This window comes from Schistocerca americana, chromosome 8 (assembly GCF_021461395.2).
Source record: "Schistocerca americana isolate TAMUIC-IGC-003095 chromosome 8, iqSchAmer2.1, whole genome shotgun sequence".
Lineage (NCBI taxonomy): Eukaryota > Metazoa > Arthropoda > Insecta > Orthoptera > Acrididae > Schistocerca > Schistocerca americana.
Window position 1 is genome coordinate 324014174 of NC_060126.1, and position 144179 is coordinate 324158352.

At 40.5% G+C, this 144179-nt stretch overlaps 1 protein-coding gene across 1 annotated transcript; it reads left to right on the plus strand.

The window, feature by feature from the left end:
- The first annotated feature begins 11792 nt into the window (after positions 1 to 11792).
- On the plus strand, positions 11793 to 104427 carry LOC124544955. The gene is made up of 5 exons (XM_047123702.1): positions 11793 to 11853; positions 82627 to 82842; positions 94746 to 94937; positions 97580 to 97755; positions 103528 to 104427. The coding sequence occupies exons 1-5, from the start codon at positions 11812 to 11814 to the stop codon at positions 103679 to 103681; spliced, it is 780 nt and encodes a 259-aa protein (XP_046979658.1). The 5' UTR covers positions 11793 to 11811; the 3' UTR covers positions 103682 to 104427.
- The last annotated feature ends 39752 nt before the right edge of the window (positions 104428 to 144179 follow it).

The window sequence follows — 144179 nt, forward strand, 5'->3', positions numbered from 1 at the left end:
ATTTGATTGGGCATTGATTGCTTAAACAGCCAAGCTTTTTTTCATGATTTTAAGGAAGATCTAAGTATTGAAGTAAAAGATTAATTAGCTGCACAAAAGATAGGCCTTGTCGTAATACTCAGAGGAATCACCTCAAACTTACAGGTGCTAGATGTGCCCATAAACAAGCCGTTCAATACAACCTCCAGAAATGTATCCAGATTGGTTCCCGGAAGGAGATCATGCTCTTAAACCGTTTCGTAAGATTTAGAAGCCATCAATCATCCTTCAGTGAGATTGCATTTTTGGCCTTCCACATCATTGGATTCCATCATCAAGGGGTTCAAAAAATGAAGCGTATCGAATGCTCAGAATGGAGGCGAGGATGACGTTCCGTGGGAAGCGAATGAAGGAAACGATGGAAGCGGAAGTGAAGAAGTGAACACCTGTACTGATAGTGAAGAGAGGGAATAAAACAAAATATGGGACTGGTATGTTAGACGCCAATGTGTTGTTATCATATCTTATATAACTACGAGGGCAACTATTTATTCACAAGCGACACAAAAGAGGTACATGCTTGCACCTATTACTGTCCTTCAAAGTAGTCACCAGCGTTGTGTAGAACCCGTTGCCATCGATGTGGAAGGCGTAGTATACCGTTAGCAGATCCTGTTCTGTTGATGGCGCGAATGGAGCAGCGAAAATTTATGGTGATTCTCGTGTACGACTGTGAAGGTGTTATCCTAACGCATCGTCTACGGCAGACGTTCAATGCAAAGTATTATTGTTCGTTTTTGGAGCAACATCTGCGACCAGCTTTGCGAAAGAAGCGGCGACACTTTCAGCGCAGCCCACACATTATTTTGCACGACAATGCGCGGGTGCATACAGTGCAAGCTGTGGCTGCCCTGTTCGGACGATGGGACTGGGAAGACGAAGGAACCATTTCATGCCATTCGCTTCAGAACTGTTCCAGAGATTGGACAGGCAGTAGACCGCTCCATTCGCACCATGAACAGAACAGGCTGTGCTATCGGTATACTTCCACATCGCTGGCAACAGGTTCTACACAACGCTGCTGACTACTATGAAGGACAGTAACAGATGCAAACATGTAACTCTTTTGTATCGGTTGTGAATAAAGAGTTGCCCCTGTTTAAGTTCCAACCCTCGTATTTTCGGTAAATACTTACGTCTTATATGTAAGTACAATTAGTTCATAAGCCCACTCGAAGCGTAAATGGTTGCGAAAGCATACTTGACCTCTTAGCAACAAATAATCCTGGACAAATAGTGAGTTGTTGTTGTTGTGGTCTTCAGTCCTGACACTGGTTTGATGCAGCTCTCCATGCTACTCCGTCCTGTGCACGCTTCTTCATCTCTTCAGTACCTACTGCAACCTACATCCTTCTGAATCTGCGTAGTGTATTCAGCTCTTGGTCTCCCTCTACGATTTTTACCCCTAACGCTGCCCTCCAATACTAAATTGGTGATCCCTTGATGCCTCAGAACATGTCCTACCAACCGATCCCTTCTTCTAGTCAAATTGTGCCACAAACTCCTCTTCTCCCCAATTCTATTCAATACCTCCTCATTTATTATGTGATCTACCCATCTAATCTTCAGAATTCTTCTGTAGCACCACATTTCGAAAGCTTCTATTCTCTTATTGTCCAAACCATTTTCGTCCATGTTTCACTTCCGTACATGGCTACACTCCATACAAATACTTTCAGAAACGACTTCCTGACACTTAAATCTATACTCGATGTTAACAAATTTCTCTTCTTCAGAAACGCTTTCCTTGCCATTGCCAGTCTACATTTTATATCCTCTCTACTTCCCATCATCAGTTATTGAGTATCGTAACGAGTACAGAGATTAGCGACCACAAGGCAGTTGCTGCTAGGCTGAATACCGTAACACCTAAAATCATAAAAAAGAAACGCAAAGTATATCTGTTTAAAAAAGCTGATAAAAATGCTCTTAACACCTTTTCAAGAGACAGTCTTCATCCCTTCCAATCTGATCATGTATGCGTAGAAAAGTTGTGGAATAGTTTTAAAGAGATATTATCGACAGCAGTTGAGAGATATATAGGGGAAGGCGGAGCAACATGGGGAACCTAACTTTAAACCCTTACAAAAGGGACAAAAAGAAACATATTCAAGTAGGTTTGATTATCATTTGTTTACTTAACCATTGAATTACAATAGCATGCAAAGAAACCTACAAACTTGTTACATTTAGTTAGAAGTATCTCGATTTGAAACATAAACTACCAATTCCCCGTCTTGGCCCATATGCGGGGTAAGATGAGGAACTAGCAGGAATTCATCTCTAAAGCTTAAATAAGGATTGGAATAACGAAATCATGTGACCATAAGGTTTCGAAACATGGTTCTGCGAATTGTAGAATCAGGTATTACGTTTTATTTAGGCCTCTTACTTTCACATAGTACACAAGTGTGGACAGCCTCGTCATCATCACTTTCCATCCCTGCACAAGTGTCGTGGGCCCAGCGTCCGCAGCTAATACACCGTATCCAGCCTCCTTCAGAGAAGTCATAGCAGTATAAACATTCTTCACTCTCTTCCTCGTTGTCATTCGACCTCAGTTTATTATCCCTTGAGCATGAAGGGGTGGTTAAAATGTCAGTAACGTTCGTCACTTTTTCGTTGTCATTATGTCCTTTTGGTGGTATCCCAGGTTTATTAAACGTCTTTGAGAAGAGTTTTCGTTTACGTGCAGCACGTTTGGCGACTCCTTTTCGTTTAATTTCTTCAGATAGTTCACTCCTATAATGAGATTCGGTTAAAACAACGGGTTTTTCACGCCTGTTAGATGGTTCCCCTTTGGTTTTTTTTATCCACCTTTGGAATAGCTAACACCATTTCAGGGCTGGTAACCTGAAAGTTAGGCGAAACAGAGGCTTGATCGTCAGTTGTTAGTTGTTCAGGTGTTTTACTTCTTGACAACATCTCTGGTATTTGGTCTTCCGTTTCTGTAACTTCAGATGTGTGAGATTGATGAATGTCTGTAGTTGAACAGGGAAGGTAATCACTTTCTTGAAACACATTTCTGTTTACTGGCCAAATGCCTGTTTTCCGAACCCGTTCACTGCTGTGGACATTGTAGCTGAATGAATGAAGGCTTTGCCAAATAAACTTGTGATCTGATGCAGCGTAACAACTTTTCCAGGATGGGTGCGAATCCACGATTTTACTTCATCTTCGTAAAATTTACTGAGAGGTTTCATAAATGCCACGTCCAATGGTTGAAGACGGTGTGAGCAGTGTGGTGACAAACACAGCAAGACAACCCCACTTTCACGGGCCACATCTATTAGTTCTAAATTCTTGATGTGCGTTTTGTGGCCGTCCAATATGAGAAGTATTGGTCTTTCCTTTGACGCTCCAGTAAATGCAATAAACTTCTTAAACCAAGTCAAAAATAGTTCTGTCGTCATCCAACCAGTTTCTTGCACTTCTGCCCAGGCACCAGGGGGCAGGCCAGTCTCAAACGCTTGTTGCATTTTTTCGAGGATAAATTGACATATGTGGTACGTAGCACCCTGATGCTGAAACACAGATTTCTGCAGTCACAGTCTGGCCCCTTTCTGATGAAGTAACAGCTCCTACCTGTCTGCGCCCTTTCAAAGCAACCACCTTTGTTTGACCTTTTGGAATGACTGTTAAACCAGTCTCATCACAATTGAAAGTTCTGTCTCCCGTAAACTTGAATGTGTCTAATTGACTTTCTAACAGATCGAAAAACCGATCTACAGCAAGTCGATTAAACGCCATTGCTCATGCGATTGATGTGGCCTCTGGTTTTCGTATTGTTAAGGTAGGGTTTCGTGCAAGAAACCCATTTAACCAATCTCTTCCAGCAGATTTGGCTGCAGTATTAAATGGATGTTTTATGTTGTTTCGTTCAGCTAGCTGAAAAGCAAGATCACAAAGTTCTTTAAGTGTTAGGCCAAAATACTGTCCTTCTATCTGTGTTAAGTAGTCTTTCAGTCCTGCCTCTTGTTCTGGGGTAAACACACTAGTGATTGGTCCTAACCTTTTCACAACTGTATTAGCACGTTTCTTTGCCACATGTCGTTTAATCGTTGTCTGTGGCACGTTGAACTGTCGAGCAGCCCTGAAAGAACCCATATGACCTTCTATAACAGCATTTACAGCGCCTTCCATTGACTCCAATGACCAATCTTGCCTAGACGTTTGTCGCCGATACTTGCGAACCATCTGAAATAAAACACGTGGAACGTACTATTGAGTCAGATCACTCCTGGTAATCTATATTATATAGTAAATACCATATTTCCAAAAGTCAGTCGTTAAAGCATATGTATTTTTATTCACCATATAGCCTAAGGCATACTTTGTAATTAATTAGGAAACGTTGGAATAACGAATACCATTCTATTTACAATTGTATTCAACGTATAATGTACGTGTTCAAAACCCGCAGCGAGGTAAACACATGAGACGATAAGAATGTAATGATTGGACAAATAGAAGGGGCAAGACGGGGAAGATCCCCATCTTGCCCCACCCCGTCTTGTCCCCTACCATGCTGTCAGGTTATGTTACGCCTACATGAACACTATTTGGTGAACATTGACTATTGACACAGCAGTTTACTGTTAATAAGACGTACTATTCAGTGCTATATATACAGTCTGGACAAATGTTCACGAAACACATGTTTTAGGACCTCGAAAGGTGTAAAACATTGCAAATCAGTATAACAATTGTACGTACCTTGCAAAGCTCTCAGAAACCGCCACGAAACTAAGGTTCAGCAATGTCAACACACTGGGACCTGTGTATTGATGATGTTGACGTAGCTATCCACAGATGGCAGCACTCTAACTGTAGCTTATAGCCCTTCCCCGTCTTACCCCACCTCCCCGTCTTGCCACGCCTTCCCCTACTACATAAATTAATAGGTGATGGTACTGATCCCCCATGGTACACAAAACGGGTCAGATCGCTGTTGCGGAAGCAGCGAAAAAAGCATGCCAAATTTAAAAGGACGCAAAATCCCTAAGACCGGCAAAGTTTTGCAGAAGTTCGAAATATAACGCGTATTTCAATGCGAGATGCTTTTAATAATTTCCACAACGAAATTCTGTCTCGTAATCTGGCAGAAAACCCAAAGAGATTCTGGTCATACATAAAGCACACAAGTGGCTCCTGGCTCTGAGCACTATGGGACTTAACATCTATGGTTTCCAGTCCCCTAGAACTTAGAACTACTTAAACCTAACTAACCTAAGGACAGCACACAACACCCAGTCATCACGAGGCAGAGAAAATCGCTGACCCCCACACAAGTGGAAAGACGCAATCAGTACCTTCACTGCCCGATAACAACGGTGAAGTCACGGATGACAGTGCCACTAAAGCAGAGTTATTAAACCATGGAGGTAAAAATAAGAGGAGTTGTCATGACGTTACAAACTTGAAGCCAACCCAAGTGAAGATCCGCCATGTTAACTGCCCCAAAACATTCGCTTCTGGTGGTTTGATTCCGTGTAGTCGTGAAGTGTTTTGATAAAAATTGCCGCCTTGCGTCGCTTACGGGTGTATTAATCGTTCTGATTGTAATCTAAAGTTTAAAGAAATCACTTTTCATTCATAAGTGGACTTAAGCGCTATTTTCTTATATATACTTGAAATTCTGATGCACTGTAAAGTTTTACAGTATGGTTTTCTTTCTGTAATTTGACTTTAGATTTCCTATCAATCCAACGCGAAGAGCTCTCTGGATGTGAGCAATACACTTGGCTTTCATTGTTTGGTTATTCCCAAGTAACTGATAAGTCATGACAAGAAACATCCTGGAAATGGGGACTAATGATTTAAAATGCAATAATTTGATATAAAAGTAATGTAACTACATGTAGTTAATTAAATCTTCAGTGAAATGTGTGGAACACCTGTTGCAGTGGTTAAATTATAAGTACTTAAAGGGTTACATATTTGTTAAAGCGAAGTTCCCTATCTAAGTCCAGGCTATTTAGATCATTACATTAATCGCTGTGTTGTCATGTTACCCTGTAAATTGCTGTTATTTGCCGCACTGAATGTCACTTTGTAGGAACAATTTAAAAACAAAGCAGATGTGTAAACTACAATGGGCCTGACAATCTGAAATTCAATTCTTTTCCTTCGTAATTTAACGAATCTTTCACTTTGTTGACATGACAGATGGCTTGTTTATATCATTCCTGCATTCATATATGGGACACCAAAGGAAATAAATTTGCATTTGACTTGAAAATGCAACGAATGCAAATCAGTGCCTCTAAACTATCAATAATTGCTTTGGAGTTCTGGCTTTATCAATTATCGACACAAACACAATGAAAGTGAATAGAAATGGATTACGAAAGCACGCTTTTCATAGCACATACTTCTCTTCTCGGTTATTCGAAGTGTATAAACAAAAAGGAATTGCAGTACTGAGGCCAGAAGCGTCATATTTTCGTGTCGTGTTACTGTATCGAATACGCATTTAAGACCAGAAAAACGTTTGAAGTTGCGTTCCTTATGCTGCGTTGTTCACTAAAACAGCGTAACATTTACTATATAAAATAAATATCGCGTGCACACGACAGAAATAACGAACAAGAAGCAATTGTAAACACTCGTCTGCTAATGTTTTGGGGGATCCAAGATGGCGGCAGGCCCCGCCCACTGGCTTCAAAACAACGTACAGCGTAAGTCTGTAGCGCCATCTCCCCTTATTCTACCTCCATGTATTAAACACGGTTTTCCGAAACTCCTTCACCAAAGAAGACGAGGTAAATATTCCTGAATTCCAATCAAGTACAACTGCCAAGATGAGAAACATAGAAGTAGATATCCTCCATGTAACAAATCAGCTTAAATCACTTAATAAAGCCAAGACCTCCGGTCAGTTTGTATACCGACCAGGTTTCTCTCAGAGTATGCTGATACAATAGCTTCATATTTAACAATTATATACAACCACTCGCTCAGAAAGGTCCTTACCTAAAGACTGGAAAATTGCTCAAGTCACACCAATACCCAAAATGGGAAGTAGGAGTAATCCGCTGAATTACAGGCCCATATCACTAACGTCGATTTGCAGTAGGGTTTTGGAACATATACTGTATTCGAACATTATGAAGTACTGTAAGTAGGCTGTTTAGGTTTTTATGTTGGTAACGCCATGTAGCGCTCTATATGAAAATCACTGACTGTGCTGTGTGCAGTCTGTGGCTGGTTTGCATTGTTAGAATTTGCTATTGTAGTGTTGGGCAGATATATATATATATATATATATATATATATATATATATATATATATATATATATATATAGACTTTTGAACACTATTGAGGTAAATACATTGTTTGTTCTCTATCAAAATCTTTCATTTGCTAACTATGCCTATCAGTAGTTAGTGCCTTCAGTAGTTAGAATCTTTTATTCAGCTGGCAGTATAGGCGCACACTGTACTGCAGTAGTTTGAGTAACGAAGATTTTTGTGAGGTAAGTGATTCATGAAAGGTATAGGTTATTGTTAGTCAGGGCCATTCTTTTGTAGGGATTTTTGGAAGTCAGATTGCGTTGCGCTAAAAATATTGTGTGTCAGTTTCAGCACAGTCATTTATAATTTTTCTAAGGGAACGTTTCAGTACCTGGAAGAAAACAATTTACTGACACATAGTCAGCACGGATTCAGAAAATATCGTTCTTGCGAAACACAATTAGCTCTTTATACTCATGAAGAAATGAGTGATATCGACAGGGGATGTCAAATTGATTCTGTATTTTTAGATTTCCAGAAGGCTTGCGACACCGTTCCTCACAAGCGTCTTCCAACCAAACTGGGTGCCTACGGAATGTCGCCTCAGTTGTGCGACTGCATTCGTGATTTCCTGTCAGAAAGGTCGCAGGTCGTAGTAATACACGGAAAATCATCGAGTAAAACTGAAGTAATATCCGATATTCGCCAAGGGTGTGTTATAGGCCCTCTATTCATGATCTATATTAACGATATAGGAGACAATCTGAGTAGCCGTCTCAGACTGTTTGCAGTTGATGCTGTCATTTCCCGTCTTGTAGAGTCATCAGATGATCAAAACGAATTGCAAAATGATTTAGATAAGAGGTCTGTATGGTGCGAAAAGTGGCAATTGACACTGAATAAAGAAAAGTGTGAAGTTATTCACGTGAGTACTAAGAGAAATCCGCTAAATTTCGATTACGCGGTAAGTCACACAAATCTGAAGGCTGTAAACTCAACTAAAGGCTTAGGGACTACAATTACAAATAACCTAAATTGGAACGATCACATAGATAATATTGTCGGTAGAGCAAACCAAAGACTGCGATTCATTGGCAGAACACTTAGAAGGTGCAACAGGTCTACTAAAGAGACTGTTTACACCACGCTTCTCCGCGCTCTTCTGGAGTACTGCTGTGCAGTGTGGGATCCGCATCAGGTGGGCCTGACGGATGACATCGAAAAAGTACAGAGAAAGGCAGCTCGTTTTGTATTATCGCGAAATAGGGCAGATGGTGCCACAGACATGATACGTGAATTGGAGTGGCGATCATTAAAACAAAGCTGTTTTTCGTTGCGACGGGATCTTCTCATGAAATTTCAATCACCAGTTTTCTCCTCCGATTGCGAAAACATTTTGTTGGCACTCGGCTACATAGGGAGGAATGATCATCACGATAAAATAAAAGAAATCAGGGCTCCCACAGAAAAATTTAAGTGCTAGTTTTTCCCGCGCGCCGTTCGAGAGTGGAACGGTGGAGAGACAGCTTGAAGGAGGTTCATTGAACCCTCTGCCAGGTACTTCATTGTGAATAGCAGAGTAATCACGTAGATGAAGATTCTGTTAATTTTCCTCTTCTCACAAGGAACCACTTGAGTGCGACGTCGCGAGTTCAATCTTTAGTAAGGTTAATTTGAAAGTCTTGTGTTAACAATTATGACAGGAAAGATGTTAGTTGCTAATGACTCTCCATGTACATAAGGAGGGCGACAGAAAAAGAGTGTCCGGGAGCTGCCGAGATCAACCTTTTTGGGGTGAATGTGTTACACATCACAAAATGGACATCTTTAACATTCAAGAAATGTTCAAAACAAACCACTAACTTGCGCCAAGAACACCGAATGAAAAATGTCGCACCACAATGATCGCAAAGGTTCGCACCATCAAGATCTAAGGCGAACTCCTTGAGAGTTACAAACCACACAGGACGTTCAGCCAGGTATCCACTCCAAAAAAATGTATATAGAATCATATTGGTGTAGCGGGGTGATGAGATCTGATCTAATGTGATGGCATACAACCGAATGAGAAAAAGCTTGTCGTGGAGCTTATCGTGAAACTGGCTATTCCATAACGGCGTAGCTGCAGATAGTGCAATAATATGTTTTATAGGCACGGAAAAAACAAATCTTCAGAGGCTGATTGTGTCCACTGGTTCCCGATTGTATGAATTGCAATGTGACACATTTTTCAAGAGGTGTAGTTTGCTCTAAAGGAGTATGATTTTTATACACAGACCAGAAATCAAGCAAAAGCAAGTTAGTTTGGTCAGATATTGGCCAAAATCAGTGCTCATACCATAGTTGAGATTATCTTACGTTCATTTTTCCACTCTTCCGTGCTGTGAAGTAAGTATTTCCTACTGCCCTTGCAAGATCCGCACACGAGAAAGAATTGTAGAAGGCAGAGCACTTCCAACTTATAGCAGAACAATAAATAACCTTCCAGCCAATTTACCACCCAGATTAGCAGTCGGCATAATTGTATACTTATGCGTTAAGGCATTGATGTTAGTTGGTCTTGGCACAACCCTCATAGTAGCTCTAACTTCTATGGTTCCTTTCATATGCATTTCCTCTTCAAATCCCGATTTGTCGAAGCAGAAAAAAGAGCTCCTTACTGACCGATGAGACAAGTTTGTTTATCTTATCTAAAAATTTTCTGGCCGATTCCGCAATTTGCTGTGCATCGTCAAGTTGACGCTTTGTTTGAACTTTCATTATCTTACGTCTTTCAATTCTGTAACACTGCTTGAAGTTATGCAGCCATTCAGTACTTCTCTTGAAATCACTGTAATCCATATCGCGCGCAATTTGATATGCATAAATTAGTAGGTCACTATCGTACACATCCTGCAAACTGTATCGAGCATCTTTGAAACGCACAAACACCTGTTTTTGTAACGGGTGCAGCTTGTCCCGCCTTGAATATCCGTAGTTTTTCTTATGCACTACACAGTCAAATTGCTGCGGACTTATTCGAAAACTGCTCATAATTGGCTTTTTACTATGCTGTAGATGATCTTTCGTGTACGTAAATTATGTTTAGTACCCGCGTCTTGGGCAACGATTGTTCCTTATTACATTTCACTGTAGACGTGATTTATGGTGACCTGTCCCATAAGGATCATGAACTACATGGCGCGACACCTGTTTTAGTATCAGCTTTCACTTGCTAAGCACGTATCGTTACCATTGTACTCGTCAAATACATTGTCCGCACAGTCGAGCGCATACCACACCTCACAATTCCACTGACTCATCTTACAGAAATGCAAATACCGGTATTTTAGCTGCCACTTCTTTCTCACTCTGTGAAATGCCTTGGATTCCTTCCTGACAAAATGTCGACTTCGGCAGCTGTTGTACATTAACACAATGTTTGCTTCATTTACCGCTGCCATTGCTCTTTTAACGTACCAACACCACTAGCACAGTAGTACTGTTGTGAGTTACTCGTCAACTAAGCAGTCCACCTGCGCTCCGTCGCTTCATGCTGTGCTCACCATTGGGTATCTCCATTCCCGCCCCGTGTTGCCATTTGCAGCCAATATTTTGGTTGCAAGGTAGATAATATGTGGGGCATCGAATGCCGTAAACATCATTGGCCTTTTGGTACCTCGCACTCAAGGGATTCCTAGTCAGTGTTTGGCTTATTTTCGCGCATTTTTTTAATGGTGCAAATGGCTCTGAGTACTATGGGACTTAACAAAAATCAAATGGCTCTGAGCACTATGGGACTTAACTTCTGAGGTCATCAGTCCCCTAGAACTTAGAACTAGTTAAACCTAATTAACCTAAGGACATCACACACATCCATGCCCGAGGCAGAATTCGAACCTGCGACCGTAGCGGTCGCGCGATTCCTGACTGCAGCGCCTAGAAACGCTCGGCCACTCCGGCCGGCGGGACTTAACATCTGAGGTCATCAGTCCCCTAGAACTTAGAACTACTTAAACCTAACTACCCTAAGGACATCACACACATCCATGCCCGAGGCAGGATTCGAACCTGCGACCGTAGCGGTCACGCGGTTCCAGTCAGCCTAGAACCGCTCGGCCACACTGGCCGACCTTTTATTTATGTATTCCTCGAAATTTGGTGGTGCGGCTTACATGCGATGGCGGCTTATTATATGGCCAATGAGGTATAACGTTTTGATAATTGGACTGTTTGGAACTCCACGAAACGCGTCATACAGTAGCCGGTTGCACCTTCTGGACGTCTTCATCCGCGGCTGTCGAGAGCACTCCAGGGCGGCGGCCTGTCCAGATACGCAGCCGTATCGCGATCAGTGAAAGTCCGTCGCTCGCGGTCTAATTGCTGGGACGCAGGCTGGATTCCAAGGTCGGCAGGAAACCGGCCGGTCCTCCGCCCCCGCGCACCCCCCACCCCTCCAACAGGCGGTGCCGCCTGGCGTCGCGACGCCACGTCTATAAGAGGGGCGGCAGCGCGCAGCCGCCTCCAGTCTACCGCCTGCTGCCGCCGCTGTCGAGATGTCCGCCCGCCGCACGCTCTTGCTCCTCTTCGCTGCCGCCGTGAGTACTGACGATACCGCACTCACGCCGAAACTTTCACCCTAATTACTCTTTCTCCGCCTCTATCATTATTATTTTACCTTCTCAAAAGACGTCCTTGTCGCCTTTGACTGTTAACACACATCAATCGCTTTCAAGTGGGGTACGGCGAATATTTTCTTCTTCGCTACCTGCAACAATTTAAAAAAATACGTAACTTGCATATGGATGTTATGAATGGCAGCTAGCTCTAAATGTAGAAGAATGTACGTTAATGCGGATAAGTGGGAGAAAGGAACGATTGACGTTCGGATACAACATCAGTAATGTCCTGCTTGACACAACCACGTTCTTTTAAGTATCTGAGAGTAACGGTGCAAAGCGATATGAAATGGACCGAGCTTGTGACGACTGTGGTAGTGGAAGGCGAATGGTCGACTTCGGTTTACTCGGAGAATTTTGGGGAAGTGTGGTTCGTCTGTAAAGGAGACCGCATATAGTGCAATCTATTCTTGAGTACTGCTCAGGTGTTTGCGACCCGCGCCAGTTCAGATGAGAGGAAGACATTAAATCAATTCAGAGGTGGGCTACTAGATTTGTTACCAGTTGCATGGAACAACACGCAAGTATTACAGAGATGCTTCGGCAACTCATATGGGAGTCATTAGAGGGAAGGTGAAGTTCATTTCGAGAAATTTAGAGAACCGGCATTTGAAGCTGACTGCAGAACTAATCTACTGCCACAAAATACATTTCGCGTAGGGATCACGAAGATACGAGAAATTAGGGCTCATACGGAGGCATAAGACAGTCGTTTGTACCTCTCTCTAATTGCGAGTGTACCAGGAGAGCCGGGCGGTGTGGCCGCGCGGTTTGAGGCGCCATGTCAAGGACTCCGCGGCCCCTCCCGCCGGAGGTTCCAGTCCTCTATCGGGCATGGATGCGTGTGTTGTCCTTAGCGTAAGTTAGTTTAAGTAGTGTGTAGGTTTAGGGACCAATGACCTGAGCAGTTTGGTCGCTTAGGAATTAACACACATTTACACATTTGTAGCAGGAAATGAAGTGACTAGTAGTGGTCAACGTACCCTCCGCCACTCAACGTACGGTGATTACAGAGTATGTACGTAGATGAAGATGTAGATGTGTCATCACTAGCGACGAAAATCGACACGGGTGAAAGCATACGATAATAGGAAAAGCGGAACCTTGCCAGCGATCATGAGTGTTCAAACGAACGGTTTACGAAATAATGGCCACTCACTTCATTACAAAGTACTGTCCCAGCTAGTATGAATGTTTTTATATTGTGAACTCTTCTATTAAGTCCCAGACTAATTGGACTCGAATATCTCTTGTAGCCAATGGTTCGTGAATGAGCTACATACCCCGTCAGTCCAAAAAGTTCCGAGTTTGGAGTAATAAATAATGGAGAAAAATTAAGATGGTGGTTTTATTGCTTTAGGCGTTCTACAGAGTCTTCATCCTACTTAAGTACAAAGCACACGACGCCCATACAGCCGTGTGAGTCAGAAAAATCCTTTGGGATGTTTTTTACTTCGCGGTCACATTGGCTGAATGTCGGTTATGTCGTCAAAGCATAGTGACCCGTCATGAGAATTTCTGCACTCGGTCGTTTTGTGGTATGCTCGTAATGATAACACAGAGTCTCGTCACCCATGATGACTTTTTTGGGAAAAAAATCCGTATTTTGCATTTCAATCAAGGTGTGACACGCGTACAAGTGTCGTTGTTTTTGTTAGGGAATCAAGGTGCATGGAACAAACTTTGCACACTTTCCTCTTCTTCAAAACGTTCTGGAGAATGTCTTGAACACTTCATTCGGAGACATTGTTCCATTGCGTTTTGTGACACAGCAACGCTGAAACTAGGGCCTAATGTCCGCTACGTAACACTGCCTGCTCACAACGTACTGGTCGAATGCACATCGGTCGTTAACAGTTGATAGTTCAAGCTGCCACCATAGTCACTGCTTATAAACCAGGAATAAAATCAGTCTCAGAACTTTTTGGATGGGCGGTGGGCACGTGTTGCTGCTGATGTATTGTAAGACGACTTCTACGGAACCAGTACAGTTCAAGATGCATAGGTTAAGCGAGACCTGCACCTTGGTTTCCAAGATCACCTTACCTCTATCTTCTATACTTTACTGTCTGGCATCACCTTAAAGTGAGGTATACAGCGTTGTCATTGATATAACAGAAGAATTGCAGCAGCAGATTCTTCCGTCTCGCCAAGATTTACACGGCTCTGCTTGCCAAAATTTTGTAGCTCAATGGAGAGAGGAGCATCCAAACATGAGGACGAACCGTGGAGCATCTTCGTTGACAGGCACAAGTGCGAAGTGAATTGTAACAAGTGACGTATTTCTTTTTAAGCTATGGCTTGGCTGAAATTTGAGCCCAGTTTAGATAGGGACCTCACCGAAAAGTCTACATATGCAACACATTTGTGCTAACTAGGACTATACTTCACACGGAAGTCAGTGGCGGTTCATAACCACACATTTACAGTTAGTTTGCAAATGGCTCGTTACAGACCGATGTTCATTGGGACAGTTTTGCTTCTATTATAGTATATTCCTCAATGTAAGTTAGATTAAATAGTGTGTAAGCCTGGGGACCGATAACCTCAGCAGTTTGGTCCCATAGGAACTTACCACCACCGCCATCAGGCAGTAAAGATATGTTGTGATTTAATGTTGTTTATGCAAAAGATCCCAACAACGGTGACCTTAAATACTGAAGCTATGCAGGTGATTTGACAAATACACATTTCAGACGTATTTTTAAATTTTAACATGTGTTGACGCACAACATTTTCACTGTACCCCACTCGACACTGGCTAAACGGGGGAAAATGCGCTACTGTACTTTATGAATAAATTATTTTAACAATCAAAGAAAACAACGATGGTTTTCAAGAAGTTTTATACGACTGTGTACCGCAGGAAAGAAAAAAAATGCTTATTACACTTATTAACGAACTGCAACTGCTCGCCACTAACTTGAATGACTTTATTATGTTCTACACTAACATGTTTCGAGATTTTTGTGTCATCTTCAGACGTCTGTATTGAAAGCTGAGAGTAGCGCCATATTGTAACAACTAGTATAAAGAAAGAAAACCTTTCTTGAGGAAGTAGTAAATACGTAACATTTTCTTCTACAGCGCAGTCAAAACAAGGTAGATAAAAGGACTGCAATTTACTCCGGAGGAGAAGACGTATTAACTTACTCAGCGCTTTGCTGTCGATACAAGTGACTCGAGGTCGACTTGTAATGTTTCTCTGTTGCACACACTTATTACACTCACATCATTATTGCCCAAATCCATCGATCTTTTACAGACGTTCTGCACGGTTGTATGTCAGGCTTCAAATACAAATTGGCTACTGTTTAGTCTCCGATTGGCTCTAGGACTTTTTAAGGTACTCAAGTGATTTCCATCTCAATCGCAGTCATGTGTATCCGAAAAAAAGTCAACAGTACTTACTAGATCTGAAATATTGTGAAAACTACGGGCATGTGGTATACACCATTTTGAACTTTACAAGTGTGTGATGTTAATTTTAGTGATTAGAAAATCGAATCAAATTTACAAAGAACTCGGCAGTATGAGCACATTTCTCTGTATGGCGTTGCATCGTGTCTGGCCTGGATGCACGCACCGATTCAGTTGAGAAGGATGTCATAAAGCTGTTGAATCCTCTCCTGCAGCTAGCTGGCCAACAATTGTTGTAACTGGTCCTCGATATTCCGGACACTGGCCCTGGGGCGGAGTTGATATCCGAGTCTGGTCCCACACATGTTCTATCGGCGCCAGATCTGGGGATCTGCCTGGCCGCAAGGAGGACGTCACCATGTCACCATCACGCAGACACTGCCATGTGCATACGTGCATTGTTCTACTGAAAAATGTCACCACGATATTGGCGCGTGAGAGATAATGCATGGGACACAGGATGTTCGTAACATAGTGTTGAGCTGTCAGAGTTCCCTCAGTCACCACCAGCCGTGACTTGGAGGCATACCGAACGCCATGATGCCAGCAGTAACACAACTTGTCTCTCTCCAGAACATTTGAATAATGGAACCTGTCCCTAAGAAGCCGCCATGCTCACCGACGATGGTCATCCGAAGAAGCGCAGAACGGCAATTCATCGCTGAGCCTTATACATCAGCAGACCATGCGTCCTGGCCACGGGAACCACTCCAAGTACAAGGTCTGTTCAAAAAATTCCGGAACATGATTAATTTCTCGCCAAAGATGTGTTGGAGCGAAATGCGGTTGGCATCCCTGCATACGCCTGTGTTAAATGTGTAATTGGCGGAAGTTTCATTGTTGTGTGTCAGTTATTGTTCAGTCCTGTATTGAGTAGAACGTTTCGCCGCACAGTTTGCGAATTTCGAGATGGCAGAGTTAGATGAACAACGCGTCAGCTTTAAATTTTCCTCTAAACTCAAGGAATCCTTTACAGAGACACACCAAAAAGTTAAAGATAATTCTCGTTCACGACGCTCTTCGACGTCTACAGACAACACTCACGTGAGCAACGTCAGCGAAATTGTAGGTACCAATCGAAGACTGATAGTCCGAGAGATTGCACAAGAATGTAACATTTCAGCTGGATCATGTCATGAAATCCTTCCACAGCATTTTGGAACGATTCGTGTTGTCGCCAAGTCCGTCCCACAGCTCATGAGTCAAGACCAGGAAGACGTTCGCCTCGCAATATGTGAATTTTGATCGCGCAAATGAGAACGAGTTGTTCCTTAAAAGAAATAACTAGTGATGGGTCTACAGTTATTTATGATATGGACGAAGATTCATTCTTCACAATGGGCTGAGAAAGGTTCTCCAAGACCAAGAGAAGCTCGCTAGGTCAGGTCACTTGTCAAAGTCACTGATCGTTTTCTTTGACTTTGAAGGATTAATTCATCATTATTTCATGCCACTGGGGCAAACTGTTAATCGATGGTAGTATCGGGAGTTGCTGCGACGCCTGCGAGAAAATGCTTGCAGGGAACGGCCTGAAATTTGGCGAGACAATTCATGGCTCTTGCATCACGATAACGCACCCGCACATTCATCCCTGTTGGTGCTTGACTTTTGCACAAAAAACGAAAAGACTGTGCTGCCTCGACCTCCGTTCTCTCCAGACCTGGCCCATGTGGACTTTTTTTATTTCCAAAGTTGAAAACCCCGTTGAAAGGACGAAGATTTGCAACGACAGACGAGGTAAAAGAAAATTCACAGACGGCGCTTCGCACGTTCCAGGAAGAGGCGTACCAAGACTACTTCCGGAAGTGGAAAGGGCGTTGCGAGCGGTGTATCAAATGCGGGGGAGTGTATTTCGAATAAGACCATGCACAATAATTAAAAGGAAAACGTAGAAAAATTTACTGGACAAAGTTCCGGAATTTTTTGAACACACCTCGTAGAGGGGTTTCTGGTGTGTTGTTAACTTGGGCCTACGCAAGACACGGCTTTTTCCCTCGTTCGGCTGCTGCTAGTCTCCGACCAATCGTACGGGACGACACAGAATGTTGCAACGAGACTCCTACTTGTTCTCGCGGGCTATGAAGTGATCGGTGCACAATACGGCGATCCTTCACTGTAGTGGTCAGACGTGGTAGACTGGAACCTTGAGGACAAGGATGGCTGTTCTCAGTCCCCCTTGCGATCCGACACTGGGCCACACTCACATTCGAATGCCCCACAAATCTGGATACAGCGAGATTCGACCTGGAGGCCAAATGGAGACCCACAATGTGGCGTCTTGCAAATTCCGTCGGGTGCTGACAACTCTGTATCACACGAGTAGGCGGTATCGCCGTGTTCTTCACAGTGATTACTCAACATCTGACTCTGTTTCCGCCTCTTGGCCCAGTATTACACTATCATATTTCTTTGACAAAGATATACAATCAAATATTCATCAAATTTCCTTGACAAAACTCTTTGACGTGGTGCTAAAAAGGGATATTACACTGTCATCATATATTTCATCGAAGTTCAAGATGGCAGACAACAACTTGTCCACCTCCGTACCGCAGCGGTAGTGTAACCGCCTGCCACCCTAGTTCCATTCCCGGCAGGGGACTAGGTGTCGTGTGACTATCATCATCATTGACTCGCAAGTCGCCGAAGTGCCATCAAACAAAAAAGACTTGCAATACGGTGGCCGAACCCCGAAGGGGATATTCCGGCCAATGAATGCCATACGATAATTTCATTTTTTTATTATGCGACGCAGCTGTTTGTACAACAATTGCAGTATTGAGTATTTGGAAGAGAAGCGGCGGAAAAGCCGCTCGGGTGAAGCCGTGGGTTTTACGTCGAGATAAGAAAAGCATTCAACAAAATTTGTTACGTGAGAACGTCAAGTCTTATATAAATTACTTAGGAATGGATGAGAGTGCGTTTCGGTGTTTGCTCAGTAAAGTGGCTCCTCATATTACACAGCAGAAGACTCACTTGGGAAAATCTGTATGTGCAGAAGACAGGCTCACCATAACAGTGCGATTTCTTACTTCAAGAGAGAGCTACTCTAGCTAACAACACAGCATTCGAACACCATACTACACATTAAGCAAAATAATTCCATGAACGTATGAAGCGATTTATAAAGCACTGAATGAGAAATGTCTGAAGATAAATAAATGTTTAATACACTATATAGGCATTAAGAACTATTTTTAGTTTTGAATAATTTGATTAATAGAATTAGTGCTCCAAAAACTAGAAAACTGATAAAAAGAAAGAAACAGATGAAGCACTTTTTAACTTGTGCCACCCAGAATTCAAAATCAGACAAAGTACAATAGAGAGCTAAGAATTTTTATTTTAGAGTGTGTCCTCATCCTCTATTCTGGCTTGCTGAAAAGCTTTGTGGGTGTTTCTACATGTAGAGGTGGATGGTTGTAGCTGAGATTGTGGATTTGAAGTCGCCTGCAGTATATTCCACGATTAATAGCATGTACTATGCCCCTTGCTCACCCCCCACCCCAGTCGAAGCAAGGCTATTAAAAAAGAGTCTAAGGAAAACACCAACTAGACTTTTCAGCCATGTTTGGAAAAAAAACCACTACAGATGCCAAGACAGCTGTAGCGATGCCAGCGCTCCAACCGGTTACATTTCGCATTGTAGTGAACAGAAGACGAAAGACTTTTGTGATCAAATCTACAGTGAGGCCCTAGATTTGAGCGTATTTCCTTGCCTAAAGGCAAGATTTGACAAAGTTCCCTTTGACGTAAATATTTGACGTATCACTTTTGACAGATAAAATATGATAGTGTAATACCGGCCTATCACGGCTAGTAACAACCTTGAACAGCACTAATGCACTGTGATGGCCATTCCACCCGTCACAGAGACTAGGAACTCGAATCATATACATAATCGCAGATGATAAAGTCGATACGCCGTTTTCTGTATGAAATAAAAGACGCTATTGTAAATATATATGTTTACATGAAAATACATGTTATTACTAATTGCACAATTACCAAATAGTTAATCCAGTCGCCGCCATTATCGATTACAGCCTGGCACCTTAGCCCTCTCTCCGGTAAATCACCCACGTTTCCAGCCTCTAAATATCGTTTGACACACCTCGCAACGAATGTCTTTAACTTCCTACGAATTTTAGCAGCAGCTCCATATGAAAGCTTTGGTCCCTTTGGATGATTTACAAGGAGGAACACTGCCTCGCAACGCTTCAGATATTGCACACGTTTTAAACTGCAACAGACAAAACAAAACATTCAACTCTCACACTATGTTCATTATATTTTAACTATGCCGTCAGTTTTTTTGGCGATAATATAAAAATATCGTTTATAAAAACTGTGAAGAACAACCTAAAGAAGAAAAAAAATCAAGTTCTGTCCTGGTTCTAATTCTACGTTAAATTGTAGGATGGTAGCGGCTGCATGAGTGTCTTGAGGTAAGAGGAACACAATGGGGATACCACATGTAACAGAACAATGCGTAGTAAAGGATTTTAATGTTTCGGGTTGATGGCTGTTTTAACTTGCAACAAAAGTTGCAACGCATCGATAACACGCGCTGTGATTACTTTAACATTGCCATGACCTCGAACGCGATAATACGTAGGCGTCGTAGCACTGTATCACTTACTTTCACAAATTGAAATTTTCGATTAATTAAACAGATCAGATAATTATAACTTGCGAACTCCTGAAACTTATTATGAGTTATCAACCGCTGAAATATCGCTGAAATATTGCACACCCCCTGGACAAGACACAACAACAATTTACAAATATTAGCAAATTGCTTTCATTGTTTAATGCCAGCATTCAAATAAAATGAAATTAATATTTTCAAATAAAAGAATACCGAGCTGACGTCTTTTATTATGGGAACTGGCAGTTACTTAATCTAGATTTATTCAAAAATTTTTCAAAAGTACACAATTTTGAATAATTCTATTAAATTCTGTTACGTATTTGCAATATTCGCTCTTACAAACAGGAATCTTGAAATCAGAAATTTACCCCAGATAATAATGGCATCGATCAATAGTGTAGTGAAACACTTACACTCTATACTGATGCAAAATACCATTTTCTAAGAAAATTACTTTTTCAAAACAATCACTGGATGCTACAAATTAAGTAACCAATCACTCTAAGTATCAACCTTAGAGTGTCGTGTTGCTGGCACCGTCGTACGTCACCTTACGGTTAGTTTAGTAGGCGGCGACAATGGCGCATTATTGCTCAACATGCGAATGCCGTCGGCACCCGGGCATTACTTAATGCTGCCGTGGCGTTCTTCCTGCTATTTCTCGTTGAGAAACCATTTCGTCACGTGAAACACAAAATAAGTTCTCCGATGTTTCGGCAACGTGCCACGTAAAGTACAAGGCAAGAACGCTCAGTACGTTACGAGCAGAAAGCAAGACGCCATGCTGTACTTGTGTTCAACAGAAGCCCATATTCGATGGGTTTTATGTTATACGCTACACTCTATAAATATACACTGTTATTAGGCACCAGCACGTTGAATGTCTCGAGATGGATCGTTACTGGTACGAGCTGTAATAAAATGACTGGGAAAGTCATACTGGTGCTTAAAGAATTTTCGTTTTTAGCTGTTTTCGTATAATAGCTCGTGTGTAATGAGAATAAGCCGTTTTTAATCAACGACCCACATAAGATTCGTGAAAACATGTCGTTCTTATGGTTTATTATATAATTAAGAATGAATAACATTTTGGAGAACAAAATTTAAAAAAATACTAAGCGTTGTTGGCTGAAACACTGCATCAGAGTACCCAATTTTTTTTTGTTTTTCACCTTCACATTTTCCAAAATGTTGTTGGATTTTCGTATAAAATGAATTAATAAAAAAAATTCTGTAATATTTGATGTTTTGTAAATATGAGTACGCTCTCTGTCAGAAGTGTGTGTGTATGATTTGATGAACTTTTATAAGCTGAGTGGAAATGTATCTTCCATTTTTGTCTTATTACACGTTACGGGATATTAAAATTTTTATTTATGTATACCACAGAAAGAACAACATGATTAGCGTACGTCCAGGAAACGAAATGTTCGTTTTAACAGAGTTAAGGTAGGAATTCTAAGAACATCCATTTTTGTGAACGTACTGTTCGATTTTGCGAGCCAAATAAATCCGACAACCGCCAGTGGAGAGCGCTGAGAGCGCAAAATCACGCCAACCAGTTCGTGCCGCGTGCCGACGGCGCTGCGTCTCGTGACGTGGGATATCCCGCCTGCGCGCACGTTAACGTTAGCTGCCTCGTTCCGTCTGCCGGCAGCTGAAGTTTGCGACAATTCGTTAACATCGTGCAGCGCCATAAACTGTTGAGCAAGTTTTCTTCTCTGCCCACTGGGAACCCACGAGTGTCACGCTTGCGAGAAACCGTACGCCGTTACGTCGCGCCACATAAAACGCATGAGAGCTCAGTTCCTCTGTTTACGAGATAGCCTCGCGTTTGTAGCCTGCAGCTATAGACCGAATCCTTCGCTCGAGCGACGCCCGCAACCGCGAACGCCAGTATCCATTCATCATTAGGAAGACGTACTACTCATAACTTTTACAATTCTTTTTGACCTATAGCATCCCAGTGATTACAATAGTTACACATTAACTTGGTAAACATGTAATTCTTGATGAAACTGCACTTCATAAAAAGCACAGGAAACGATAAATCTGACTATTTTACTTTATACTTGAGAATCAAAAAAATTGTTCATAACTGACACTATGTTGGGACGTTACAGAGGGAGAGTTGGGTTTAATGCCCCGTCGACGAGGGGGTCAGTAGAGACGAAGCGCCGGACGCTGTGGCCGAGGAGTTCTAGGCGCTTCAGTCTGGAGCCGCGCTGCTGCTACGGTCGCAGGTTCGAATCCTGCCTCGGGCACGGATGTGTGTGATGTCTTTAGGTTAGTTAGGTTTAAGTATTTCTAAGTCTAGGGGACTGATGACCTCAGATGTTAAGTCCCATAGTGCTTAGAGCCATTTGATCCATTTAGAGACGAAGAGCATGTTCGATCTGATACGCAAGGAAATCGGTCTTGTTGTCCTGAACGCATGTATTCAGTCTTTCACCTTTAGAGGCTTAGAGAAACTACAGAAAACCTAAATCTGAATGACTCCACGGAGATTTGAACTTCGCTCCTCGTGCGAGTTCAAGGGCTTCATCACTGTGTTGCCTCACTGGGTTGGCCTCATCGAGAGAATACTTTCAATTTTCGCCGGTAGTGAGTTACGGAATGAACGTAAAATGTAACCCAGAATGGTTGGACATCAAGATAAACATTTGAGCCTCTATAAAAATGAGCTAAGTGTATTAAAGACTATGGCCGTCTCGCTGTCAATAGATACACTGTTTCTTGAAACATAACCTGCAACTTCAGGAATTGTCTTATTTGAGATGTGTGATCGTCCAGCTGTTTAACGACTATGCACACGTTCAGAAACCAAAACGGGAAGGTAGATTAAGGTTTATACGAAGGGTTTCAGCGTCAGGGCATTGACTAATCAGGAGAAGAATAAGCTTTCATATACAGAGGGAATCGGCTTGGCATTCAACTTACATGGGTTAGCCAAATCATGGGTGGCGAACGCTGGATAGGCTCCCTCCATTAAGGCATGGTCGTTTTCCTTGCGCAGCTGAGTAGAAGCTCTGTCACCAGTCACCGCAATGTCGTGTAAACTTCAGAGTTTAACTTCGAATTTTGTAAAATTTTTATGCGTTATACATGTGCAACACTGTCACTGTGGAGAATAAAGATTTCCACTAATTGCAGCATCCAGTCACCTTTTGTTTTACTCTTCAGCTTTTATTTTCCATTACCCGTTTCGAATTGCCTAGCGATTCATCATCAGATGGTACATATTTGTTGCATGTTAGCAGCATTGTAGGGATCGTGTAGCTGTGGCAAAATGTATAAACGAAACATATAAGCGCCGAACGTGGCGAGGATTATTCACTTTATGGGATTGATTGAGTTGCGTTACTTGCAGTTATTAGTGGGCAACTAAATCGATATCATTATGTGGATAATCCTAGACACATTTAGTGTTTACATTTTTCGTTTATACATTTTGCCACAGCTGCACGACCCGGTGCAAACATGCAATAAATATGTACCACCTCATAATGAATCGCTAGGTGATTCGAAACCGGTAATGGAAAATAAAAATTGAAGAATGAAACGAAAGGCGAGTGGTTGCGGTAATTTATGGACACCTTTTTTTTTTAATTTTGTGTTTACGGCTGTTCCGTCGTAAGCTACATTCGTCGTCTTTAAAAACGAGACGCATGACATAGTTAAACACACACTCTCTGTAGGAATTTTGCGAGGAGTTCTTCTCTTTGTCCCGCATATGCACATGTTCGACATGGCTATTAAGGGATTTGGTACGGTTAATTTAAAGGATCCAGCATGAAATTTTCACTCTCCAGCGGAGTGTGCGCTGATATGAAACTTCCTGGCAGGTTAAAACTGTGTGCCGGACCGAGATTCAAACTCGGGACCTTTGCCATTCGCGGGCAGGTGCTCTACCAACTGAGCTACCCAAGCACGACTCACGCCTCCTCTCCACAGCTGTAATTTAATTTAAAGGGTGAACGGACACACTTTCTGTCGCCACCTCGGGACAGAATATGTGTACCTCAACTATCTGCGTGTAGTGTTATTCACATGAAAGTGAGTGAAAGGATTGAAAAATTTTGCATATCTTGTAACTGAGTTGAGGCTTGGGTACCAGCCCAGTCTTCTCCTAGTGAAATGTGGGAAACCACCTAAAAACCACATCCAGGCTGGCTGGCACGCCGACGCTCGTCGGTAATCCGCCAGGCGGATTCAACGCGGGATCGGCGCACCTCCCTGTCCACGCGGATATCCGGGCGAGTGGAATAGACTAGGAGTACCCTGGAGGAAGAACTCCGAAATACCTGATGAAGAATCCGTAAACTAATAATGCTTGGATGTGCAGGCGCTGTTACTTCACATAGCAGAATAATAACGTATTTCGTGTGACTGCAAGTACGTCCATTAACAACGCAGTGGTATTGCGGAACTCCATCAACAACAGAATATCATTTTCGGTTGTAGTATTACGATTTCGCTTAAACTGCGACTTGTTGTGATTCAAGAAGGACAGTCGAAATAATGGCGGAGGACATTCCCAAACGCCACGAACCTAGCTGGCCGAGCCGAACTGCGCTCAGTCTGCGTAAAATGCGGCTCTAATCCAGGGCGGACGGGATTCGTTGCGGGCGACGAATATCAGGACAACGGCGGAGGTGAGTTTCACTAATTAGTGAAAAGCCACAGCTAGTGATCAGCCACGGGGGACAGCTTGAGTAATGGCCTATCGGTCCTGTTAGAACTTCGGAGGGGAAACTGCTGAAACACGGACTACAGTAAGAACATTTAATTATTCACAATTTTTTAAGCTTCGGACTAATTTAGAGAAGGAACTGTTTGGAGAACGTTGAGCTGATGAAACGGCGTTGCTCCCGTTGTGTCCGTATCAAGCAATTATTATAGATTAACACGAGAACATGCGAATATATCTGAATCATATAAATAAATATGCGTCGCCTTAACTAGTCACATTCTTCCAATTAAGGTCAGAAGAGGAGTGGAATTTATGGGGAATATTCACAAGTACTACCAGCTCCACCTCTAAGCCCTGCATGAAACACTTTAGTCCAAGCGCAAAAATTCTGCTTTACAGAAGACTTACCCCCCGCCCTTACCCGATTCCAACTAAGGAAGAGAGAATGACATAGTTGAACTTTAAATGTTACAATAGGAATGTATAGAAAAATAATACGTTTGTTTGTGTTGCCATCTTCCGCAGCAGCTGTTAACATCTGTCTTGAGCTGACTGCAATGTAATTAAAGTCAATTATAAATAGTGCAGCGCAGGAAATAACGCAAAATGCCAAAAACTGCAGATATGAAATGAAGCCTTTTGACGTTAACCACTGCTAGCAAGAGGGGAAGGTGCAGACTATGTAAAGAAACCCCTTAACTAGCTTACAGACCAACTTCATAAAGAAAACACTGTTTTTAACCTACAAGAATAAAAAAATAAATATACGAATGTGTGTATCCAATTTACAGAATACCACAGAAGACGTTTTGTAAATAAAAGCGAAACTTGTCTGGAGTAATTTTTTTTAATTACATTGCAATCAGCTCAAGACAGATAACCTATAACAGCAGATATAGAAAAATAAGGGAAAAGGATAATCAGGACGAAAAAAGATGAAGTGTAGCAGAAAGGGGAGCAATAGCCTATCAAATAACAAAACTGAGGGATACGTAGTAGAACAAACAAAAGCAGATAGGAGGAAGATTGTGCAGTGTATACGAGACGAGGGAGGTATTAAGAGCAACCTGGCACAAATGAAAAGCTTACGCCAGTTAACGAAATAAGAATTGCTCATATTTGGGTGTAACATTGTTCGGGAATGAAACAGAAACAGTAAAAACATGAGAAGACGGAACTGCAAGCTTCTGAAATACGGTGCTGCATAAGAATGACATTAATGGATGGATGTAGCAGAAAACAAAGAGATACTAGAAAGCATGCACGATGCAGTAAACATATTTAACGCCGAAATAAAGTTTAGTGAGATATGTGCTAAAACATTCAGGAGCCGAAGGCGAGTTTCACTAATTTGTAGAATGGACAGTTACAAAGGGCGAATCGGAGAGAGAAAAATTATACGGGAAACTGTAGGAGAGAATATCTAGTGTGACAGGTATAAAGAGATTTGCATTGGGTAGCAAGCGACGGAGGACAGCATAAAACCAATCTAAGTAGCGATGACAGTTTGACGAAATATAATGTTAAGAGTAGCACCATTCTATACTACGAGTACGTGTCACAAGATGTATAAAAGAACACATCGCTGTATTAGACTTGAAATATGTCATCATTTAACAGAAAAAATTCACAATATATTTGTACCCTAATTAGTTCATCACCTACGCAGAATTTTCACCTTTATTAGCTGATCAAATTATGCTGCTCGAGTACTTCACATCACCAGCATTGTATAAATACGATCTGTATGTTTTAAAGAGAATCAGAGTAAGAATATTATATGCAACGTAATCATCATTTCACTTAAATAAAAGCTAAGGAGTTGTGTGAACGCCTAGATTTTGCTTTATTATTCTGATTCAGTCGAACGAAAGTATTCTACCTAGTTCCTTTTCTCAGAAACTTCACTCCAGACCCTTTGTCTCAAATGTTTGTACGTCCAGTACTTCAATTACTATATGACGTCGCACAAAATCAGGCAGCCTCCTGTATCCGCACTACGTTACGCATCTAGTACAAAAAAGGGCCACTGTTTTGCCTTAGTGGTATGATCCATAAATATTTATTACGTCGAAAAGAGACCACTGAAAAGTACCGCATTTCAGATGGCAGGCTGTTGTTGAGCGTGTATTGTATTGAGAAACGAACAAAGGGCGCAAGGAAGCTTGTCGGTACCGACTGTATAAGCAGTAACCCGAGTTTCCTATCCGGCGGAAAGGCTTCCTTTCTCTGCAGAACAGGAACCACCTACGCGAGACAATGGCCCGTGGACGACGCGTGCAGAGACCCGACCGTGACCGACGGAACCCCTCAGGATCGGGAGAAAGCGGCCACCGTGCGGAAGTTTCCGGACTGGCACGACTGGGCGGTCATTACGCCAAGCGCATATCCTTTCCCTTTCTCCTGGATGCCTCTGAAAGGCTGTTGTTCGCGATTCAGGCTTAATGAGTTGCTGACAGTCCTAACTGCATGATCTGGTGGCATCAGAGGTGTACAAATTCTGCTTCCAGCCTGCCTGCCCCTATCTTCGCCGCAACCATTAAAGCAGCTCAGCCTGCCACAATGAATACACAAAGCACAGTTGTTCAAGCAGGTCAGCTTGGATTTCCGCAAGCCTGGCAAGCTTCGGGGACCAATTCAGCCTGCAACTGACAACAGGTTGCGCTATTAATCTAACGTGACTAGCTAGGTATATGTTTGCGTAGGTAGTTTCACTACAGGTCATTTATTGTAACGGTGGGAGCAACAAAATGAACAAATGAAACATAAAGGAGATTGAGAAGAAATTAACCAGTCACGAAACAGAGTCCAAGTCCAGCAGTGGAAAAGTTTACGTGTGTTTATGACGCAGCTTTAAACAAATCAGTAGATGTCCCGAAATGCAACTTGTATATAAAGTTACTAGGACTTGTTTTCAAATTTGACCAGCAGTTTGTCTCTCCTTGAATATTCTGAAAAATGGTCCAAATGGCTCTAATTACTATGGATCCTAATATCTGAGATCATCAATCCCCTAGACTTAGAACTACCTAAACCTAACTAAACTGAGGACATCACACACATCCATGCCCGAGGCAGGATTCGAACCTGCGCCCCGAACCGCTCGGCCACAGCGGCCGGCGAATATTTTGAAAGAGGGCGATGACTTACGCGGCTTAGAAGTGTGCGGAAATGTGTGCTAAGGACTTGAGGCCTTTTAGCAGTGTAAATACTTTCTAAATTTAGAGCAAACACTGACTGAAATACGAAAAAATATCACTCAGTGGATATTAAAAACCACATTCTGGAGGTATGTAACATAGTGCGAAGCAATCTTGGTATAAAGGAAAAAGCCTCTTCATTTAGGCATGTAGATTTTAAATTAACATAATATGAAAAACGATCTGCCCGACTGCTACAACGCATTTGGAGAGTTTAGAATGAACTGTTTTGGCGACTTAGAATGAATTCAGCGAACTCGTAATACACATCCAGGAAAAAGTAATTAAAGTTTGTATAACTAGGGTTATTTTGGCTGAAATACGCCAAGGTTGCAGAACCAGACTTACAACACTTTACTTTAGTTGCCGTTCCTGTATAATAGACACCTTCTGGTTCTTAGGTGGAAAGGATCTCGACTGTCAGAGATGGTTCTACTTGCCACAGAAAACATGTGACCTGATGATGGTTCGAACTGAGAAAAGCCAATACTAGTCGAAAGGGCAAAGGTGCAGAGAAAACCGTTCATACCGAAATAAATAAATAAGCTCGAAGTACGCCGAAAAGCAAGAAAAAGGACAAATAAAAATCCGCTATTTTCTGGACTAAAGTGACCCAAAATGATTGCTGGGGTAAAAAAGACTTTTTATCGACTTCCAAACCCTACTCATAACACTGCAATGGAAGTGTATACAATAAACTGGTAAATAGCATAGCACAGCGGGAAGACGGCAGGCAAGCAAGACTTCTTTAGCCTTCTTTAGCCGCTGCGTAGTCTTTGTTTGTATACACAATGTAGATGAGTTACTTTTGGCTAATTTGTGCAGTAGCGCTGAATTGCTAACCACTTCGACGTCCAAGCGTATTATGTTGACATTTACTGCACTTTGTCTTCATAGTATTGCAGTTGTAATAACCAACAGTGTAACAATGAGGAATCCTACACAAATTATTGTGCCAAACGAGGTGCAGGAAGGAAATACTCACAAGAGATGACAGCTCTACTCTTTGGGGGCGTTTGTGTTGAGACGAAGGGTTTTGAGAAGTTAAAGCTGTAGGCCGGATTACGATTCGAATTTGTAATCTCGACTTTCGTGGGCAGTGTGCTACAGTGGGTTCGTCAGACGTGCTGCGATAGCGTAATTGGTAACATATTGCTTCCGAAAGGTAAAGGAGCCCTGTGTTCGACTTATAAGCAGGCATTTATGTTTACGAGGGGCGTTCAACGACTAATGCAACACTTTTTTTTTTGGTCGGCCAATATCGGTTGAAAAAATGCAGAATTTTGTAGGGCATAGTGGAACATTCCTGCTTCAGCGCCTATAGTTTCATGAAGATCCAACATGGTGGCCCTAGACGTAGCTTTCGAAATGGCGTCTGTAATTGAGGTGGGTTCCAAGAGGAGAGCTGTCTTCGAGTTTCTTTTGGCGGAAAACCAGAACGTCGCAGTTGTTCATAGGCGCTGGGAGAATATCTACGGAGACTTAGCTTTGAACAAAAGCACAGTGAGTAGTTGGGCGAAGCGCCACTATCTCCTACGTGCCGGCCTGTTGCACACAGCTGCGACTCCTGCAGTGTTGGGACTTCAACGTGTTCATCGCCACAAAAATGCAAACGAACTTCTTCTTCTCCAAGACAACGCAAGGTCTCACACAAGTCTGCGCACCCGAAAGGAGCTCACAAAATTTCTTTCCTCATCCAGCCTACAGCCCGTATCTCGCATCTTCCGACTTCTATATGTTTGGCCCAATGAAGGATGCACTCGGCGGGAAACAGTACGTAGGTGATGTGGAGGTTACTGACGCTGCAAGACTTTGGCTCTGAGGTCGACCAGTAGCGCGGTGCCATGCGGGCAAACAGGCCCTTCAAGTAAGGTGTCCAACGGTGGTCACACTGAACGGAGATTATCTTGAGAAATAGGGTTTTGTAGCCAAAAGAGTGGGTAATAATACGGTGTATTGCAATCCTAAATAAAGCCAACCTGCTTCCAGAACAAAAGTGTCTCATTACTTGTCGAACACTCCTTGTATTTTGTCACAAATGTTTTAGCTACATACAGGGTGATTCAAAAAGAATACCACAACTTTAAAAATGTGTATTTAATGAAAGAAACATAATATAACCTTCTGTTGTACATCATTACAAAGAGTATTTAAAAAGGTTTTTTTTCACTCGAAAAAAAGTTCAGAGATGTTCAATATGGCCCCCTCCAGACACACGAGCAATATCAACCCGATACTCCAACTCGTTCCACACTCTCTGTAGCATATCAGGCGTAACAGTTTGGATAACTGCTGATATTTCTCGTTTCAAATCATCAATGGTGGCAGAGAGAGGTGGCCGAAACACCATATCCTTAACATACCCCCATAAGAAAAAATCACAGGGGGTAAGATCAGGGCTTCTTGGAGGCCAGTGATGAAGTGCTCTGTCACGGGCTGCCTGGCGGCCGATTCATCGCCTCGGGTAGTTGACGTTCAGGTAGTTACGGACAAATAAGTGCCAATGTGGTGGCTCTCCATCCTGCTGAAATATGAATCGTTGTGCTTCTTGTTCGAGCTGAGGGAACAGCCAATTCTCTAACATCTCCAGATACTATAGTCCAGTTACAGTAGCACCTTCGAAGAAAAAGGGACCAAAAACTTTATTGGCTGAAATGGCACAGAAAACGTTCACCTTAGGCGAGTCACGTTCATACTGAGTTGTTTCCCGCGGATTCTCAGTGCCCCATATACAGACATTGTGACGGTTGACTTTCCCATTAGTGTGGAAAGTTGCTTCATCACTAAACACAATCTTTGAAACGAAAGATTCATCTGTTTCCATTTGAGCAAGGATAAAATCACAGAAATCGATTCTTTTAATCTTATCAGCTGCAGACAATGCTTGAACCAATTTCAGACGATAAGGTTTCATAACCAACCTTTTTCGTAGGACTCTCCATACAGTTGATTGTGGAATTTGCAGCTCTCTGCTAGCTCTGCGAGTCGATTTTCCTGGGCTGCGAACAAATGCTTGCTGGATGCGTGGTACATTTTCATCACTCGTTCTCGGCCGTCCAGAACTTTTCCCTTTGCACAAACACCCATTCTCTGTAAACAGTTTGTACCAACGTTTAATACACCACCTATCAGGAGGTTTAACACCATACTTCGTTCGAAATGCACGCTGAACAACTGTCGTCGATTCACTTCTGCCGTACTCAATAACACAAAAAGCTTTCTGTTGAGCGGTCGCCATCTTAGCATCAACTGACGCTGACGCCTAGTCAACAGCGCCTCAAGCGAACAAACGTACAACTAAATGAAACTTTATAGCTCCCTTAATTCGCCGACAGATAGTGCTTAGCTCTGCCTTTTGTCGTTGCAGAGTTTTAAATTCCTAAAGCTGTGGTATTCTTTTTGAATCACCCTGTATATTGTTTTTAATGCTTGAATTACCCACGAAATTACAGAGATTTGCATCACTAATTATGGACCATCTACTTAGGAATACCTGGCGGAAGGAGACAGACTAAATCCATTAGGCAAAAAAATCGAAAACAATCATAAAATTTAGCAGGCGTAATCTTGAGAATGGAAGTATGGACCTACAGGGAGACACTGAATCCTTCAACATGACTGCAGAGTCTTAACCGTAATCGCGTCAATACCTGTATCGTTACAGCTCCAGATAAAGGTGGTAACGAACGAGGATCCCGACCTTATTTCAAGTAAACGTATTTGTATGTTCTCGTTCCACTACGGAGTGTTCTTTTTCCCTGCCAGTCTACATGTTGGAAACTGTCTCTGTAGTCAATGGACTCCTAATAACTGTAGAAGGTTCGCACTTCACCTTTGCAAAGAGACCTCAGAAGTCGAGGTCGAAAAATATTATGTTGTCTGCTCAACGCAGCTTCCTTCAATAAAATGTGTAATCGTGACAGTCTTTCAATGATGGGCAAGTCATTTGCTCCAAAAGATGGTGTTTTATATTTATTTTTTTATTCCTAGCAAGTAATATAAATTTAGCTTGTTCACAAATATCCTACATTGTCTGTCACATACTTTATCAAGTCGTCCAGATTATTTACAACCAAAAATCGCTACAGAACATTCAGGAATAGTTCAGACCCCCAGCATGTTCTGTGAAGAGAGAGGTCTTCGTATGATTGACGCAAAGCTATTCCAACATTGTCGTAATTTAAATCATCGCATTTCGATGACATGTTAAGCCATTTTTCTGTTAGTAAATGATAAACATGGGTTTTACGCCAACTGCTTTCTCCTCCATCGTTTCTATGGTTCTGTAAATCTGTTTCGTAATCGGTACATCACATGGTACGTTATTCCTTCCAGTAATGGATGAGTATGCTAGGTTCGTTTTTTAAAGACCCTGCAGCGAAACGTGGGCAGGGATGGAACATGTAGTTACCTGTTAGACCAGATATTCTGGAGATTCAGGAATCGTTCCCTAGATCGTCACAGGATATTTACCAGATGAGACTGAGCAATAATTAACGACCTGGATGCGCATCAAAGAGAAACGGGATTCATAACATTCGTCTGCCCATCTACATTTAGCAGTTTCTTTAAAATTTAAATGATGCCAGATTGCTTTTTTTGCTTCCGAAAGACAACGGCGAATTTTCCTTTGCATTTTTGACGAGTTCGAGTTCGTTCTCTGTCGCTAATGAATGTGCCAATATCTTTATTTAACCTGGGAAGTAACTCCATAGCCTCTGTTACAGCTCAGAAGACATTGTTGGCGTTTTATCTGTAATTCATTGTAATGACGCAGCTTTCAGAAGGTGGACTTCGGAACTAATACATCCCTCACACAAAAAACGAAAGAAGTCGGAACCTGCGAACTACGGAGGAATATCGTTGAGACCAGTAAGCTGTAAGATATTCTCAAAAGCATTACTGAATAAAGTGAAAAAGCAACTACATCCACAATCTCGTAAATACCAAGGAGGTTTCCGAAAGGCAGATCTTGCGGGGAACGAATCTTGAATCTGGAACAACTGGTAGTCACGTATCAAAAAACAGAGGAACAAGAATTTCGTACTCACATTTGTAGACTTCAAGAAAGCCTATGACGCAGTAGATCGATCAACACTGTTCAGAATTTTGGAAGATGTGACTCTGGATAGAAAAACCAGTGAACCGATTAAATAGATCTCAAGCAACATGACTTCCAAGTGTAAGTTCACAGGAAAACTTCCAGAAACTTTCAAGACCAAATGTGGAATCAGACTTGGAGGCGGACTCCCCCCTTTGCTTTTTAATTGTGTTTCAGAAAAAGTGATCAGTGAATGGCGACGAAATATAAAAGGTGTGGGTGGTATAGGATGCAAGAGAACAGGAATGCGGGTACATTGTCTGGCATTTGCAGACGGTATTGTTATACCGGTTTAAAGCAGATCTACAGATATCTATCGAGAAGACGCAGTATATTACGGGCAGTGAGACAGCTCCTCGATCGATACCAATAATAGAAGGGAAAATTCAGAAGTTGGAGAGATTTAAATTCGTTGGAGAATGGGTAGGGAAAAAAAGAAGCAAAGGAGCGTGAATAAACAATATGAATTTAGAGTACAAACTAACTATGAACATCTATAATAGGAAAAATCTATCAATGCTAAACTGAGACACTGCCACACATTGATCCGACCTGATGACATATGCAGCAGCAAGTCTGAATCTCTTAACAACAGCATTGCTTAAGAAGCTACATCGTATGGAACGAAGGATTTCCGGGAGGATATTGGGATCTCGAATAAAAGGAGATATTCAATACAGAGAGCGAGCGAACCAAGAACTGTATACCCATGCAGATAGAATCTCGGACACCATCAGGAAGAGGAATAGCGTATTCCAAGAACACATCCTTATTACGGACCGTGGGAGATTGACACACCAGATAATACAATTTATTGCAACAAGTACGCTAACAAGTGACGTACAAAGGGATCTGGAACAAACAGACGTTCAGAAAAAAGAAATTTTCAGCAAGGTGACTTTCAAACAAAAATGTAGACAGTCACAGGTTTCTAGGGCAGAACCGAGAGTCAAATTATAATTTACAGAAGAGCGAATAATGTTCCGAAGCATGACAGCGAAATAATACTGGACAGATATAAAGACCAGAAGAATCAAAACTGACGCGAATTAACATGGTCTTCAGATGGTCGAAACGAGAAGAATAAGAAGAAAACGAAGAAGAAAGAAACTGAAGAAGAAGTAATGACCTTGTCGACGAGTGAAAATGGAATCAAAATCTTCGCTGATTCTTCCTTCCTGGACAATAGTAACTGGATAACGTTTTCTAGAGTAGTTTGCTAGAAATTTTCTGAATTCCATGTGAAGCTTCATCGACAGACAAAGCGCAACTAGACCAAGCTATTTAATCCGACTGTGACTGTCTAGAAGGAAGTGGTAGAAGTGAAATCTGCGCCGAGTGTTATTGTTTTATAGAAGAACTGGGAGAAATCGCTCAGATGGTGGCAGGGTGCTGAGCTGCAAAACACGCTTCTGAGGGAGGGGCCGCCATCACGCTCTGGTGGCCACCAAGGAAACTACTGCACAACGATTCCTGTCGTCGGCTGGAGAAATTAACACGCAAAGAACTAAGCTGACCTTTTCTTGCTAACACTTCGGACGATTGCGCTCTGGCGACTTCGAGCTGTATGAAAAACATGTACGGGCTGTGATTGCGCAACCGACTTGTAAAAAGAGAAAAAAGGAGCAACAGCGGAAGGAATCGAAGGTAACCGACATTTCTCACACAGTTCAGTGAACAATCCGGATTGTGTCATTCACATCTACTCTGCGGACTACTTCCTCTGTTATTCGTGGTTGGTTGGCAGGACAAATGACTGCCTCATTTAACTGTAAGTGTGTTTATGCGGCATTTGTTTGGGTATCCTTAATCGTATTGAAACTATCGCTCTCGGTATTGTACGAATTAGTGTTTAACTCGACGTATGTCTTCTTTGTTTTAGCAAATCCCACTGTCTTTTAGCATGTTAGTGGTGTACGTTGTTCCGCACTCGGCTAACATACCAGATGACCTTACGTGACGAATGACATTAGTGCTCCGCATCTACGACGTCGAAATTCTGCCTGGGAGTGTGCACATTGCACAGCGTTTCCACATGTTGTGGCACCATTGAGATCTTATCAAGCATTTCCACTCGTAAATGTTCTTAAGAATTAACAATGGAAATAACGTAGATTCTGGTGAGAAGTGGGTGATGAGAGCAGGTGATCTCGTCAACAACATTACTTGCTACTTTGTAAAAAAAATTCCTCTCATAACATTATCCCAGAATTTCAATTATCATCTGTGGAAAGTCTTTACCACTCTATTCTTTTTGGACTGAAATTCTCATTCCCTAATGGAGACAGGCAAATGTCGGAAACTATGGTGTATCGGAAATTAACGTTTGGCCGCGAAACGAAAAGGGAGATTAGGCAAAAGAAAAAATAAAGAAAAAGAACACCTAATCTGCTACCAGCAGCTTGATGCGGGCTTCATAAACTTGTTTTATAGTTCTTGCCTTTTGCGACAATTGTCTACCAAATAAGACATCCGAAGCTGACTCATTGTCTAGTTTTGAGAGATAGCATTTTCTCCCTCTTTCAACTGATGATTGCTTCTGTTAGTAAAGGTGGTTGTTTGCCTTCTCAAGAGAGTGTCCCACATTTCACTATCATCTCATATCTGTAATATACAGGGTGACCATAAGTACAGTTCCGGTTTCAAAATGCTGTAAAAAGAGAACCTTGCTCAGAATGACATTAAATTTGAGCAGAATATTATTGGCGCAGGGTGAAACGTCATGGCACAAAAAAACTTTAACGAAAATTTTACCATAAGATGTTACTGAAGGCGTCTTATGCAAATGGGATCGGATACAAGTAACAGATGAATTGAAATATGACGGCTATGGATTGAGTTCACATTACACCATTCGTAATGTTCAATGTGCATGACTGTACAAACTTGCAGTCAACAATTGTAGCACTGTTACTTAGGAAAGGCCATCGGCCATAGGATAGGAAAAATCAGTTTTTAACTATGCTGAGACCAAAAACCGCATCAAACGCAAAACATCGGTTTTTACTTGTCCTAGTGCCAAAAACCGCATAAAAAGCAAACCTACAACGGTTGTTAATTGTCATTGGGCCAAAAAGCGCATAACAAAATGACTTTGGTTTCTAATTCTCGTGAGAATGGCCCCAGACATGTTCATTATGCTGGCCACCGTTTTCTGCCATTAAGTTGAAATCGAGAAAAAGCGTATTCCACAACAGATCGGAGTGTCTCGAGGGTCACGTTCAGAGTGTGTTGCGCAGCGCTTGCCTCGAATTCAGCTAGCTACGTTCATTATTAGAGCACTGAACACAACATTTTCAACTACCCCGAGAGCCACAAATCAGACGGATTAAGGTGATCCGGAGGACGTCACGCTATAGGGAAATGATGGCTGATAATTCTAGCATATCCGAAATGCTTGTGCAGCAGCTGCTTCACTGGCTGTGAATACGAATATGTGTAAACATTTCGTCTAAGATTGAAATTGCTAAGATTCTATAACCTCTGATGACGAATACAGCATTAGGAGACGAAACGAAAGGCACAGAAATACGCATTGAAGCACTTCCCATTGCCCATAAGACATAATTCACCAAGGAGCAACCGCACGGGGCAGCCGTGCGGTTTAGGGAGTCCTGTCACGGTTCGCGCGTCTTCCCCTGTCGGAGGTTAGAGTCCTCCCTGTGTGTGTTGTCCTTAATGTAAGATAGTTTAAGTTAGATCAACAGTGCGTAAGCCTAGGGACCGGTGACCTCAGCAGTTTGGTCCCATAGTCCTTACCACAGATTTCCAATACCAAGGAGCAAATAAGTAAATAATCAGTTAAATACCCTATAGCATGCCCCGAATCGCTACTACGAGAATTGTGAAAATGAGATTAGTTTCAACACAGCAAGCAAACAACGTATGCGTAGAATCATTCTTCTCCTGATCCGCCAGTGAACTGCAGGAAGTAATAAATTGAAAGTACTCTACATAACGTATTTCATTTCATGCTGATTTGCTTAGTACATGACGTCCACATCAAATTTAAGTCATTCAGTAAAAATAAACATATTGCTAATATCTGACGATTTTGCTTTCGTTTTTTGGAAAGAGACTGAAACAGGGAGTTACGCAAACTAGGCCAAATTTTTTTCACTAGCGGTGCATTTGTCGGTGCGGCAACCATGATTAACTTTCATCTTTCTGTAAAGCGTAAAGTAAATTGTAAATCACTGCCATCTTAACTCATAACATTATACACTTTCCTCTGAGCGAAGAATAATTATCAGAAACGGAAAAAATGGATTTCAGTTCGCTTTCAGCAATTCATGCATGTTACTGATACCGACGGCTCATAGGTGCCTAACGCATAGGTGTCTTGCCAACTGTCTATATGAAGGTTTTCAATCTTTCTCCTAAGAATTTAGACGAATGCCAGGCATTATTTTCTCCATCAGGAAGATAAGAGGGAACCGAAAAATTAAATTAACGAAAAGGAAGTTCCTTAGTCTATTTGCAAGGAAGTTACTGTATACAAATCAGTGTGAGAAGAGTGCCTGCTCTCCCGTTAGGCCATCATGAAATAATTATCCGTTCAAAGAGCGTATCGTGATTTTCTAAAACCTCTTCTCTCGGCTTAAAAACTGAAAATCTACTTTCTCGTAAAAGGCACTGAGCATAGCAGACAGATTCAGAACGAATACCGAATCGCTGGCGGTTGATGCCGCTGTCCAAGATGAAGTGCCATTACAAAAGACCTATCCGGATTCATTGAGCAATAGATGAAATGACTTACAATCAAGCTTTAGAGGAATTCCAGGCATTATATTCCCGATATTCTTCTGTCTGAACTAATACTCTGTCACTCTTAAACTTTAACGTACTTCTATACTTTGAGGACACACATTACTACAGTCACATTTGACGTTATCAGTGAGATAATAGGAGAGTACGTCACATGTGATGACGATACATTCTGCGTATACAAGCTGAGCAATAAAAAGACGGTAACCATATTATGTTTGATGTGATTTAAAAAGCACTTTAACAAATACAAGGGGGAAAATACTAGTTGGTATAGGTGCAGAGAACATTTTTTGAAACATCTATATCTACTTAACTGTTCTACAAATCACACTTAAGTGATTGCAGAGGGTTTGTAGAAACACTTTCAGACTAGTCCTCGAACGTTGCACTCTCGAATAACACGTGGAAAAAATGAACACCTAAATCTTTCAGTGCGAATTTTGACTTTTCTTAATAGGTTGCGATGGTCATTTCTCTTTACGTAGATCGGGATCAACAAAATATTTTCACATTTGGAAGGGGAAGTTAGTGATTGAAATTTCGTGTAAAGAGCTCGCCGCAACCAAGAACTCCTTTCTTTCAATGATTACCTTCACAACTCTCTTATCGCACCCGTGACATTCCCTCCTCTATTTTCTTAATTTGGTCAGGGTCCAATATCGCGCAACAATACTCCAGAAGAGGAGGGACAGTCGTACTCCAGGCAGTCTCTTTTTCTTGCATGTCCTGTCAATAAAACGCAGACGTTGGTGCGACTTCCCCAAATTTTCTGTGTGATGATTCCAATTTAAGTTGTTCGTAATAGTAGTACCCAGGTCTTTAGCTCAGCCGACAACCTTCCAACTTACGTGACTTAACATGTAACCAAAATTAAACTGACATTTCAGCATTCATGTGAAGGACAACACATATTACTGTTTAGGGTCAACGCCCACTTTCCGCATCACTTAGTTATCTTGTCCAGACTCGTTTTGATCTTCTGATGACTTTACTAAACGGTAAACACGACAGCACTATCTGCAAACAATCTAATAGAATCGCTCAGACTATCTCCTAAATCGTTTATATTGGTTCGACTATTCAGTTGTCGCTGTAGGTGCGAAAGTGGAACGACAGAAGCAAGTAGCACATCAGGAAATCGATGTGGAAGCTCTGCAGCGCCATTTTCTTTTCAAGTAAGCGGTGAGCTACTGCCTGAAGGGCTGTGAGAGATGACCGTCGCTCTGATTAACAGAATATGCTTCACTTCATAACCAGAGAAGTGCAGCATTAGCGTTCAGCAACCAGACTTGCGGCTGGTGCTCTGAAAGAGAGAGATAAAACGAATTAAATGGTGCATAGCTTGCCCATAGCAACTTCATCTACAAAAGTGGCGGAGCTTCACTTTCAAATTTATTTATTTTTAGTTTTGGTGTCGCAACTGTGTAAGTGCTTAACAGCCAGAAGTTTTCTTCTTTGAGTCATCAGTTGGTAGTTTCACCGATCTGCTGAACACTGGTGGATCATATGGGAAACAGTTGCACATAAAACTTCACCAACGTCGCCGGAAGTGCATAATACTGTCCCAGTACTATTAAGGTCCGGAAAAAGCTTTCTGTCATTCCTTCGGACGACTCAACCAAGTAAAAGGCCTGCAGTTAGTTCACAGGCCTTTCCATGTAGACATTTTCTTCGATACATGTCGTCTTTCGGTTGCGCAGGATTTACCAGCAAGTCTATGCGGCGACTTGATCATCCCAAGGGAGTTTAAAGTATGAAGTTAATACTTGAGATCTGTACATTTCTTTGTAAATACCTGAAGTGGATACAGAGCCATGTACTGCCTTGTTGCAGAAAACAAGCTATTTTTAGGTAGATTTGAATATTTTGGATACAGGTTGCAGAGAACTTATAATCCTTCCATCGACAGATGAGCCATTAAGAGGAAAATAATTTGATGTTTTTGTTAACACATGGGCACGTCATTTCAAAGATATACCACAGATTCTCGAGATATTCAAAGTAATTGTGCAACAGTAGTGGTGAAAGTAGTTAATTTCGTTAATCTGAACCGTGTAGTGTGAGTAACTCATAGACAGTACACCGTGAAGATTAGCCCGTCACCTGACGCTGCTTTGTGCTGCAATGCTGGTAATAGGCATAAATTATGGTTAAATAGTCTCACAAAGCTGGTAGAGCCGTACGAATAAGCTCACTGGATAGTTCTTGCCGTGAAGTTCCCCTTTCTAAACACTTTCACTGAAGTAGAATGGTGGATTACACGGACCGCTGAAAGCCATTGATAATTTCGCAGTACAGAATGTCTCATTGCAAATACTTGGGTAAGTAACTCATTCTTTAAATCGTCTTTCTGTGGTCTGTACCAGAGTCATCAGTTGCTTTTTTGTGCAAGAATAATTCCATCGTGGCTGTTGTCTCTTTCCTCAAGTAATAGATCTACGAGATAAGTGATTTAATGAGCCTGAGATTCGTGATTGAAAGCAGAATTCTGTTGGTTCAGACTATGAGGACTCCTTATGGTAATGTTTACAACTGTTTGAACTTGAGCCTAGCAACCAGACTGGTTCAGACTCACACGTCTTCAACTATACACCCCTGCTTGTAATTCTCAAACAGTGACAAGTATGATTAACTTTTGTCATCTCTCAAATGAAAAGTGTCATTTTCAGATTTGTGGTTTCCTGTGCATTCTTTATGATTGGGTACTTTAATCAAAAATTCCATGCTTATGATGTTAATACGCGACTATTGTACTCAGTGCGATAACGATAGAATGAAGAAAATTATGTAAGTTAGGGCTGGTATGTCATCGTAACAATAGCTTTGAAAAATTGACGTGTGAGTGCAAGAGCGCCGATATGACAGTTTGTAGGGGGGGGGGGGGGGGAGGGGGGCAGCAAGACCTGGGGCCATTGAGTATTTTTAATATTTTTGAAGACGAATGGTGACTTTCAAGTAGCCATTAAAATGGTCGCTGTTGAATGGCCCAGGCGAGGCGTACAGCTCGGTGTAGTGCAGACATCAAATGAACACGAGTGAGCCTTCGGCTCCGAAAGCCCACATCAATCGCGTTTCGTTGAATGGTTCCCACGTTGACAGTTGTTGATGGCCCAGCATGGAAAACTGCAGCAATTTGCGGAAGGGTTGCACTTCTGCCACGATGAACGATTCTCTTCCGGTGTCGTCGGTCCCGTTCGTGCAGGATCGTTTTCCGGGCGCAGCGATGTCGGAGATTTGATGTTTTACCGGGTTACTGATATTCGCGGTACACTCGTGAGGCAATACGGACCTTACGACTTATCTTAGAAGAAAGATTAAGAAAAGGCAAACCTACGTTTCTAGCATTTGTAGACTTAGAGAAAGCTTTTGACAATGTTAACTGGAATACTCTCTTTCAAATTCTGAAGGTGGCAGGGGTAAAATACAGGGAGCGAAAGGCTATTTACAATTTGTACAGAAACCAGATGGGAGTTATAAGAGACGAAGGACATGAAAAGGAAGCAGTGGCTGGGAAAGGAGTGAGACAGGGTTGTAGCCTCTCCCCGATGTTATTCAATCTGTATATTGAGCAAGCAGTAAAGGAAACAAAAGAAAAATTCGGAGTAGGTATTAAAATTCATGGAGAAGAAATATAAACTTTGAGGTTCGCCGATGACATTGTAATTCTGTCAGAGACAGCAAAGGACTTGGTAGAGCAGTTGAACGGAATGGACAGTGTCTTGAAAGGAGGATATAAGATGAACATCAACAAAAGCAAAACGAGGATAATGGAATGTAGTCAAATTAAGTCGGGTGATGCTGCGAGAATTAGATTAGGAAATGAGATACTTAAAGTAGTAAAGGAGTTTTGCTATTTAGGGAGTAAAATAACTGATGATAATCGAAGTAGAAAGGATATAAAATGTAGACTGGCAATGGCAAGGAAAGCGTTTCTCAAGAAGAGAAATTTGTTAACATCGAGTATAGATTTAAGTGTCAGGAAGTCGTTTATGAAAGTATTTGTATGGAGTGTAGCCATGTATGGAAGAGAAACATGGACGATAACTAGTTTGGACAAGAAGAGAATAGAAGCTTTCGAAATGTGGTGCTACAGAAGAATGCTGAAGATAAGGTGGGTAGATCACGTAACTAATGAGGAGGTATTGAATAGGACTGGGGAGAAGAGAAGTTTGTGGCACAACTTGACTAGAAGAAGGGATCGGTTGGTAGGGAATATACTGAGGCATCAAGGGATCACAAATTTAGCATTGGAGGGCAGCGTGGAGGGTAAAAATCGTAGAGGGAGACCAAGAGATGAATACACTAAGCAGATTCAGAAGGATGTAGGTTGCAATAGGTACTGGGAGATGAAGAAGCTTGCACAGGATAGAGTAGCATGGAGAGCTGCATCAAACCAGTCTCAGGACTGAAGACCACAACAACAACAACAACTCGTTAAATGGTCATACGGGATGATGATGATAATGTTTGGCTTGTGGGGCGCTCAACTGCGCGGTTATCAGCACCCGTACAAATTCCCAGCCGTTGCTCAGCCCAAATCCGTCACTTTCATGAATGATGATGAAACGATGATGACAACACAAACACCCAGTCATCTCGAGGCAGGTGAAAATCCCTGACCCCGCCGGGAATCGAACCTGGGACCCCTAGGTCGGGAAGCGAGAACGCGACCGCCAGACCACGAGCTGCGGACGGTCGGACGGGAAAATCCCCACTTCAACGCTACCTCGGAGACGCTGTGTCCCATCACTCGTGCGCCGACTATAAAAACAACGTTCAGACTCCCTTAAACGTTGATAACTGGTCATTGTAGCAGCAGTAACCGATCTCACAACTGCGCCAGACACTTGTCTTATTTGGCCGTTGCTATCCGCAGCGCAGTATTCGGCCTGTTTACGTATCTCTATATTTGGATACGCATGCCTATACCAGTTTCTTTGACGGTTCAGTGCAGTATTAAAAATGTTCTTTCGCAGTTATTAAGCAGAGCCATTCCGACATGCTAAAATCAGCAGGCACGATACAGATTTACGTAACCAAGTTATACTCGCAGTCGTAGATTATATACACGGTACATCACTGCTGTAATCAATTGATTTTACAGTGAAGTTAGTCTGGCGACCGTGTTCCAAAATTATCCAAGTTCATTTCAAGAGACTAAATTGTTCAGACAGGGTAAATACTTTTTTCCGTGAAGGATCAGTACAAACTTTAATCTTTTTTTCTTTAATAATTCCACATCAATAATGTAGTGATTGACTGAGTCGACATTGCTTCGGTCGGCTCTGAGCTGTATATGTTTCTTAATTAGATTCGACAGTATTCGGAACCGACAGCCTTGCTTCCGAGATGCGTAGGCACACGATTACACGGACAAGCGTTTTATCCTCTTGGAGTGTGGGGGACGTTCAAGCTCTCTAGTATTCTGCGTGTCGCTGGGTCTGCGAGGGACCACCAAAGCTTAAACTTCGAAAATAGTGTGCAGTGCAAAAGCGACTCTTTGGCAGAAATTGTGAGCGGAGAGCGGATTCAACCTGGCCTTTTGGTCAACAACACCAGCTGTGGCACACAGAAGCTGGTATTTACTGCCCGTTGGAGTGACGGAGAGAAAGCCCAGTGCCGGGGGAGATACAGTGGCTGCACGCACTCGTGATGCTGTCACGTCGTTACCATGGTAACCAGAGCGGGACTTGGCTGCGGACGGTTGCCGGCGGCTTTTCCCAGCACCGGTCGCGGACGAGACTCTTTCAGAACCCCCTTCGCTAGGGCAGCAGTTGGAGTTTTCAGCCATGAGTATTTGTATTACGAGATGATATCTAAAAGTCGCCGAAATTTTACTTTCAGTTGCAAATAGTTACGAGTACTATGAAATACAATTAAGTGTCTCCCCACACGTTCTTGTAGATTCAGTGTGGTAATGTGGCTGCGAGCTGATTGGTCAGGTTAATGAATGGTAAGCGTATTTCTGTTGTAATGCTCTAGTGTGTTTTCCTTTTTGCGATGGCTGATCTGAAGGAGCAGCGTTTTGTGTAAAGTTTTGCTTTAAACATAGGAAAATCGCTTTAGAAACGCTCCAAATGTTAATTCCAGCTTTTGGAAGCAATGCGTTAGGTATTTTAGGTCAGGCACAGACTTACGGCAGGTGAAAGCGTTCCAGAAACCGGAGAACATCGACTGACGATAATGATCGTTTCGGTCGGTCATCTGCTGACATCAGACCAAGAAAATGTTCAGAAAGGAAGCGATCTGCTGCTCCAAGATCGTAGACGGACCATACAAGACCTCTGCTACGCCTTCGGAATAAATTACGGTAAATATGAACGCCTTCTGTCAGAATAAATGAACGTAACAAGGATTGCCGCTAAGTGTCTTCTAGGTCTGCTTGAAGACAATCAGATGCAACATCGCGTGGAAGTCAACAGGGAAATTAAACAAATGCTTCAAGACGATGCGAACCTTCTTCCAAAATTTGTCACTGGAGACGAAAGTTTGGTTTATGGCTGTGACTCCGTGACTCTGAAACTAAATACCAACCGTCGCAATTGAATAGCTCTTTTTCACCTTTGTCAAGGAAGCTCGATAAGTAAGGACTAACACTAAGATCTTCTTCATAAAGAAATCGTCCCTCCTGGTTAGGCGGCTAGTAAACACTTCCATCACGACACGATGTCCAAAGACGTTCGAGGGAGGACATGTGGAGAAAACATGCACAGAAGTGGCGTACATACGACTGGGTACTCCATCAAGACACGTTATGAAAGTTGTTCTTCAACGGCAAGACTCACCAGATGTCGCTCCGTTTGACCTTCCCCTTCCCCACGATGAAAATCAAGTTGAATGGGCGGAGACAAGATACAGCGGATGAGATTCAGGTGAAATCACAGAAGGTACTAAACACAATAAGAAAGAAAGACTTTCGGAATTCATTTCAAATATGGCAGAACGTTGAGCAGTCTACTTTGGAGATAACGGTACAGAATAAGATCTAAGTAAGACGTAATAATTTTAATTAACGTATTTAGGGAACTTCTGGATGCCGCCTCTGCGGCTCAAGCAGTGTCGCATCTATGAGTTAGAGCGTTTTAGCTAAGAATGTCGCTCTGGTTGAGAAAGCAATATCACGCAAGATGCTTGCAGCAACGAAGGCGTAAAAATAATACCGGCACACACGAGGTAAACTCTTTACAGTATAGGGATACTCCTGGTATTAAACGGAGGTGTGTGATTTAGGAAAAGTCCGAGACTGTGCCTTTGAACGTGGAAGTCCCTGACGATGACACAGTTAATTATATATGACGTTAGAAATTTCTGAAATTCTTGAATTAATACAACAATCGTCTTAGAATTTGGTCTCACACGTAATACGACTTTAGTCTGCGGATCTTATAAAACAGCGTCAAATCGCCTTTCAGATTCCATCTATAACTGCAGATTTCCCCATAAATGGCTAGATTAGTTCACCCACAGTTCTTAAACTGTAAAGTAAAGAGCATTATATGTTGAGTAGAATCATGGCTATTAGAATGCTACGTTGTTAAATCCAATCTTTCTTTGATGTCTGCCCTCGTTACGTGCAAGGATGAAGTGAAATGATGGCAAAACTCGGAAAGAACGAAACGAAAAATGTTTAAAAATAATTCTACCTGTGGATGATAAAAATCAAGGGAACATATAATGTGTGAAATGCAGAATTGTTACGTAATAGCTCAGACAAGAAGTTTGTGGTTAAACAATGTAGAAAGAGTAACGTAGAAAGGGCAACTTGACAGGGTGTTTAATAGCATAGGCCAGCTTAGCTGATTGTGCAGCATAAGTTGCGAAATAACTAGCGATGAAATTGAAAAATGAAGTAAAATTTATGAAGGACTAAGAATGATGTGATGTACACGAATGAAGGCAATTAAGACGTATACTAGTGAAACACTATTTATTGAAAATTAACACACAGGAAACGTGGTGTCACCAGGTGAACCACTTAGCTGTTTCAGCTCTAAACCAATAACGTGTAAATACCTGAACTGGAGTCCGCCCCGATAGCTGTATTGTCAGCGTGACGGATTGCCATCCTACGGGTCCGCGTTCGATTCCCGGCTGGGTCGGAGATTTTCTCCACTCAGGGACGGGTTATTGTGTTGCTTTCATCATCATTTCACCCCCATCCGGCGCGCAGGTCGCCCAATGTAGCGTCGAATGTAATACGACCTGCACCAAGGCCGCCGGACCTACCCCGCAAGGGGCCTCCGGGCCAATGACGCCAAACGCTCATCTCCATGTACCTGAAGTGGAAACTGTGGATGTCCTTATTGATGTTTAGTTTAAGTGGAGACTGTTCAGATATGTTACTATGAAACACGAAGAATATGATTGTGTATAAGGAATATATTCGTTGGCTCCACGTTTTGGATTCTGTCGTTATTGTAGGCTTTCTGCGTGGGTTCATAGCCACCTTATAGTGAACATGTAGTCTAGACATTGTCACTCTGTATCTGGCGAGGATGACAGTTTTAAGCCAAATGCTGCCAATTTAAACTCGTTCATTTGCACGTTGGTTTGTGCATTCCCCTCAAGCGCCTTTGAGTCTCTAGATCTAAAGTATATTAAGTACTTATCTGCCACAAAATTAGCCACTTTCTATTCCACTCTTGGACTATTATAATAAGCTACCAATTTATGCATCGGACGTGAGATGCCCAACAAGTTTTGTTTTATCTACACATCTACATCTATACTCCGCGAGCCACCTTACGGTGTGTGGCGGAGGGTACTTATTGTACCACTATCTGATCCCCCCTTCCCTGTTCCATTCACGAATTGTGCGTGGGAAGAACGACTGCTTGTAAGTCTCCGTATTTGCTCTAATTTCTCGGATCTTTTCGTTGTGATCATTACGCGAGATATATGTGGGCGGTAGTAATATGTTGCCCATCTCTTCCCGGAATGTGCTCTCTCGTAATTTCGATAATAAACCTCTCCGTATTGCGTAACGCCTTTCTTGAAGTGTCCGCCACTGGAGCTTGTTCAGCATCTCCGTAACGCTCTCGCGCTGACTAAATGTCCCCATGACGAATCGCGCTGCTTTTCGCTGGATCTTGTCTATCTCTTCTATTAATCCAACCTGGTAAGGGTCCCATACTGATGAGCAATACTCAAGAATCGGACGAACAAGCGTTTTGTAAGCTACTTCTTTCGTCGATGAGTCACATTTTCTTAGAATTCTTCCTATGAATCTCAACCTGGCGCCTGCTTTTCCCACTATTTGTTTTATGTGATCATTCCACTTCAGATCGCTCCGGATAGTAACTCCTAAGTATTTTACGGTCGTTACCGCTTCCAATGATTTACCACCTATGGCATAATCGTACTGGAATGGATTTCTGCCCCTATGTATGCGCATTATATTACATTTATCTACGTTTAGGGAAAGCTGCCAGCTGTCGCACCATGCATTAATCCTCTGCAGGTCCTCCTGGAGTACGTACGAGTCTTCTGATGTTGCTACTTTCTTGTAAACAACCGTGTCATCTGCAAATAGCCTCACGGAGCTACCGATGTTGTCAACTAAGTCATTTATGTATATTGTAAACAATAAAGGTCCTATCACGCTTCCCTGCGGTACTCCCGAAATTACCTCTACATCTGCAGATTTTGAACCGTTAAGAATGACATGTTGTGTTCTTTCTTCTAGGAAATCCTGAATCCAATCACAAACCTGGTCCGATATTCCGTAAGCTCGTATTTTTTTCACTAAACGTAAGTGCGGAACCGTATCAAATGCCTTCCTGAAGTCCAGGAATACGGCATCAATCTGCTCGCCAGTGTCTACGGCACTGTGAATTTCTTGGGCAAATAGGGCGAGCTGAGTTTCACATGATCTCTGTTTGCGGAATCCATGTTGGTTATGATGAAGGAGATTTGTATTATCTAAGAACGTCATAATACGAGAACACAAAACATGTTCCATTATTCTACAACAGATTGACGTAAGCGAAATAGGCCTATAATTATTCGCATCTGATTTATGACCCTTCTTGAAAATGGGAACGACCTGCGCTTTCTTCCAGTCGCTGGGTACTTTACGTTCTTCCAGCGATCTACGATAAATTGCTGATAGAAAGGGGGCAAGTTCTTTAGCATAATCACTGTAGAATCTTAAGGGTATCTCGTCTGGTCCGTCTATTCGCGATTCACAATCGTCTATTGAGACAATAGCTTCATACTTTGTTCTGTAGTCGCTATGTAACAAAAGTGAAGGCTGAAACACTATTTTTTTCCGAATCTGTTTCAGTTGAGAAGTTTGCACTCCAGTTTTTCGTCCAATAATGACACAGACGCAAAACTTTTAAATGTGAAGATAAGTGACTGTAGAATCCAAAAGTACATGTGATGGCACTCGATATGGAAACACAGTTAGATCTTAGCCATAAAGGCGATAAACGATAGAAGGTATATGGATCTATTGGCCGTTGTACCTAATAGAGTCCTTTTCGGACTATGCAGATTATGTGACAGAACTGGTTTCATATCCAGCTACATTCGTTGTAGAACACTGGACCAACGACGTATCCTTTGTAATTGTAAAAAGGCCCTTTTCGTCCCATATTCCAAGAAAGTAAGCGGAACTAATAAGCAGATCTACTGAAGCGTAGTACTTGCAAGAGTCTTAGCTTTATAGAACATGTGTCGTGGGCACCCACAATGACTTTCTCGCAGACCGAGCACCACCACCTCACGCCGATTCCGCAACGAACTCAAACGCCATCTAATTCACGGTCTGTAACTAGTATAATCTTCTGCAATCTTTCCCTTGTTTTGAGATACGACATAAGTGGCAAGGAAAGCAAGAGAAAACCATATCAGTACAGCTGGACGGATCTTAGCTTCAGTATTTTAGTGGACTTCCATAGTCAGTGAGTCATTTTGTTTGCTCGAGCAGTGCAGGTTTTCTGAACTTGTTACAAAACATGTTATTATTACTGTTATGCAATTTATTTAAAGGATAAACATTTTGGTCATTTTGGTATTCTCCTGAGTCTGTTTTGTGAATCTTTAGCTCCCCTGAGGCAGTTGTGCAGTCTTATTTCCTCTGCCTCTTAAGCTGTACCGGAAACGATACGCCCCTGGGCTGACTCTCTGTTTTGAAACTTCCACGACAAAGGATTTCAGCGCTCGCGTCTAAGTTTCCTCCGTGCGCTTAGCCCATTTGGGTCGGCTGAACGGCGAATTGGTGCGACAAGGACGGCGTGAAATTGTCGCGAAGCCCAGATAATCTCAGTCGCACGGGAACGGCTTCGCAACTGTTTCGCCACCACGAGTTTCTCTGAAGAATACAGACCTCCGTGCTACTCGCTATACGATTATTCGAAGATTTTTCCCTTTTGCAGTTACTGCTTGCTACCTTCAACGAACGTGGTGGCCATGGTTGTCTAGCGGGGGAGCCCTCGGTGTCTCAGGTACGGTTCCAGGTAGAGGCGGGCATTTTACTCTTTACCGTCACTTCAGGACGATCCCAGGTCCACTCGGTCTGCTGTCAGATGAGTACTTGGGATATATCCTGTGGTAAAAGGCGGCCAGGGTGGAGGGCCCGACATGCCTCACCTTCTGAGTGCCGTTGGGAAAAAGGCTGTAATTTGTCTACCTACGGTTAGGCTAATAGCCGGGTCACAGGTCTGCACCACAGACTATACTTTACCTAATGTTTAAAAACATCTGGCGATGAAGCTGATTGGCTCATGAGATCACTGGAAGTATTGACATTCGGTCTATGCGATGATGGTTGTGCTGCAAGCATAGTACAAAGCAGTCTGGCTTGCGAATTATTTAGTATCCTCGTGCAAATTCACTCCGTAATTTTCAATAGTTTGAACGCATACTGCACGCTATGTCTTCTACAATATGTTCTCCATTTACAACTTGAGGCTTCCTCAGTGTACCGCTAACTCGCCCCTCTCTCTACAAAAGATTTTGAAAATTCTTTTCTCTTCGTTTCCAGCGTTTCTCTACTTTTGATCTTTAACTTGCCTTATGATCTTCAACGTTTTTCTTCTACACCAGAAACAGACATTTCTCTTTGTCTTTCTATCTTTTACTTTGCAAACACTCATTTCTATCTTGTACCTTTCATCTCTTCGTCCAAGATTCACTCACATATAGCGTAGCACTAGAAACATATGGTTCAAAATATTTCTTATTCAGTTCCTCATCCGTGTGCAGCACCAACACGTTTCGTATTTTTAAGAAGGCTTTTTTCGTAAAATTTCAATGTCTTCCTTTCATGACTTGCCATTCCTAGGTACAGCGTGTTAACTTTTAAGTTGTCCACCAACTCCCTAGTCCTGAAATGGTAGAAGTCGATAGATGTCGGAAGGGACTGATCGATTATCATTTGTTTTCGACTGAAGACAACGTTACCTGGCTGACGGCACCATGAGATGTAGAATATTGTGTTACTGTGTTGTACTTCACTGTATTTCGTACAGTTTTTGCTTTTCTGGTAATAATCGTACTTAATTTGTTACAATTAGGATCTTTACTAAACATGTCAATACGAGACTACTGAGTGTGTATCTTTCGACATCTATGGGTTACCGGCCCATAGCAAAATCCCCATCAAGGAGGACCAGGTATTTGTTGTTCGAGGTCGATGTACAGAAAAAACTAATACTTACCAGTGTACATTTGGAACAATAAAGAGAACACTTAAGCTTAAAACAAGGAAAGAGATACAACTGAAATTTTATAAAGTCATGGCAGTTCCCACTTACACTGATGAGCCAAAACAATATGACCACTTGCTTAATAGCTTGTTTGTTCGTATTTGGAACGAAATACATCACTGTGTCTGCATATCAGGGATCAGTTTGCTGGTAGGTTTGTGGAGGCATGGGGCATTAGATGTCTACGCGCAGATAATGTAATTCGCGTAAATAATGAGCCGTTGATTCACGTACCCAGTGATGGCGCCCAATAGCGACCCAGATAGCTTCCATAGGATTTACATCAGGTGAATCCGGTCGCCAAGATATCAACGTGAGTTCACTATAATGCTCCTCAAACCACTGTAGCACGGTTCTGGCTCGGAGACACGGACAATTACACTGCAGAAAGATGATATCTTCTTCGGGAAAGACATGAAGCATCACGCATGAAGGGACGCAGGTGGTTTGCAGCTGCCAGAGTGTCTTCAATTACTACCATAGGTTCCATGCAAGCGCAGGAGAATGTCTCCCATAGGATAATGCTGCTACCACCAGCCTGCGTCCGTGACACGCTGCACGTTTCGAGCCGCTGTTCGTCTCGATGACAGCGTTTCTGCAAACGACCATCGACCTAGTGTAACAAAAATGTGTTTCATCCGAAGAGCCGATATGTTTAAAATTATCGACGGTCGAATCCCCATGGTCCCATGCCCACTGTAATCGTAATTGACGATTTCGTAGGATCAACATGTTAACACGTAGGGTTGGTCTGCTGCGGAGCTACATGTTTAACAATGTACGATGAATGTGTGCTCCGAAACACTTGTGCGTGCACCAACATTGTGCTCTTTCGGCAGAGATGCCACAGACCACCATCTATCCTACGTTACAGAGCAGACAAGCCTCCGAGCCCTACGTTCTGTGAAGTCTCGAGGACGTCCAACCTTATAGCGCCTAGTGGTAGTTTCACGGTTCTTCTACCACTTTACGTAGGTGCTCACGACAGTAGCACGTGAACATTCGACAGCTTCGCCGTTTTCGAGATACTCGTTCACTGGCTCTGCGTAATAATAATCTGCCCTTTGTCAGAGCCGCTTATGTCAGTGGATATCCCCATTTGTAGCCCATATCTTCGCTAAGGTGAACCACCGTCCGTGTCTGCTCTGATTACATACATTTGTTACTGCGTCACGTGCTCGCAAAGCCACCTGGCTGCATCCAGCGTCGCGGTGGTCAGTGGTCATAATGTTTTGGCTCATCAGTGTATTATATGGAACTGAAAGTTTGACAATGAGAAATCAAGATTTAGGGTAATTAGAAGCATCATAAAATATATTCCTAAGATCTGTGAAACGCTGTGCCAGGGACGAAAAAATTAGAAACGAAGTAAGAAAAAAAGAATTAGTGACGGTATCAAAAACTCAAAACCAACCCAACACAAAGATAATGGACGTTACATGTATTTCGTATGTCACCAGGAAGACTTCCTCAGCTAACAATAAACCGTGGGGCAACAGAAGTGTGGGGGGACCGAGGATGAAGTGGTGAGACCGGAACTGGCCCTAGGCCTAACCCTGGAGTGGCAGAAGAAGAAGGTTAAACATGTCAGTATATAAGACGATTTTAGCTTTGATTGCAAAGCTTTTGCGGAAGCATGAACGACAGAGTAAGTGTGCCTCCAGTGGGGGAGGAAGATGGGCCTTGTACCGTCAGCACGGCTCCTCACCTAGTGGCGGCTGGCGGTCTACGAGTGTGTGGTTCAAATGGTTCAAATGGATCTGAGCACTATGGGACTCAATAGCTGAGGTCATCAGTCACCTAGAACTTAGAACTACTTAAACCTAACTAACCTAAGGACATCACACACATCCATGTCCGAGGCAGGATTCGAACCTGCGACCGTAGCAGTCACGCGGTTCCGGACTGAAGGGCCTAGAACCGCACGGCTACCGCGGCCGGCTTACAAGTGTGTGATGCGCGGGCTTACTTCCTCTGCACCCTTCTCCCACCCCCTCCAGGAAGGGTATCTAATAACGGATTTTACTTCTGGGATAGATTCAGTATACTTGGAAGCATACATGATTGAATTTGTAGGCCGGTTCTAGTCGCTACAGTCTGGAACCACGAGACCGCTACGGTCGCAGGTTGGAATCCTTCCTCGGGCATGGTTGTGTGTGATGTCCTTAGGTTAGTTAGGTTTAAGTAGTTCTAAGTTCTAGGGGACTGATGACCTCAGATGTTAAGTCCCATAGTGCTCAGAGCCATTTGAACCATTTTTTGAATTTGTAGATGCTTTACAGGTGCACAAGTTGTAAATTCTAGAACACAGAGCTGCCACCTATGGCAGCAAGAACGGCTACGACATGGCTGGAAATCGATTCGAAATGAACTTGTATTACAGATACGGGTGCGTCATGCCATGCTACTTCAGCTCTGTACCAGTTTCATTAACTGTAGTGGCTGGCGAGTGGTCGCATGATGGTCTCTCTACAAACAATGGCCGAATGTTTTCAGTGAGTCAGAAGTCAGAACGTGCTGACCAGATGAATAGTCGAAAACTCTGTATCCAGGTAGGTTAGGGCACAACGAAGAAATTCGGCATTACAAGGATTGGACAAAAATACGGAAACATCAAGAACACAATACATTACTGTGACCAATATGATGTAGGCAAACTGTTGACACTCATGACAGTTTCCAGTCCTCTCGGATTCGATAGATACAGATCACGTATGGTGTTGAAAGGAATGTTATACCATTCTTCCCGTAAAATATTGGCAAGTTCAGATAACGATACCGCAGGTGAATAGCGATCGTGCACCCTTCTCTCTTAAGTAGACCACAAAGACTCAATAATATTGGGATCTCGTGTCTGTGGTGGCTAGGGGAAATGTGACATTCATCCTCGTGGTCACAAGACCAGTCCAGGACGATGCGAGCTGTGTGAGAGGTGGCACTTTCGTCTTGGAATGGAGCAATGGAGAGGAAAACCTTGTACTATGGGATGGATCTGATCAGCCAAAATGGTCACCAAATCCTTGTCAGTAATGCGACTTTGCACAGTAGCCATGAAACCCATGGAACACGACGATATGGTTGTCCAATTCATCACTGAACCCCTGCCAAGTTTCACTCTTGGGACGTAAAGTGGGACAGAAGTTGGAAAATTGGAAACGTGACTCATTCCACCAAATAAATTTCATTCAGTACCCAATAGTTATGGCTTCGGCACAACATTTTCCTTTTATGGGCATTCCCTTCACTGATGAGTGCTTTTAGAATTCCAGTTCGCCTTGCAATACCCTGTTTATGGATCTCCCTTCGTGTTATTTTGATGCTGACAGGGTTTGTGAGTGCGACATTCAGTTCTGCAGTGACTATTGCATCAGTCGTCCTTCAGTGACAGTCTTTCACGATCGCTCACTCAATACACTTCCTTTACTTTGCGACTTAGCGCATGACCTTTTTTCCGTTCGCCTCATTTTCAACGTTCTTCTCTAACACATCTCAAATGGATCTGTTCTCTTCAGTTCTGGTTTTCCCACAGACCATGTCTCACTTACATACAACGCTGTGCTCCAAACGTATATTCTCAGAAACTTCTTCTTCAAATTAAGACCTAAACTATGTGATCAAAAGTATCCGGACACCCCGCAAAACATACGTTTATCGTATTAGCTGCATTGTTCTGCCACCTACTGCCAGGTACTCCATGTCAGTGACCTCAGTAGTCATTAGACATCGTGAAAGAGCAGGATGGGGCACTCTGCGGAACTCAGGGACTTTGATCGTGGTCAGGCTATTGGGTGTCACTTGTGTCATACGTCTGTACGCGAGATTTCCACACTCCTAAACATCCCTAGGACCACTGTTTCCGCTGTGATAGTGAAGTGGAAACGTGAAGGGACACGCACAGCACAAAAGCGTAAAGGCCGATCTCGTCTGTTGACTGACAGAGACTGCCGACAGTTGAAGAGGGTCGTAATGTGTAATAGGCAGACATCTATCCAGACTATCACACAGGATTCCAAACTGCATCAGGATCCACTGCCAGTACTATTATAGTTAGGCGGGAAGTGAGAAAACTTGGATTTCATGGTCGAGCGGCTGCTCATAAGCCACACATCACGCTGGTAAATGCCAAACGACGCCTCGCTTGGTGTAAGGAGCATAACATTAGACGATTGAACAGTGGAAAAGCGTTGTGTGGAGTGACGAATCACTGTACACAGTGTGGCGATCCGGTGGCAGGGTGTGGATATGGCGAATGCACTGTGAACGTCATCTACCAGCGTGTGTAGTGTCGACAGTAAAATTCGGAGGGGGTTATGTTATGGTGTGGTCGTGTTTTTCATGGAGGGGGCTTGTCATTTTGAGTGACAGTATCACAGCTCAGGCCTAAATTGATGTTTTAAGCACCTTCTTGCTTCCCACTGTTGAAGAGCATTCGGGGATAACGATTGCATCTTTCAACACGATCGAACACCTGTTAATAATGCACAACCTGTGGCAGAGTGGTTACACGACAATAACATCCCTGTAATGGACTGGCTTGCACAGAGTCCTGACCTGAATCCTACAGGACACCTTTGAAATGTTTTGGAACGTCAACTTCGTACCAGGCTTCACCGACCGACATCAATACCTCTTCTCAGTGCAGCACTCGATGAAGAATGGGCTGCTGTTCCCCAAGAAACCTTCCAGCACCTGATTGAACGTATGCCTGCGAGAGTGGAAGTTGTCGTCAAGGCTGAGGATGGCCCCACACCATACTGAATTCCTGCATTACCGATGGAGGGCGCCACGAAACTGTAAGTCATTTTCAGCAAGGTGTCCGAATACTTTTGATGACCTAGTGTATGTTTGATTCTAGTAAACTTCTCTTTCCCTGTATGCGGTATGCTCGTAAATGATCGATACGGTGCCTGTTGAAATACTAAAAACATCGGCTCCCTTGGTTACCGAAACACTCACCATACGAGCACGAATAATTTGCCCATGTTCGAATCCACTTACCTCCGACATAATGCATTCACAACTACACAGAAGGCTGTGCTGCCCACGACTGACACTTGCTTCTAATTAAGACATTACACAGTAGCCGTTCGTGGTCGAATGCACCTGCAGAATTGGCCAGCATCTGCATTTCTGTTGAAGCATGCATTTCTCGCAGTGTTTGCATATTTTTGTCCAGCCCACGTATGTTACCCCGCTGGAAGACAACGTCACGGAGAGGAGAGATGGGTTAGAGCCATCGGCTTTAACACGTCAGAACAGTAAAGGCTGCTGTCCAGATTAACCAGAAATCACAGCGTTGTGTAACCGACGGCACCCCATGCCACGCCAGCTGTTGGGCTTGTATGAGGATGAGGAATGTAATCTGGCAATGTTCGTTCTTCTCGAAGCCTCCACACACGGATACGTCCATAGTGATGTTGTATACAAGACCAGAACTCGTCTCAACAGACGCCGTAGTACCTCTCAAATATCCATCATTGTCGTTGGGCGCACTTCTCTCATACCGCATCAAGTGAACCTCTAAGGTCCGTTTCACACTGCGACAATGGTAACGGTCACCGACAGAGATATATTCGTTTAAGCTGGAGCATCACACCAGGACACTACACTGCCTCACTGAGCTACTGTGACGCAGCAGTGACTCTAACACTTGGTTTCTGTACTGACGTCGTCGTACTGTCCTTATGGATACTTGATATGGATGCTTGATTTTGTGCAAACACGCTCTTATTCTGACTCAAGGTAAGTGACGTGGCCGAACGATGCTGCGTGGCCGAGAGAACAATGTGTGTCTTCTCAGCCGCTAGTCACGCGAGCTGTTGAGATCCTGCATTGCATTGAGAATGACTCTCTTGACTCGTAAATTGCATATTCGAATGGCAGTCGTTCGATCCCGATGAGCGTGACAGCAATATCGCGGAAAGATTCTTACGTAAGACGTAGCACGATCTCCTAATAAACAAACACCTTGCAAATGCGATTTTTGATTGAGAAACCGCTGTGCAATACTTCCTTACACAGAGTATCCCAGGAGGAAAGGTCAGTGTTCAGGGATACGAAAGGAACAATCATTTGAAGCAAAAAAACTCAGTACAGACATATGCCCTATTCCGAATGGTTTCCGAGATTTTAATGACCATTGTTATTTATTTTCTGTGTTATTATTCAATACATCGTCAGGTTTACACACGTACAACAGTTATTAAATCTTACAACACGCGTTTTACGAAGTATCAATTGAAATTTACGTATTATTTTATCTCATTCACCTCCAAGAATTATCGTACACGTTACATTGCCGCTGTTGAACTGTTCACCATAAATATTCAAATATCTCAACATCAACGTCAGTCTTGTGCTCTCTTGTGACAACTTGTGTTGGTTGTCTTGAGTGTCCCTGCAGGTTCCCTAATGTGGGCAGCGGCGTCCATGATGCGACCATGCAGCTCATCTTGCTTATTGACCTTTCGTTTGTGCGCCTCAGACTTCATCCAGTCCCATACACAAAAATATAGTGCCGTAAGGTCTGGCATTCTTGGAGGCCAGTTAACTGTACTACCACGGCCAATGCAGAGATTAGGGTAACGGCGGTTGAGACGTTTCCTTGCACGAGTGGTAAAATGTGAAGTTGGTCCATCATGCTGGAAATACATGGCAGTCCGCTTGCCTAAAGGAAAGTCCTCAAAGTGTCCAACAAACGAATTTTCCAAAAAATTCAAGTAATCCTGTCCCGTCATTCGCTCTTCTAAAATGACCGGGCTGTATTACCTATCATTTCTCACCGAAAATTTTTCGAAAAATGAGTCTGGAAAATGGTTTCCACAGTAGCGTGTGGATTTCCCTGCGATCGTCGGTTGACTCTATTCCGTGTAATGATGATTGTCATTTAACCAGTCACAAAATTCAAGTAGCCAGTGTGAAGATTGGGGACACGCTGTAAGTGAAATGGGTACAAGTTTTCCGCATGTAATGTACGCCATACAAAAGTTCATGGGACATCGATTCGTGCACAAAGTCGCTGTTTGTTGGTAGCAGGTCTACGTTGCACCATTTCAACAATGTGTCTCTTATACTGCCCGTGTTGTTGAACTACATCCTCAGAACCAAAATGGGAGCTTGGAAGAATATCTGCTTCATGCAGCCAGCCGTTGTGGCCGAGCGGTTCTAGGCGCTTCAGTCCGGAACCACGCTGCTGCTACGGTCGCAGGTTCGAATCCTGCCTCTGACATGGATGTGTGTGATGTCCTTAGGTTAGTTAGGTTTAAATAGTTCTAAGTATAGGGGACTCATGAAAAAATGGCTCTGAGCACTATGAGACTTAACTGCTGAGGTCATCAGTCCCCTAGAACTTAGAACTACTTAAACCTAACTAACCTAAGGAAATCACACACATCCATGCCCGAGGCAGGATTCGAACCTGCGACTGTAGCGGTCGCGCGGTTCCAGACTGCAGCGCTTAGAACCGCTCGGCCACCCCGGCCAGTGGGACTGAAGACCTCAGATGTCAAGACTCATAGTGCTTAGAGCCATATTGAACAATTTTTTGTTTCATGCAATGTGCTTAAACCTGAGGTAAACACTCTACGATTAGGAATGCGACGTTTCGGAAAGTGCCAATGGTATTCTTCGCAAGCAGCAGGAACTCCACTATCGCAGAAACCGTAAACATACATTGTATCTTCATATTCTTCACTAGTGTAGATGTGTGGCACTTTAGTCAACGCCTGTACAAACACACTTAAAACACTCTCCGTCCCTGCCGCTACTTCGCTCACAACACACCATAGACAACTGCGCGTTCAACGGGCTAGTTTGCCGGCCGTAGTGGCCGTGCGGTTCTAGGCGCTACAGTCTGGAGCCGAGCGACCACTACGGTCGCAGGTTCGAATGCTGCCTCGGGCATGGATGTGTGTGATGTCCTTAGGTTAGTTAGGTTTAAGTAGTTCTTAGTTCTAGGCGACTGATGACCTCAGAAGTTAAGGCGCATAGTGCTCAGAGCCATTTGAACCATTGAACGGGCTAGTTTAGTGGCAGAAATATATGGCAATCAGTAAGGTTGAAAGAAATGAGGTGAACTGGTTACAATAAAACGTTAGAGAATGTGGGAAGATAAGACGCATACGTGCGCATCACTAGCCGAAAAAGAAATATACATCAAATGTGTTTTATCTCGGAAACCATTCGAAATAGAGCATATGTGTGGTATATGGGAAGGCGTCGCCTTTGAGTGACTATAGGAGGATACAAAATGACTCAGATAAAATCTCTAGTTCGTGTGATCTTTGCCAGCTAGCTCCAAATGTAGAAGAATGTAAGTTAGTGCAGATGCGTAGGAAAAACTGAAATGAAATGATCGTATTGCGTTTTATTGGCCGGGATATCTCCTTCGGGATTCGGGCCACCGTATTGCAAGTCTTTTTAGTTGACGCCACTTCGGCAACTTGCGTGTCAGTGATGATGAAAGACACACAACACCCAGTCCCCTGCCGGGAATCGAACCCGGGCCCCGTTGTGTGGTATGCGGTAACGCTACCGCTGCGCTACGGAGGCGTACAGATGAGCAGGAAAAACAGGCACATAATGTTCGACTATAGCATTCGTAGTGGCTACTTGACACTGCCATGTCGATTAAATATCTAGGTATAATGTTGCAAAGCAATATGAAATGGAATGAGCATATAAGGATTGCAGTAGGGATGGCGAATGGCTGACTACAGTTTATTGGCAGAACTTTAGGGAAGAGTGGTTCATCTGTAAAGGAAAGCGCATATAGGACACTAGTGCTATCCATTGTTGAGTACTGTTCGAGTGTTTGGGATCCGCACCAGGTCATATTAAAGGAAGACATCGAAGCAATTCAGAGGCAGGCTGCTAGATTTGTTAACGGTAGGTTCGAACAACATGCAAGTATTACTGAGATGCATCGGGAACTCAAATGGGAATCACTGGGGAGGAGCCAACTTACTTTTCCAGGAACACTATTCCGAAAATTTGGAGAACCAGCACTTGAGGATGACTGCAGAACGATTTTATTGCCGCCAACGTACATTTCGCGTAAGGATCACGAAGATAAGAGATACTAGGACTCGTGCAGAGGCATGTAGATAGTCGTTTTTCCCTAGCTCCATTTGCGAGTGGAGAGGGAAATTTTGGTAGTGGTACAGGGTACCCTCCGCCACTCACCACACAGTGGCTTGCGGAGTATTTATGTAGATGTGGATGTAGAAGTTTCTTGCTTCAAATCAGTATTCCTGTCATATCCGTGAATACTGACCATTACCCTTGGGACACCCTGTAAACAGAAAATAAAGTACGTTAGTCCAACCTATTTCGAACGGTTCCAGTGAAATGCTAATCATTTGCATTTAATGTTAATATGACGTTTATGGCTAAGAAGGGATGGCTAGAGGACAAATGTAAGGATGTAGAGGCGCATATCACTAGGAGTAAGATAGATACTGCCTTCAGGAAAATTAAAAAGACTTTCGGTTCAAAAATGGTTCAAATGGCTCTGAGCACTATGGGACTTAACATCTGTGGTCATCAGTCCCCTAGAACTTAGAACTAATTAAACCTAACTAACCTAAGGACAGCACACAACACCCAGCCATCACGAGGCAGAGAAAATCCCTGACCCCGCCGGGAATCGAACCCGGGAACCCGGGCGTGGGAAGCGAGAACGCTACCGCACGACCACGAGATGCGGGCAAAGAGACTTTTGGAGAAAAGAGAACCACCTGTATGAAAATCACGAGCTCAGATGGAAACCCAGTTCTAAGCAAAGAAGAGGAAGCAGAAAGGTGGGAGGAGTATATAGAGGGTCTGTACAAGGGCGATGTTCTTGAGGACAATATTATGGAAATGGAAGAGGAGGTGGATGAAGTTGACATGGGAGATGTGATTCTGCGTGAAGAGTTTGACAGAGCACTGAAAGACCCAAGTCGAAACAAGGACCCGGGAGTAAACAACATTCCATTAGAACTACTGATAGCCTTGGGAGAGCCAGCCCTGGCAAAATTCTACCATCTGGTGAGCAAGATGTATGAGACAGGTAAAATACCTTCAGACTTCAAGAAGAATATAATAATTCCAAACCAACAGAAAGCAGTTGTTGACAGATGTGAAAATTACCGAACTATCAGTTTAATAAGCCACGGCTGCAAAATACTAACACGAATTCTTTACAGACGAATGGAAAAACTGGTAGAAGCCGACCTTGGGGAAGATCATTTTTTATTCCGTAGAAATGGTGGAACACGTGAGGCAATACTGACCCTACTAGTTATCTTAGAAAATAGATTAAGGAAAGGCAAACCTACGTTTCTAGAATTTGTTGACTTAGAGAAAGCTTTTGACAATGTTGACTGGAATACTCTCTTTCAAATTCTGAAGGTGGCAGGATAAAATACAGGGTAGCGAAAGGCTATTTACAATTTGTACAGAAACCAGATGGCAGTTATAAGAGTCAAAGGGCATGAAAGGGAAGCAGTGGTTGGGAAGGCAGTGAGACAGGGTTGTAGCCTATCCCACATGTTATCCAATCTGTATATTGAGCAAGCAGTAAATGAAACAAAAGAAAAATTTGGAGTAGGAATTAAAATCCATGGAGTAGAAATGAAAACTTTGAGGTTCACAAATGACATTGTCATTCTGTCAGAGACAGAAAAGGACCTGGAACAGCAGCTGAACGGAATGGACTGTGTCTTGAAAGGAGGATATAAGATGAACATCAACAAAAGCAAAACGAGGATAATGGAATTTAGTTGAATTAAATCGGGTGATGCTGCGGGAATTAGATTAGGAAATGAGTTGCTTAAAGTAGTAAATGAGTTTTGCTATTTGGGGAGTAAAACAACTGATGGTGGTCGAAGTAGAGTGGATATAAAATGTAGACTGGCAATGGCAAGGAAAGCGTTTCTGAAGAAGAGAAATTTGTTAACATCGAGTATAGATTTAAGTGTCAGGAAGTCATTTCTGAAAGTATTTGTATGGAGTGTAGCCATGTATGGAAGTGAAACATGGACGAAAAATAGTTTAAGTAAGTAGAGAATAGAAGCTTTCGAAATTTGGTGCTACAGAAGAATGCTGAAGATTAGATGGGTAGATCACATAACTAATGAGGAGGTATTGAATAGAAATGGAGAGAAGAGAAATTTGTGGTGCAACTTGACTAGAAGAAGGGATCGGTTGGTAGGGGATACTCTGAGGCATCAAGGTATCACGAATTTAGTACTGGAGGGCAGCGTGGAGCGTAAAAATCGTAGAGGGAGACCAAGAGATGAATACACTAAACAGATTCACAAGGGTGTAGGTTGCAGTAAGTACTGGGAGATGAAGAAGCTAACACATGATAGATTAGCATGGAGAGCTGCATCAAACCAGTCCCTGGACTGAAGACCACAACAACAACATGACGTTTATTGCATGCCGCCATGATGATGCTGCTATTTTAATGGCTAGCAGTGAAGATCGGTCCGAGATGGCCAGTCGGCTTGTAATTCAGAACTTGGTGATGCCAGAGTCTGCCTCCGCGACAAGATGAGCGCGACTGAGAGGCGTCCTTGAGAGACCGCGAACCGGTGAGCTCTTGGCACGAATACCGAGAGCAAAGCGACAAAGGGTGCACGCTTGGCCGCTCGCTGCACGTGGGCTCGGCGCGCGCTGTGACTGACTACCGCCAGCGCGGCGTGGTCACCGCGGCCTTGGCTAGAATCTGCTTGCGGTTCGCGTCACAGCAGATGACCACGGTTCCGGAGAAAGCTCACGGCAGCCGTCGCCCCGGACACCATCTGCAAAAGACACAGCGGCAGCAGGAAAGCGTGTCGTATTTTGGCGAAAGCCCTCTGGCTACGCAGCTTCACGCAAAGATGCTGGTACATGCAAGAAATGAATAACACAGAAACGAATTTTCCTACTACTTCATACATATTTCAGACTCTCTCTGTATGCTGACCATAGTTCTGGACGTAGATTATTTGCTGCCGTGTGCGTCCGCTTGCTAGGCGCAGCATTCTCAGGGTTGTCTTTCGGCCAGATAAATATTTCGAAACCGGGAGCTAAGATACGAGCCTGCTTTCGTAAGTCTGGAAAATTTCCTTTGAAGAATGGAACAGTTTTGTTGCGCGTTCATGGTTGTTCCAAGGGTCGTATAAAGAATTTCTACAGTGTACAGCGTACAGTTCATTGTTGACAGCTGTCTGAATTGGTCAGCGTGTCGACTGCAATTGAAAACGGAGAAAACGAAATTTCGCGCTGTTACTGAGCACTTTTATATGAAGAGTCGGACTACCGCACAAATCAAAACTGAATTGGATGTATCTCTCGTGGACACTGCACCATCATTGAAGATCATTTACTTTTGAATTAATGTATATCGAAGGCGAAGAGCGCTCCGCCCATCTGGTTGAGGTCACCACAAAGGTAACCATTGACAAAATCTGCGATATGGTTATACAAGACCGTCGAATAAAAATTCGCGAAATTTCTGAGATTACGCATATCAGCCGAGAGAGTGCACAGTATCCTGCACAGAGAACTTGCTGTGACGAAATTGTGTTTGACGTGGACTCCGCAACTGCTCGTAGTCGATCATGGTGCATCCGGCACATTTTAGCACAAAGTCTGGCGATGTTTAATCACAATCCGTAAGACTTTTCTGACTGTTGATAAAGCCTGAATCCATTATTAATCACCAGAGTGAAAAAAAGACAGTCAAAACAATGGACGGAGGCTGGTGAAACTTCACCGAAGAACGTGAAGACCAGTTTGTCAGCCGGTAAGCGATGGGCACTGATTTTTGCGATTCTCAAGGAATAATGCTCGTAGATTACTTGGACAAAGGCAGAACCATAACTGGATCCTACTCTGTTTCACCGCTGGATCTTTGAAACTAATGTTGACTTAAGGAAGGGTCTAGGTTGGCACGCAAAATAGTGGTCTTTCCGCAGGATAATGCATCATCCGACAAATCACCGTTCAAGACGGCGAAAGTGCTTGGATTGGGATTTGAATTGGTTCCTCACCCAACCTATTTACGAGACTTAGCTCCAACTGACTTCTTCCCGTTCCATAACTTGAAACTTAGGCTTGCTCGAAAGAAACTTTCATCGAATGGGGAAGTAATAGCTGCAATCAGCGAGTATTTTGCTGAGTTTGACATAACCTATTTTTCCGCTGGGATGAAAAAGCTGGAGGATGGCTGGACCAAGTGTATATCCCTTAAAGCAGACTATCTCGTGAAGTAAAGTGAGTTGTTTACGAAACAAACATTTATCTATTCTTTGTTACCAGACTTATGAAACCACCCTCGTACGTAGCACTTTCATATGTACTATCTTACGAGCCGTTAATGTTGGAAAAGGTGCAAGTAACCGTTAGCACGAAACACGTCTCGTGTCCACATTATGATCGCTTGATTCACTGATACTGCTGGGTGGAAACGGACGGCATCATACAACGACGCATGGAGATTCTGGGAATCTTCGTCTGCGCCGACCACTTCCTTGTCGATTTTGCTGGTGAACGAAGCAATGATACATTTAAGTGTTCCGTGAGCTCATTATCATTGTCATGTTTCTTGGGCCTGTCGCAGAACCAGAAGTAACAGCCTTTCGCTCCAGTTTCTGAAGATTAGCCTCCGTTAGGGCGTCTTCCTTGAAGCGATTAAAAACGTTTCCATCCTATGTCACACCAGTTCGTTCCGTTTCTTTCACCCCTATTCTAAGAAGATGTTCTTCAACAGTGAATCTGCTTGCATCCGCCATCATAACACAAACAACGGCATCACCTTGATAGCAAAACGGAACACGATCACATGCCGTAGCGTTCGGCAGAACCACAAACAAAACACCACCACATATGCCGTACTTTCATGGAATGACGCTTGCATTGTTGTAATCTGAGTAACATCTCTACAAGACAGACGTACTTCGTCAAGGAGCATTATTTGCAACCTTGAATGCATTTACAGATGTTAAGTTACTTGTATATTTTCCGATCGTGACTTCTTGCCCACACTATATATAGGCGTGTGTGGCAGCGTCTGTAATGTCCCCAACACTCTGATCGGTTGAACCAATTGACCATGTGATAGATACCGGTACCGAATACAACCGAATCGAAATGCGGAAACACACTCAATTCACTGCCGAGAATAATAATGGCAACTCACTCAACTACAATGTTTTGACATGCAATTAATAACAAATACTGATTATTCACGGAAATAAATGCAAGTATTTACAATGGCTAGATAATTTACTTGCTTGAGATAATTTGGACAGTTTTGAAATTGTAGGGTCACCAGTCCAACTGGACAAACTTCAGTCCAAAATCTTTCGATCACAGTTACGGTGTACGCATCTATAATTGCTAGTACAACTCGATTATGTAATTTTGTAGCATGACTCCTAAAACAAATATCAACTGCGGTTACTAAATTTAGCATGTCCTACTCACTCTGCTCGATAAGTTTGACAGAACATTTTTAATACTATAATACGTACTGTGATTACTGCAGCACTGAAAGGAGCTTCCGCACAACAGTACATAGATGTCGGAGCACACTAGCACTTATTTTCACTAATCTATTTTCAGATAAATTAATAAGATCATAAAATAAAACTTTCGAACAACAGGAACTCATTATGAAATGTCAACTGTAAAAACTGTTGAAATACTGCACACAAATCAATCAACATAAAATAACATCGTATTAAATATAAACAAATTTCTTTCAGTATTTGTATAGGGAAGAATTTAAATTGAGTTAAACTAAACAATTACTTTCAAATAAGCTAATATTATGCGAACTGGAATGTAGTTTAATTAAGATTTACTCACGAAATTTTCAAAAGAACAAAATTTGAGATAATTCTATTAAAATCGGTTACGTATTTATGATATTCGGTCATGCCAGTAGGAATCAGGAACTCATCATAGGTGGTAGTGACATTAGTCAATAATGTAGCCAAGCGCACAGTGTTTAGACTGATACGAAACATTATATTATAGTAAATTACTGTTTTCAAAAAAGTCACTACAATTTAAAATTTAAATTACTGGTAACTTTAAGCGTCAGTTATACAGTTCAAATCTTGTGGAGAGATTGGTCGGCGGTGACAAAAGCGAAGAACTGCGAAGTTTACGACAACTCGTTAATATAACGAACTGTTGTCACAGTTTTCTCCTCTGCCACGAGTGTCACGCTTACAAGAAATCGTATGCTGTTACGACGCGCCTCACAAATCCACAGCGAATGCAGTATGCCGTTTACCAGCCCGCCTCGCGTTTCTAACATACCATACGATCAATTCATTTCACGACATGTACAGCGGCCGAATTCATTCTGTCGACCAACGCGCGAAGACGTACTAGTTAATAACCTTTAAAGTCGCTTTTCCCTATCGTATCCCAGTGACTACAATAGCTGTAAACTGACATGGAATTTTAGATTAAACATTGATTCACAAAACTTGCACAATTAACGATAAACCTAACTAATCTGTTACTTTACATTTGAAAAATAAAAAAGCTATTCGTTACTGACATTGTGCCGTGGAGTTACATGTCTTTCAAAATAATCAGTGTCAAGCCTATATTTGCTGTAGAACTCTGTGTGGCTCCATTGACGGTAATTAACAAAAATCATTACGAACCGTCTAAGTCAGAAATTTGGCTTTTACCAGACAGTTGAGTAAGCAGGATTCAGAAAAGGTTGCAGTACATCTGAACATATTCAAGCAGTATGCACAATGATAGAGAAATAACATCCCACTTGACGTCGCCTTCGAAGGCTACCAGAAGGTGTTTGACACGATAGAAGCCTGGGCAGTATTGAGAACGATGAGCAAAGTCGGTATTGACTACAGATATATCAATTTAATCCGCTACATTTACAAGAATGGCACTTTACGTGTGAAAATAAAGGAAGACTAGATCACTGGCAAGGTTCCAAGACATAATCTCACCTACCTTATTCACCTTGGCTATAGAGGATGTGTTCAAGTGGGGGCAGAAATATATCGACATAGATGGAAAACGTCTCAATAATCTTCGTTGCATCTGACATCATTCTCTTCAGCAACGACACAAACGGTCAACAAAAGTCCGAGAGCTCAAAGTTTCTTCCTAAGCTGTAGGCCTCAAAATTCACTTTCAAAGGCCAAAATCACGCGACCTGTCAGTATTGCAGAGTCCATCTCAGCCCACGCACTAGATATAGCAAATCAATACATGCATCTGGGACATGAAACTTGACTTGGAAAAGATAACCAGACAGCACAGATCACCTGGATGGCATTCGGGAAACTTGGTTACATTCTCCGTAAATCGACTGTCCTTATAAATAAAAAAAAGGGATGATTTATGACACACGCATCCTGCAAGCAATAATACACCCTTTCGAAGCAATGACACAACAAATCTCATCTGTGTCTGTCAAAGGGTAATAGAGAGACCAGTAGCTAGAGTGAGAGACAGGGGCAAGAACGAAGAGAGAAGAAGAACGGGGATCTATGACGTTGTTGAGACGATAGCTCAACTGCAGTGGCTTTGAGCAGGACACGCGGTCAGGAGAAACTTCATGTTGACAGAAACACACATGCAGTGGCGTCAGAAAGAGTCAAACAGGGTTGTCTGACGTCGTCTGACGAGAGGCGAGAAAACAACCAACGACATATGGCAAAAAAATGGATCCAGGCCGCCCAGCAAACATTGACATGGAAATCTTTGGAAGAGGCATATCTAGAGGCCGAAGAAGAAGAACAAAAGATGTAGTAGATGGATGTTGCGGTTTTGTGTCTTCTTAGCCTTCATTTTTGCTTTGTTTTGGTGACACATTGCAACTGTTCCACGAGTTTTCTTGCACAAAAGAAGCAGGGTATCCTGAAGCGAAAAATGATTTGACTTTACATACCTGGACAAAGAAAAGTCTACATTGTGCTTAAATAAAACTGAAATTGATGAAACAATTAACATAAAATAAGCTTTTTTAACAGTGAAACAATTTTCACTAAATAACTTTTTAACAGTGAAAAAGTCAGCTCCACTGATGGAGAAAAATACAGTTTTTTGACGTTATTTCAGACACAAGTTTGTATATATACTTTTTCTTGAGCATTTAAAAGTCGATAGTTTGAAGTGTTTTGACCACACTTCATATTCTTTCACAATTCAACAGTGTGGACTGTATATCGTAAGAACTTTGTCAAGAACATTCGCTATGATTTGTGCTTTGGCAGTTGAGAAATTCCATCTTTGTTCGTTCCTTAGTTCTGACAGTATACTCCGACTCTTTGTATCACGGATGGTGTCTCGTAACCTCGTTTTCACCGTTCGGTACCGTGTTAAGCGAAGTGATATTCCGTCCAGCATAAGCACACCACAGTCCGAATTTCTTTCGACCCGTTTCCGTTTACTTGCAATATGGATTGACCTGGTGTTCTCTGAATAATGAAAAGTGTGAGATCATCCACGTAAGTACGAAAAGAAACCTGTTAAATTTTGATTATGCGATAAGGCACAAAAATTTAAAACCAGTCGATTTAGCTAAATATCTAGGAATTACAATTACAAATATCACACAGATAATGTCGTGGGGAAGGCAAACTAAAGACTGCGTTTTATTGGCAGAAAACTTAGAAGGTGCAACAGATCCACTAAAGCGACTCCTACATTACATTTGTTTGTCCTCTGCTGGAGAATCACTGAGTGGTATGGTATCCTCACTAGATGAGCTTGACGGAGGACACCGAAAAAGTCCAAAGAAGTTTTGTATCATCTCGAAATAGGGGAGAAAGTGTCAAAGATATGATAAGCGAGTTGGGGTGGCAACCGTTAAAACAAGGCGTTCTGCATTGCGGCGAGGTTGTTTAATGAATTTCGATCTCCAACCTCCTCCTCTGAATGTGAAAAGATTTTATCGTCGCCATGCTACGCAAGCAGAAATGAACATCGTAATAAAATAAGAAAAATCAGAGCTCGTACAAAAAGATTTAAGCATTCATTTTTTGCACGCGCTGTTAGTGGATCGGTAGAGAGTGAGTTTGAAGGTGGTTCGAAGAACCTTCTGCCAAGCACTTAAGTGTGAACTGCAGAGTAGTGATGCAGATGTAGATGTGGGTGGACGAGTACGTGGCCACTGCTTGTCATTCGCTATCCAGCTATTATTATCGTCTCCCTCGATCTGACGTTTACAGCGCGTAGCTAACAATGGGCGACATCTGATGGGCGCAAGCGAATTAACTAAAATTCGTTCTCTGTTGTCGTGGGAAAAAGAAGCTATTTATCCGAATTAATCATAGGTTGCAGAAACGAGAGATAATATTTATAAAATGACGAAGATTGCGAACTGTTTGCATGCCACTGTCTTGAAAGTGACTCGATAGTGAACAAATGGCATAAAAATGGCAATAAAATGAAGTCATGGTCGATTGTAACCCTGAAAACAAGTACATGGAAAGGAATACATTGTTTTAAAAACTTGACCGATGAGTGTACCGCTTTGAAATACTTGGATGTCAGTACTCCCGTGCAACATTACACCTTCCCACACCATAACACATGGAACACCAAAACATCCTGTTCGACATTAATACTCCGTGCATTACGTGTTCCCACATCTCCCCATATGAGGGTACGTCTAGCATTGTCGAACATGATCATTTCGGTGGTCCAGGTGGTATTGTGTGAGGAGGCTTAATGTTGCATGACCGTACTGATGTCCAAATATTTGAACATGGCGTACTAACCGGTCAGCGCTATTTGAGACACTACACTCCGTACCGATGTGCATCTTTTCAGGGATGCATTCGGCTCTGACTTAATTTTTACAGCTGACAGTTTGCGACCGCATCGAACAGCGCAGATGCTCTTGGAACGAGAGGATACTCGGCGAAAGGACTGGCCTGCCCGTTCCCAAGTCTCAAATCCGATCTCACAGGTGCGCGAGGAGGTGCGGAGATGTATTGCTGCACGTCCATGTGCACCAACGACTATCTAACATTAGTCAACCGCGCTGCTGGAGGAATGGAGTGCCTTATCACAAGTACAACTTGCCAGCCTGGGAGGCCGAATCTGTACTGTAGTGCAGCTGTTCCTTCTATAGATGGTCCAGGTTTCATCGAGCTGTGTTACTTGCCAGTGACACGCCCTGCGAAAGTTACTTTCGTCCCTAAGTTTTACACAGCAGTCCATTTGGTCAAAAATAATTTCCATACTCTACTCCACAATCAGAAATGTTTCGTGTCAGCGTCTTACAAAGTTAATTTAAAGACCACGACTTTAAAAGGAGCTTTTGTTTTCCGATTATGCCGCGCAGCTGATATTCATCCACTGCTGCATAATTAGCAGTCGTTCCTATTTAAATTAATACACTACTGGCCATTAAAATTGCTACACCAAGAAGAAATGCAGATGATAAACGGGTATTCATTGGACAAATATACCATACTAGAACTGATACGTGATAACATTTTCACGCAGTTTGGGTGCATAGATTCTGAGAAATCAGTACCTAGAACAACCACCTCTGGCCGTAATAACGGCGTTGATACGCCTGGGCATTGAGTCAAACAGAGCTTGTATGGCGTGTACAGGTACAGTTGCCCATGCAGCTTCAACACGATACCACAGTTCATCAAGAGTAGTGACTGGCGTATTATGACGAGCCAGTTGCTCGGCCACCATTGACCAGACGTTTTCAATTGGTGAGAGATCTGAAGAATTTGCTGGCCAGGGCAGTAGTTGAACATTTTCTGTATCCAGAAAGGCCCGTACAGGACCTGCAACATGCTGTCGTGAATTATCATGCTGAAATGTAGGGTTTCGCAGGGATCGAATGATCGGTGGAGCCACGGGTCGTAACACATCTGAAATGTAGCGTCCACTGTTCAAAGTGCCGTCAGTGCGAACAAGAGGTGACCGAGACGTGTAACCAATGGCACCCCATACCATCACGCCGTGTGATACGTTACTATGGCGATGACGAATACACGCTTCCAATGTGCGTTCAATGCGATGTCGCCAAACACGGATGCGACCATCATGATGCTGTAAACAGAACCTGGATTCATCCGAAAAAATGACGTTTTGCCATTTGTGCACCCAGGTTCGTCGTTTCGTACACCATCCCAGGCGCTCCTGTCTATGATGCAGCGTCAAGGGTAACCGCAACCATGGTCTCCGAGCTGATAGGCCATGCTGCTGCAAACGTTGTCGAACTGTTCGTGCAGATAGTTGTTGTCTTGCAAATGTCCCCATCTGTTGACTCAGGGGTCGAGACGTGGCTGCACGATCCGTTACAGCCATGCGGATAAGATGTCTGTCATCTCGACTGCTAGTGATACGAGGCCGTTGGGATGCAGCACGGCGTTGCGTATTACTCTCCTGAACCCACCGATTCCATATTCTGCTAACAGTCATTGGATCTCGACCAACGCGAGCAGCAATGTCGCGATACGATAAACCGCAATCGCGATAGGCTACAATCCGACCTTTATCAAAGTCGGAAACGTGATGGTACGCATTTCTCCGCCTTACACGAGGCATCACAACAACGTTTCACCAGGCAACGCCGGTCAACTGCTGTTTGTGTGTGAGAAATCGGTTGGAAACGTTCTAGGTGTCGCCATCGGCGCCAACCTTTTGTCAATGCTCGGAAAAGCTAATCATATGCATATCACAGCATCTTCTTCCTGTTGGTTAAATTTCGCGTCTGTAGCACATCATCTTCGTGGTGTAGCAATTTTAATGGCCAGTAGTGTACAGAAAACGCATTACGTTCAGTCAAACTTTATTAATTAAGACTCGTTTCAGAGTATTCGTTCGGCAAACAGGTGTTAATTGAAGTTCTTAATTGAGTAAAATTGCTCTCAGAAGACAAAATTTGGCAGTAATTCCTCGTTAAATCACACAAGATGCGTATTATCCTTGTAGGCTCAGCATCACTCATTACAAGCAGTTTGGGCTGTGGAGTTACGGGATCGATCTAACCTCTTGATCTATGGAAAAGCTTGTTTGAAATACCTTCCCATGGAAGTCTGCACGCAGTCTTTCTCTCAGACCTTTATCGCGCTGTGGATATAGTCACAAGACGATTCTCATTCATTTCCTACGCAGTTCAGACACCATTATTAAGAGAATCGCACGTCGCTGTGTATCGTGTGTTGCTGCCCATACTGTACACTGCCGGAAAAAAATGCAGCACCTTCAAAAACTGTGCTCGATGGCACCAGGGTGTAATATGTGCATACTGAAGGGTTGTAGTATTAGTGATTCACTCGACACGGTCAATGACGATAAGTCGGCGCTCAGGAGTCCTGTCTCTGGACCCTTTGATTTTACTTTGCAGGAAATAACTGTGTGAATTTAGAGATGAGCAATGTTTCTAACATTCATTATAGGGTACACCCACACCCCACCGACGAATACGTACGCCTGTTGAGCAGCTTCAGCCATTTGAACGGGATCGCACTGTAGCCCTGATGGAAGCTGGATGGACACACCGTCGGATTGCAATACATCTTGGGTACGATATATCGCTGGCGTGTCGCTGCTTTCAACAGCGGTCAATGGAACACTCCCATGCCTGTAGACCTGGTTTAAGATGTCTTCGTACTACAGACGCACCTCAACATCGACGCATTGTGCGATCAGCGGTGACCGACCGAACGTCATCCAGGCACTAAATCCAGACACACGTTGCATCTGCTGTGTCATAAGGGACCATATGAACCGTATACTTGTAGCAGGATTAAGATCACGTGTGCATCTGGCCAGGCTACCGCTAACGCCACAACACTGCCAAGCGTGGCAACTCCGGTGTCGTAAAAGAGTTAACTGGGGAGTGAAATGCCGCTCTGTTGTCTGCAGGTTCCGTCTGTGTGAGAGCGCTGGACGCATGCATGTGTGGCGCATGGTGAGCTCCTATTCCAGAGTGCATTCGCCACGGCACACAGCTCCCACACCACGCTTCATGGTATGAGGGGAGGGCAGCATCCGTTACAAATCGCGGTCACATCTGGGGTTCATGTGGGGTAGAATAAACAGTGCCCGCTACACTGCACAGGCTGTTACCTCTGCGCTACTGCCATTTCTTCGACAGAAATGTGATGTGCTTTTTCGGAATGATAATGCACGTCCACAAACGGCTGCTGCAACGCAACGTGCTCTTCGTGGTGTACAGCTACTGCCCTCACCAGCAAATTCATTAGATCTCTCGCCAATGGAACACATACGGGAAATGATGAAGTGGGAACTAATTCATTTTCCAGAGTTTGCAAGAATCATTCCCGAATTGGATCAAGATGCTTGGGACAGTCTGTCGCAGAATGTCGTTCGGCACCTTTGTGATCGTTTACATACGAGAATATAGACCTGCATTGCCGCCGGAGGGTGGAAGGGGGGGGGGGGGGGGTACGGTCCACTGGATTCTGATGTGAGTGTCTGACCACGCTCTACTGTGATCTATGTGTTTCATTTGGCCTGAATTTATTATCATATACTCCTACAATCATGAACTACCTCTCACCTCACAAGGCAATAAAATTACTTTATCACTGACGATGTTTAATCTTTTCCGTTTGTGTAATAGTCACCCCTCAATACGTGCTGATTAGCAAACTGATAACCAGTGACAACAAACTGGAATCGTATTCGGGAGCACGGCGATACAAATCCCCGTCCAGCCGTCAAGATTTAGGGTTTCCTTGATTTTCCCAAATCGATTAAGGTGACTGCTGAGATTCTTCCATTGGAAGGGTATGGCAGGTTTACTTCCTCTAGCCGAGGTAGTGTTCCCTCTCTTACGACGCCGTCGTTGATGGTACGTGTCGAGGCAGAGTCACCACGGCCGTTGTGGGACACTACCCTCGTCTGTCCACTACAGCCTGGCGCAGTTTCTTCCGAAACCGAGCGGAAAACTCGACAAGCCGTGCTCAGCCGTTTGCGGCCGATTTCACCTGGGCTGCGTCCTTATTCCTGAAAGCTCGGTGGGCGAGCTTAAGTGCGAGTCAGTGCTGGGCTGTGTTCGTAAGAAGTGCCACCGCCTGTCGGCAGCTGCTGGGAAACGGAGCATGAAGACGACAAACCTTCCCTACACGCATCCGCATCCTGAAGAGTCCTGCGAAAAGGACCCGGCGAGCACGAGTTACGTGCTTGTACGCAACTGAAACCGGAAATAAAACTTCTGTTCATCATAACCAGCATATCACTTGAAACGTCCGGGTTATTAGGCCGTGGTCGAGGTATAAAATTTGCTCCTAACGTTTCCCCTCCGACCGCGGGCGATATCTTCAGAGGTAAAATGGCTAACTGCAACCAGAACTCGAGGGAGCGCCGATTATATAGGCAATATAGAGTGTACCATAGTCTATCACGTGACGTCGGCTACGAGATTATGGCTGGTATTGCCAACATTCTGGATTGAAAGTAATCGATCGCCATTCTTACGTTGCAATGTTGACATCCAAATTTGGTCTAATTTAACTCCTTCCTCTTCTCTGTTACAATTATTTTGGTGTTTATAGATCTCAATAGCCTCTCTATTCATTCGCGCATGACATGTCATGTCATACATGAAATGTCATATCGAAAACATCTCATTGTCATGCACATATGTTTAGAGAGGCTATTGAGATTTATAAACACCATAATAATTTTAACAGAAAAGAGGGAGGTATTAAATTAGACAAAATTTCGATGTCAACATTGCAACCTAAGAATGACGATCGATTACTTTCAATCGAGAACGTTGGCAGTATCACCGATAGTCTAACAGCCGACGTCACGTCATAAACTGTCGTGTCCTCTACATTCTCTATATAATCAGCGCTCCTCGAGTTCTGATTGCAGTTAGCTATTTTATCTCTGAAGATGTCTCGCGCAATCGGAGTAGGAACGTCAGGAGAAAGTTGTGCACATCAATTCAGGATTCTCATGGACTGGTTTAAGGAAATAGTGATAAACCTAATTCAGGATGATTGGGGGAGGGGGGGGGGAGATTTGACAAAATTCTTTAACACCTGCGCCACTTTGCTTACCAAGAACGTGTCCAAGAGAGCCTTCGTGCAGTCTGTAAGAACATGATAGTAATAGCACAAACAAGATATGAAAGGCGCTGTGAGGCGTGGTGATCTATTCAGGATGGCCTCAAAGGGCAACAATTCGGTTGCGAGATCCGAACAATAGTTTTAAGCCGTCAGGAAGTTTCAACCAGGATATGCCCTATTAAGGACGCCCCTAAGAGCCGTACTGCGGATAGTTATCTTACACATGTTAAAGAAATTACGTGAACACTTGTTACTTCAGTCAGATTAGGTCAGCATATGACTGTTGCTGTTGTGGTCTTCAGTCCGAAGACTGGTTTCATGCAGCTCCCCATTCTATCCCATCCCATGAGAGCCTCTTCATTTCCGAATAGCTACTGCACCCTACATCTTTCTGAATCTGCTTGTGTATTCATCTCTTGATCTCTTTCTACGTTTTTTACCCCTCACGCTTTCCTCCAGTACTAAACTGGTGATTCCTTGGTGTCTCGAATACGACCTGTCAACCAATCCCTTTTTCTAGTAAGGATGTGCCACAGATTTCTTTCTCCACAGTTCTACTCAGTACCTCCTCATTAGTCACGTGATCTACCAAATTAATCTTCAGCATTCTTCTGTAGCAGCACATTTCGAAAGCTTCTATTCTCTTCTTGTCTAAATTGTTTATCGTTTCACTTCCATGCACGATCACATTCTATACAAATACTTTCAGAAAAGACTTCCTGACACTTAAATATGTACTCGAACGTCTCATCCTGAGGATGTTTGATTGTGTTCAGTTCGGGACTGCCGGATGGCCAGGTCGTTTCAGGAATGTTGCGTCCACAAACCATTGCGTCAAAGATGCCGCTTTATGACAGGATACATTGTCTTGCTGATACAAACAACCATCATCATCTCCAAACTGTTCCTATATTGTACGCAGTGCACAGTGCCGTAAGATGTATTTACATCCTTCCGCATTTAGCGTTATCTTAAGCGCAATAAGCGGATCACACCCTAACCATAGAAAATACCTCCATACTGTAAAACACATTCTCTGTTCTCCACTGTTGGCACTACACATGATAGCAGGTAACGTTCTGAAGGCATTCGCCAGATCCAAACCGTTCTGGCTGATTGCCACAGGATGAACCGTGATTCGTCTCTCCAAATCACTTGTGTCCAGTGGTGTAACCGTTTACATAACCTTAAGGTCGCTCCAGAAATGAATGGCTTATGAGATTCTGCTGGAGTACTGTACCCTTTACTTTTTAACTCCCTTCGCACAGTCATTGTTTTAGTCGGGTTGCCGGTAGCACCTTGAAACTCAATAGTGATTCCTTCTGCTGATTTCATGGTATTTTTTTTACCACTCTCCACAAAGCTCGTCAGTACATGAGGTCTGCTTGGTCTTAGTCGTGGTCGTTCCTTGGCATTTTCACTTCACAGCCGCATCACAATTTGGGTAGCTTTTAGAAGGATTGAAATGTTCGTGATAGATTTGTCCGTGACATCCAATGATGGGTCCACGTTCAAAGTCACCAACCGCTTCTGCTGTTCCTTCTTTCTACTGACAACGCAGTATTCCCCACCTCCTTTTATACTGGCGCGTTCACCTCCAGTGACATCTAGTGGTCAATTACGTATTACATAGGGGTATACGCTTACCTTTTGTCGTGTAGTGTGCAAGCAATAATTCTTCTCACGAGCGAATAGATGGGGAATAAAACATTTTTTGCAATGGGAAGTGTCCTCTTTTACACACCTCTGTAGCCTATAAATGTAGAAATGTCGCATCACAGCTGTGGCGCAAAACATTCCACAGCTTTAAATCTGCAAGGAGAAATTCAGCATTCTCTCCAAATCAAAATTAGTCACGTGCTTGCTGGAAGAACCTGTGCCGAAGTTCTTCTACGAGGTGAAACCCCTTTGTTGCTGCTGGCACGACCCAGAAACAGGAGGTCATGTCGGACTTCAGTGGTTTTGTTTCCTTTTTCTCTTCGAGACGAACTGCTGGGAGTGGTGAAGCGTGTGGAAGAGAGAGAGAGAGAGAGAGAGAGAGAGAGAGAGAGGGGCGGGGGGGGGGGGGGGGGGCATGGCAGAGGAACTCGGCTGCTCACCGTAATCGTCAGTCGACCATATAATCCAAACAAACGCCGGCTCTGCATTACCTCTCGAAGCTCAACCGAAATGGCAGTAACTCCAAGACAAAGGAGTCGTGAAAGGCTCATAACACACGCAGCTCGTCACAACGCCGGAAAAAATTCCAGCGAAAATACGTGCTCTGTCTCTTTCTGCATTAATGAAATGTATATTAGTTATGCTCGTGAGCGTCCGCAGAAATTAATCCGGGAGGGGGAGGGGGCAGCAAGACTAAAATTTCAGGAACGCTTTTGATACCGCCCATCAGAAGTGGCTTCTAATCAGACTGAGTGCTTATGGAGTATCGTATCGGTTGTGCGACTGGATTCGTGATTTATTGCCAGAAAAGTCACAGTTCGTACTAATTGATAGATAGTTATCAAAACAGAAATGCTAGCTGGCATTCCCTAAGGAAGTGTTATAGGCCCTCTCCTGTTCATAATATACATAAATGATTTAGGGACAATGCGATAAGCCAACTTAAATTGTTTGCAGATGATACTGTTATTTACCGTCTAGTAAAGACATCAGAAGATCGAGACCAGTTGCAAAATGGTTTAGACAAGATATCTGTTTGGTTCGAGAAGTAGAAATTAACCCTATATAATGAAAAGCATGAGGTCATCCACATGAGTACTAAAATGAATCTGTTAAATTTCGATTACACGATAAATCGCACAAATTTACATGCCATCAATTGAACTAAATACCTAGGAATTACAATTACTGATTAGTTAAATTGAAGCGATCACACAGATAATGTTGTGGGTAAGAAGAAATAAAGGCTGCGTTTTATTAGTAGCAAACTTAGAAGTTGTAACAAATCCGCTAAAGGGACTGCCTACACACCGCTCGTCCGTCCTCTGGAAGAGTATTGTTATGCAGTGTGGACTCCTTACCAGATAGGATTGACGGAGAACATCGAAAAAGTTCAAAGAAGGGTAGCTCGTTTTGTACGATCGTAAAATGGGTAAGAGAGTGTCAAGCAACAGTTGAGGTGGAACTCATTAAGACAAAGGCGTTTTTCGTTGCGGCGGGATATTTTCGCAAAATTGCAATGCAAATATCTCCTCCGAATGCGAAAATGTTCTGTTGCCGCCCACACACACAAGATTAAATGATCAACGCAATTAAACAAGAAAAATCGGAGCTCTCACGGAACGATTTAAGAATTCGTTTTCTCTCCCGCTGTCCAAATGTGGAACGGCAGAGAAATAGTGTGAAAGTGATGTGATAAACTCTCTGCCAAGCACTTAGGTTTGAATTTCTGAATTGTCGTGCAGATTTAGACAGTTATCCACTTAATATTTGTGTGGTAGATAACTTCGATGCTTAAAAAATAAGCATATTTCAATACTATATGGAAAGTACATATTTGTACGTTATTAATACGAACATCGACGACACGTTTTAGATTGTACGATCTGAAATTATATCCTCATATGAGTAAAGCCAGGGTACCCGTCATGGTATGAAATAAAGCTAGAAAATATTCCCACCAAATATATTCATGTTTCCGTAATGTCAGTCTCTTATAACTCTAAAATAAAAAAATCTGAAAACCTTGAAATTTCACCTAATTTTACCCTCTTTCTAGTACAGAAAATAGTATTTTCGCTATTCGCCTGCTGCATTTAGGCCTAGGCCTATATATTTAATGTAGATATTCATATCTACAATGAAACACTGCAGAATCTACTGTAATAGCTCTGTCGCGTGAAAGCGAATGTACTCGTAGAATCAGCATGCAGTCGTTAGTCTTCTTTGCCCACAGACAGGCTAAATTACTGCAGTGATTATGTTTTGCAGCAAGGAGAGGGGTGCGTATTCAGTCTACTACTAATATGTTCATGTTGAGCTGAGAATCTGCGTGTCGCATCCATCCTGATTGCATAACAGCGCCGAAAGTGGCGGTGCACTAAGGAATATGTATTGATTCCTAAAGTAGTAGTATTTCCATCGCTCTCGCCAACGTTACACCTGCAGTTTGGAGGGGTGTCAGACATCCACTGCCAGAAATGAGTGAGACTGTCTAGACCTCTACCGGCAACTACATGAACTGCCAGCTTAATAACTGGCGCCAAGACAAACTTTTAATTTCGACGTGTAAGCAAAACTTCATCCGAAGTTTCAATCCTCACTCCTGAAGAAGGTATGGTCTTGTGAAATATCATCAATCTTTTTGGAACAACCTGTGCTCTTGTTAAAGAAGACGTTACGACCATTTTAACGTTCCCTTCAGTGCAGCCTGCATAATGCTGAACCCAGAGAGGTTTTGCAGCGGTAAGACACCTGACACGTATTCCAGAGGACTGTCTTGAAACACCCGTCTGACCATGAGGATTTAGGTTTTTCGTGATTTCCCTAACCACTTCAGGCGCATGCAGAGATAGTTCAGTTGAAAGGGTAGAGCCGAATTACTTCTCCATCGTTTCCTAATCTGAGCCAGTGTTCTATCCCTAATGGCCTTGTCATCGATGGGATGTTAAATCCTGCTTCTTCTCTCTCCTAAAAAAAAGTCTGATGTGTATACTAATGCCAAACTCTGATGGCTCCTAGGCCTTCAGTACTCGCGCACGCTGTCCCAATTACGTCACATTTGTCTAGGTTGTCGGGCGACCTTTCAACGTTTACCGCGGTAATATTAACCTTGTGGCTAACTGAATCATTCACAAGAACATAATCACCTTCATCACTGTTGTCGGAATCCCTTGAAAACATGACCACCTTCCTATGTTTACAGGTCTAATAATGTCGCTGTCACTGTAATCGGTCTCAGGACCATAAAAACATAACGAGTATACTCACACAGTCATCCGGATCTTTATTCTCACTAGGAATGTCTGAGTAATCATCATCAGAAAACTCCGAAAGTATTTCAGATTCGTTCATTCCCTTCCATTTTCTAAAAGCAGGAGGAACCTAAAGACGAAAATAGTAACTATTTTCACTATCAAAATACAATCAGAATGCTAAATAAACAAAAAATATATGAAGACAATCAAGTTTGATGCTTTGACTACTAGTATAAACACCTAAATAAACGGAGTAATTAAAAATTTCGGGAATACATTTGTCTAGGTAACATATTTAAGTGATTAACGTTGCAAGATCACAGGTTAATGTATGCGCTAGCTAAGCCCTGGCAAATGTGAAATGTTGGTACATTAATAACGTAATCGCATGCATGCATTGTGTTGTATAGGTGCCGGATGTCAGTTTGAGGGATTGAGTTCCACGCCTGTTGCATCTGGTCCGTCAAAACAGTGACGGTTAATGCTGTTTGAGGATGATGTTGGAGTTGTCATCCGACGACACCCCATATGTGCTCGATCGGAAACAGATCTGGTGATCGAGCAGGGCAAGGCAACATGCCGACACTGTATAGAGCATCTTGGGTTACAACTGCGGTCTGTGAGCGAGCGTTAACCTGTTGGAAAACGCCCCCTGAAATGGTGTCCGTGAATGACAGCAAAACAGGTCGAATCACCAGATTGACGTACAAATTTGAAGTCATGGTGTGTGGGATAACCACAAGAATACTCCTGCTGTCATGCGAAATCGCATCTCACACCATAACTCAAGGTAAACATCCAGTGTGTCCAGCATGCAGTCATGTTCGCTGCATGCCCTCAACTGGCTACATTTTAACCAACAAACGAACATCGCTGACATCAAAGCAGAACCAGCTTTCATCAGAAAACACGACAGACCTCCAGTGAGCTCTCGCTTCAAATAACCAATTTGTAACGGTTCGCTGTGTCACTGTGGTGCCTAGTGCTGTTCACATTGCTACGGCAGAGTGATATAATTAAAGTTAAACCTTCAAAACGTTGTAGAAATAACACCACTGGTTAGACTGACGTCAAATTGCAACGGAATAATATTGGAGAATGGGGAAAACGTATGGCAGCGGAAAAAATAGTGTGAAAATTGGCGCTGTATGTGTCAGAATAGGTAAATCGAAACACCTATCATGCGCACGACCTATTGAAGTTGGTATAAACACGCCGGGTACACAGCTTTTCATCCTTTCGTGTCTGCCACGTTCGCCATGACTGTCTCAATGAAGGATCAAGCTCTGCATGTAAAGCTGTATTACACGAATGGTGACTGTGCACACGTCGCCCTGCAGGAGTTCCGGACACTGAAGGGTTTGAAAAAAGGCGTTGATCCGATAACTGCCGTGGGTCTGGAGAAAATGATTCGGAAATTCGAAATGATGGGTACTTTTGATATGTAACCAGTAAAGGGAGGAAACGAATTGATTCGACATCAGTGGAAGCAGTGGCCACATCATTGCAGGAGGAGACGAGTGGTGGTGTGCAAACGCTTAGTGCATGGAGAATTGCCCGAACATCGGACATACCCGTGAGCACGGTGCGTAAAATCCTACGAAACATCCTTCTTTGCTATCCATTCAGAATTACCCGTGTGCTGGAGTTGCTTCCTGTTGACCTGCCAGCAAGAGAGACCTTTGCTTTAGAATTTCTTGCTCGCATGGAAATGGACAATGACTGGCAGTGGAAGATTTTGTGGATAGACAAAGCGCAATTCCATCTGACAAGATATGTCAGTACACAGAACTGTCGAATATGGGCCGCGGAAAATCCACACTCAAATCAACCAGTACCACTTCATCCTGAAAACGTCACTGTGTGGTGCGGGTTTACGGCATCATTTAACATACGGCCCCATTTTTTCGAAGAGACAGGCGTTTCCGGTCCTATTACCTGCACCATCATTGGTAAGCGTTACGAGTGTCTTTTGCGCGACCACATCATTCCAGCTGTCCAACAGCGTGGTTGTGTTTTAATGGGATAATTTTTATGCAAGATGGCGCACCTCCGCATATTGCACATCTAGTTAAACAGCTGCTGAAGCGCCCTTTCGGAAATGCTGGAATTATCATCCGGCATTTCCCTACAGCCTGGCCGTCCCGATTACGTGATCTTAATCCGTGTGGCTTCTGGCTGTGGGGCTATTGGAAAGATGTGTTCAGTGTTCCGATTGCAAACTTAGCTGTATTGAAGGCACGCATTGCGCAACACTTCCTGAATGTGACTGCGGAAACACTTCGATCAGTTGTGGAACATGCTGTTTCTGGATTTCAACTTGTTGCAGAAAGCGGTGGAAAGCATATTGAACATGTTTTGCGCCAGCCACACGGAAATTAATAATCCGATTAGATTTTGATTCATGCTTTTCATGCGGTTTTTGGTCTCCGGACAACTAAAAACCAATGTGAGTGATGCCTTTTATACGGATTTTGGTCTCAGGACAATTACAAACCGATGTTTCCCATCCGATGTGATACGACCTTGCCGTGTAGGCTGACGTAACTAACCGTATCACACCTGTACACCCACGCACACTGAGTAGTACAGTTTGTTTAACATCAGACGTACACCTTAGGCATTGTGGTATGATTCATTTGTCATTTGTAGTCAACCGGTATTAAATTGTGATGCTTACAGCGCCATCTATTGCTACATTTTGTAACTATTTTTCTTCTGCCATACCTTTTCCCCCTTCGCCGATAATATTCCGTTGCAATTTGATGTCATTCTAACCAGTGATGTTATTTTTGCAGTGGTTTGAAAGTTTAACTTCAATTATAATCACCCTGTATTTAAAGCAAACCTGGTTTGCTTGTAGCGCCACTCTGATGCGACTGGCGCGGAATTCTAATAGATTTCATCTTACAGATGCAGAAAGACGCCTACCGACTTTCGCTTATGAGGCATAGCTCCTTCTTGGTGTTGAGATTTTCCTTTTCGTCACAGCAGATGGCATCTACAAATAGCATATGGAAAACACCAGTTAAATCGAGATCCCTTCGCAATATGTTAATCAGTAAGATACTACGCTGTTCCAGACTCATCTTCGTACCCAGGATATTGCATGTCAGTTGTTTCGAACTAGTGTACTAGGAAGCTGGTTTCTTACTGTGCGTCTCGCTTCCTTGCGCAGGTTCAGGCGGTGCCGACACCGACGGGGCTGCTCCCCGTCCCCAGCACCAAGCTGGAGCCGCCGCCAATCCCTCAATCGGCCGGCGACTTCAGCTGGGAAGACGTGATCCCAAAGATACCCGATTCCGACGAGATGGGCATTCCCAAATGGGGCGACGAGCCCAGCGAAGAGCTGCAGCCGCCCCCGGTCGGTGTCTCCGTCGGTTTCCAGCTGAACGTAAGTGTCTAGGCTTGTAAACAGCTCACAAAGAAGCATCACCAACTCGACCTCGTATTATATGGAGGAAAATGCACACTTGTAAGATATCAGCTTCAAAATTCGATTCCGCACGAAATCTTGGACCGTTATACCGCTAATACACAGTTAAGACCAAGGGCGCCCATACCCAATGGCAAGGGGAGCTGCCCCATCCCCCCCCCCCCCCCCCCCGAGGTCACAGGGAAAGGAAAAAATATAGTGTACTCACGTATTTTTCTTTCAAGAAAATGATTTAAGGTCGAACAGTGGAAAATCCAGGATTGAATATGATAAAGTTATTAAAAGGATAGTTGCTGCTCACCATTTAGCTAGATGCTAAGTCGTAGATAGGCATAACAAAAAGATTGTCAGAAAGTAGGCTAAGCTTTCGACCTACTGAGGCAGGACTCAGTCTGTGTATTTCCGATGAAGGCCTTGTGGGCCGAAAGCTTACTTCTGACAGTCTTTTTGTTGCTCCTCTCTGCGACTCAGTATCTCCGCTATAGGGTGAATAGCAACTACCCTTTTCATGGTTTAAAAGTCGGTATTAGGAAGTTTTTTAACAGGGTCGGAAATTGAACTTTTTTATACGTCATGTGGTACGTCACTAGGCTGCCAACATTTACTGACAGCCGGCGGGGTGGCCGAGCGGTTCTAGGCGGTACAGTCTGGAACCGCGCGACCGCTACGGTCGCAGGTTCGAATCCTGCCTCGGGCATGGATGTGTGTGAAGTCCTTAGGTTAGTTAGGTTTAAGTAGTTCTAAGTTCTAGGGGACTGATGACCACAGCAGTTAAGTCCCATTGTGCTCAGAGCCATTTGAACCATTTACTGACAGTATAGTGTGTATTACACGCGCAAACAAAATTTATTATTATTATTATTATTATTATTATGACACTCGGCGCGATGGCTGATGGGAGCGACCGTAAAGGCAATTCCCATTTACAGTCGCTCCCATCAGCCACCGCGCCGAGTGTCAACTTTGTTTGCGCGAGGACTATGCACCCATGTATCACCAGTACACACGACGTCAAGAAACCTTTCTTGTTTTCTCTCGAAATTCTAAGAAAACGTGCTCGCCATTCTACAACGCCCTCCCTGTCGACCAGAAATGTTCGTCTATTTCTACATTTTTGAAAATGAAACCCCATATTCTTCAAAATTTTCCAGAAAGTGGTTCGGTTCCCCGAGAAATTAATGTCTACATCCTCATTCACCGAATTGTAAAGCTTTGGAAGAGTTTTCTTTTAACGTCGTAATATTCTAAGAACTTTCTTTTCAACAAACGCTCATCAAAGTCGTCAAGACACTTTGTCTTCTTCCTCAGTCTCCTGTTCCTTGGTGTCATCATTTTCTGACCACTCCGTCGGGTTTTCTTAACATCGTTCACAACATTGAACACTGTCCAATGTACACACTCTCTTTCCTACTGCGGCTGCTGCTCTCTCGAGAGCTCTTTCTAACGGTATTAGCAATTTATTCCCGTTTTTCTTCTCGACAGTACTGAACTACGTTATTAATCAAGACTTTTCCGTCTGAGCGTGCTCTTGGATAATGTATATTTACGCGATCACTGTACATTTGAGCAGACGCTTAGAATACATAGCAGTAGGAACGCACTATGACAATGACGAGACTGCAATGCCGAGCCTCGTGAGTCGTTCGTGTACTGTCGAGTATTATCGGACGCGTTCGGTCGCGCCAGTCTGTAAACAAAACTTGCATCCCGCGTTCTGCCGTCGGCAATTGTAAAACAAACAGGTAATATATTTACAGGAGTTGCGCTATTGATCAATAGAAGGGCATTGGTTGTTTCTCTTGAGTACAAAAGTTCGCACTCGGGCAATAAGCGGGCGCAGTGGGGCAGAGCGTGTGACAAACAAGAGATAAGAGCAAGTTTAAAAACTGTACGTCCAGAAGGTCATAGCTGCGTAATATCAGAATAATGTCCAAATTGTCGCGCGGGATCCATTTCTGGGGCTGAAATCTTGCATGTATGCTTTTTTCTCCTTAAAATACGAGGTCGAGTTGGTGGTGTTTCCTTGTCAGAGGGATTTTTTTACTCGGAGAGTACGCCGTAGGCCTACTGCTGACACGTACAAGTTAAAACTGTGTACCAGGCCACAACCTGACAAACAATCTATATTACTAAACCGCTATCCCGGAACCTAGTACCAGTTGCAGGTTGCCTACGTAACGGTTTCCAGGAACAACAAAAATTTTATTTTCAATATTTCACGTGATTATCCAATTATTATTAAAACTTTTAATATGCTGTCATAATCTAATCATTAACAGGTATAATGTTAAGTCTAAAGCTTAACGCAATAACACAAATATTACAGTTAAAAACTGGGTGTTTGTCTTAAGGCAACGTAACTGACGGCGCTCAAATACTCCGAGTTTATTCATATGGTATTTGAAAATGGGAGCACTTAATGACTTCCGATAAACTTAACACACAATTTGAAAAGTTAAAGAAACTTTTTCTCGCTGACGCACTCCACAAAAACGATGAAAGGAAAAAGTTGTATCACTTAGCTACCATATTTTCGCAATTTGTGCAGTCAAACTTCAGCATTAAGTGTGAAATTTTAATGTATTACTTATTCACTACCAAATCTACTCGCAACAGTCTGCGGACGGTATCAAGATATACCAACGAAAGTTCCTGCAAAATTATATAATTGTACGACACATAGCTCAGCAGATGTGATGTCATAAACATTGGCTGGTTGGTTTTGGAGGAGGGGACCAAACAGTGAGATCATAGGTCCCATCAGATTAGGGGAGGATGGGAAAGAAACTCGGCACGGGAAGAAAGTCGCTCGTGCCCTTTCAAAGGAACCATCCTGGCGTTTGCCTGAAGCAGTTTAGGGAAATCACAGAAAACTTAAATCAGGATAGCCGGACACAGGTTTGAACCCCGTCCTCCCGAACGCGAGTCCAGTGTGCTAACCACTGGACCACCTCGCTCAGTCATAAACACTAGATTTTGCCTCAGAGTGCAAATTACCGAGGCAACATTCATCCCAGTATTTCATAATGACAGCAGTTGGTGAGACCTCTAACAAACTTTAAATATAATTTCAAACCATTCCTAAACTCCCCTGCAGAGTGAAAATCTCATACTGAACCATCCCCCATTCTGTGGTTAAGCCATGTCTCCGCAATATCCTTTCTTCCAGGAGTGCTAGTTCTGCAAGGTTTGTAGAAGAGCTTCTATGAAGTTTGGAAGGTAGGAGACGAGGTACTGGCAGAACTGAAGCTGTGAAGGCAGACCATGAGTCATGCTTGGGTAGCTCAGTTGGTAGAGCACTTGCCTGTGAAAGGTAAAGGTCCCGAGTTCAAGTCTTGGTCTGACACACAGTTTTAACCTACCAAGATGTTTCAAGTTTCATTCCTAATCTTTTCCTGACTTACATGCTCAAATACTTAACTCATGAGCTCATTCGTAAAGCAATCAGATGTTTTAGACATGGAAATTCATTCTTTAAAGAATTAGAGATGTACTGGTACCTACGTACCCTACCATTCCTTATCGTTCACAACTGCAGCTCACCGTAGGCTTCCCCTCATACTCTTACAAAGTCCCATTAGGGTTTCATGATTCTGCAGGACTAGCATTTACAGGAAAACATAGGGCTACATGGTGGGAAATTTTTACAGTCTCAACGTGAGGAAAGAAAATTGAAGACCTGTTAAATAATGATCAGTTTGGCTTTAACCAAAGGTACCTGAGAGGCAGTTCTCACATTGCACTTGATAATGGAAGCAGGGCTTAAGAAAAATCATGACAACATCAGATTTGTTGACCTACAAAAATTGTTTGACAATGTAAAATGATGTAAGATGTTTGATATTCTTAGGAAAAGAAGTGTAAGCTATAAGCGAAATTTGGATAGTACGGTGCTGAATATGTACAAGAATTTAAAGTAACAGATGAGACTGGAAGACCAAGAACAAAGTGGATTAGAAATGGTATAAGAGATAAATGTATTCTGTCACCCTTGAGACATGTGTTCAGCCACCCTTACTGTTCAAACTATAGGCATATATTGAAGAAGCAATGTTAGTAATAAAATAAAGTGTCTGGAAAAAGTTGAAATTCATGGTGAAAGGATGTCATTGATAACATTTGCTGATGACATTGGTATCCTCAGTGTACACCAAGAAGGTCGCAGGAAATACTGAATGAAATGAACAATCTAATGAGCATAGGTTACGGATTGTGAGTAGATCAAAGACAAACTAAAGTAATTACGAGTTACATTAAACAGTTTACTGGTACACTTGAGATCAAAATGGGGACTATGAAGCAGATGAAGTGAAATAATTTTGCTTCTATTATCTTGGGAGCAAAATTACATGTGGCAGTCAACCCAAGGTGGGCATTCCTAGGCAAAAGAAGGCTACTGGTACCAAACATTGACATTAACCCTGAAATTTCTGAGAATGTATTGTGGAGTGCAGCACTGTATGGGTGTGAATCATGGACTGTGGAAAAATTGGAGAAAGAGAGAACTGAATTGTTTGAAATATGATGCTACAGAAGGATGTTGAAAACAAAGTAAACTGACAGCATAAGAAATGAAGAGGTTCTCCTCAGAACTGATGACAAGAAGAACAAACACTGACAGATGGGAGGAGAGGATAAAAACTATACAGGAAGAAAGAGGTTTGAATGTATCCAACAGATAATTGAGGATGTTAGGTGCAATTGCTACTCTGATGTGGAGAGGTGGGCACAGGAGAGGAATGTGTGGTGGGCTGCATCATCAATCAGTCAGCAGACTGATCTCTCTCTCTCACCCCTCCCCCTCCCCCCCCCCCCACACACACACATACACACACACAAAGAAGTGATATCTGCATATGTTTATTTTTAGTAATTAGTAAGTATTGTCCAATATAGCGGAGATGATGAGTTACAGATAGGCACAACAGAAAGAATGTTCCAAATAAAGCTTTCAGCCCATAAGACTTTCATCAAAAATAGATGACTCACACACACACACACACACACACACACACACACACACACACACACACGTGCGTGCATGCGTGCACACACACTCATGCAAATGCCTCTCACACACACATGACTACTGGCAACTGTAGCCATACTACCAGCAGCAGCACCAGTGCATGATGGGAGTGGGGACTGGGTGGGCTAAGGAAGAGGCTGGAGTGGGGAGGGGTAGGCCTAGTAGGGGTGGCTCAAATAGCTCTGAGCACTATGGGACTTAACATCTGAGGTAATCAGTCGTAGTAGGGGTGGCAGAGAGTGCAGTGCTGCTAGGGAGTTCACAGGGACGAGGTGGAGAGGGTAGGGCAGCTTTGTGCAGTCTCTAGATGGAGAGCAGGGGAGAGGTTGGGAGAGCAGGTAGCGGAAAAGGAGAGAAATAAAAAGACTGGGGGTGGTGCTGGAATGAGGGCTGTATAGTCTGGAACTGGAACAGAGAGGCTGGATAGGTGAGGACAATATTATCAAAGGCTGAGACCAGGAGGGTTAGGGGAATGTAGGATATATTGTAGGGAAAGTTCCCACCTGTGCGGTTTGGAAAAGCTAGAATTTGTGGGAAGGATCCATAAGGCACAGGCTGTGAGGCAGTGACTGAAATGAAGGAGGTCATGTTTGGAACTGTGCTCAGCAACTGGGTGGTCCACTTGTTTCTTGACCACAGTTTGTCAGTGGCCATTCATGAAGACAGACAACTTGTTGGTTGTCATGCCCACATTGAATGCAGCACAGTGGTTGCAGCTTAGCTTGTAGATCACTGGTTTCACGGGTAGCCCTGGCTTTGATGGGATAGGTGACGTTTATGATTGGAATGGAATAGGTGGTGGTGGGAGGATGTATGGGACAGGTCTTGCATCTAGGTCTATTCATCTACATCTACATTTATACTCTGCAAGCCACCCAATGGTGTGTGGCGGAGGGCACTTTATGTGCCACTGTCAGTTCCTCCCTTTTCTGTTCTAGTTGCATATGGTTCGTGGGAAGAACGACTGCCGGAAAGCCTCCGTGTGCACTCGAATCTCTCTAATTTTACATTCGTGATCTCCTCGGTAGGTATAAGTAGGGGGAAGCAATATATTCGATACCTCATCCAGAATTGCACCCTCTCGAAACCTGGACAGTAAGCTACACCGCGATGCACAGCACTTCTCTTGCAGAGTCTGCCACTTAAGTTTGCTAAACATCTCCGTAACGCTATCACGCTTACAAAATAACCCTGTGACGAAATGCGCCACTCTTCTTTGGATCTTCTCTATCTCTTCTGTCAACCCGATCTGGTACGGATCCCACACTGAGGAGCAATACTCAAGTATAGGTCGAACGAGTGTTTTGTAAGCCACCACCTTTGTTGATGGACTACATTTTCTAAGGACTCTCCCAATGAATCTCAACCTGGTACCTGCCTTACCAACAATTAATTTTATATGATCATTCCACTTCAAATCGTTCCACACACATACTCCGAGATATTTTACAGAAGTAACTGCTACCAGTGTTTGTTCCACTATCATATAATCATACAATAAAGGATCCTTCTTTCTATATATTTGCAATACATTACATTTGTCTATGTTAAGGGTCAGTTGCCACTCTCTGCACCAAGTGCCTATCCGCTGCAGATCTTCCTGGATTTCGCTACAATTTTCTAATGCTGCAACTTCTCTGTATACTACAGCATCATCCGCGAAAAGCCGGATGGAACTTCCGACACTATCTACTAGGTCATTTATATATATTGTGAAAAGCAATGGCCCCATAACAGTCCCCTGTGGCACGCCAGAGGTTACTTTAACGTCTGTAGATGTCTCTCCATTGAGAACAACATGCTATGTTCTGTTTGCTAAAAACTTGTCAATCCAGCCACACAGCTGGTCTGATATTCCGTAGGCTCTTACTTTGTTTATCAGGCGACGATGTGGAACTGTATCGAACACCTTGCAGAAGTCAAGGAAAATAGCATCTACCTGGGAGCCTGTATCTAATATTTTCTGGGTCCCATGAACAAATAAAGCGAGTTGGGTCTCCCACAATTGCTGTTTCCGGAATCTATGTTGATTCCTACAGAGTAGATTCTGGGTTTCCAGTAACAACATGATACGCGAGTAAAAAACATGTTCTAAAATTCTACAACAGATCGACATCAGAGATATAGGTCTATAGTTTTGCGCATCTGCTCGACGACCTTTCTTGAAGACTGGGACTACCTGTGCTCTTTTCCAATCATTTGGAACCTTCCATTCCTCTGCCCCTCTACCTCTATTACAGGAGTATGAGCCAACAGATAAGTGGTTGTTACATGCCATCCAGGTTTTTCCATTGTTTGTAAGTATTGTCCAAACACTTCAGTGTGGCAGTTTCAGGTGGGAGTGTTTTAAACTATGACTGTGTAAGATAATGAAAGATGTTGAGCCTGCAGTACCTTGTTTATGGCACTACTAACCTCCAAAAACAATTGCCTGTTGTCTGTTAGGTCACTGGTTGCTTCTCTGCTTTTGAAAATAGTGAAGAGGTAACTCCAGGTTCATTATGAGATTTGAGTACAACTCCCTCCAAAAAGAAATGGCAATAACTATCACTGTGTATCATTTATGCTTTCCCAGAAGCACAAACGATGGTTGTAGGCTGCCAGCCTTTTGAGAGGGAGGTGGAGCTTGTACTCTGCACCTTTCCTCTCCCCACAGTAGTCTAAATTCTCATTTTTTAAATGCTCATTGCCAACTCCTCTATTAAAAGTGTCTACACTATGATTCAGTCCCAATGAATTTACCTTAGTACCGGCATGCAGGGTTACAAGTCCACCATTTCATTTTGTATCTGAGATGATACCAAGATTTAGATAACAAACAAAAATTTCCAACACAAATAAAAATGTGTCTGAATCACACCAGTATGGCTACCATCAGTGTTGGTACCATACAATTGTTTAAATGAAAATGAAGATCTGTCTCAAGTAACACACAGAATGTGTTAGCTTCTCTGTTGCTGTCATAGAAATCACTGCCTTTCTTCATCTGAGGCCACTTCTTTTGAAATTGTGGCTTGTGATGTCTTTGTTAGGATGCCAACTGAGCCATATGTCATAACTACAACCTGTGGTTTTGCTTGACTTACATTTATATAACTTTGAGTCGAGCAGAAGGCCAATTACATGCAAGATTCAGTGCATTGTAATAAAAAGGACTGAAAATATACAAAAACACAAATCACTACAAAGTACCAAAATTAAAGTTAAGCAGAACACAGTTATTACAAATTTTAAATGACTGCATTCAATTTTGGGAGTACGAATCAGAAGTTGGATTTTGTGAAGGTAAAGTATTTTGAAAATTATCAGTGCATTTTTATTACTATTTTACTCAATTAAAAATCATGTTTTAAATGAAACAAGTTTTCTGAAATGAAGCACTTGACCTCCCACTTTGACTGAGATACCTCAACTGTTCCAAAAGGCCTCATAAGATAAGTAGAGCACCAGCTCTTGTCGCAGGCTTTGTGGGACTAACTCATGAAAGTATTCTGACAAAACATGTTGTGTCAGTGCAAATAAGAGATGATCCTGACTTTCAATAAAAGTTAGTCATAATTTCTGAAAGTAAAACCAAAAGTGAAAACTTGTGTTATGCAATGCAACCTTATGGAATAAATATGTGGTTAGTTAAATGACAAGCATGAAAAGACTCAGTAATTTTATGCTATACCTAACAGTGTTTGTTATGTTAGATGCGAACCAACTATTATTATTGAAAATTTAAATTATAATGAAAAAATAGCGTTTTTTCTCAAGCAAAGCTATATTTGTGAATTGAGTGCTTGCAGGTGGTCTTTATATAAAAATAGCAGAGGATTCAATAACACTGTATCACAAGTATTGTCACTCATAAAGAACTTTTTTATTGTAACCCCACTGTATAATTAGACTCCATGTATCAGATTTGGCAGAGAATGGGGAGCAGAAAGTGATGCGATGAAATATTGAGGTTTATTGTGTGAAGCTTGTTCTGGTGGTTCAGTTGGTAGCACGCTGCCTGTGAAAGGCAGGTTTGATTCCCAGTGTGGCAAACAGCTTTGGCTTTACACATGTTTATGTTTTGTTTTGTTTGTTAGGTAGACTATTATTTTGCTCCTGGGAGAGTATGTGCTATATTGGTGTGCAAGGAGCAAGAAAAAACCTGAAAGTAAGGTCAGAGCATGATAAGGGACATTGCTTTGAGTAAAATCTGCCAGAGAACCATAGGCTGAAAATGCACTATTACGGAGCTTTGGTCAAAAAACAGTAACAATCAGCAATAAGCGTGTGGATGACAATACCCCATAAAGAGATTTTCGCAAGAGGTTTTGATGCTAATCTGACCATTAGAAACCAGCAGTTGAGTTATTAAGCATAATAACTATTATTTGGGTGCAGTTAGCTTAAATTTACGCACTCCTGTATGTGCAGGCTGATTTTTTTGTCAGTTTATGGCTGTATTTCCAATAATTATGTATTTTTGATTTATGGTTATTAGTCAAATTTTAACTGTAATTTTTTTATTATGCAAGTATGACTTGTGTGACCTGTCACTTGATTCCATATGCCCTACCCTGCTCTTCCATTATTATGATTTTTATTCACCTCATACACACCAAACTAAAACTTTGTCTCAGATCAGGAACTGAATACAGACACAAGTGTTCCATGGGCAGCACTCTACCAGTTCAGCCAGACAAAAATGCCTCAAAGTCTGATTCAAGGTTTCAGCTTCCACTAGCTCTTCTCCAATCCTTCCAGATTCCACATATTCTCTCTCCAGTAATTCTACAGGACAAGCAACTACAAGAGAATAGCTGTAGTCCGTCTTAGCTACAGACTCATGATCGTAATTAAGATTAAGCAGAGCATACACCACGTTCAGAGTTTCATTCAAATAATGGTCTCAGAATTGTAGTTTATAAAGAATTCATTTATAAATCAATGCAATGTATATTATGAAGTAAATAGGTAGTCAATAATATTACAGAAGCTATGGTAACTCTGTGTATCAGCTATGGTGTATTCTGCAAGTGGTCCATATATGGTACTTTGTCATCATATACCATTATATGTATTTATGGTGTTGGGAGTCAGAAGAAGAGATTTACTGCCTAAAAGCTAACCTGAGACAGTGTAACATCATTACTGGCAACTAGAAACCATATATACTTGTTCACTAACCTTGAGAAGAGCCATTAACCTATTGGTAAGTAACACTTCCTAGAATAGGGTCATGTTGCTGTGGAAATGTGCACAAAATGAAAGATAAGGTTAGATGTAGGAACCACCACAGAACCTACAACAATATTATTTCATATCAATTTGTACACTGAAAACAGTAACTTCATGAGATAATTGGTCATGTTAAAGATCTGAACAATTGCAATAAACTATTTTATGAAGCAATATTGAATCAACAAATAAACACTGACTGTGGTGTCAATAATGTATCCCTGAGACATATAACTATAGAAAATACTTGAATGATGCTGTCATTACCATATGGAGCACATCATAATGGCACTGCAAACATTGGGACATGAGACAGACACCAAATTCCTCTACAAAAATGGAGTCAAGTATGACAGTGGGACAGACTGTGAGGCCTAGTATGGACTAGATGGCACAAGTTTGGGACTTCTATAAATTGCCAGTGGGAATGTCTGTTTTGACATCAGAGTTAACAGTAACTATAGAAGCACTGGAGTATCAATTAAACTGCACAGATGGCAATTCATGACGATGCAGTCCCATTCTTGAGCAGTGTGAAATAAAGCCCTGTGTGCTTGCCTATGTAACCAAAGACCCGTCCATTTACATCCTGCTGGAATGTCCAATGCTTGTGACCTTTGTGGCACAAGGGGACAAGAGGAAAAGGACACCCCCATCTATGAGCCAACACTCCAACCTATGAATCAACATGATATGCAATGGACTTCACCATTCTGAATGCAATGGCTGCAGCTTTTCAAAGAAAACTGAGAGAAGGTGCCCACAGCTCACTAATGCAGCCAAGAGCAGGAGAAAACACCTCTGAGGAATGCAGTAGTGTAGCTCTTAGGAACAGAAGAGTAACAAAGAGTTAAAAAGAAAACAGAAAAGTAGCTGCAGTAAACTTGAATTTAAATCCAAAGTCAGATGTGAAAGGAATATTGAGTACTTAAGCCACTAAACTGTTAATGAAAACAAGCTGAGTTGTTCAACAGCAGTCCGAAAGTGAATTACTCTGGTACACTGTCAACTTAATTTTGAGTCTATGTGATACCTGAAGTGAGTAAATATAAGAGACTAAATGTAAACTATCATCATCATGAAGAGCCTCACTTTACAAAACTGGTATTCATCATTACCTACCATCAGTATGTGCTCGACATAACTAATTATTAATTTCAGTGGCCTACAGCTGATCATTTCCACAAAACATTTGAGTACTTTTTGAGCATAGTTATCAAGATTTTACATATGCAGCATTAGGTCTCTTCTTGCACATTAATTTTCCATAATATCAATTTAAGTTTTTATTAGTCTTAAGTGTTTAACACATTTGTTTAGTTATTTCTGATTATTCACGTGCATTCTGACTACTATACCTGGGTGTATTGTTGCAGTTAGTTAATTCCCCAATTTTGTGAACTTTTATTACTACTGATCTGTTGACAAGTGTATAGGGAGACATAACAGCACTACCCTGCAATAAACTTATACAACAATACAGAAGCTTCAGCCAAAGAGGTCAATGATCATTACCTATAATGAAGACTGAAACTCTGATTACATATAAACTATTATGTTATAGTTTCTAATGGATTTTATGACATGTTTGGCACTTTTCATATTTTACTTGCAGGACAAAGACTCTGCAAAGCCCATCGACATTGAAGTGAAGTACAAAGAACAGAAGCTGTCTGCACCAGACAGCAAGCAGGCCCATCTGAAAGCCACTGTCCAACAGTTCCCCAAGAAGTACAGGCCCGACCTGCACAAAGCTGAGGGTGGTGCCAAGAAGAACCTGAGTCCAAAACCAGCAGCGCCAGAGCAGGTTAGTATGAAAAGATATAGGTCTACATATATCGTTCTCTATCTTACTCCCATCTTTTTCCATATTCCTGTGTTTATATGTCAACTATTAAAATCTTGTACTAAGAAATGTATTGGAACATTCAGTGGCCTTGGATGTATCAGAATATATCCTTTTTCTACGTACAAGTTTTATTCTTCGTTCATCATATACAGATGATTCCATCATGACTGACAACCTTCAGATGTGCAGAGCAAGCCATACATTAACAAAAGAGAAGCAGCTCTCAGCAAATTTATCTGTATGCTACATTAACAGGAAACCATGACTGGTGATTATACAGATAAATGTAAGATAGTAAATTACCAGGAAGGAAACTACTTTGGAAAATATTCATCTTCCTTATTAGCTATATAAAAGAGCTCCTGTTTACCATCCACTGGTAGCTTAATATTCACTTGGATATATTAATATTTTTTCAAATAAAATGGTTATCTACATCTTTAACAATAATTATGCAATTTTACAATAAACATTGCTAGTTACCACATATTTAACCAGAATGTTCAGTCTGTTAATTGAAATATCAGATAATCTGTAGGAGTGGTAATGGGAATTTTTTTAAATTTTCTTTTGAATTTGTAGGACTTTCAATTTATCTCTTGACATTGGATGGGTGGTTGTCATAGACCTCTGCAGCAGAGTACATTTTTCCACAAATTATTCTCTCTAGATTTACACAGGGACAAAACAAGGTAAACTGAGGTTCTTGTTTACTTTAGTTATATTTTTCCTCTGCATATAACAGTATCTCCTGAAAGCCATGTGAGCTCATGTATGCAATAAATTTTCATTCAAAATTTTCCTGCAAGGAAATAGCTCTTAGCAGAAAACATGGCTATTTGTTTTTAGTAATTAGTGGCAGAGATTTTCCCCTTCATGTTGCAGGTAATTTATATTAATATAGAACTTGCAAAATATAGTATATGTTTGTTTCTTGTAATTCTGTGTTCACATTTTAAGTGAGACATTACAATGAGTGTACATTATGTGCAGGGATTAAAAGGAAGACTGGTTTAAGTTGCAACAGTATTTTTTTGGATTACATCCGCTAAACATGGAAGGTGCAAGTAATTTTTTACAAACCATTGGTGACAAAATCCTGCAGCTTCAACATGAGATTGAAGTTTTAGAACAGTTGATACTGAGAAACAACAGCAAGATGGACACGACAAGATCACAAACTCCAGTGATAACTACAGCATCACGAGCTCACACAGGCATTGAAAATTTTCTGCATGCAGTTTCATTCTTGCCTTTGCCTAGGTAAACTCTGCCCATGCAAGAATATCGGCAGAGTGTCACATGCATTAACAGACCTCTAACTGATGTTTTACATCTGTACTCTCTGAAATAATAGAAACCGTAATAAAAGACATAATATTAAATTTTATACAAACATGCAATATTCCCAGCAATGTACAACAGGGGTTGAAAAAGAGCAAATCTACCAAAATAGCAATAGCTGAATTCATAACAGTTGTAACTGAAACACTTGATGAACAGAAGAAAGTCTGCAGTATGTTCCTGGACCTGTCTAAAGCATTTGATTGTGTATGCCATGACATCCTATTCGAAAAGCTTCATTGTTATGGTATAAGAGGAAAGCAGTAGACATCATTAAATAGTTTTTGAAAAATAGAAAGCAGTGTGTAGAAATAAAGCTAAAAGTGAAAAATAATAAGTGTCTTTTAAAATTTTGAAAATGCAAAATATGGGTTTCCTCAAGGATCCATCCGTGGTCCACTACTTTTCATTCTTTATGTCAGCGATATGACCAAAACAGTATCTGATAATGTAGTCATGTATGCAGATGACACTTCATTGGTTGTTACTGGTTCTGTAACAGATGACCTGCAAAAGAAGACTTCACTAAATATGTAAAGTGGGAACAATCATTCCAGAGGAAACAATCGCTTAATAAATGGAAACAAAACAATATACATGCAAATACAAGCAAACAAAAAACACACTTTGGACAACATTATTGTCGAGCTTGGAGACCTAGAACTAAAGGAGACAGACAGCTATAAATTTGGACTACACAAGCTACACAGAAGAAAAAAGATATCAACATGGTCATCAGAACATCTTTAAACTTGTTACATTGGTCAATAATGTTGCCTCAGTGACTACAGAATCTTATTGTTGCTGGAAGTGTGTCACAGATGAACTGTATCTTTAATTTAATTTTTAATTATTAATTTATGGTATTTAAGTGCCAGCCATCATTGCATGTATTTTTAATGATCATTATCATTCACTGGGGCAATAGCTTAAATGTGTGCTATGCATGCTTTCATAACTTTTGATGGATTTGTCAATATAGTATTTATTTCTGTAAGTATAATGGCCAAGCTAGATGAAGATTAGATCTGAAAAATACTTGATAATGATACAAGTTCAATTCAGTATTTTCTGGAAGGCATATGCTGTTTTAAGAATATTCCCATAGGATTTTTAATTAATATTTTCATAATTATTGCTATTATTAATCTGAAGTTTTCTTTCTAAAATATGATTTATGACTGATTAACTTTCTCTAAGAATAGTGTGCACGCTGAAGGTATATTCTGGAGAGACTGATTTTTTGTTGTTTGCAGGAGCCTGCAGAATCTAGCTTTTCTGCTGTTGTTGCGGATGCAGGCACACAAAACTTGGGTGATGAACACTTGGGTAATACTGTTCATCTCAGCAGTGGAGGAGATCGAGTTGAATTTCAGATGCATGGTCAAAATGGACCAAACTCTTACAAATTTGGATTTGACACAGGCAATGTGTAAGTAAGCAAAGTTTATTACTCCCTATCAGATCTAAACTTTTTGAATTAGTTACTATCGAACAGGGAGCACACAACAGGAAATCAGTGACCATAAGGCCTTTACAGCATTACTGAATAATGCTGTAAATAGAAATCCGAAGGAAGATAGCATGAGTTTCTGTTTATCAAGTGCAGCAAGAGACAGGTTTCAGATTACTGACAAGTCCACACAAAATTTTCATCTCCAGCACTAACAGTGCTGAGCAAAAAATGGTCAAAGTTCAGGAGCATCTTACAATTTGTTTTATACAGATATGTGCCAAGCAAAATTGTGCAGCATGGAAGAGACACATCATGGTTCAACAACCATCTTAAAAAGCTGCTATGAAAGCAAAGAGAGCTTCACTATAAATTTAAATGTAGCAAAAGCCTTAGCTACAAATAAAAACTGAACAAAGTCAAAATTAACATAACAAAGGCTGGGCATGAACTGTTCAACAAATTCAAAAGTAAAACTCTATATACTGACTGGACAGAAAATTTGAAGGTTTAGTCTTATATTAAATTGGTAAATGGATGAAAGCCATCTGTCCAGACACTATGTGACCATAATGGCACAGAAACAGAGAATGGCACAGAAAAGGCTGAAATACTAACCTCTTTTTCCCCATATGGGGAACATAGTATGTCATTCGGGATAGGAGTCTTCAGACATAAAAGTAACTTGGGGTATGTCCCAAGGGAAAGCTATAGGGCCGTTACTTTCACAATATATATAAATGACTTAGTAGAGAATGTCAGCAGTTCAATGAGGTTTCTTGTGAATGATGCAGCTATGTACAGAGAAGTTAAGATGCTAGAAAACTGTTGTGAAATGCAGGGAGACCTACAGAGGATTGACACTTGGTGCAAGGAGCGGCAATTGACTCTCAACATAAACAAATGTAACATATTGTGAATACATAGACAGAAAGATATGATTACATGATTGCAGAACAATCACTGGAAGCAGTTACTTCCATGAAATATCTAAGAGTTTAAGAACAGAGCTATATTAAGTGGTATGACCTCACAAAATCAATTGCATGTAAGGGAGTTGCCAGACTGAGATTCATTGAAAGAATCCTACTGAAACGTAAACTATCAACGAAGGGAGTAACATTCGGCCAATACTTGAAAACTGCTCATGAAACTGGGATCTGCTCCAGATAGGACTACTGATAGAGGAAATAGAGAAGGTCCAAAGAAGAGTACCATGTTTCGTTAAAGGTTCGTTTTGTAAGCACAAAAGCATCATGGAGATGCTAAATCAGCTACAGAGGCAGACACTGCAAGAGAGGCATTCTGCATTATGGTATGGTTTACTGTTAAAATTCCAAGAGAGTATGTTTCTAGAAGAGTCAACCAATATATTGCCTCCTCCTATGTACAAGGTGTACGTAAAGTCTGGGAACACATTGCACAAGAACCAAACATTGTACAGATATCATACATATGTCATTTTGAAGAGAAACCCTGAAAGGTTTTTTTTTTTTTTTTTTTTTTTTCATATATACCGCCACAGCATAGTTTGCTAATTTGCCGATAGTCAGCACTAGTCACAAATGGCAAGTCCAGGTGCGGAGCAAACTTTCTTTGTGTTGGAGTTTGACAAAAACAAGTGTGCTACAGCTGTTCAACAGATGTTTAGAACCACGTATGGTAAGAAGCCACCAACAATGAAGGCCATTTACCACTAGCACCCCATTTTCATGATGAAGTTTGTGGGTTCCTGAACATGGAGCTGCCGCATCGATGGATCGGCCGTGCTACAAAAGAGGACAGCTGTTTCATGAAATGGCCTCCCCAATCACCAGATCTCACTCTGTGTGACTTTTTTCTGTGGGGACACATTAAAGATCTGGTGCATGTACCACCTCTACCATGTGATGTAGCAGAGCTTCGGCAGAGAATACGGGAAGTGACTGCCACAGTCGATGATGCCATGCTGGGACAGGTATGGCAAGAATTTGATTATTGTATTGACATATGCTGGGCCACTTATGGTTCGCATATAAAATGTTTGTAAAAAAAAAAAAAAATTCAGAGTTTCTCTTCAAAATGCAAAATGTATGACATCTGTACAATGTTTAGTTCTTGGGCAATAAATAATTGAAAGTTTCCGGGACTTTATGTACACCCTGTATATTTCATGTAAAGACCATGAAGATAAAATTAGAGAGGTTCAAGTCCACACAGAGTACAGTTGTTCTTCCCAGTAACCATATGTTACTGGAACAGGAGCAGGAGGTAGTGACAATAGTGCACAAAGTACCATCCGGTACACACTGTAAGGTGGCTTGCTGTGTGTAGGCATAGATGTGAATGTAGATGTAACTCTAACCTAGCTTAGAAAAAGCTATGTCAGAGACTCAAGGTCTTGTCTCCAAAGGAATGTTACTTTATTCATGAAGTCTACACGTCAGAAAGATATCAGATACAAAAGTTTTCTGAAAAAATTAAACTTTACTAGCAAATAGGGACTTGACATCAGTTTTACATAGTTGAACATTTGGTCATTTTATATTTAAAGCATGAAACTACGAACAGTGAATAAAGTATTGTGTTTATGTATTTTGCTAACTAGTTATGAGTTTTAGTTTCCTGATAAAAGACACTGAAGCTGCTGTTCAATGAATACATTCCTGTAACTTGAAATTTAAGATGTATGCTGTATTCAGTGTACACTTAGATCCAATATAATAATTTATAGTTTGCTTGCAGGCTTTATATAATATTTGTCCCTACTTTGTTTAATGTGTCCTTGTAATCAATTAACTATTTATTATGTTCTGACATGAACAGTATGAAAGAGAATTAATTAATGAGTAATGAACCATTCTGTATGCATTTACGTAAAAATTGCAACAGCAAGATGGAGAGAAGATGGATACATTTGAGTGAAAGTAACTTTTTAACATAGATTAGGTACACTACGAAACTCAAATTATTAGGTTCGCAAAAATGTATAGAATCTCTGATCATGAGAATTCACAATGAGATAAAGTTTCCATATGTGGCAGGAAAAACTTCTAAACAATAAAATGTGGAATCCGAGTGGGTCTGGATATTTTCCATGGGAATCACTCCACACATAGTTTGCATGCAGATCCAGAATACATCAATACTGGTACCATGAGAAGTGACCAACTGGGTGTGTGATATCAGGTGAATATGCAGATCAGGGAAGTGAAGTTCTAGACTATTCCTCCTCTGCATACAACAGAGCTTTGTTCTACAGAAATATGACATATAGAGTTGCTTTAAGGAGACCAATACTTCAGGCTCTAAAACTTCCCTGCTGTTGGGCATCATTCAAATGCCTCTCAATACAGAAGATATCATATGCTGTGCCCAATATACTGCCCCAAACTGTCACACTTGGTGCTTGTCCTTAATGCTGCCCAACAATGGAGCCTGGTCACCATGGTGGTGTCTAACACAAACATAACCATCACAGTGCAACAAGTTGAAGTGGGATTATCCAAAAACAGCACATTTTTCTGCTGAAGATACCAACCATAGCAGTCATATGCCCATTGAACCCTGTGCCATTTGTGGTTTTTTAACAGTAGAAGTTAACACAATGGCACGTGTGTTGCCGGTCTAACAGTGTTACAAACCCAATGTTCAATGACCAAACATTCTGTCCCATTTGAACTAAGTCAAATACTGACTTTGTGCTACATGATGTTTGCAAGGCACTTGTCAACTGATTTCATGTTCTCACTCCATTTACCAGGTCTTCCTTACTAACGTTTATGCGACACTGCCCATCTGCCCACACAAGAGACTGCACTGCTAGGCTTGTGTGTGTGTCATTTATTTGCAACTGTACTCGCATATTGCTCATACATTGTTCCCAATATAATCTGACCATTCCAATAAAGTTTTACATTAAACTCCTAAATTGCAATGCAGGCAACTTTTTCCTTTTGGCTCTGATCAATGATTGCAAGGAGTCTAAGTTGTATCATTAAAAATGGACAAAGTGAGGAAACAGTACAAACATCTATTGCTGATTGATATTTGTTGCATTAACACATGTAACACCATGGATAATTAACTTGTTTTAAACTACTGCTCCTTTTCTAGAGTAAGTGCATACATTCAAATGCATGATTCTAAAGACACTCAAACACTGTGACTAGGGGTGGCTGTTTTGGTGTTTTGTATGATGTATTTACACTATAAAAAAGAGTGGTAGCTTAGAAGCCCATCTGCCTCTTTTCTTACATTAACAAAGCATCATATATTAATCGGTTGTAGGTGACTTGTTGTTCTATTTGCATTTTAATTTTTTGTTTCTAAGCTGGAATTTCCATTATTGTAGTTGTAAACTTGTATTATTGTAACTAATAAGGTCCTATACATTTAATTAAAATTATATTTTCTTTTAACAATATTATGAAAAGGAAAGTTCCTACTCACTATATAGTGGAGATGCTGAGTTGCAGATAGGTGCAACAAAAAGCCTGTCACAAATAAGCTTTTGGCCAGCAAGGCCTTCATTCAAAAAAATAGACAACTCTCTCTCTCTCTCTCTCTCTCTCTCTTTCTCTCTCACTCTCTCTCTCAATTCACACAAATGTGACTGCAGTCTCTGGCAACTGAAGCCACAGACTGCAGTCATGTGTGTGTGTGTGTGTGTGTGTGTGTGTGTGTGTGTGTGTGTGTGTGTGTGTGTGTGATCTGTTTTTGATGATGGCCTTGCTGGTCAAAAGCACAGTCTTTTTGTTGTGCCTCTCTGTGACTCAGCATCTCTGCTATATGGTGAGTAGCAACTTTCTTTTTCATAATATTGTTACATTCCAATGTTTGATATTTTCTTTTAAAGTTTTTGATAATTTGAGATTAGTGCATCTAGTAACAAAAATAAATTCAGATAAGTTTCATAATGGAAGTATCGTACATTTCATTTATAGTGACTAGTAGAATAATGCAGCAGATGAGGGTGCTAATTACATAGCTTCAATATTTTTGCTTTCATAGAGTAAAGTACAACAACTGACAAACCTTATTTTTGCCTTACTTAGGTTTACATACAATGTTTGATGATGAATATTCAACTACTCATTAGATATTCTAAGTACCTAATTCAAAGGTCTGCCTCCTCTGTACATTACATATCTTTTGTCTTTAACATTAGAACCTCTTGTAAGAGTCTTACATTTACCACAGAAATTGCATCAAAAGTTTAGATATTCATAGGGAAATGTTGAGTACTATGCACTGACAATACTTACCTTTCTAATTAATTCCACCACAAGGAATTTTTTGATCAGGAGAAATTCCTGCTTACTGCGGAAAGAGTATTTTGCTACAAATGATGAATTGGTTAAAGGATCAATGTATGTATACACAATGTGTCAGTATTCTTTACATTGTATGTTTAGGATCCAAAGTATTAAGCAATATCCCAACTGTCTTCATATTATTTGTATAATACATGCTGACATTCTTGATAAAACAATGATTTTCAAAATGATTTCATACAATATTCGCCCTCTTTTTGATAATAGTTTTCTGACCAATACTTAATTTACATGAACATATAGCATAAGGTGGCAGAGACATTAATTTCACAGTTGTAAGAAAATATTTTGACTACTGTTTTGCATTTTTATGCATCACTTTTTGCTTTACACCCCATTGCTTATTTTTGAGATTGTTTAACGGCAGCTTGAAAAATATTGATGTATTTCTGGAAGCAATGCAGTGTTCTTATTTTTTTCTTTTTAAAAACAACAGGCACAACAGACTGATCCGATATGAGGAGCGTGATGCACATGGCAATGTGAAAGGGCATTATGGATTCTATGACAAAAGTGGTAAACTGCATATAGTCAATTACTCTGCTGATCCCCATACAGGGTACCATGCACAGCCTGGAGTTGTTGGATAATATGATCTCATTAACAACAAATACCACAGGAAAACAGCGTGCCAGCAAATTTGGAGTTGTGGTCTGTTACTATACTCAAGCTGACGGTGCTCGTAATACCCAGCATAATTGTGAAATATTTATTTCTCAAGTGTTTTGCAAAATCTTGCTGATATTCTCCCCAACAAAACTTATAATCAGTGGTCCATTTAGTATTTTACTGCAAAAGTTTTAAGGCCAGTTGTAATACAGGTTGTCTGATTCAGGACATCCAAGGTTTTTTTTTCTGTTATCCAAGTGACATTCCTCCAACAATGAATGGAATTTGCTAAACTGTTACAGTCTCCTTCTGAGTGAACATCCTATATAGATGTTCATATTGGCATTATCATGACTATTTCTCAACATATGTGCACACTGAACATCCCACTAGCAATCATGAAAACAATTATCATACTTATAATCTAATTGGAAATTTAAGAATGAAATAGTCCAGTGAACAAATGCACTATATCAGTGACATTACAAATTGCACACATCTAAGTATGAAATCATCAGTTTTGTCTTCCAGCTGCAAGATTACAGTGTACATTTGAAGAGTGATGTGAAGTTCTTTTTTTATATTTTTGTATTTTCTTATACATTTTTTATAAATAAGTCTAGTCTCTAACTTGTTATCTTGTTGAGTTTTGTAAACTTCTGTGTAGCATGTTAAAGCATTGTGCAAACATGTCTGATTAAATTATGAAGTTTTTATTTGTTGCAGAGATAACTGTTTTATTGTATCCCCTATCCAAAAATTATCCATCATCTAGACATTAATAGTTCTAATTGTTTTCTTGAGGTTGAATGGAATTCCATTAAAATTCAAATATGCTGAAACAGAGTTCCAAGCAATTTTTACAACTGCAAGATGTCTCTTATTATGGTCAGAAAAGTGAAATAATATGGGATATGACTCAAGAATTCTCATACTGCATCAAATAATTAAAACACCCAAGGGATACCGTGTGAGGAAAATGTTTAGTTGCCCATGTCTTGTGACACACACTAACACCACCTTCTGTAAAAGGAGAACTGTGAAGTACCTTTCAAACATTTAGTTATTCTTGACTGAGTTAAATTCCCTGGAAGAGGAATATCAGTATGAGTGCTTTACTGTGATGAATGTTGCATCATACAGAGTTTCTTACAGTGGCAAATAATGGCAGTGTGAATGCAGACTGTTCAGTATAGGTCTTTGTTTTTATACTAATGTTGTGGTACAAATAAACATCATCATATTGTGTTTAACAATAACTGTTCTGACTTATAATACTGTGATTTACTGTAATTGAAGCAGCTCTATGATACATTCATTCTTTTGTTCATCGCGTTCTATAGGTCACATAAAGAAGAACATTCAGGGATGCACACAAATTTGAGGTGTATATTAGCAAAAGACTAGGAAGTCACATTAAGCTAATCTGCATATTGTATTAACAATAGACTACCACTATATTGTTTGAAGTTATTTACACAAGTCATACATTTGATTGGGTGAAACAGAAAGAAAGCTGATACTTTAAAATGTTGCTGCGTTCTCAGTTACTGTAAACTGCAGTTGCTTGAACGACTTCAGAAGTTTCAAGTGTTTTCAGTAAAAGAAATTTACATTGTGGAACTTACATTTATCTTTCACATGATGTCTTATTATGTACTAAACATCACCAGGTGACTTTACTGCACTTTTATTAATTTTATTTTTTTATTAATTGTTTTTTAGCAACTCAAGTGGCACACAGTTGATGGATATGTTTGAGCTACTCATTTAAAATACATGTGTGACTCAAGTCAGAATTTATATGTAGCTGCTCGAGACTCAAGCATTAAACACACAAGCATTAAATACACATGGCGAAAACTGAAAAACCAAGTACCGGTACAGGAAAAAAGCATACGCAAATGGACAATCAGATAAAAAGTGTCAGTCTCAAAGTGAAAGTGCCACCCACAAAAAAACAGACAGTTATGGACCATTATATAACAAAAAATAAGCCCAACGAAAGTCATAACAACACACTAAGTCGAATTTCAAGCCATCAAATGCAGCAACAAGGCAGTCGTTAATGGACAGATGGGTGAAAAAGGAGGGGAAAAAGTGAAAATTGGGAACATTTTGACAGAAGAAAGGTAGGAACCCACAAACAGTGAACCAGCAAGCCACATGGCAAACACCATGACCATCCCATGAAAACATGAGGATTTTTTACCACTAAGTACACTACCTCAAATAGTGAGGTAAGTGGTCAAGCAAGAAATGATTCCATCCCTGTCCCTAATTTTAAATTACTCCATAAAATGTTCAGTTGCTCCCGAATAAACTAAATGAAATAGCAATAATATTAAATGATCTAAATGATATTTCTGTACTATGCTTTACAGAACACTGGCTCAAACAAGATATGTTACAGCAAACATACCTTCCTTAGTTCAAAGTTGCAAGCATGTTTTGTAGAAAATAACGACTTGTATGTATGTTAAAGAAAATATTGAATTCAATAGTGTAACTAAATACCATAAACTGCCCTGTGAAAAAGATATAGAACTCTCTATTGCTGAATTACCAAGGCAAAATACAGTTATTATTTGTGTATACAAGTCACCAGATGGAGACAAAAACATGTTTTATAATCACATGGAGGAACTCTTGGAAGAAATTCATTCTCCCAAGAAAAATATAATTATATGTGGTGACTTCAATATTGATTTCTCGAAATCCAATAATTTCAGAGAGGACAATATAAATTTACTACAGTCGTTCAACATCAGTCCAACGGTAACTGAACCAACTTGAGGAACACCTACCTCTGTATCTATTATTGATCAGATCTTGATAAATACGTACAAATATGCCTATAACACACAAGTTGTAAACATGGGTTTTAGTGATCACTATGCTCAAATTCTTGCAATGAATGTTTCAGGACATCAAATTCCCAGTCGAATACAACACACTGTAAGGAATTTCAGTATAAAAAATGTGGAATATTTTTGTTCTCTCCTAGAGGGTGAAAGTTAGAAAGATTTATATGACTGTAATGAGACCAATGAGAAATATGATAAGTTTATGGCTAGATTCAAACATTTTATTTGAAATGGATTTTTCCAAGGAAACAACTATGTTGAACTCTACTCAAAAAACAAACAAGTGGATTGCAAAAGGGATAAGGATATCATGTCAAAATAAAAGGAGATTGTATGAGTACTCCAAGCATAATACCAGTCCTGACTTTATTGCATATTTCAAAAGATACAAAAGAATACTAACACGAGTTATTTCAGAAGCAAAAAACCTAGAAAATGACAAAATATTGTATGATTACAAGAATAAAACTAAAGCAACCTGGCAAATTATAAGGAAAGAAATGGGTACCAGGCCAGTTAATCACAGTAATATAGAGCTGATTATGAATAAAAATGAACTAACTGACCCCAAACATGTTGCTAGTGCTTTCAACAATTATTTCTCAAATATAGCACAGCAGCTAATAAGTACACACCATGACAAACAGCCAACCAGTCACTCAGATCAAAAAATTCATTCAAACACATTATTCTTGTATCCAGCAACACCTGAGGAACTTTCAAGAATCCTAAAAGAATTACCTAATAAATATTGAGTGGGTGTTGATGAAATACCAGATGCTATTATCAAAGGTAGTGCAACATTTATTGTGGGACCACTAACAGACATAGTAAATTCATCTTTCGAGAGTGGTGTATTTCGAAATAATTTAAAAACTGCACAAGTAACACTTTGCATAAGAATGGCGAAAAAAGTGATATTGATAATTATAGACCACTTTCAGTTTTGCCAGGCTTCACCAAAATTATGGAAAAAATGTTCCTTAGAAAATTAACAGTTTTCTTAAATAAAGAGAGGCTGACTCCCAACATAGGTTCAGAGCTGGAAAGCCAACTCAGTCAGTAATTTTTGCTTTCTTAAATGAAGTATTGAAAGCAGTGGATGATAAACAACATGTACCTGGGATATTTCTGGATCTAAGTAAAGCCTTTGATGTAACTGATCATGGCATTCTCTTGCATAAATTAAGTAATTATGGAATTAGAGGCCCGTCTGAGAAGTGTATCCAGTCGTACCTAAGTAATCATCAGCAGATTACAGAAATAAAACACGAAGATAGTGAAACACAAAAAATTTCTATTTTTTACAGTGATGACCAGAAAATCAAGTATGGAGTCCCACAAGGGTCAGTTCTAGGACCTGTCCTATTTCTACTGTATGTAAATGACTTGCCTAGTAAAATACAAGATGGAAACACTGTAATGTTTGCAGATGACACTAATATTCTAATTAAATCACAGAATGAGGAAAATCTGCAGGAGACTGCAGTATCAGTTATGCGTACCTTAACACACTGGTTCAAGACCCACAGGCTCATTATAAATTCTGAAAAAACTGTGGCTGTTACCTTTCATACCACACAAAACCTCCATCCTGCAAACCCTGTTTTCACTATCGAAGGAAAAAATGTGTTGAAGGTCGGTCATACAAAATTTCTAGGTGTTCATGTTCAGGCAGATCTGAAGTGGGAGGTACACCTAAGCAATTTAAATAAGAGACTGAATTCACTAGCATATGCTGTTAGAATCCTCACTCAAAATACAAGCTGCTCATCAGTGCTGACAATGTATCATTGCAGTATACAGTCACTACTTATGTACGGAATAATTGTTTGGGGGAATTCCACAAATACTACAATAACATTTAAAATACAGAAAAAGATTGTCAGGGTGATAAAAAAAGCTAAATGTAAGGATTCCTGTAGACCCCTTTCTAAAACTCTGAAAATATTGCCACTGCCTTGCTTGTATAAATACGAAATAGTAATTTTCACAAAATGGAGCATCTTAAAAAAGGAAAATCTCTTCAAACACAGCTATGATATACACACATATGAAACCAGACAGAAGATGAACCTACACAGTAATACAGTAAATACAAACTTATGCAAAAGAGGAGTGTGTCATTATGGAGCTATGTTATATAACCACATGCCTTCTTACCTAAAATGCAACCAACATTAAATGTATTTAAAATAAAGTTAAAACAGTTCTTGCTTGATCGCTGCTTCTATTCTTTGTCTGGGTTTATGGAACATCATAATAAGTAAACCCCATTTACCAAATTTCACTAATTGTCAATTCATAATATAGTTTACATTGTGCTTATCATGTCATCTCACTTAATAACTGCTATTATCACATGTAGAAGCAATGTAGTACACCAACCTACATCATTATGCATTTTTATTATATCAACAATGTAGTCAAACGACTACTGTATTGTAAACTAACTAGGTATATCACATGTACAAACAATGTACAAAACTGATTCTTGGGCCAATAAATAAATAAATAATTATTTTACCTTAAATGTGCAAGAATATATTTTTATTCATGATTTTTTTTTTTTTTTTTTTGTAAGCTTTGAGCAAATTTTATTTCAAACATAATTTTGTTTTAATTATAACAAACATAATGTGGTATACAGAAAAAACTACAGCAGTATGCTTTAGTGAAATTACTGTGATAGAACATGTGATGATATATAAAAGAATCAGTGTCTTCTCCTGACAACAACTGGAGCTGGTAATACTTCCATGAAATCTTCTTTTTAAGGTTCCATTCATCATCAATTGCAGGTTTTACTCATTATGTTAAAGAAATAATCATAGTTCACTCCTTTTGTTAAAAACAAAATTCACTAACCATCTTCCACAATGGAGTTGAAAAACTTATTGTCCCAAAATGAAGTCCCAACTTCCAAATCATTGTTAATATTAGCAGGTTGACTGTCTCCCTGATTAATATCTGTGCTGGTATCTGTATTTTGAGTCACAGCATTTTTTAATGTTGAATAAGAAACATTAGTTGTTTGGAAATTTATGTCATCCACATTTTTTTAAGGTTTGTCATTGAATCATCTGCTGCATCTCTTTGGGGTTGAAGATTCATATCTTCACTTACTTAGGTAATTTTTGAACAAATCAGACATTATTTTGGCTACATGCCCTGTTGAGCTTGGCAGTCATTTCAACACCTTTTCTGGGTTTGGAGGAACAATGCTAGTTCCTGTAATAGTCAACTGAAATAGTTTTTGAGTTTTTGGTTCCAATTTGTTAATGGGGGGTTCTTTTTGGACTTCTTTTTGACTTTTGCCTTCTTGTCTTAGCACTGTTTTGCTGTTAATCTCACTTCCAAAAGGATAAAAAAAGTTCCTCTTCATAACAGTAATGATCACTTGTTTAATATATTGTTCTTCCTCTGGTGATAGAGCAAGCAGCCTTCTAAAGAGCTGTACATACAACCTTTTGGTTTTCATTTGAGTGTGCTTCTATGAACAAAATATTTTCCTGCTGATCTTTTTATGGATAACCAGCTTGCGCTTTCTTTAAGATATCATTTCAAGCTGATATGGAATTATATTTGTATCACATACTTTCTGGCAGCCTAATATGATTCTGGGACATCACTTAACCTGCAAAATACAAAGTTTGACTGTGCTCAACATAAAATTTGCCAAGCACTTCAATTCCTTAGGCATATGGTTCAAGTATATCCAAATCTATAAAATGCAAATTTCCAGGAAAAAATATTCTTATAATTAAAATATCCTGAATTTTCTATTGGGATATTGGAAAGCGTGCATATCAGCTTTTTCACTCATTTCACAGTCACTCAACATTCTCACTAAACAATACTCATCAGATCTGTTCTCATTACTATCAACAACTACTACTGCATTACCACTGTTAAAGAAATTTGTCAAAGTGTTTTCTTCTAATTCAAATTTTCTACTTTTTTGTTCATCTTTGTTTTCAGATAAAAAATTTTCCCAAAATTCCCTATCAAAAACTTCCTTCTGTACACTTCAGGTTGAATTCTGGGTACAAAATTTTGGTATTTCCTATTTGTTCTGCCCCTTCCCCTTCTGAAATTACTACAGTGTGTCTGATTGTAATTCCCATGTCTATTTGCCCCATTTTGCCAGGCTCCAAAAGAGGCAGGTCTTAGTTTACCGGACCACTTCTTGTTTTCAAAATTGTTACTACTGTTTCCCTGATTTTGTCCCCATTGGATATTTCTTAGTTCGAAATTCCTTTTCTCTGGTCTCTGCCTATCATTCCTCTCCCCATTTCTTCTGCCATAATTTCTGAATCTGCTATTAAAATGATCATTGAAAGCTGTGTTACTGTTATTCCTGCTATCATCAGGTCTGTCAGTACGTCTGTCATTTCTCTCCCATGCTAAGTCCAATTTATCTATATAACTAAGAAATTTTTCAATTCTATCATCAGGTCCATAGAAAAGACTCCACTGTACCCTGTTTGGCAACCTACATTTTAATGCATCTATCTGGATCATATCATCCTGGTTTGTCAAGATGCACCAAAGTTTGTAATTGTTGTTCACAAAAGATTTTCATGTGTCCACTACCCAGTTTGAAATTTGGCCCATTCAAAAATTCTGACTTAATACTGGTTTACCCCATTAAATGACATTTCAGGTTTGATTGATTAGTTTGCCCATGACAAAGCCTCCCCATCTAAAAACGTTTAAAAAAATTTAATTTTCAAATTATCGTTCATTTTATTTTTGAAGTTTATCCTTAATCTGGAACATGAAATGAACTGGATGTGTATTTCCCTCCCCTGAAAATGTTTTTATGTTAACATTTTTCCACAATGGACTAGAAAGATTGCACAGCAACGGAATCTTCAATTTCTTGAAATTTAGATTTGGAGTTTGAAATTTCGCCTAAACAAGTGCCTTCACCTTCTTTTAGTTGTGAAAAATTCTGATTTGCAATTTTAATGAAATTTTGTACATTTTGGTCTGTTTTGGTGAATTTCTTTACCAAATCTTTGTTGAGCTTTTTTAATTGTAACACTTCAACAGTAGCAACTTTTTCTAAATTTTCCACGAAATCAAGCCTCTCTTCGAATTTTTGGTATTCCTGTTTTAAGGTAACAATTTCCCCTTCTATAGTTGACACATTTTTGGTTTTCTCGTCTACTTTCTCCCAGCATCTATCTAAACTCTCCTTTGTCTCGCGAATTTCGGTTCTATGGTTGTCTAATTTTTTATCGATAGAATCGAGAAAAGGTTTTTGTTCATCAATTGATCTTTTTTGTTGTTCCATTAACTGACCTAACCTCTCTAGGGCTGATACATTTGATTCAAATCCACGAAAGGGTGAACATACACTACTCTGAACACTATCCTCTCCGATTTCATTGTCTCAATTAACTACATTATTGTCAGAAATATCTACACTATTTTGCATGTTTCCATTAACCTTCCCATTATCATCAACTTCCCTATTGTCGTTAACCTCCCTACTATCCTCCATAATAACAATGCAGATGAAAAAACAATTTCCAAAAGTAAAAATTCGAATTAGTTTTGTACTTACAGTTGGTTCCCCAAGTTACATTTTAACATAAGTATCATTAAGTCCTTTGTAGTGTTACTATCTTTCTTCATTGTTCTGTTCTCGGAAAAATGGAATATTATTTCAACAAGTCGGTCAACTCTGAAACAAAATACAAGATTAGTTTACAGAATTACACTGCATCCCAGCTCCATACACCACTTATAACATTACTATGCGTCATTTTACTTATCATAGCTGGCAGTCTGCCATGGCAGAAGACCAGAAAAACAGCTACTATAAAAATAATAAAAAATAAAAAAAACTATAAAGCTATTTTTAAATAATTAATCCAGTATTATGTTTCCGCTGAAAATTTATTACAATCACAAGTATATAAAAGCTTCTTTACAAATCTGAAATAAGTTGTAACATACTTACAATAATGAAATAAATCATGGTCAACAAGCTACATGCTTTCTGTCCAAATACACTCAAAGTACTGACCCCTTTTGCCAACATGGCTGTAACTATTTATACTTTCTTAACAATCCCGAACAATCCTCGGCATTGTTTAGAATCATTTTTTGATTAATTAACAATTAAAATTGACATAGAAAAACTGAAAATACATATATAAATGTATGTTTATTCCAGAACAGCTAGTACACTACAATATTAGTATATGTCTGATATTTTATTTGGGAATAGCTTCTCAAATATGTATTTACAGTAATACATTTACATTTTGTTATTAATTACTAGAGACTTCCTTCATGGGAATTCTTCCCTTCATTTACAGAGCTTCTACACATTAGTGTAATTAAGATTCCATAAGGATTTTCTTCATAACTTTTCCACAGGTACATATTTCCATACACCCCTATGTCAGAAATTACCGTTTATGGTTAAAATTTACGTGTTTAAATGGGTATCAATTAGACTGTTACATTTCAAGTTGTAGAAGCTGGTACACCTACCTAATATCGTGTAGGGCCCCTGAGAGCATGCAGAAGTGCTGTGACACGATGTTGCGTGGAGTCGACTAATGTCTGAAGTAGTGCTGGAGAGAATTGACACCATGAATCCACAAACCTTCCTGGCAGATTAAAACTGTGTGCCGGACTGAGATTCGAATTCGGGACCTTTGCCTTTTGCAGGCAATTGCTCTACTGACTGAGCTACCCAAACACAACTCACGACCCATTTTCACAGCTTTAATTCCGTACCTCGTTTCCTACCTTCTAAACTTAACAGAAGCTCTCCTACAATGTTGCAGAACTAGTACTCCTTAAAGAATGGATATTGTGCTGGACTGGACCAACTACTTTTACTTTTCATGGACATGTATTCTACTGACTGAGTTATCCAAGTGTGTCTCATGATCCATCTTCAAGCTTTACTTCCAGTAGTACCTGATCTCCTACCTTCCAAAATTCACAGAAGTTCTCCTGCAAAACTGTAATATGATGAATGCCCTGACAGGAACAAAACAACTGAAAGATATGAGAAATGAAATGGGGTCCACTATCGGAAACTAATGCAAACCCTCAATAGAAAAAAACCTCAAAAGCGTACAATTGTGATATCAGCTAACATTGATGCACATGGGAGAATTTAAGGAAACCAGGAAAATGCATCCCTAACCAAGAGCCACAGGAATTCAAGAAGGAGCCCACTAAATCTACATGAATGTGTTCCTGTGGCTGGTGGAGGGTGGGCCAGGGATGCCCTGGGAGCTGCCTGCTATCAGCCACACTTCTCACAAGTTGCAACAAAACAGACAATTTTTCCATCAATTTCTGGCCAAAAAACATGTCTCCAACCTAACAGTTTAGTGCATGAAACTCTCCAATGGCCCTGGTGAGAAAGATGTATAACCTCATGCTGTAGTGTGGTGGAACTTTGGGAGAGAGGTCTTCTGTGAACAACAGAAAAACACCATCAGAAACACAGAGGCAAAACCATATGGAAAAATAATTGCACAGGGGAGTCTATTGAACAAACTGAACCAACTGGCAGAGATCTAGATCAGCGGCAACAGCAGCTGCTATGCACAAGCTCGTAATGGGGAAATCCTCAACCACAGCCTGAGTTTCGGTATCAATATGGAACCAAAGCTTTTCTTAATTATCAAAGTCAGGATCAGGACCCACAGGAAGGTGGGAAAAGGCATCCACTTTGGCATGATTAGCTGTAGTGCGGCAGGGCGGTTTATCTCTTGATCACTAGCACTGAGTGAAGCAAGCTGCAAAATTAATGTCCACCTACCTCAGTATAGTGTCTGTTCACCGTCCGTTGCTCTGCATTCGTAGGGACTATGCAGATGATGTTAAAAGCAGTGTTGAAGAAAACCATCATTCATACTTACAATTGCATAGTCCATGTAACTCAGGTAACAAAATAAACCTGCAAATAATAACGGGCATAAATTTTTCTAGATGGAGTTTTTACTGAGTTTAACAAAGGCGATGTTGGCCTGATATATTCGATGATGCCCTTTGGCTACACTGACTAAATGATCCTTCTAAGAAATACCAGATTAATATAACCTGAAGGTGCCAAAATAAGGCGAAACATGTAGGTGAAAAATAAAAAACTAAAATTGCAGCCAAGACTGTTTTTAACCAATACTCTTCATTTTACCAATTATTTTTTTTGGACACATCTAACATGACCTTTTCGTCTGGCAGGTAGTCCATGACTGACTGAATGCCATTGCTCTCAGGGCATATGACTCATTCCAATGTGAGGGAAAGACTTCACTCTCATCGGTTGATCAAAACAAACAGCCAGTCAGATTAATCTTTCATGATCATATTCGCGCTCAAACTGATTTACTCTAATCAATATTCACAAATGCATCTATGTCATTTCATGCTGCAAGTATTAACAAAATCTTCCACCAAACCAAATGAAGTGAAAACTAAGAGAAAACTATACTTGAAAAATACTTTAGAATCAAATTCAACCTTCAAAACCAAACGAAAGTGCTGGCAGCTTGATAGACACACAAACAAACACAAACATACACCCAAAATTCAAGCTTTTGCAACCAATGGTTGCTTCATCAAGAAAGAGGGAAGGAGAGGGAAAGACAAAAGGATGTGGGTTTTAAGGGAGAGGGTAAGGAGTCATTCCAATCCCGGGAGCGGAAAGACTTACCTTAGGGGAAAAAAGGACAGGTATACACTCGGATATACACACATATCCATCCGCACATACACAGACACAAGCAGACATTTTGGCCTTTACAAATTTGTTTGTTTGTGTGACTATCAAGCTGCCAGCACTTTCGTTTGGTAAGTCACATCATCTTTGTTTTTAGATATATTTTTCCCATGTGGAATGTTTCCCTATTAAGATGATGTAACTTACCAAACGAAAGCACAGGTATGTTGATAGAGACAATAACAAACACAAACACTGGCACAAAATTCAAGCTTTCGCATGGTTGCTTCATCAGGAAAGAAGGAAGGAGAGGGAAAGACAAAAGGATGTGGGTTTTAAGGGAGAGGGCAAGGAGTCATTCCAATCCCCGGAGTGGAAAGACTTACCTTAGGGGGAAAAAGGGACAGGTATACACTCGTACACACACACATATCCATCCACACATATACAGACACAAGCAGACATATGTAAAGGGTAAGAGTTTGGGCAGAGATGTCATTTGAGGCGGAAGTACAGAGACAAAGATGTTGGTGAATGACAGGTGAGATATGAGCAGCAGCAACGTGAAATTAGCGGAAGTTGAGGCCTGGTGCGTAACAGGAAGAGAGGATATATTGAAGGGCAAGTTCCCATCTCTGGAGTTCTGATACTTTGGTGTCAGTGGGGAGTATCCAGATAACCCGGACGGTGTAACACTGTGCCAAGATGTGCTGGCCGTGCACCAAGGCATGTTTAGCCACAGGGTGATCCTCATTACGAACAAACACTGTCTGCCTGTGTCTGTTCATGCGAATGGACAGTTTGTTGCTGGTCATTCCCACATAGAAAGCTTCACAGTGTAGGCAGGTCAGTTGGTAAATCACGTGGGTGCTTTCACACGTCTGCCTTTGATCGTGTACACCTTCCGGGTTAAAGGACTGGAGTAGGTGGTGGTGGGAGGGTGCATGGGACAGGTTTTACACCAGGGGTGGTTACAAGGGTAAGAGCCAGAGGGTAGGGAAGGTGGCTTTGGGATTTCATTTATATAAAAACAAAGATGATGTGACTTAACAAAAGCACTGGCATGTTGATAGACACACAAACAACCACAAACATACACACAAAATTCAAGCTTTCACAACGAATGGTTGCTTCATCAGGAAAGAGGGAAGGAGAGGGAAAGATGAAAGGATGTGGGTTTTAAGGGAGGGGGTAAGGAGTCATTCCAATCCTGGGAGCGGAAAGACTTACCTTAGGGGGAAAAAAGGACAGGTATACACTCGCACACACACACACACACACACACACACACACACACACATATCCATCCGCACATACACAGACACAAGCAGACATTTGTAAAGGCCACACAAATGTCTGCTTGTGTCTGTGTATGTGCAGATGGATATGTGTGTGTGTGTGTGTGTGTGTGTGTGTGTGTGTGTGTGTGTGTGTGTGTGTGTGTGTGCGAGTGTATACCTGTCCTTTTTTTCCCCTAAGGTAAGTCTTTCCGCTCCCGGGATTGGATTGACTCCTTACCCTCTCCCTTAAAACCCACATCCTTTTGTCTTTCCCTCTCCTTCCCTCTTTCCTGAGGAAGCAACCGTTGGTTGCGTAAGTTTGAATTTTGTGTGTATGTTTGTGTTTGTTTGTGTGTCTATCAACATGCCAGCACTTTCGTTTGGTAAGTTATGTCATTTTTGTTTTTAGATATATTTTTCCCATGTGGAATGTTTCCCTCTATTATATATATATTCTTTTTTTTCATTACGTCGTCTATTCTTGACACTTTGGGGGTGTTCCTATGTTTTCACTAATGAAGTAAAATGAGTATGGGTCCTAAGCACTTACACTGGAATCACAAAATGGCTCATCACTGAGATTTAGCATCCAGCTCTGTCTCAATCGTGGGTTCCCTCTCAGCACCTGTAATATACAGTACACCTCAGCATCCATTCTCTATCTCTACACCCTAATCCTAACACACATTTTTACTTTAGTCTGCAATTGCTGCTCTAAGGTCGAAAGCAAAGAATTCCATGAAATTTTTTTTTTAAAAACTTTACTGTCCTTCACAATTTACTTCTTATTTACTCAAAGTTTTTTTTTCTTTTTTTTTAAAAAAAATGAGACGAATCATAGCTCATCAAGACTCAACATCTCTTTATCTTTAGTATAAATTAATTCAATGAAAAATGAATTAACTGCTGTTAAAAAATTTTAATAGTGCATCCATAATTGGCACTGCTACTGAAATCTTATTTTCAAAATCTGTGTGTAATTTAAGCAAGTTACTGTTACAAAAAATACTACTTCAAATTTTCTCTTTCTTCTCCCACTTTCAGAAAATCAAAATTCACTGCTTGCCTTCACGCAAATAAGCTACTGTACACAAAGAACAAAATAGAACATCATATAATATCCTGCCAAGTTATCTCCGCCACCATCTGCAGCTCTGAAAAACATTACTCATTACATAAATAAATACTAAATTAATGAGCACTGAAAACAATCAGCCCACCTGCTGCAGTCCAGCAGCACCTCCTCTCTACATCATACTAAAAGAGAAAACAATTTTATCACATTACTAAGATTTATTTACGTCTACTTAGTAGATTTGAGACATCTCTTACATACTACTATATATCAAAAATATCTATTCTACATAAAGTCTTTATATACTTAGGAGGTGTGGAAATCATCCTTGACAGCTTCTGCGGTTTTAGTAAAGTCCTCATATTAGACACACCTTTACCAAAGGAATACATTATTATTGGCAGAGAATACCAAAAGTCCATGTAGAAAATTTGAGCATAACCCATGCCACCTCTGTGGCTCTGCACTTCTCATATACCATATTTAAGGAATACAAGTTATTGAAATTACTAGAAGCCACATAAACTAACTTCTCTGTGGCTTTCAAATCATCTCAAATATAAAAATTCTTTTTACTCAGTAGGCAGGCAGTCCTCTCTTGCTTCTGACACATTACTCTTACAACATCTTTACAAGTCACAAAAACTTCTAAAATCTCTTGCAATATTACTGTACTGTCACGTTAAAGCAGACTTTTCTATCATTAACAGGCAATTCTCTCTCATCTGATTAGTCATTTTAGTTTCTATTGGGACACTAACTCTCTATGTACTTTGCTCTACTCCACAAACTCTATTCCAACACTATTTACTGAGAGGGAAGAAAGAAAGATGATAGACATTGGTTCTGAATGATGAAGAGGAAGATTGACAATATGAAAAGAAGTGGAAATAGCATTGCTAATGACTCAAGCACCTAGTGTTCGTCAAACACTTAGCATTGCATAGAGTGCAATGCCCTCTTAGGCTTTTTAGTTGCTGCTGTTTAATTGCTTCTCCATTATGTTGTCATTCAAATCACTGTCATTACGCCACCCCCTTGCCTCTGATAGGCCTACTTCTCTTTCTTCACCATACTCATAATAGCCTTCAATTAACTTTGCTGTCCTGCAAAGATGTATTGGCAAATCTTGAGCAACAGAAAATCTTTCTCCTTTGAAAGGAACAGCTATGATTTTATCCCATACTACAATTACCACCTCCATATTTCCAAAATCCAATTTTTGAAAAAAGTAGGCACCTACAAGCATCTCAACACTAAGTCCTTTAATAATCAAAGAGTTGTGCTCCAACTGAACCTCACCTAGAGCAATGGATATCATCGACACTTGCTTAACTACCTTTTTGCTTCTACCAGTGGCTACAATAATGTTTAATCCACTCACTGGCATAATAGTTACATCTTTTCTTTCAGGGAGAGCATTCACAAATTCCTGTGTTTCCATAATATTAATTCCACAACATACAGGTAGCCTCTCATCTGTTCTGGAGTACTGATCCATCCCCCCCCCCCCCCCCCCCCCGCCCACCTCCTGATCTGAGTCTTCACTTCCAGTATTCAGTTCCTTCTTAATATGGTTCCTGCGATCTTTATTTGGGCTTTCCCTTTCACTAAAACTACAGCATTTACTGCATAACCAAATTGTTTTGCAGTGTCATTCTCCTCTACCCTTCTATTTTCTATTATGCTACCCCCATGGTGTTTAGTAGGTACCTTCTTAATAAAGGGCGTCACTAGCGGCCTTAACTTATGTGATTTCAGTCTGCAAATGCTAGTTTCATTACAGACTGCTAACAGTTTTCCTCCTGTGTGACGTCACTGCCTCTGACGTTTCTGTCAGCTGTTGGGCCGCACCTACCTGTTATGTTACCAGACTGGATCTGATGGCAATCAAAGGATTGTACACAGTCATTGAACCTACTTCCATCAGTACCTCCTCTCCCTCTGTATCTATCCCAGTAACCATTACCCCTTTGTACTCCTATTCTGGTTACATTGACTTCGCCTCTGTTGTCATTTGCCCTAACAGGATGCCTATACTCTATTCTGTTATTTTCCTCTTCTTCTAAGATGTTTTCTACTCACTCAAGATAATGAATAAACTGGTCAATGTCATCCCTAGGTGCAGAAAAGACTTATTTTGCCAATACAGTGGCAACTTGTTTTCGATCCCCATAATAATTTGTTCTGTTTCAATTTTGGCATTTAAATATGGTAAAGTCGTAACCCACTTTTGCACAAGCCTTTTAATACTGTCTCCCTTGGGATTGTATTTTTCCCCTGACCAAAATTTATTCAAAACTTCCATTTGCTTTCTTTTTCCCCAATATTCATTGAAAACGACTTGTTTGAAATCTGCTAAACTGTCATATTTGTCAGAAGCTAAATTCCCCCAGATTCTAGCTTCTCCCATTAGGTTAGAGGTTATGAATGCAATATTTGTTTGTCACTCCATACTGTAGGTAACACATCTTCAAAGTCACTCCAAAATTCTTTAGATGAACATTATTTTTTGGTTCAAATTTCAAAAATTGTCACTGGGTTATATATGAAATTTCAGATAATTCTACTACTATACCATTAATTACTACACAACCACTATGGTTATTAACATTTTGCTCTACTCAGTTTAGTCTACCCTCATGCTCACATAATTGCTCATTCACACTGGTACTGAATTTCTGGATACCAGTTTCTGTGTTAGTAATTTTACTAGCCACTTTGCACACACATCTTTTCCTTCTTTGATTTTACTTGCTTATACAATGTGACTTTCCTTACAGTGCTTTTCTAGATTATGAACCTAATCATTAACTTTGTCTAATTCTAAATGTAACTGTTGCTCATGGGGTGGAATCAGAGCTAACTATTTATAGTATCGTTCCCAGAACTGATCGCAGTCCTCTGGTTTGGAGCCGAGTGGAAGGCTTAAACCAGAGGCTCAGTTGATTCTGCGGAGATCTGGGGTGCAAATTTCTCGACCTCCGCTATCGGGTGGAGAAATGTAGGGTCCCCCTGAATAGGTCAGGCGTGCACTACATGCAGGAAGCGGCTACAAGGGTAGCGGAGTACGTGTGGAGTGCACATGTGGGTTTTTTAGGTTAGAGAATTCCCTCCCTGGGCCCGACAAGACACCTCCTGAGATGCGGCAAGGTAGGAGTTGGCAAAATGCAACAGGGAATAACAATATTAATGTGCTAATAGTAAACTGCAGGAGTGTCTATAGAAAGGTCCCATATCTGCTCTCATTAATAAACGGTCACAATGCCCATATAATACTAGGGACAGAAAGTTGGCTGAAACCAGACGTAAACAGTAATGAAATCCTAAACTCAGATTGGAATGTATACCACAGAGACAGGGAATAACAATATTAATGTGCTAATAGTAAACTGCAGGAGTGTCTATAGAAAGGTCCCATATCTGCTCTCATTAATAAACGGTCACAACGTCCATATAATACTAGGGACAGAAAGTTGGCTGAAACCAGACGTAAACAGTAATGAAATCCTAAACTCAGATTGGAATGTATACCACAGAGACAGGCTGGACAGTGAAAGGGGAGGCGTGTTTATAGCGATAAGAAGTGCAATAGTATTGAAGGAAATTGATGGAGATCTGAAATTTGAAATAATTTGGGTGAAGGTCACACTTAAAGCAGGCTCAGACATGGTAATTGGATGTCTCTATAGGCCCCCTGGCTCAGCAGCTGTTGTGGCTGAGCACCTGAAGGATAATTTGGATAATATTTCGAGTAGATTTCTCCACCATGTTATAGTTCTGGGTGGAGATTTTAATTTGCCGGATATAGACTGGGAGACTCAAACGTTCATAACGGTTGGCAGGGACAAAGAATCCAGCGAAATTTTTTTAAGTGCTTTATCTGCAAACTACCTTGAGCAGTTAAACAGAGAACCGACTCTTGGCGATAACATATTAGACCTTCTGGTGACAAACAGACCCCAGCTATTTGAAACAGTTAACGCAGAACAGGGAATCAGCGATCATAAAGTGGTTACGTTACTGCATCGATGATTTAAGCCGTAAATAGAAATATTAAAAAAAGGTAGGAAAATTTTTCTGTTTAGCAAAAGTGATAAAAAGCAGATTACAGAGAACCTGATGGCTCAACACAAAAGTTTTGTCTCAAGTACAGATAGTGTTGAGGATCAATGGACAAAGTTCAAAACCATCATACAATACGCGTTAGATGAGTATGTGCCAAGCAAGATTATAAGAGATGGAAAAGAGCAACCGTGGTACAACAACCAAGTTAGGAAACTGCTGTGGAAGCAAAGGGAACTTCACAGCAAACATAAACATAGCCAAAGCCTTGCAGACAAACAAAAATTACGCGAAGTGAATTGTAGTGTGAGGAGGGCTGTGCAAGAGGCGTTCAATGAATTCGAAAGTAAAGTTCTATGTACTGACTTGCCAGAAAATTCTAAGAAATTTTGGTCTTATGTCAAAGCAGTAGGTGGATCAAAACAAAATGTCCAGACACTCTGTGACCAAAATGCTACTGAAACAGAGGATGACAGACTAAAGGCCGAAATACTTAATGTCTTTTTCCAAAGCTGTTTCACAGAGGAAGACTGCACTGTAGTTCCTTCTCTAGATTGTCACGCAGATGACAAAATGGTAGATATCCAAATAGACAACAGAGGGATAGAGAAACAATTAAAATCACTCAAAAGAGGAAAGGCCGCTGGACCTGATGGGATACCAGTTCAATTTTACACAGAGTACACGAAGGAACGTGCCCCTCTTCTTGCAGCGGTGTACTGTAGGTCTCTAGAAGAGCGTAGCGTTCCAAAGGATTGGAAAAGGGCACAGGTCATCCCTGTTTTCAAGAAGGGACGTTGAACAGATGTGCAGAACTATAGACCTATATCTCTAATGTTGATCAGTTGTAGAATTTTGGAACACGTATTATGTTCGAGTATAATGACTTTTCTGGAGACTAGAAATCTACTCTGTAGGAATCAGCATGGGTTTTGAAAAAGATGGTCGTGTGAAACCCAGCTCGTGCTATTCGCCCACGAGACTCAGAGAGCCATAGACACGGGTTCACAGGTAGATGCTGTGTTTCTTGACTTCCGCAAGGCATTCGATACAGTTCCCCACAGTCGTTTGATGAACAAAGTAAGAGCATATGGACTATCAGACCAATTGTGTGATTGGATCAAAGAGTTCCTAGATAACAGAACGCAGCATGTCATTCTCAATGGAGAGAAGTCTTCCGAAGTAAGAGTGATTTCAGGTGTGCCACAGGGGAGTGTCATAGGACCGTTGCTATTCGCAAATATACATAAATGACCTTGTGGATAACATCAGAAGTTCACTGAGGCTTTTTGCGGATGATGCTGTGGTGTATTGAGAGGTTGTAACAATGGAAAATTGTACTGAAATGCAGGAGGATCTGCAGCAAATTGACGCATGGTGCAGGGAATGGCAATTGAATCTCAATGTAGACAAGTGTAATGTGCTGCGAATACATAGAAAGATAGTTCCCTTATCATTTAGCTACAAAATAGCAGGTCAGAAACTGGAAGCAGTTAATTCCATAAATTATCTGGGAGTATGCATTAGGAGTGATTTAAAATGGAATGATCATATAAAGTTGATCGTCGGTAAAGCAGATGCCAGACTGAGATTCATTGGAAGAATCCTAAGGAAATGCAATCCGAAAACAAAGGAAGTAGGTTACAGTATGCTTGTTCGCCCACTGCTTGAATACTGCTCAACAGTGTGGGATCCGTACCAGATAGGGTTGATAGAAGAGATAGAGAAGATCCAACGGAGAGCAGCGCGCTTCATTACAGGATCATTTAGTAATTGCAAAAGCATTACGGAGATGATAGATTAACTCCAGTGGAAGACTCTCCAGGAGAGACACTCAGTAGCTCGGTACAGGCTTTTGTTAAAGTTTCGAGAACATACCTTCACTAAAGAGTCAAGCAGTATATTGCTCCCTCCCACATATATCTCGCGAAGAGACCATGAGGATAAAATCAGAGAGATTAGAGCCCACACAGAAGCATACCGACAATCCTTCTTTCCACGAACAATACGATACTGGAATAGAAGGGAGAACCGATAGAGGTACTCAGGTTACCCTCCGCCACACAACGTCAGGTGGCTTGCGGAGTATGGATGTAGATGTAGATGTAGATGTTGGTTGTCCTCAGCAACTTGCTCAATCTGTGTAGTTAGTTCACTTTTCACTGTTGCAATAGCAGTGTTACATTCTTGTCTAACCAGATTAATCTCACTTTTCATATTATTACTAAACAAAGCCATATTATTTTTCCAAGTATCCCTCAAATTAGAAATTTTATTTTCCATTTTGATTTCCATCTCAGCTGACAGATTGTTAAACCCTTGGTTAACCTCCGACATTAACCCCTCTACTTCAGTGAGAAATTCATTTATTTCAGAACTTAAGGAAGTTTTTATATCTGAACCCATTTTATTAATTTTGGAATCCATATGTCTTATTTTTTCACCAATATCAGAACTCAATAATGTTTTAATTTTGTTACCCATTCCACTTATTCTACCATTACGTTCTGCCCCCATTTCCTTTACATGTGTCAAAATATTTGCTAATATTTCAGAAACACTATCCTTTGGAACACTAGTAACTGACATTGATTCCTGTTTTGTTTTTGGAATAGCTACAGGCATTAATAGGACACTAGGTTCTGATACATTGTGCTCACTATCAGTCCCATAATTAGCATACCTTGAGTCTGCCAAAATACTACTAGTATTTGCTTGTGACACATCAGAACTGAAACCACTACTCATGGAATCATCTACATACTCTACATAACATAAATGTACCTTTAGTTTTTCATCTACTAGTTCCTGATTACTTTCTGCCACAATGCCAAGTTTTTTGGCACACACACACAAACAATGAAGTAGAAGAACACTTACCTTTTCTTCCTTGTGATCTGCATGGCAAGGCGATACAGCGCATCCATTCTCCAGGCCCTGCCTCCACCGATCCAGATTATGGGCCACAGCTGCCAACTGCTCCAGTGACCAGTGGTCTGCCATAGCATGACGTCACCTCACGTAGTCTGCCGTCAGTACCAAAGTCTGTTGCCTCGTTCCACTCGTTGTCGTATTTTCGACACACGTTCAGTTGCACATGTGTCTTTGGTCCTATATTCCAGTTCTCCCTTTTTTTTCTTTTCTCACATGTGTGTGAACGGTTTCAAGTTCAATTAAACACTACTGCTTCTTCCAAACTCTGTATTGTACTATTAATTCCTGGCCGATCAGCACCAATACAAACCAAACGCAATATAAAAGCCTTTTCCTCATTTTATAAATAATTTTATTGGAGATGTCTAATATGACCTTCTCATCCAGCAGCTAGTCCATGACTGACTGAATGCCATTGCTCTCAGGGCATATAACTTATTCTAATGCATGAGAAAGACTTTACTCTCATTGGTTGATCAAAGTGAATAGCCAATCAGATTAATCTTTCATGATCATATTCGCACTCAAACTGCTTTACTCCAATCAACATTTGCAGATCCATCTACATCATTTCATGCTGCAAGTATTATCAAAATGTTCCACCAAACCAAATGAAATGAAAACTAAGAGAAAACTATACTTGATACATACTTTAGAACTGATTATCCTCTTACTACCTTTCTGGCTGCCTTGTTACAAAAGCAAATGCTCATAGACATATGTCATCCACCAGATAGGGGGATTCACAGTGTTTTCATGACGTCCTGGTGGTGTAACACTTGCTAGTTACGTAAGGTGTAATACAATATAGAATTGAAATTTAACGTACGTCCCACACAGACGCTCACATTCACTCTCATTTACTCTCACCCTAACACAAAATATAAATATTAACTTTTAAACTGTTATTTTCATTATGAATGAAAAATTATCGAAAGTTTAGAATTGAAAATCTTTACAAAATAAATCATTTCACTAAGAGTGCTACTACTGTTTTCAAATAATAAAAGAAATATAAACTGTTATTATTACTATCTGAATCTATTTTCTTAAGTGTCGGTTAAGTATTTTTTTGATAGGTTTTTTATACCTCTGAAATTGTTATAGGTAGCTGTATCAAATTTCGACACAAAGCTTGTCTGAATAATAAAAGTTCATGTACCAAATTTGGAATAAAACATCTAATATTTAACGTAGTTATTTAGTTTTTTCAGGTGAGCTGAATAAGTGATTTTAGTATATGCCACAGTGAGCATTCTCATGGGCCGCTTTAGCGACAGGTGGGGCTATGAGACATACAGCAGGCCACATGCTGGCCACCACCAAACACTACTATACTGCAGTCTCCCAAAACAGCTTGCCATATCATAAGAAACTTACTGCAAAAATCTGCAGTCACATAATAGCTGTGACGCTATGGTAGGTCAAAAGTAAATCTTATGATTGTAGCAAGACAAGGACAGTGCCTAGTGTTGTAGGTGGTGTGCTGCCTTGTCAGGCAAGGAAGTGTGAGGGTTAAACAATGAAACCAAGGGTTTATGGCCAGTAATAACGTGAATTATAGAACCATACAAAAAAACATGAAATTTCCAGAGAGCATAGACAATGGCAACAGCGTCTTTTTCCAGCTGAGAGTAATGCTGATGGGCTGGAGTGAGAGATTTAGAGGCGAAAGCAACAGGTCATTCCAAGCTGTTGGCATATCATAGTGCTAGGACTGCACTGAGGCCAAACTGTGAGATGTCAGTTGTCAAGACTATGTTCTGATCTGGAGAGAAAGTGTGCATTGGGTGGGTCAATGGTTGAGCATAAACATGACAACAGAGATATTGTCTGGCTGAGGGTGATAATCCTGCAAGACCCTGACCCCAAATAAACAATAGAAGGTTGAAGAAACTGAGATTCTGCAATGGTACATGTAACACTGCAGACTGTAAGACAGAAATAACTGCACAAATTTTTCAAGTGATTGGCCATAGAGGAGCTCCTGACAACAATATCATCCAGATAATTAATGTAACACAGGACAATCATAGCCCGTTGCTCTAAAAATCATTGTAAAATAGTGGGGGCACTAGCCACACCAAAAGGAAGGCACAAATATTGGGACCAAAAGGAATATTCAAAACTAGAGCTTGTCAAGACTCTTCACCATGGGACCCTGCAAATACACTTCAGGCAAATCAATTTTATAAAAGTGCTGACCACGCAATATCATCACCAACAATTCCTCCTGGTGTGGGAGAGGATATGTATCTATTATCATCTGCATGTTAAAATTCCACTGTAAATGTGTGAGAGGAGGAAAGCAGTTTAATTATCACTGATGCTGAGTAAGAATGAAATACACAGTTTCTGGAGTTTATAGGACTTGTGTACAGCCACTTTGGTTGCACAAAATTATGTGCAAAATTTTGTGGAATATCTGGTTGACAATTATTTTATGCTTTTACATTTTTGTTTTTATTCCTATGACATTTCTGTCTGATGAGAGCACTTCTTCTCAGACGTTTTAAATCATGGTGTGATTACATGTAATCCACATAACTTTTTATTCTGATGAAAATTGTCCTAGTGCAATCAAAACCATGCTCAATTGACAACATTTTGTGCAAGCAAAGTGGCTGTATATACATCCTATAATTAAATAGCATACAGTTGCTGGATCACAGCCAATCAAATGTTTAAAATTTCAAGTTTCTGGAGTTCTATCTATAATTGGTCAGTGGTAATAGTAGATTCTCAACCATACCATCAGAGCAACTTAATAGTTTGGGCCTCCATGATTCACAAGTACTAAGATGAGTGAAAACTAGAAAATTTCAATCACTGTTAATAAAAGTTCACATAGTAACTTAGCTGCTCCTTATGATGTGATACTCAACTTTTATATCCATGAGGGCTGTTGCTTCAAAAAGTCCCAGCGTTTGGTGTTGCTTATGTACTAATTTTTAAATAAAACACAGAGTAAATCAATTTTTTGTCCTATGTTGTGACTGTTTAGCATATGCATTGGTGAAATATACATTTCTCATCTGACATTACATTATATTTCATTTTTATTGGTCCTTTTGATCATTTGTTGTACAGGGTATACAGTATGATATTGGACAAGTCATTGTGATTTACAATACATGTTTTTAAATCATACAAGAATTTTACATTGATTTAGGCTTAGTATTATCACAACTGAAGGTGCAGCTTCCATTCATTATATGTAGCCCAAGTAATTCATTTTTTTAGTATTTGGCAATAAATTTTTATGTTTCAAGATATTCATCTATACTATAATAACATTTTTGCAATAAATATTTATGGACAGCAGTTTTAAATTTTGAAGTGTCTTTTATTGTTTTAATGTTTGTAGGTAGCTTATTGTATAGTCTGTTTTCCTGTTTGCAATGGTCCATTCTGTTGTGTGTGCATGTTGAACATGTATGTCCTGCATTCTCCTTGTGTTATACAGGTGAATATTCTGGTTAGTTGACACAAGATTGTTGCTATTTTCTAAGATTTTCCTTACAAATATGATTACTTGTAAAATGTACAGACATGGTAGTGGAAGGATATGTAGTTTCTTGAATTAAGGGCTTGCATGAGCTTCTTGATGCAGCATTTTCTATGGCTCTTACAATTCTCTTTTGGCATATAAAACAACTTTTGCTGGCAGATATGTTTCCCCAAAGGTTATGCCACACCGCAGCAAGTATTCTGCCTGGGCAAAGTACACATCTTTTAGTGTCTCTTTTGGTGTGCGATCAGAAACAATTTTGATAGTATAGCAACTGGTATTTAATTTATTTAATGTATTTTGTAAGTTGGACCCATCTTAGATCTTCTTGGTTTCACATCTCAAGACATTTTGTAGAGCTTACATTTTTGAGGGTTCTAGTAAACAACTCTATGTATGGTGCTAGTGGACATTTATTTTGCATTGTGTGTATATGCATTGTAACTGTTTTTTATGTGTTTATTACTAAGTTGTTTCCAGAAAACCAGTCTGCAATATGGGTGGTACAATTTTTAATCTCATGTTGTAATTCTTCTTTGGTCCTTCCTTTTATTATCACATTAGTGTCATCTGCAAATTTTATGTAACTATGGAATGGACTAGTCGGTTCCAAGTCATTTACAAAGAGCAGAATGGAGCTTTGTGGTACACCATACTTGATGCTCTGCTTTTTCTGAGCAGTAGGACTTTATCTTGTTCCCTTCTTGGATAGTAAGCTCCACTAAATGCTCTCTGTTTTGGAGATATGATTTTATCCATTCATAGGTCAGGCCCCTAATACCTACAGATTCAAGTTTCTGAAGCAAGATGTGATTGATGACATCGAATGCTTTTGAGAGGTCTAGAAATATTGCTAAGATATGTTCTTTATTGTCTATTGCATTTAAGGCTTCAATTAGGAATGCGAAGATAGCTGTCTCTGTAGATTTAAATTTTTGGAATCCATGTTGAGTATTTGAGAAATAATAATTTTTTTCTATGAAACTGATTAGCCTTTTATAATAGATTTTTCAATTATTTTGGAAAAACCAGATAATAGTGAGATTTGCCTGTAGTTTGATACTTCTGTTTTTATCCCTTTCTTGAATGGGGGTTTTACTTCCGCTGTCTTCAATTTTTCTGGGAACACCCCTTCTGATAGAGATCAGTTACAGATGTTGACAAGTGGCCTGGCTATGAGGGGATGACATTTCTTCAAGATATAGTCTGGGATATTGTCAGTACCAACAGAGAATTTGGGCTTCAGTTCTTTGATTATATTAAGTATTTCCTTTTCATTGGTGGGGTGTAGAAAAATAGATTTGTTATTTATAGTATATCTGGATTAATTTATGGGAGTACACTGTAAACTTTTATTTATAAGATGTTCAGCTATCTGTGTAAAGTAGGAATTAAATTTATTTGCAATTGTTGTAGGTTCAGTTATTACAGTTGAGTTCTCCATTAGGCAGTTAAGGTTATAAAAGTCTATCTGTTCTGCTGCAGTTTCTTTCCTGACAATATTCCATATGGATTTCATCTTATTGGTGGAGTTTTTTATGTATGCGTCATTTGCCATTATTTTTGCTTGTTTGACAACATTTTTCAATATCTTTTTATAGGTTTTGTAATAAGAGTCAAATTCTGGTGATGTGAGTTGTTTGGACAATCTGTGCAGTAATTTTTTTTTTTTTAGATACTAGAATCCCAGGAGAAATCCATTTACTTTTTGTTTTCCTTGTGCATGTTTTCCTCTGAGTTGGAGGGAAGCACAGTTCAAAATAGCAGGAAAAACTGTTAATAAAGTTATATTTTCCATCTGTGTGTTCGCAGTTACACATCTCTTCCTAGCTTTCTTTGCTCAAGTAATGGAGAAAATGATTTATATTTTCATTATTGCAGTTGTTAGGCAGTGTTTAAGATGTAGCTCCATTTCCATGCTCAGAGAGAGTTTTTCAGCTGTGTGATTCCCAAAGTCTGTGTTAAGTGTTTCTATTGTATAATTCATTTCTACATTTACAAAAATCTGATCAATCATGGTACGTGAAGTCTGTGATATGAGTTGTCATTTCTATGTTGGATTTCATGTTAAAAGTTTGCAAGAGATTCAATAATACATTCTTTTCTTATGTGTCCTTTGCAAAGTCAATATTAAAATTAAAATCACCACATAGAGTAACTCTTCTGTTTCTTTATGTTAGTCTGTTAGGTGAATATTCAAAACTTTTTAGGAGAGTATTTATGTCACCAGTTGGAGCTGTGAATAAACAAATAACAGCTATTTTACAGCTATTTTAATGTCTAGTACCTCATGGCACTGACTGAACAGTACAGTGACACATCGTTCTCTTAAGGGAAAAAAAAAAAAAAAAAAAAACCCACTTGCTTTGAATATCTGTAGTGTGAAATAACAGCTCTTGTAAGTTCAATAAAGTCAAAAGACGAAATAATAAAATTGTTACAAAGTGATATTGATGCTCTCAAAAAAGAAATCAAATCGCTAACAGATGCAAATGCTAAACTAGTAAGTGAATCACCATACCGTGTATGTGGAATTCAAACTGATCTTCCCAAGATCGGCATCTACCAGTTTTTCCATTCATCTGTAAAGAATTCGTGTTAGTATTTTGCAGCCATGGTTTATTAAACTAATGGTTCAGTAATTTTCACATCTGTCAACACCTGCTTTCTTTGGGATTGGAATTATTATATTCTTCTTGAAGTCTTAGGGTATTTCACCAGTCTTATACATCTTCCTCACCAGATGGTAGAATTTTATCAGGACCGGCTCTCCCAAGGCTATCAGTAGTTCTAATAGAATGTTGTCTACTCCCGGGCCCTGTTTCGACTTAGGCCTTTCAGTGCTCTATCAAACTCTTCACACAGTATCATACCTCCCATTTCATCTTTATCTACATCCTCTTCCATTTCCATAATACTGGCCTCAAGAAAATTGCCTTTGTATAGACCCTCTATATACTCCTTCCACCTTTTTAGCTTTCCCTTCTTTGCTTAGAACTGGGTTTCCATCAACACTTGTAATTAATCAGTTACTTACTTAAGCTAGAAAACTCACCATAGATGGTACTCACAAAATGTAAGAAATTTAAAGTATTAGCACTTAGTCTAAATGGGTAATGCAAAAATCAGATAAATATATACAATTTAAAGGGAATGAAGTTGCATATTTGCTTCCTGAACCATTCCTGAAATCTCAGTTTGAAGTCAACTTATGACACAGATAATGAGAGATATTTCAGAGATAGAAACAATGCATAAGGAAGATACGTAACCCAGTTGTGTGATCATCACATGGATGACAGTATAAAAGATAGAAGAAAACTTATAGCATGTTATGAATGCAGAAAAACGGAAGAAAGATTCCCCATATATTCCCCTGAATACCACCCCTGGATGTAGGTGTTGCCATACAGCAACAAACAATGGCTAAAACAGACTAGCATAATAGGCTGTATAATATAAGATAGACATGGTAATATAATATGAAGTTTACACAAACTAACCCTAAAATACTAATGAAATTGAAAACAAACTTAAATAGTCTGAGTGTTTACACAAGCAGACAACCAAAATTATAGAGATAAAAAATATTAATATGGAACATCCAGTTCCAACCCACCATCACAATCATAATACATAGCATAAGATTCAAACAAGAAAGCCAAATTAGATAACAAGATACCAGGCATCAAGAAGGACAAAAGCATATGTGTAAGTATACAGAACATTCCAGATGTCACCAACAATTCATTTGAAGAATGTCATATCAAATATCAATTCAAAATCCTATCTTCCTAAATCACATTTCTGCTATAAAGAATACAATTGGTGAACAAACATCCAAGGTTCGTCACTCACAAATAATGTGTTTGAAATTTCAAAGGTTTCGCACACCAAAGCTAGAAATATGGAGAAATTCAAGCAAGATGAGAAAACAAGAAAGAGCCAAGTATATATAAGTTTCCAATTCAAAAGGGCTCTGTATTGGGGCCATTGCTTCTCTTAATATTTATAAATGATTTGCCAAGCCATTTATCAACAGCAGATGTGGTAATGTTTGCTGACAACACCAGTCTGTTTGTCAAAGCTATGAATGAAACTGACTTACTGGAGAGAGTCACAGTAGCCACAGAAGAAGCAAACATGTGGTTTACAAACAACAAATTAATTGTTAATGACAACAACAAAAAACCAGTTTCGATGAACTTCAGACAAATAACAAACAAAGTAAAATCTGACCTAACTGTAAAACTTGGGCAGTGTAAGATTACAATTATGGATAGATGAATATTTAATGTGAGAGAAACACACAGAAATGTTAAACAAAAAATTAAGTCAGTATTGTTATGTTCTTAGAATACTAAAAAATTCCTGTTGTGTTGATGCAGTGTTATGTTCATACTTAGCACTCATACATAGCACTCTAAGATATGGTATCATATTTTGAGGGAATACCAGTTTGGCCAAACACTCATTTGTGCTTCAAAAGAGGGCAATAAGGATAATCAAAGGTATGAAACACAGAGAATCATGTAAAAAAGGTTTCAAGGAACTACAAATCATGACTCCAACATGTAACTATATTTATGAAAGTATATGTTTTATGAAGGCACACCAGGAACATTCTTTGTTAAACAGTCAAATTCATAATTACAAAATGAGAAATAGAGATGAGTTTCATAGAGAAAGTCACACAAAAGCTATGTATCAAAAAAGTGTTCTTTATCAGCCAAAAATCTTATTTAGTGTACTACCAAAGGAAGTTAAAAGTATACCAAAATTCCACATATTCAAAAAAGAACTTTAAAAAAATGTTAATTAGCAAGAGTTTTTATAGTGTCAAGGAATACTCAAATCACCAGCATTCAATATACAGTAGCTTATTGCCTTCATTGTAACAACCCAAAATGCTCATTGAAAACTAAATTATATTCATCTATTATTTTAATTTAGCATATTATGAATGTTGTCATGCATATGGTTTCATGCTATATGTAATAATGTTTTATTTATGGACATATAATTGTAAATCTTTTCATGTCCTATTTTCTATGTAAGACAATGTATGACAAATCCTATACCATTTTTATAATGACGAGATTCTAGGATGCTAAGTAAATAAATAAATAAAATATCATATATAATTGAGCAAGTTCATAGAGTCATGGGTAAATATTAATGAAGAATGACAGCAAAGAATGAAATGTAATGCAAAAAGGTAAATATATGTTGACAAACTAGGACAAAACAGAAATCAAATAAGTAAATTATCTGTTGTCACACAAGGAAAAAACAGAAATCTGCGATGCATAAAGATCAAGTCAGAGAATAATTAGCTATTTTTTGTGCTGTTACGTTAGGCCAATGCAGAAAGCAATTAAGTAAATTTTTCTATTGTCACTCTAGGACAACACAAAAAGCAATTAAGTAATTTCTTTTGTTGTCATGTTATGGAATGCAGAAAGTTGCAAAGCATTAAGGTCAAGTCAGAGAATAAGTAAGTAATTTTTTGTTATCACCCTAGGACAATGCAGAAAGCAATTAAATAAATTTTTCTGTTGTCACACTGGGACAATGCAGATAGCAATTAAGTAATTTTTTTTCTGTTGTCACGCTAAGACAATGCAGAAAACTGCAAAGCATAAAGGCCGAATCAAAAAAACACTACTGAACACTCAGCAGAGTGAGGGAGTAAATCGTAGAAACAAAACCATTAAGTTAATATCCTCATCATAAGACTTCAATACAATAACAGAATCCCATTAAATACTTCATAGAGTCAGAGCACAAAGTGCAACTGCATCAAAATCTACAGAATAATAAATGTGGTGTATTACCTCCTTCTCAAAGCATCATCTGATAAGTGTAAGGTGTAAGACATTCTGTATGGCAATGTATCAGGTGTGTAATGATGGTAAATATAAGCATCATAATGGTCATTCAAAGGCATGGTGTTCATGTATGTGGAAAATGGAAATGAGTATATGGTGTCACTGGCCAGGAGTTCCCAGGCAGGAAGTTCGGCTGCTGAGTACAGGTCTTATTGAGTGCGATGCTACATTGGGTGACCTGCGTGTCAGCAATGGGGAGGAAATGATGAAGAGGACAGCACAATACCCAATCCCTGAGGGGAGGAAATCTCCTTCCCCAGCCAGGAATCGAACCTGCGCCCCCGGGAATGGCAATCAAATGCTCTGGCCGGTCAGCTAGTGGGGCGGACTGTGTTCATGTATATGAAAATCATAAAGGCATATTAGTGATAAAGCATAATAAGCATGTGTCAGTCATAATCATCATCAAAGCATAAGTATCATAAGTATATCTCAGGAATATTATATTCATGTATATGTGTATATTCCCAACGAGTGTGTAAAAAGTATAAGATAAGCTCAAGTACCCAAACCTCCACAGATCTACTGACAATCCATAGAAGCATCATAAGGAAATATTTGTGTAATCTCGTGTAAAAGGAATGTAGTATTGATGTGAAAAACTCTAGAAGCAAATACCACACTAGCTAGGGACCTTGCCACACGCATGATGTGCAAAGAGTGTACAACCCCATGAGAGTGTAAGTTAATGATGAATGTACAGTTTCCACTGAACTGTATGTCTCAAACCAAATACTTTTCTTGATCTTGGGTAAATAAGTCAATAAGCATTAGGATGTGGTATAGCAGAAATTTCAAAAGGTCCAATGTATATATCAAAAATTTTCTTAAACTTTTTGCATATTGCTTTGGACTTCTTGTAGCTTTCGGTTCATACCAGGTCACCAACTTTTTACTTTGTTAACTTCAAACTTTTATTGTGCCTTAACATTTTCTTATTTTAATAGGCCTCCATGTTTTTCCTTGCAGTATCCTCTTTCTCACCAGGTAAAAGTTCAGAGCATACAGGGAACTTAACTAATTCATACAAAAGGTTTGCAGGCTTCTTATTATAATGAATTCCATATGGAGAACACCCAGTAGTGGTGTGTTGTAAATTGTTGAGGTTGTGGGTGGTGGGGAGTGGGTGTTTTAATTATGAAGAGAAATAATCACTAGCACTCCCATCACTTGCTATGAATACTTTTATTCTTGCAGCATATACACAATGCATTTAACATAGAGCATGCACTACAGAGAACTGATCTGGTAAAGATACAGTTGTTCTTGTTTTGGTAGGGCACTGATGTTACTTGGGGATGGGGGGAGAGCCAGTGGTTCTATGTCCCCACAAGGATGTCCTCGAACTGTTTTATGCAAGAACACCAGTTAGCATAGTCCTTAGCACAATAAGTTCTACAAAGGCATCCAATCTGTTGGATTGCCTGTTTACTTTCACATGATGTTCTTACTATAACAAACTGCTTCTGAACACTGGTTGTAAATTGACTGCCATTGTCAGATGGGATTGCTTTTGGTTTACCCACACTGGTGAAGTAATCATTGACAAAACATTGAATTATGTTGTGGCTAGTGGCTTTCAACAATGTATGCAGCTTGACTAATTTAGCGAACAAATTCACAACTACAAACACATAAGAGTACCTGTATCTTGAATGAAGAAGTTGACCATAGAAGTCGACTCCATTGAGCTCAGACTTATCTTTAGCAATAGTGCTATGAAGGAATGCTTTATGACTTTTATTTACTGCCTTTGCCCTTTGACATTTGACACAAGTTACAATAGAGGACTTTACTCTCCTAGAGACATTACTAAATTAAACATTTTCTTGCAACTTCTGGCTGCACTTCATATGGTCACAATTTCCAATACTTTCATGTACAAATGTAATAAGTAAATCAATATGTTGTTAAGGCTAGCATAATTTCCTCTGGTCAGAATCAGGTCTGTGTCTTCTAAACAGAATTCCTCTGTGTACCTGGTAGTACTGTGTAACTTTCTCATACCTCTTTTATCCAAGTAAGCTCTTTACTAACTTACAGTTTTCATCTTGATTTTGATGGCTTCTCAGATGCCCACATATCTTAACTATTTCTTTTTCACCATTTACACCTTTGATAAACATGATTTTGAAGTATTCCAACATTTTCCTGCTCATTTCCTATTGGCAATCTAGAGAGAGCATCTGCAACACAGTTCTGTTTACCCTTAACATGTAAAATAGTATAATCAAACTATTGCAAGAGTAAGGCCCAACACTTTATCCCCTTGTGATAAAAGTTTACATTCTTGTATATAGCATAAAGCTTTATGATCAGTAAAAACAGTTGAATAATATCTAAACTTTTTGGATCCCAGTACAATGGCAAGCACTTCTTTTTCAGTTACAGTATAGCTTCTCTCAAGTTTTATTGAACTATGGCTTGCAAAGTTGGTTGCACACTGCTTCACCTGTCCATCTGTCTCCTTCTCCTGGAATAAATAAGCACCTAAACCATAGTCACTACCATCATTCATAAGGCAAAATGGTAATTAAGATCAGGTCTATGTAATGTTTCGATGTTAAAAAGTTATCTTTTAATCTCATCAAAAGCTAACTGACAATCAGCAGACCATTCCCATATTTTGTTTTTCTTTAAAAGATGCATTTAAAGGTTGAGTCCTAATGTATGTATGATAGAAATTGCATTGGTCAAGAAATGACCTTAATTCCTACTTATTTCTAGCTTTAGGAAACTTAGCAATAGCTTTAATTTTGCCTGGAGCAGGTAATATTCCTTCTTCACAAAAAGTGTGTCCTAGAAAGTTCAAAGTTCTTACACCAAACTTACACTTAGCTAACTTAAGTGTCATACCTCCCCACCTGAACTTATTGGCTGCCTATTTGATTGTATTGACATGCTCGTTCCAGGTGTTGCTTGTTATGAGTATGTCATCAACATAAATTACCAGTTTTGAACATATTTCACTACACAACACAAGATCCAAGGCTCCAGTAAACTCTGGTACAGATACATTCAAACCAAAAGGTACTACATGATACTGATACTTTTACTAGAGAATAAGATAGTAGTTTATTTCCTAGATTCTGATTCTAATGTTATCTGGTGGAAACCTTAGATCAAATCTAGGCATGAAAAATACTTGGCACCCGAACATTTGTGGAGTAATTCTTCCACTGACTCAGGGTGATCAGTTTCTCCAACCAAAAATTTATTCAGATGACAGGAGTCAAGCATGAGCCTGACCCCACCATCCTTTTTCTTTACAACAACCAAAGGGTTGTTGTATTGGCTAATACTCCTTTCAAAAGTCCTCTACTTTTGCATCTTCTGCAACTCTCTTACCACAACCTGTCTTCTACAAATAGGAACAGAATATGGTTTTACAAAGAAATGATGGTGCTCTTTAAGCTTTAACTTACATGCATAGTTCTTAACTCAGTCTGGTTCCTCACTAAATTTATCTTTATAAGATCTAAACAGTTCTTCAAGTTCTGATTTCTCACCTCCAATAAGCTTGTTTGCTTCTTTTACATTGTCAGTAACAAGTTGATCAAAATCCATATCAGTTGTATCATTAGTTGACAAATCATCATCATTTATATAGTCTCTTTCTTCCTCAATGTCAAAACCACATATTTTATTAGCAGATGTATCACCAGGTCTTAAGTGTAACATAGTATAATCATATATTAAAATTCCATGACTTACCAAACAGGAAAGCGCTGGTTTTTTCCCATGTGGAATGTTTCTTTCTATTTTATAGTATAATCATAAAAATTTGTATTGGCATTAGAAAAATGTACTCTGAACTTTACCCAGTCAAATGTTACATTGCTTTTCAATATCCAATCCATGCCCAAAAATATCTCTTCATTCAGACCACTGACCACCAAGCATTCTTGTTCAAAAACTGCATTGCCAGTATGAAATGTGATTAAGGCTTGTTTGTTTACAACTTTACTACACTTACACACTTACCTGTAGCACCTTTAATCCTAAATTCTGTTATAGGAAATTCAAAGTACTCAGAACTCTGCATAACTCTATTCCTGAACTTTTCAGAAATAATATAAATTGCACTACCTGTGTCAATCAACCGATAACCACATACTTGATTGGACTTAAAAACTGGACTTAATAGGTATACTCATTAGTGTCACAAGTAGAATCTGGCTGAGAATGATCAATAAACTGATTATATGAACTGAAATCTGATTCATCTTTATCAACTTCTCTGAAATGTTCAATAATCCTGTTATTTACCTCACACTGCTGTGTTCTAACATCCTGGCATTCACATAAAATATCAGTAATGTCAACTGGAACACATTGACTCTCCTGAGACTTACCACTGGCCCAGTCATGATGAATTACTTCAACATAAACCGTACCATCCAGCTCTTCTAAATTAAGCATATCAGGTTTAGTTTCAAGCACTAAATCATTAGTGCTCACACCATTCACATAAGCCTTCCCCTCCTCATCACAATTAGCTGTAAAAGTCCCCTGCTCAGGGTACATTAAAACACCAATCCCAAAATAATCACTATCAACATCGACATCTTCCACAGAACATTCAGAGTTAAAAAATTTTACTAGGACACTTTCTTCAAGTTCATAAGGAGCTGCTATAGATCTGTTTAATTAGAATATCCCCAAACTTACCTTCAAAATTAGTTACTTTAACAGGATAATGACATACACTCTCATCATCACACTCCTCTTGATCTGAATTTGTTACTGGCTGGTCAAGAAAATTATTTACCTCTTCCACCTGACAGGCACCAAGTGGAGGTCTTAACAGTTTTCCTGGTTCTGGTTACTGTAGTTTCTATTCTAATACTGTTACCATTCCTATTATTATTATTATTATTATTATTATAAGTGTTATGGTTCCCTGTTACCATCTGCCTATATTGATGGTTGTGTTGAGATGACCCTCATTATAATTGTTGTTTCTGTTGTAATGTGAATTATTAATCCTGTCTTCTTGTCAGGTTTATCAATATGTTCTAAAAAATTCTCTGAGAAATCATCGGTACTGTAAACAAGGCCCCAATGAGCCCTCATTGGTAGATGTCATTTTAAGGTGGCAATAAGAATAGGATCATCAAAAGATTTATCCTGATGTTATGTAACTGTTTCTCACAAAATTCTCGTACGAAGTGATTACCTTGGGTGTACCTACTACCATTCAAAAATGCTGCTTTGATGCCTGCCTGTTTACTTTCACATCAGAAGTCATTCAAGAACATCTGTCCAAATTCAGTAAAAGTTATGTTTGGCTTTAAGTTTTGATTAGCCCATGACAAAGCTTCACCATCAAGAAAACATTTGGGTAGTTTAATTTTCACAGAATCAGGTAAGTTTGGAGAAAACTATCTTTACATTGCCATATGTAGTCCAGGGATTTAAGAGATAAATTGTTACAAAATTGTACAAAACTTTGACTGGTTTGTAGACATGACATATTTGTTTCAATGTCAATTAATCAGATGTTAACCTGTTGTAAATTTCCAGACAAAGTCTAAATTTTGTTGTTAACACTGGTAGTATGTTTGTGACTTTGCTAATTATTTAGTTTTAATTTCTGTTCAATGAATTCACTGTCCTGCTCTATACATTTGTGCATGATTTTGAATGCAGAGTTCCTTCTTCCTAATTCAGTGTGAATAACATCTTCAACATTCTCCACACACAACCATATGTGATCAACTTTATGATTCCATGTTTGAATTTCAAAGGCAGTCATCTCATGTAACTGACTAAGTTTTGATGGGGACTTTGTTCCTGCAAAGCCTGAATTTTCATTTCCATTGTTTTAACAGCCTCATTTAGATTAACAATACTCTTTTTTAAGACATTGCTTTGACTTGTAAGTTCATTCTTTAAATCATTATTCTGACTTGTAAGCTTGTGATCCAAGAGTAGAGATAATCTTTCTAATAAACCTGAGGCCTGTTCATTTGGAGAAATACACTGCCTCAGATGACCATTGCAGGTTTGGTATCAATAATTGAGGATGTTCAGTATATCAAACCTCTCCAGTTGTATCAAGACTTTCCATGCTTGCCATATTTGAAGATAACATTGGGCACAAAATGGAAAGATAAACCTACCTTACCAGATTATCATCACACACAAATTCAAAATTATCCTGCCTATCAACAGTCACATGACGAAAGAAAGTTGGAAAAATAATAGTGTGAGGAAAAATAATTTAAAATTTAGAAATTGTACTCATCTCAAATGTGGTCCAACAATGAGTTGATACACCACACTTTCTACCTTGTCCCAACTGTAATGCAATAATCGATTGTCACACATCACAATTAGACTCTGAAATGTGGTGTAAAAATTACTACGCAGACTTACATGCATCCCAGTGCAGTGACACCATGTTGAAATGCCACCCTTAAATGTCAAACAATGGAAAATACAGGATGGAATGTAACAATATTGAGAAAGGGAAAGTTTCTACTGACCATATAATGGAGAAGCTGAGTTTCAGATAAGCACACCAAAAAGACTGTTACAAATACATCTTTCAGCCCGTAAGGCCTTCATCAAAATTAGATGACAAACACACAAAGGGAACTCACATGCACACAGACTGCAGTCATATGTGTATGACTTGTGTTTGCATGAGTGTGTATGTGTGTGTTTGTTGTATAATTTTGATGAAGGCCTTACTGGCCAAAAGCTACATTTATGACAGTCTTTTTGTTGTACCTATCTGTGACTCAGCGTCTCTGCTATGTGGTGAGTAGCAACTTTCCTTTTCGCCATTAAATGTGTGAGAGGAGGGGTGTGTTTTAATTACCACTGAAGCTGAGTGAGAATGAAATATGCAGTTTCTTAGGGCAATGGTAATAATGGATTCTCAGTTGTGCCATAGAGAAACTTAGAGGTTTGGACCTCCATGATTCACAAGTATGAAGATGAATGAAAACTAGAAAATTTCAACCACAGTTAATGAAAGTTCACATAATTACTTAGCTGCCCCGTATGATGAGATACTCAACCTTGATATACTTGGGAGTTGTTGCTTCAGAAAGTCCCAGCATTTGGCATGCTGATGTACTAATTTTTAATTAAAACATTGAGTATATCATTTTTCTTGTCTTATATTGTGACTGTTTAGCATATATGTTGGTTGAATATGCATTTCTCATCTGACAGCCTCTGTAAAGGTCTCACACTAACAGCTTCCACAAGACAATAATGCAGACTGACTGACTGACTGACTAACTCTCTCATGGCTCATGTGCCACTTCCTTTAATGAAAAACTAAACAATCGTATACATTGTTAAATGAAAGATTTACAAAATAACAACTAAAAGCCATGAGATGATTTTAGTTTATTATATTAAAAATCAGCCACATATTTCCCTCCATGTTCTGATAGTCAGTTGGAAAAGTTTCCTTAATTTAATATACAATAGCGATGAATTTTACAGTACAACAATTTAAATTACATTTTAGTTCATTACAAAAACATCTCTTTGAATAAAATATTGTTAACAGTACTTTGGTTTGCTCTCAAGTACAGCTATCATCTTAAATAATCATAATGAATAAACACTGTAGTTTTTCAGAAATAGGAGTGAAATAAACTTTAAAGATTATGTGGTGCAACATGGCCACACAGTTTCATATCATGAAATTTCAAAATTGGAGTATTAACAAATGGCTTACTCCCCTTAGTTGCTAATATAAAAAGGGTAATGTGAAATTTAATCTGAGATAGTAAACTCATTTGTACCAATTTACCAATTTTTAAAGGGCAGTTTACCCTGGAACTAGTTATAGACATAACAGTATAAAGTTCAGAAAGTTAAAAATTTGAGCTAAATTGACATCTTTCAGAGAATGGTGACATGAGGAACAAATTTCAGATAGGAATGAAAAGGCAGTCCTATTTCAATGTGACAGTACTACTGAAGTCACGACAGAAGAGAAGTTTCCCCTGACAGCTTCTGAACTACAACCAACGGAAATGACCATTCACTGGCTGTAACAGGTTGTGCCATCCTTTGAAATGGAAGTCTGTCCAATTCTGCTTTCACTTGAGGTGACAAGAATAGGATGCGCATGACAAGAATGAATCCAAGCTGAGGATTTGCAAGAAATATGAACAGAAAAATTCATAGCATGCACTATGTCTTCCGAAAACAATTCTGAAAATTCCTCACACTGTGGTTTCAAATGACAATATGGTACCTGATTTTACACAAGGTGAACTGCATTGATGACAGAAAATTTAAATGCATGAAATGCAACCATCCCAAACAAGTTCTCAACACAGGAACCAGCAACCACCAAAAATGTAATGGAATGAACCAGTGACTTGTAAGACACAGATGTCATAAATTACCGCAACAGTACAATGTTCTATTTGTTATAACTAACCAGCTGCCATGTGACCAGTGTCAACAGTGGAATGCCTAAATTCACATAGGTCTGAGAATTCAATAACATCACTGCAACAGGTGTTTTGAGCTGTAGATGAATCACACAGCAAAAAACCACTTAACTCAATAAACAACTTGGGAGAAGTCACAAGCATTGGAGTCACACAGCTTACGTCCATGTCCATATCCTGAGCTTCCTTCAGTGAACAACACACAGAGGCAATGTGGCCTTTCCTCTGGCAAGCATCACAAGTAGCCCACCATTTTGGACATGCTGAATGTTTATGCTGGACAAAACAGAAAGGGCAAGACAAAAACAGAAAATGCTGACACTGGCATTGTGGTGGATGCAGCTGCTTGGTCCAGCCTTGGCCAGCCTGGTGCTAGGCCATCATGTTTACCACTGCCACTACCACTGTCGCTTTCTTGTGCAAGCTGTCTGTCATCCTAGAATGTAAATCTTGTGGCCGTACTGCCACATCACCCCATGCTTAATTTGGCCACCCACTGTCTGAGAAATTTCAAAAGATTGTGCTATTTGCAAAATTTCTGCCAACAGGGAGTTCTGGCACTCTTCCTTGTCCAGAGCTAAACAGTACACCATAGAGTCTGCACTAGAGCATTAAGGGCATCAGTAATAAACACTTAAGGCTAAGGATGCGAAGTTTGGCTGCCCAGACCCTGTATAAGTGATTTGGTTCCTCGCACCATCAGTAGAATTTAACTCACACCAGTATGACATGCATTCACTTACAACAGTAGTTGAACAATAAACTGCGCAAGTGATCAAAAGTAAAAGCTGCTTGTTCTTTTAAAGGGGCAAACTGATGCAGTAATTGATACAACTTAGGTGGAATTCATGTGAGGAAGAAGGCTTTGTACAAGTTCAAATCTGTCACACTTAAAGACAAAAAATGCTGTCTTAGTCTTTTTTTGTAAGTTTCCCAGTACTTGGCTGAATCATCATAAGGAGAAAAAGTGTGTGGATGGACTGGGGTAGCAATACCCTGACTGTTAATGGAACCCAACAAGATGGTCACAGTCAAAGTAAGCTGTTCAGTCAGGTCTGGTAGCCCAGCATCCGTAATGAGTAAACCTGATGAAATTGGACTTAAAGATTGCAAACATGGAATCTACTCCAAACTCATCACCAATTGTGTAGTAACCAAGCAATACAAAATGTGATCCAAGACACACAAATGGAGCTTTATTCATAACCTTTGGACAATGCAGAAATAGCCTCTTGGGACTCCACAAGACACAGAATAACTGACGTGCATGATACAAAACTAGAATAATGTAGAGAGACAGGGTTGTTCCACTCATACACATGTGTGAGTCACTGGCAACCAGCACAGTGGAGTCTGCACTGCATGTGTGATCCCACAGGTGGCCTCCACTGGCCAACCAATGCTGATATAGTTGGCAGCTCATTCAAACTCACAAACATCGTGATCCACATTTGGTGCACTCACAGTCACACACACTAGTAGCAGGATACAGCACAGGTTTAAAATACCAAGATCATATTGCTTGACAGTAGGCTAGGAAAAGTATCTGCCTCTTTGAATGCTAATTACTGAATCATGTTCTCATGTTCTTGAAACAAATGTTGGATCAGTAATATCACCTGTGGTTTAAGATCCAAGATGTTTCAGTATGTTTTCAAGTTGTACTTTAACTTGCAAAATGAGCAGCTGCAGGTTACTTTGGGAAAGTATGCTAACAAGC

Bases quoted from the DNA above. Each gene is read 5' to 3' on its own strand.
- LOC124544955 (XM_047123702.1), top strand. From the start codon at position 11,812: ATGTCCGCCCGCCGCACGCTCTTGCTCCTCTTCGCTGCCGCC. The intron at 11,854-82,626 runs GTGAGTACTGAC...TTCCTTGCGCAG, and splicing joins TGCTCCTCTTCGCTGCCGCC to GTTCAGGCGGTGCCGACACC. The intron at 97,756-103,527 runs GTAAGTAAGCAA...TAAAAACAACAG, and splicing joins GGATTTGACACAGGCAATGT to GCACAACAGACTGATCCGAT.